We start from the raw sequence: 144,179 nt of genomic DNA on the forward strand, positions 1-144,179 counted from the left end.
TTGTTTGCAAGCATAAATGCTGCGCTATGCCTTCTCCATGTGGGGATGTTTAAACTATCACCTCTATGGGAAGACACAATTATGGTCGCATCGTATCCTGAGCTTTGTAGTTGGGTTCTTTTCAAGGCGTCAGTTCCCGCCATTTTACTTTTCGTGGTATTTTATTATGCTTTCATGCACATAAAAAAGTGAGTTTACTTTTTTGTGTGGGTGTAAAAAACGACAAAAACCGAAAACGCGTCCATTTCTGGCGTTTACTGGATGCTAACTATTGCCTGGTGTGGCCATAACTGTTTCAAAGACCTTCACTCCGGCACACCCTTGGCCAGGTGTAGCTTCACTCGATAGAAATACAAAAACTGGAAGTTTTTAAGTATAGAGCACTCTACCTGTTCGTGTGCATTCAGCCGCCAGGTACACAACTCTACTAAAAACGGTTGTCAAAAACGGGGATAAATGGAACACAATATTTTTATTTAGGGCACACAATAAATCAGGGCCGCTGGTTTTTGTGTTCTTGGACACGAGGTAAGGTCCAGAAAAAAACAAAAGCAAGTCGTAATGTAAATACACACGGTTTCGCATTGCCCCACGATCATGGTTAAGAATATGTGTATGTGACCGGATAATGAAAACACTTAAGTTGTAACGTGAATCTGAAGCAGCTTTGAGACTGCGCGAATACAAACCGCATAACAGCCTGATGCGTTTTTAATTCTAATTTTAATTTGAATGATATCGGGAGAATTAACCACACAACAACTTTTCGCTAATTATGCACACGACCATAGTATATTTTTCTCTGAAGATACCAGTGATCAATTATTAACATACAATACCTCAACGGGTGCGTTGGTTCAATATAAAACAAGAAAGCAGTTATATTTTCTCTTAGGGACGAGCCACTTGCCTTTAATACTGCCGCTACATTTATTTCTGAGTCTATAGAGTGTGCGTGTCATTTTAAATGCCCGGGTTTCTTCATTTTTGCAAAACTGTCAGGAAATATTAATATAGACCTCGAGATACATACTTTGGCCAGAATCATGTGGATATAGGTCGTCCAAGGCCATTCTCCCCGAGTTTATTTTAATTGCTACAGTATGTTTCTATTTGTATTCCAATTCAATACGCTCGCAACTTGCTTTAGGTACTTTAAAGTAGTCCGCTCAACACAAAGTTTATATACACAAAAAGTATTTTTTGTCAGAGAGAGAGAGAAAAGAAATTTATTTCTCCAGCAGAGGCTGATGTGTGGGCGTCGCCCCGTGGAAGGCGTCCTTAGTCCGGGATGCCTTGACTTCGATTGGCCGTCCGTGCTCGGGTCCCCAACTTAAGCTGAATATCCGGGTCCGGGCTGGCCAGGGAAGCCCTCCACTGCTCGAAGGCTGGGTTGGAAAGAGGGGGCAAGTCTGGAGTTCGTTGGCCCTCACATATGATGTGGTAGAGGGTGGCAGGCTGGGGACAGTAAGCGCAGAGGGAAGGTTGCTGGGTGGGGATGATGAGGTGGAGGCGGGTGGGATATGGATAGGTATTCGTTTAGAGCCGCCGCCAAGTTGTAGCGTCCTCTCTGGAGCGGCGCCAGTGTGATGGTGGGAGACGTCCGTGAGTTTGCCGGTAATGGTCGAGAATCTCCGTTTAGCCACTGGGTGGATACAGTTGATCGTGAGGGGGTAAACATTGGCCACCGTCGGCAATGGCTCGGTGTATCATATCGCGAGCCGCGCCGTGAGATTCTTCATTGCCGGGGATGGCGGCGTGTCCAGAAGCCCAGACGATGCGGATATCAGGGGTCGTTGAGCAGTTTTTGAGGATGTGAAGTGCTGATGAAAAAATTCGGCCAATTTGGTAATTTCGGCAGGCTGTCCGCGAATCGGTGAGGATGGTTACTTGGTCAGGGCGGGAAATAGCGGCCAGGGCAATGGCTATTTCTTCGGCAACATCGATTGAGCTTGTGGTAGTAGTAGCGGCAGTGACGCATTGGCCAGTATGAGTAACTACGCGGGCTACGTGGCCGGCGCGCCCAGGGTAGGGGGTAGCATCTGTATATGGAGCGCTGGGGTCCTCGCCGTATCGCACAGTCAGGGCTCGAGCACGGGCAGCCCGGCGGCCAAGGTGGTAGTTGGCGTGCATATTGCGAGAAATTGGGGCCACCCCGATGGCATCTCGCAGGGCTAGAGGAATGCGTTGTTTTTGTTCCCTCGGGGGAATCGGACGGAGTCCTAATGCTATAAGGACCTGTCGACCAGTGGGAGGCAATTGCAGGCTCCGTAGTTGAGCTTAATGATGGGCTTCTTGCAGCTCTTCCCACGTGTTGTGAACACCCAAGGCGAGTAGTTTGTGGGTCGCAGTAGCAGTGGGTAGGCCAAGCGCAGTTCTGTAGGCTTGGCGAATCGTTGTGTTGAGCCGAGCCTTTTATGTTGTTTTCAGAGCGAAGTATGGGGTCCCGTAGGTAATGCGGCTAATAAGCAAAGCTCGCACTATCTGTAGGGTATCGTGCTCTCTAAGGCCTCGACGGCGGTGGGAGATGCTTGGCAGAAGGTGCATCAGTTGCGACAGGGTTTTATGCAGAGGGGAAATTGTGTGCAGTCCAGAGCCGTTTTTGGGTATTGTGAGACCCAACACCCGCAGTTGTGTGACGTTGGGGACTGGCTTCCCTGCAATGGCCTTTGGAGGTTCAGGTATACCTCGAGCAGATTTGTGAGAAGGCTGGGAGTGGAGCGTTAGCAAAGCCGATTTTTCGGGTGCGCACTGGAGGCCTTGTGCCTGGAGGTAGTGAAAGGTAGCAGTAATCGCTTGCTGCAAGGCGTCTTGCTGCTCTCCAATGGAGCCAGTAGGCGTCCAGACGGTAAGGTCATCCGCATATAGTGCGTGTTTATAGTGGGGAATTGACTGCAATTTTGGTGGGAGGTCCTTCATGGCGATGGTAAATAACAGTGGCGAGATGACTGACCCTTGCGGAGTACCTTTCGCTTGAATCATGAAAGGGGACGATCGATCATATCCAATACCAATTGTCGCAGTACGGTCCGTTACGAAGGCCTTGACATAGTCATACATGCGCTGTCCACATCAGAGAGATGCGAGTCCTGCAAGTATTGCCGAGTGTGAAACGTTGTCAAATGCACCCTTGATGTCCAGAGTGAGTATACAGCGCTTCTAGGATGATGTGAGGCGATCAATAATGTCTGACTTAAGTTGGATTAAAATATCTTGCGTGGACAGATGGGGTTGAAAGCCAAACATGGTCATTGGGAAGAGATCATTATCCTCGATGTGTGCTATCAAGCGGTTATGCACTAATTGTTCGTACAGTTTCCCAGCACACGATGTCAGTGAAATGGGGCGAAAGGTTTCCTGGAGTCAATGGTTTTTTAGGCTTTGGGATAAGAGTAATATCCGCGTGCCGCCAGAGTTGTGGTAGAGTACCCGCATTTCATTGTTTTTTTATATACTCGCATACAGCTTAAAGGGCGGCTGTATCGAGATTGCGCAAGTATTTGTTCTGAATGCGGTCTTTACCCGGTGTGGTATTGCGGGTGAGGTTCCGCACTACTGCCTCAATTTCTGGAAGGGTGAAGGGCGCATCGAGATCAGCGTTTGGGGGGCTTGTGTAAGGAGCATGGGGCTGGGACGAGTCCCCGTCTGGTCGTGTCCATGGTTTCCTTAGCTCCTCTAGAAGTTCTTGTTCCGTGCCGGGATAGTTTTGCATGATGCGGAACAGTTGTTGGGCAACTGCAGTTTTGGTTTCATGGTTGCCAATTAGGAATCTTAGGATGCCAAGTTCTCCCCGTGCCTAGCGTTCCTTGGAGCTTTGTACAAAATTGAGCCCAATTTTGCTGGCTAAGATGCTGGGCATAATCCGCAGCGTCCTTGGTTAACTTGGCAATACGAATTCGGAGTCACCGATTGGTCCTTCGAGTTTTCCATCTCTTGATTAGACCACGGCGGGCAGCGTCAAGTATCCTACTTAAGATACAAGAAGCCAACCCAGAACCTCTTCCTAAAAGTTTTCCTATTGAAACTTTCATATGGCACAAATATCGCCTCTGCACTGTATTAAACCAGAAACAAGGAAATATAAACAATATACTTCACATATACAGGTCCTGACAAAAAGAGGTAACCTCCTCCTAAATAAACACAGATCATCTGGCGGTCCATAGAGGTTGTTTTATTATTTGAAAGGCCGCATGCAGAATACTCTACGTTCTCTTTATATGCGTTGTATTGTGCCCTTTTTAATGTACACCCAGCTTCGTAACAATGCCAAAGAGCCAAGTGTACCAAAAAGTATCACCAATCTTATCTTATTTATTCCTTTTGTTTTACGTTTTTTCTTACATTTGTGCTCTTTGTAAAAAGCAAGTGTTTGTCCAAAGTAAAAACAAATATTTTAAGGTTATCTTCTTGGGTATTATGTTTGTGGTTCTCCTATAACTGTATTTGGTTTGTCACAATGTGGATATTGAGTATGGGAGTCCAAGAGTCACAGTATATGCAACTTCTTTGTCTGAGGGAGCACCTCAATGCAGAAAAAGCGCAATCATTCGGGTGTTTAGCCCCGTGTAACCCGCATAGAATATTTGTCAATTCATCCCGTAAAAGAAGAATTGTAACCCTGTTTAAGATCGCCCCTATCGCTGATCCTCAAGACATACCGACAAAGCTTACTCAATCGTGTTCTGACGACCTTGGGTCTACACGGATCGGGTATACTCGGACAGTTGGAAGAATCTAAGAAATTGGGTATTGGAGGCGACTTTCAAAATAAATACGCTGCCAAAATATACACTGCCACACAACACACACTTCAGTGTCAAATAAAAATATCTTTCCATTACGACGTGCGTACATTCTCCAGTTTTCCACACAAAAGGCATCGTTTTAATTAACCAAAATAAACTTACTTAGCCCCACTCTCTAAATCGGCTTCCAGAAATTGTTGGCGCTCACCTTTTGAGGCCCCCTCAATTCCAGACGGGAAGAAACATTCACACTTAGGTTTGGGAGGATGGAAAAAAGGAAAGCACGAACAAAGCGAGCAGAAAAGCACAAAAATACACATGACAAAAAACATTAAAGTGCCCTCCACATAAAAAAGAAATGACGAGCAAGGGGAAAAACTAAGTCCGTGGTCAGAATCTAAGCGGGGCCTACCGCTTTATAAAACCAGCCTTCTTGTGAAAACTTCAGGGGGTTATATCTTGCGTGGTGATGTCCCATGCAGTTCACGTTCACTCGCATCGCAAGTGCGGAGCTGTGACGCCGAATTCGTGCTAGAGATGCGAGTTCACGCAGCCTGTTGCGCAGGTTCTAGCACGTAATAACGCAGGCTACTTCCAAAGAGACGACAAAGCCAGCGGAAAACTTTGCGGGCCTGCCAGTTATGGGTACTTTCAGCGGCAATTTCCAAACTCCATGTGAGGCGTTACAGCAGGATCACAGACGAAGACAGTGGTCACCAGCTCTGATGTGTTTGCAGCCTGGGACATTGTTTTACAAGTATGCTAACTTGTAGGCATGTCGCCCTTGTCCGTTTTTTCATATTCATGCACCCATGTTTACCCGAGATCTTGCATTGCGATTCCTTCTCACTGCTTGAATGGTGACGATGACAGTGACACTTACGAAGATAGCGATCGTCAAAAAAAGATAAATTGGACAAATACACGCTGAGCAGCCACTGCTTTTTCTGCTGTGTATTGGCCACCACTTTAAATGAACACCACTGCTTTGTTTCTCGTAACACCTTTGTTAGAGCTGCGAGGTATGTCACTGGGGATTCGCAAGAATGCCCAAGACTTGCTTCGACGCCAACGGCGTGCTAGATAGCTTCTATCGCTTACTGTTGTGAAAGGGATTCAGGAGCGTCAGCAACAGGCGCCTACTGAGAGCTGCACTCATCCCAAAGTGCCCCATACGTTTGATGGTAGAGCCGGCAAAAATTGATGTACCTCCCTTGTAACGACGACGCCGGTTGAACGCGAGGAAATCTCGCGACGGATTCTATGGTTGCCAGGGTAGATAGTGTAGATAGCACAGGGTAGATAGTGCTGTGAATGTGCGTGATTACCCAGCCTTTCCCGCATACCGGAACCTGCTTACCCCTGTGGGCTCGACGGCAACACCCATTCCGCAGATTTTTTGTCTGCTTAGGGACGGCGGTTTTGGGCATTTTATGGCGCAGCTTCACGTCCATGGAGCGCTTCCTTGCTACGGCTTGATGAACGTGTTCCATAGCTCCTGCTGGGTAACGCAAATATGGCAGAATAAAGATGCCGTACCGTAATGATACGTTAAGGTTGGTTTTCAGGGCGTTAAAACAAAACGTAGAAACCACATAGGGACATCTGCCCGTTTAGCAAATACTACGTGTTGCGCACTGCTCCCCAGGAATGAGAGGCCTTATGCTAAATTCGTGAAATCTACTTCGGTTGTGATCTAACAGATATTACAATAGGCGAAAGCCAGTTCAGATGAATGCCCATTTTATATATTCTGTTACTTTGTTGAATGTGATAAGTGCACTGTTTCAATGTTTTCCTTTCTGCATTACGCTAATAGTGACTCTGATAGAAGTGTTTAATGTATTTATATTGTATTCATGTGAATTGATGTAATAACGTAGAACGGGGGCCTGGACCCCGTCAGGCTGTTTTCGCCTTTAGTCCTGGTCTCCTGTTAGACATACACTATTAAAGAAATAAGGAAAGAAAATTTTCGTCAGATTTCTAGCAATTCTGAAACTTACTAAACCAATTAGTTTAAATCGGGATACCTGGCAATCACTAAGCTCACACACCGCTGTTGTGTCGCCCTGTGACAGTACACCAGGACGGCTAGGTTCCGCTGGCTCGCCCTTCGAAAGACACTCCTCTCTGTTTTGTTTCTGCCGCTGCCCACCGGGCTATAGTGGCTACATTTGCCGGTCCAGATAGCCGTGCTCAAAGATGGTGCATTCGAAACGGCGGGCACAATATCTGTTTATCCCAGGTAATGGCTGGCATAATATCTGGTTATCATTCTTTGTAGAGCCACGTGTGTGAATTAAAATGACGTCGTATGGGCAATTTTTCTGGGTGACATTTTAAAGCGTTGCCTTCCAACCACCTTCACAGCGTAGATTGGAGCCATTTCTATTTTTCACTCCACCCGGCATTTATACGCTACAGACGCAATCAGTGAGAACACTAAAACATCGCGTTGAATGTCGACGAACGGCACACGCGATGCCAAGCCGTGAGTGGATTTTATTGCTTGGGCACTAAATAAAGATAGCTTAGTTATTGTTCTTTACTCCTTCGATGGCAGTGCATCGTTTTGGTTTGAGGTTCATAAAGACGCGGTGACCTGCGGGAACCACTTTTTTGAGCAGGTCAAGGCCCGTTTCTGATACTCCGTTTTCAAGAGAAAGCGGCCGAGCAAAAACTACTTTCGAGAGCTCACATCTTGGGGGGAACATGGACTACGTATTTCGAGGAAGTGCTGAACCCTCGGAGCAACTTGGAGAAAAAATGTCTGTTTAGGTAGGCCATTGTGTTAATAAAGGCACTGCTGGAGGTATCTACTGCATGTCGATTCGGCGAAAGAATTTGCACAGGGCTTATTGTGTCCTGTGACTTTATTGACATTTTGAAGCCCCGAACATGAGTCGCCTCACCCCAATGTTTTTTTTGACTACCTAATGCGACCGCAATCTGAAGCTGTTACTTTTCTGTACAAGCAGACAGAGCTGCGGCCATCAGGCTCACAGTGCCGGAAAATTTCTCGCGCCTTTACAATACCTCGTGCGAGGATGGATGCGCGCATACGTGTGACGTGCTTCAAAAATACCACCATAACCATCGCCTGCTTGTAATAGGCGCTGCGACCACGCAGAGTTTCCTGCCAACCGTGATTTCAAACTCCTCAACTCGAAAGCGGTATTCACAAACGGACAGGACAGTTCGTGCATGCGAATCGGCGCTTTGCAAAGCCTACAGAAGCTCTTGATTTCCCAATTGCGACTGATGCGCAGTCTTTGAGAAAGATCACAGGCGCAGAGTTTGTTATCATCTGGCGGGCGTAATTGGGCTCATTTCCAGATGTCGTCTACGGCGACCAAGTCATCGATATGACGTGCCGTCACTGTTTTCTTGTACACAACTCCTACTATTTGCTGCAATAATGCAATCACCACCGCTGCCTTCCGGCCGGTCTGCGCAAAACCTTCTCCCCACACTCCAACCTCCAACCAATAGGTCGCCATGTTTCCACTGCAGGGTAACATGGCCAGTTCACTACCACGGTCCGTCGCCACAACGCTGTATTCCACCGGCAAAAAACTGTGTTTCCAGTTAGTAGCTATACAACATCCATCCACCTGTCTTATAATGGAAATGCCCATACTTAGAAAATGTACAATTGTGAACACCCACGTTACTGTTTCCATTATGGGTTGCCGGTTTCAAAGATGACCTTCGTAAAGTCTGGCCTAGTTGGTCCTACATGACTAAGGTACAGCACAATCCTTGTGTGTGTTGTACGGCGTGGTACCTTGAGCTCAGAGTGAAATGGGACGGTATGTGATGTTACGCTTAGACAGTCAGGAGTCTTTTCTTGGTGTTATGGGTGAATGTTCGTGTCAGCTTGGCGTTGCGGTTCTTAATATCACAAAGCTGTTCTCCACCAGCAAAAAACTGGGTTGCCATTCAGTGGTTATAAAACATGCATCCACCTGTCCTATAATAGAAATACCCATACTTAGAATATCCACAATTGTGAACACCCACGTTACTGTTTCCATTATGGGTTGCCGGTTTCAAAGATGACCTTCGTAAAGTATGGCCTAGTTGGTCCTACATGACTAAAGGTACAAAGCAATCCTTCTGTGTGTTGTACTGCGTGGTACCTTGAGCTCAGAATGAAATGGGACGGCATGTGATGTTACACTTAGACAGTCAGGAATCATTTCGCGGCGTTATGGGTGAATGTTCCTGTCAGCTTGGTGTTTCGGTTCTTAATATCACTTTCATAGACACGAATTTATTTTTCGGTTTGTTTTGCTTCTGTTGTCTACATATAAAATAATATTGAGTATGCACTTTTTAACAGTGGGGGGAACAATCGATTGCAGAAGTGGGTACATATACGTAATTGGATTACTCCTGTCGGTCATAGCGAAGGACTGTCCTAATGAAATGTCCGACATGCTAAGCGTAATAAACGACGAGGTTATTTCAGGGTTAAGCGCTGCGTTTGGGTTAGTAGTGGACCGAGATGCCCCTCTTCACCTATTAAATGATGCTGTTGCTGTATATTGTGCTAATGAGCTTGATATTCGTCCTCGTGCCTTGGTTCGGGTAGAACAAGGGCGTTAGGCTCTATTGGCGATATGTTACTCAGCTCAGCCGACCGTGATACCATGTAGGCTGAAGCTCGCCCCCTACGATGAATACGTCGCCAGTTCTGCGGCTGTTTTAAGAAAACGTGCTCATTCGTCGGCGCACCCTTCCCACAAGGATCGCAGTTTGTTCAGATGATCAAGAAGTATCTGCCCTTGTTTTACCGATATGCCTTTTCGAACGTCATTTATAAAAACCGACCAGTGATCAATTTCTCATGATAGGAAAGGTCACCTCCGATTCCGTCGTCTCGAACTGCTCACATCATCATTAACTGAGTGCAAACTGACTCTCCAGAAGCCGTATCCGCAGTTTCCTTCATATCTCAGTTCAAGACATGTTCGTGCCGTTGCAGTATAACAATGATTCGGTACATAGAAGATCCGGCCATTCTGGCACGAAAGAACCAGGGATAGTGGAGGTTTTGTAATTAGTTATCGCTGATTGAACGCTATACAAAACATGTATACTGACTTCCGCATATTAAAGACGTTATCGACACTATGCACTCTGCTTCCTACCGGTTTGCAATGAGCTTATGGTCTAGTTTTTTGGTAAATCCTAGCTGATGCTGCAGACAAGAAATATGCGGCCTTCATAACGTTACATTGCAATTGTGAGCTTAACACCATGTTATGATTACTTTGAAAAGCGGCTGTCCATGTTGAAATTTTTATAGAAACGTTCTTGCACAGTACAAAATGAAAACGTCTCTTGTGCTTCCTGGGTGGCATTGCGATTTTTTGCCGGAAATTGAAAAAGCATATTCACCGACTGGATATGGTCCATGACTGCGTGAGAAAGATTGTATTAGAGCGGAACTCTAAAAATTGGCGAATGTTTTGCGCTGATGATGATGATAACAATTTTGGTTAATGGAGCAAGGGCTTCTAGTCCAAAGAGCGCCTAAATAAGGTTGTGTTAATGCCGTAGGTGAGGTATATGACGTATGCTTTCGTCAAAAGATGGGTATGAAAAGTTGATGTATAGGGCGAATGATTGTCAGTAAAAAGTGAATAAAACTAGTTGACAGAGCAGAAAAAAATTTGGGCTAAAAACCAGGGTGCTCGGGGAGAATTTTTGTCTCGCACAAAAAGCACAAGGCCCATTAGTGTCACGTAAAAGTACCCCAGAAGTGTCCTCATTGCTGACGGACAAGCTGCGGTCATGTGCGATAAAAAATTTCCTTAAAAATCAACCTCGGCCTTGTAGTCTATAACTCTTTTGTAACTGATTATTCTTTCACCCGAGAGAAAGTGTGCCGGCTGTAGTGGTATGTGTTGTGTGTACGGATCAGCGAAGTTTCTCTGTCTTTATTCTTCGAGTACACTATTTTCAACTACATATGGAGTACGGAGAGAAATCCTCTACATGTAGAACATCGTTCACGTGGTGTTCTGTTCAAAGGTATCCATGTGCCATGTGTGTGCCCTATTTTTAAACGACAAAGAGCAACTTCTACTGACCTGTTTAATTTTTCTGTTATGTGTCTACCTATTTGTGATTCAATTGCATAAACTTTGTTTTCCGTTTGCGTGTCCCAGAGTTTCTGCCAGCCTTCCCGAAGTTTTCTTTTAAGTGCGAATGCACTTCTTAAGCGACCCTGAATCACGCGTTCACTGCCGTCCGTCCATCCGCACCACATACCCACTTAGGGCGATTGGCCAAGAAGAGTTTTTAAGTGCGAAAGCGACCCCACCACATACCCACTTAGGGCGATTGGCCAAGAAGAGTTCCTTCGCTACCCATTGGGCATATCTTCGTGAGAGAGATGGAACTTTATTCAGGCATCCGGCGTGCAAAGGACACGATTCCCAGCCCCGCAGGGCTCGGTCGCGTCCCCTCTATCTAATCACCCTAAGTCGCAAAAGTCCTAGGGCGTCGGGCTTAGACCCCGAGGCGGTTGGTCTCGGCGTCCGCTCGAGCTACTCGGAGCGCTCCCGGCCGCCACCGTCGGCCCCCGACCCCCACCTCCCGCATGGGAGGACGGAGTGCCGGGAGGGACGGGTGGGCGCGGGGCCCCCTTTCGCCTTTGCAGAGCCAGAGCCGCCTCGAGCCGCTGGAAGGCACTCCTCTGTTGTTGAGGCTCCGCAGAGCCCACGCATTCGCGCACGTCCGGTGGGTACGGGTCCTGTGGGTCCTGTCGGTCCCCCCCACCGTCGCGCACTGCACAGTCACAGCCCCACATGATATGGGTCAGGGTCGCAGTTTCGCGTTCACACACACTGCACCGAGCCCTCTCGTAGAGGTCCGCCGTAGTCGGTGAGGGGCTCCGCTTCTTCGTCGTCGTCGATGTCAGTTGTTTCACCGCAGTCCTCGAGGGATGACGACAGCGGACGGAATGTCGCGACCCGGCACGTGGTGAGACCACGGGCCGCAGCGTCCGCCTCCTCGTTGCGGTTGCATATTCCGGGTGCCACCTCCCGGCCTGCGTGGGCCGGGAACCACTTCATGATCATAGTCTTCGTGACCCCCTGCGCTGCAGCCCCCGTCGTCCGCCAGGACTCCAGGAGCCGCGCAGTGCACCACACACCACGCCGCGAGCAAAGTTGCGGATGGCTGTTTTTGAGTCACTGAGCACCGTGCGCACACCGGGCAGGCCCAGGGCCAAGGCGATCGCCTCCTGTGCCTGGCTCGCCGACCGGGCGCACACGCTGCCCGCCGTCAGTAGTTCACCGGTGGAGGCCCGCGCGGCAACCGCCACGAACGTGCACGGTCGCCCACGGCACTTGGCCGCGTCCACAAACACCGCACCGTCGTCCTCGCTGTACTGGTGAGCCAGCGCGCGCGCGCGCGCAGCCCGTCTGCCGGCGTCCCTCTCCGGGTCCACGTTCCTTGGGAGCGGGTACACGATCAATCTTCTGGCGATCTCGTCCCGAAGGGGGACCAGCTCGTCCGCCTCCGAAACGCCGCCGGCAGCCGATGATGCCGTGGGCCCTCCGCAGCCACCCGTGTCAGGGGCCTGTAGGCCCGCTCGTGCCAGGATACGGCGTCCCACGGAAGTGCTGCCTAGGCGCGCCAGTTGCGTTGCTCGTTGCGCCTCGTTAATCTCCGACAGGGTGTTGCGCACCCCCAGAGACAGCAAGGCCGACGTCTTCGTGCCGTTCAGGAGCCCCAAGGCCCCCGTGTAGGCCTTGCGGATGGCCGCGTCGATGCGCTGCCGCTCCCCCTTGGTCCAGCGGTGAAAGGCCCCCGCGTACGCCGCGTGGCTGACCACGAAGGCCTGCAGCAGCCGCAGGAGACTCGCCTCCCGCATGCCTCGCGAGCGGTAAGACACCCGCTTCACCAGGCGCGTCGCGATGCCCATCTTCGTCACGATGCGCTTGACCGCCGTGCCGTTGGTCCGGTGCGCGTCCACGAACATGCCCAGGACCCGAAGGCCCGAGACGTGCGGGATTGGCGCCCCGTCGCCGGCACGAACCACGATGGTGCGTTCCGCCTCCTCGGCGGCCCGCTTCCTCCACCGACCGGGCGGGGGCAGGATCAGGAGCTGCGACTTCTGCGGCAAACACCGAAGGCCCGTGCCCGAGAGCGCGGCCTCCACGGCGTCCACCACCGACTGCAGCCCGGCCTCGACGTCGCCGTCGCTGCCGCCCGTTGCCCAGATAGTCACGCCGTCCGCGTAGATGCAGTACTTGATGGCCGGCCCGAGCTCCTCCAGTCGCCGCGCCACCTCGATCATGACTAGATTGAAGAGGAGCGGCGAGATCACCGAGCCTTGCGGGGGCCCAACGCTGCCCAGCTCGCGCTCCTCCAGATACACCTAAGCCACGAAAACCACGACATATACCCCAAGCCCTCCATAAAAATTCTGGGCCTCCACATACAAAGTGACGGTGGAGGACACAGAGCGGTGAGCCAAATCATACAGCAGTGTGAGCAGACCTTACACATGATGAGAAGAGTGTCAAACAGAAATAAAGGGCTCAAGGAAGGAGACTTAATCCGCCTCAGGGACGCCCTCATTACCACCCGCATCAGATATCAAGCCCATTACATAAACCTCACCAAAACATTAGAAAATCGGCTGGATACACTAATCAGGAAAGCAACAAAACTTTCCCTAGGAATTCCCTTCAGCGCCAGCACAACGAAGCTTCTCAGCACAGGGACTCTCCATACCACCGAAGAAATTATAACCATGCATCGTCACAACCAACTAATACGGCTAAACAGCACTCACTCGGGACGAGCTATACTCACAGAACTCGGATACCAACCAAGCCCCACCCAGGTCACTACAACCCCCATCAAGCAAGACATCCTCAAGCACATACAGGTGGCACCCATCCCACGGCACATGGACAAAGAAAGGAATCCATCTCGACGACAAATTAGAGCGGCATTTTATTCAAAGAAGGTTGTCAGAGATCCCCACCAAAAACACATATTCACGGATGCAGCCAAGAGAGGACCTATGTGTGGAATAGCCTATACGAACCTCAAAGAAGACGAATGCTCGATGCACACCAGCTGTACCACTCCGGAAGAAGCTGAAATGCTAGCCATAGCACTCGCAATTGGCCAAACGACGACACCCACAACACTTACAAATATTTACACGGACTCCAAGAAGGCATGTCACCTACTTGCAAGCGGAATCACCTTTCCATCTGCACTGCAACTTTTAGCCACAGGAAGAGGACAGGCCAGAATTCACTGGGTACCTGGGCACATGGGATTAGCTGGGAACGAACGAGCCAATCAACTCGCCCGTGAAGCACTCATCCGGGCTCCCGCTGACCATGTATGTACCCTGAAATCTCACCCCCAACGTCGTATCAAAATGAGACAGTACCTCCACGAGAGGATGGAGTATCCACCCCCACATTCTTTGTTGGACAGAGAAGAACAAACACTACTCAGACAAGCACAAACAAACACACTACAAACTCCGGCATGGTTACACCGCCTAAGGCATGGCACCACCAGCCCACCCCCCCAGTGCCGCCACTGCAACGCCACACTTAACCAAGAACATATATTGTGGGAATGCACTAACACCTCAGCACTCAGAACACATCACACTAAGGAGTGGCTGGCTACCGCCTGCAATCACCAAGATCAACGGGACCTGGTGGCCTTCATCCGAAGTGCTACCAGCAGCTGCCTGGACGGAGGCGGCTGACGGATGCCACCCCAACCACTGCGATAATAGACAAAAAATAAAGTTTTCTCTCTCTCTCTCTCCAGCTTCGCTCTGCCGACCTCCAGCCGCGCCGTGCGCCGGGACAGGAACGAACGGATGTACTCGTAGGAACGGCGCCCCAGATCGAGGCGCGACGCCTGATCCAGGATCGCAGAGTGCCGCACCTCGTCGAAGGCGCTCTGCAGGTCCAGGCCCAGAATCGCACGATTGTCCTTCTTCGGGAGTCCCCCGGGGGGCTCCAGGACCTCCCGCTGTAGCAGTAACATGGCGTCCTGGGTGCCAAGCTTCGCGCGAAAGCCCAGCATCGCGTCCTGCTCCAGGTACCTCTGCCACCGGGTGTTCAGGGCGTGCTCCAACACCTTGCCCACGCACGACGTGAGCGAGATGGGGCGCAGGTTCTCGATGCCCGGCGGCTTGTTCGGCTTCGGTAGCAGGATGGTCGTGGCCGTCTTCCACTGGCGCGGGAGACGGCCGCTGCGCCAGCACTCGTTGAAGTACCGGGTCAGCGACGAGATGGCCGCATCACTCAGGTTCCGCAGCGCCTTGTTGGTCGCCCTGTCGGGGCCGGCGGCCGATCGACAGTTCAGGGACTGCGTCGCCTGCCTTACTTCCCACTCCTCGATGTCTCGGTCGAGGGCGGGGTTCGGCGGGCCCGCGTATTCCGGGTGGTCTTCGTGCGGGGTCGAAGGGAGGTAGCGCTCGTTCAGGCGCTTGTGCATCTCTTCTTCGCCCAGCTGCTTGGTTCCCGTGTGTAAGATCTGCGCCATGCGGTTGCGCTGATATTCCTTGCTCTTGCTCTCGTCCATTAAGTGGCGCAACAGCTTCCACGTGCCTCCGTGGTGGAGCTGTCCGTCGGCCTCGCTGCACAGCGCGAACCACTGCTGCGCGCTCAGTTGACGGCTGTAACGCTCGATCTCGCGACCGAGAGCCGCTACCAGCTTGCGCAGCGTGCGGTTGTGGCGCTGGAGCTTCCAGCGGCGCTGCAGCGAACGCCTGGCCTCCAGCAGGTGCACGAGGCGAGGGTCCACGCTCTCCGTGTCGTTCGACGTCTCGATCTCAGTCGTCGCGCCCTCAGTGGCGGCCACCAAGTCAGCCGTCCACTTCTCCACGTCTTCGACTTCGCCCAGCTCCGCGTCCCGGAACTTGTGCCAGTCGGTCAGTCGATGCTTGATGTTCGTGCCGGCGCCGCCGCCGTAGCCACTGCCCTCGCGGGGATGGCTCAGCGGCACCGTCACCTCCACGATGTAGTGGTCGCTGCCCAGGTTGTGGCCCGTGTTCCGCCATGGCGCCACGCCGCCGTCAGGCAGGAGCGCGAAGGCGAGGTTCGGGTTGGTGTCCCGAGCAGTCGACGTCCCTATGCGCGTCGGGTGCGCCGGGTTTGTCAGTAGCGTGAAGTCGGCCTCGCTCGCGTCGTCCAGCAGGCATTTGCCCTTGGCCGTCGTGCGCGTGTAGCCCAACTCCATGTGCTGGGCGTTGAAGTCGCCGCAGACGATCGCCGCGGCGTCTCCTCCTCCCACTCCGTCTCTCCCGGACTGGTGGACCGCGTCTCTGATCTTGTGCAGCAGCGTCTTGAACTTCTGCTTGCCGTGCTGCGGGTTGCTGTAAACGTTCGCGACGAAGACCGTGGTCGTTGTCGTCTTCCTCCCTTTAGCGTTCTTGTCTCGACCTCTGCTGTTCCTGCCGGCTAGCACCAGCTCGGTGACGCAGAGCTTGATGGCGGTGTCCTTGTTGCCCAGGAACTTCTCGTGCTTGATACAGGCGATGCCCTTGCGGACGAACGTGCACACGCCTTGCGCCGCCCCCTTCCCGCATGCGCGGGCGCTCGGCGGATGGCGTGCGCACGGTAGCCGGGCAAAGTCATCACCTTCGGGTCTTCGGCGTGCGTTTCCTGCACCGCTATCACGTCGGGAAGCTCCGACGGATTTAGCGAGCGCAATGCTAAATCGGATTGCTACAAATGCTACAAATCCGTCGGGAAGCTCCGACGGATTTGTAGCGAGCGCAATCGGAAGGCAGTACTGGTGCTGCTGCAGTACTGCCTTCCGACACCGAAAGCCGTTGGCGTTCCAGTGCCCGACGCGTAGCACTCCTTCTTCTCCGCGGCGACCCCCCATTATGGCGATGGCAGTGGAGACTCGGATGCGTTGCAGTAACGTTGCACGGTGGTGTCGACGGGCGCCTGCAACCTATCGGGGCTAATTTGCTGTTGGATCTGCTGTTGGAATTGCTGGAACGGCTGTTGCATCTGCTGTTGCAGCTGTTGCTGCATGACTTGGGTGATCTTGTTGAGGAGACGGTGCTCGAGGTTCTCGAGATTCTTCCCCCAGTAGGTTGTGATGTTGGACAGTTGACGGATGCGGTTGTTCAGGCCCGCGTAGCCCAGGGGCTGTTTCGCGGCCGCGGCATCGACCGCAGTCTTCGCCATCGCTGCCGACGACGTCGACGTCCTGGCAGCGGCGTCCCCGCCATCGCCGTCCTCGCAATCGTCGTCGCTTGCGCTGAACACCTCCTTGTCGTCTTCTTCTTGGTCTTCTACCTTCCTCCTGTCCTCCCGCTCCGTCTCCTCCTTCTTGGAAGACGATACGGTTGCGGTGAATTGGAAGGCCCTTGACGTGGTCGGTTGCGGTGACGGTGCACCCGAGGTAGAATCCCTCGTTACAACCGCCGTCACCGACTTCTTCTGCTGTTGTTGTACCGCCGCAGTCGTTGCGACGGCTGGGCCCGGGCTCTTGCCTGCCTTGAGTTGCGTGATGGTGTTGCGCTGCTGATTGATCATCAGCTGCTGCATCGTGTTTATCTTCGCTTGTTGGCGCTGCATGGCTGCGCGCATTTCTTTCATGGCTTCCCGCATCTCCTCCATGGCTGCTCTGTGGTCTTCGTCGCTGCTGCTGCCTCCGCCGCCGCCGCTTTTATTGCCAGCGCGGCGCGACGTCGAGCCGGAACTGCTGACGCCTCTTCCCCTCGGCGCGGACCCCTCTCTTTCCCATTGTTCTGCTCTCGTCGCAGCTGCAGCCGCGCCGCCGGAGCTCTTCTTCCCTGCTCCCTGCTGCTGCCGCCACCGCGAGGCGGAGCGCTGCCGTCGCGGCGCTGCGGTCGCAGTCGTCGCCGCAGTCGCCGCCCCTCCGGTAGTGACGTCGGCCCACGTGGGGCCGCCTTCTCCTGGTGTCAGTTTGGGCCAATCGCGGCTCTCCGCCCTGCTCCCGTCCCTGTGGTTCCTCTCCAGTTTCCGGAACTCGTCCCTTCTGGAAAGTCTGACCTTAAGGGCCGGTTGCAAGGGCGCCGGCGCCATCTTGGTGGTCGTTCGCTCTTCGGCCTGCTGTCGGGCCCACTGCCGTTTCTTGATCTGCAGCGGCGTCTTAAATTTGTTCTTGCAGCTGCCGGTGCCCGTAACGTGCGAGCCGCTGCACAGTCTGCATTTTGGTGGGCAATATTCGGCGTGGTCCGCGCCCGGATTTCTCCTGCCCCAGGCGAAACACACCCGGGCGTTGGGCGTAGGACACACGTCCTTTCTGTGCCCCACCTGTCCGCAGGTCTTACAGAATTCTCGGTGTTGGCGGTACAGGGTGCATTTGGTAATAAAGCCGCCGTACTTGACGTAATGCGGCACCTTTTGGCCTTCAAACAGAATCACCACCGAGGTGGACCCACCCAGGCGGTGCGCGGCCATGGCCGTGGGGTTGTGAGCATTGACCACGCGGCGCCGGATGTCTTCCTCCGATTCCTCGTGGCCTACGCCGCGTATAACGCCGCGGGACGTGTTCTCGGGGGTGGCCCAGTACGCGTACGTTTCGTACATCACTTCCCCGACTGTGATCGCTCGGGTCGATCCGTACTTGTTAGCCCGCTTCTCACTGGGCGTACTGATGACGATAATATTTTGGGCGGCATTCGGGGACACAGAATCCTCGTACGCATCCTCTTCACCGACTCCCGCCGCGGCGAAGATGGCTCCCCGCAACGCTGTCATCGGTGTTTTCGCGATAACCAACCCGCCGCTTCCTACGGGATAAAAACAAAATAAAAATCCCTGATAGCGCCTTCCTTGTAACTATAGATGTAACTTCTCTGTACACAAATATACCTCACCGAGATGGGATTGAAGCCCTGGTTGAATCCTATAGTATACATCGGGATCACGAGGCGCCAAGCCCACAAGTCATTGAAACTTTGACCAGGCTAGTGTGGAATTAAATAGCTTTTAATTCCACAATCAGTATTATCTTAAGCGACCCTGAATCACGCGTCCACCGCCGTCCGTCCGTCCGCACCACATACCCACTTAGGGCGATTGGCCAAGAAGAGTTTTTAAGTGCGAAAGCGACCCCACCACATACCCACTTAGGGCGATTGGCCAAGAAGAGTTCCTTCGCATCACCCGTGCATTCGCACTTCCCCATGCTCCCCTTCGGGGAAATGCGGGTGAATTTTTGATGATCGATTGCAGGCCACAGTAGGACACTCACAAATTGTCCACATTTCTACGGAGAGCTGCAGCAGCTGCCTCTTTATCAGCAGCCTCGTTTCCAGGTATTCCACAATGGCCAGGAACCCACCAGACTATGATTTTGAGGCCCATCGAGTATGATGACAAAATAGCGTTAATGAGCGACTTGAACCCATTATTCTTATGGGGCTTCGATAATAATAAGCCTGTCACTACCCTTATCCAATCAGTGTAAATGACGGCGCAAACTTTTTTGTTTTGTAATATGTGTACAGCTATCTCAATACATTGGGTTTCAACTGTGAAAGTGCTGGTGTTAGGGTTTAGCGTTTTTGAAACGGAGCGGTTCCGTCCATGCACAGCACATGATACTGGAGGTTGTGTCTTCGAGGCATCTGTAAAGAAGTCTGTACATTGATATTGAAGTCGATGGGTTAGGAAATGTTGACTGATCAAGGAACACGGTGCTTTGCATTTGTCCCTTTTTGGAAAGGTCATGTCACATACCACTGGGGCTAGCTTCCAAGGGGCTATAAGATAATACAAATCGGTTGTGTAGGTGTCTCTGAAAAAAATCTTCATGTTAGATGCTAGAGTGTTTACGGTGATCGTGTAGGTTGCGGAAGTAAGGGCCTTTTATAGAATAAAGATACAGTGGACGTGTCATGTATTAAGACGTTAAATTCATGCTTTACGATTGAGGTTGCTTTACTGCGCAAAGCAAGGCTGCGTAGCAACATTGATTTTCCAGTGATTTCATATCTCATTCAACATATAAACTTTCTATTGGGCAGGTAAAACGAACCAATTGTCGATCGCAGGCCTAGATGATGAAACGGATCAAGCAGACTCAACGCAGCTTTTGGGGCTGACTGATATACCACACTACCATAATCAAGTCTCAATCTGATAAGGCTGTTGAAGATTTTTGATAGGCCTGACCTATCCCTGCAATACGATTGACGAGAGAGAATCTTAAAAATGTTCAATGCTTTAATACATTTTATTCGTAGTTTTTTTATGTGCGGTATGAAATATATTTTCTCATCGAGCATCACCTTCCAAAATTTTTGATCTTTCTTTACTGGGATGATTCTTTTATCAAGACTCACACATGGGCCGGCCTCAGGCCTCACAGTTTAGAAAACAGCAAACAGGTGCTCTTATCTTCGTTAAACTTAAAACCATTCTCATTTGCCCAACTCGAGAGCATGTTCACTCCTAGCTGAATTTGTCTCTCACAGATTGCCAAATTGCATGATTTTAAACTTCCGTGAATGCCATCCACAAGACAGAATGAAAGAGTAAGCGGTTTAAAATTTTTCCTAGAGAGTTCATTTTGACAATGAGGAGTGAACACCTCGAAACAACTCCTTGAGGTACACTTTTTTCTTGAGTATGCACTCTCGATAAAACATTGCCAAGCCACACACAATACCTTCTGTGGTAAATATAGGTTTGTATATTCTTTAGCATATTGCCACAAATTCCAAACAAGCAGAGATACAATAATGTGGCATGACGCCATGCAGTTTCGTACTCTTTTTTTCATGTCGAAAAAGACAGTCATGCTGTGTTGTTTGTGTGAAAAAGTATCCCTTGCATAAGACTCAAAGGCCATTACACTATCAGTTTTCCACATTTGTGAACAAAAGGCTTCCTGGGCATTGTCTAAAATTTCATGATATCCTAAAAAGTACTCTTAACGCCTGGTATTAATTTTTTCAAACAGCTTACAAAAGCAGCTGGTCAACGCAATCGGCCATAGCTGCTTGATAAAACATTTTTCTTTAGATATATGATTCGAATAACAATGGCGTCTTTCCAACATTTTGGTAGACGTCCTGTTCGCCATATTTTTTTAAAGAAATGAAGAATGGCAGTTTGGGCGTATAGGTGTGAATCTTTTATCATTTTATTTGTAATACTGTCCGCCCCTTGATATGTTTCCCGCATGTTGAGAGTGCTTCAGGGAACTCATGTATTGCGAATGGACAGTTGTATTCAATTATTTCTGATTTCAACTTTCGCAGAGGTTGTTGTTTCATTACACTTGTATGTATTAAAAACTGTGCGATGTAGGGAGCAGAGCTGGAAACACCCTCAAAGTGTCGGCCAGGAGCATTAGCTTGATCTTCAAGCGTGTCTCCAGTCGTGCTAACAAGTCGGAGAATGTTTGTGTTTTGCCCTTGTAAGGCAGTAATCCTTTCCCGAACTTTGTGTATATCAGTGTATGAGTTGATGGATGAGATAAATGGTTTACAGCTCTCACTTTTCTACATTCGCCTGCCCAGTGCTTTTGCACATTTCAAAAGAAATGAGGTTCTTAGCCATAGGATGCCTTCTAAAGACACCCCAGACTTTTTTTCCTCCTTTCGAGCGTCTCTGCAACCGTATTCCACCAAGGCCTCGGTTTGTTGTTGTTGGGACACTCAGACACATAGTGGGCGGCTACGACAAGTCCACCCTACACCCTCCAAACATCCAGCTTTCTACAGAGCTTTGGGAGAGAGCCTTGGCCAGCTCCGGCCTCGAAGATCAGCTGCGCCTGATCGAAAGGGCTGTAGACGCAGCCCGAGCTCAAGACATCCTGGAATGAGGACGCCTGTCTCAAGCATTGTCTAGTTTGTTTAAAGTTTATCCTCTTTCTTTCTCTACTAGAAGTCTGAGGAATAGAGGAATGAGCTGAAATAATGATGTGTGCGGTGATTATATCTGCAGAAAGGGTAATGTCAAGGTTTGTAATTGTGCATAAGACAGTTGGGACATTTCATTTACTTTTTTCCAATCCACACCCTTCTCACAAAATCTCTGCGCATGTTCAGATATTGTGGGGCTGCTTCAAGCGCATAACGTGACAGGAGTGGTCGCTACGGTAAGGATTGGAACCTACACTCCATTTAAATAAAGGAAGGAGACTAGGCGAGCCTATTGCCAGGTCGATCGCAGAGTATGTGTTGTGTGTTTTACTGCAACAAGTTGGGTGTTCTTAGTTAATCAAGCATGTACCAGGTGAGAACAAAAAATCTTCTACAAGTCACCTCCGGGCGTCGGCACGTGAATAGCCCCACAGCTCATGGTTGGCATTAAAATTACCCATCAGTATAAAAGGTACGGGAGCTGGTCAATTGGACTTCTAAATTTATTACCTTGGATTTGGGAGACACGGGTATATATAAAGAACCAACTGTTGTTAACCTATCAAAAATAATTGGCCTCATGGAACCCGCTTCAACGTTAGTTTTCAATCTAATTTGGTGACAAGCAATCGACTTCTGAACAACTACGGCAACACCTTCAGAGGAGCGCGTGCAGCCATATGTATCCTTTATAAACACTGCGTAATGTGAGAAAGTGTGTGTGATTTGCGTTTACTTGAGACACATTACATCTATTACATGTGGCTTGTGTTCTGACAGGATATTATATATCTCATCAAGATTTCTCAACAGGCCCCTGCAATTCCAACGTACAATGTTTTGCAGCATAGATTTACTTTTGGGGAAGCTTGTGCTTCATTGTTCAGTTGAGTTTTATTTGTTACATGGAGGACCTGTTGCTCTTGGTATTTGCTTTCTACGCTCAACTGAGGGGTGCTACTCCCTTGGCAGCTCTGGTGGCACCTGGAACGGCGTTACGTCCATTTTCTCAACCGGTGCCCCATGGGCAGCTGATGGGTCAGGCTCTTTCGGGCGGGCTACGAGAGGGTCGGTATCTTTGTTGGCCGCGCGCGCTAGAGCTACAGAATGCGGCACTGCAAACGTGGAGTTTGGAACCGGCCCCCACAAGTCCATGTTCCCCGACCTGTCAGGAATACTGCGGGTGGGTGCACCAGCCACGGCAGTGGCCGCACCTTCTCCAGAAGTCTGTCGCCACTGCTGATGCAGCCACAGGCAGTGTGACTACGTTTTCGACTGCTGAGGGCAGCACAGTAGATGGCGAGGATGGGGCCGATTCAGCACTGCTGTACTGGGTCACCACCGGCACCAGACGCGGCTCCGCCCCCCGGCAAGCCGCGTGGCCATACCTTAAAAAAAACATGGCATGTTTTCTCCACGCTTCCTGGTAGTACATGTTTTGTGTTACATATAGATTGAATATTTGTTTTTCTACTTTTAACTTTTAACATGTTGGAGAATAGGCGGTGTGAAGGTGTTCAGAATTGGGACATTTCTGCTCAGTACAGTTGTTGGATGGGTGATCGTGCGATGCGCGCTTGCTGGACGTCAGACGTCCGCGGCAGGAGGTTGTACTGTGCCCATACCGTTGGCACTTGTAGCATTGTCGTGGGTTCGGTGTGCATGGTTCGACTTCGCAAGGCAGGGATCCTGTAAAGATTGACTGGTGAAGAGTGCTCCGATCAAAAGTTAGAGTGACATTTTTCGTGGGTATTTTATTTCCATCACGACTTAACATTATTCTTCTGACAGCAGTAATTTGTTGTTCACGCATGCCTCCTAGCATGTCATAATCGGTTTCTTTCAAGAAGTCAGCTTCAGAAATACATATTTTGAGCCGCTTAACATCAGTGTGAAGTAAGAGATGCTTTCACAACATGCTTGTTAGTCTGGCTCAATAGTTTAGTGGATTGTTTGTTTTTTGCACTTCAACGAGAGTATCACCTGATGTTAGCTGCATCGCTCTATAGTTTACGCCAAATACTCTCTTATGAACTTAGCTACCAAAAAGTCTGATTTACTGGTTATTGGTCGATCTTTTTCAACAGACTGGGTTAGGAGAAAACAAGGGAAGTTGTGAGGTCCTGCAAACAATTTAGCAGGAAGTTGTGGGGAAACAACAACTTCAGTGTAGCCCTCTTCAGGGCTCGATTGTTAGAATATGCCACACGCTATAGTATACACCAGGGAACGGGGGTGCTTTTTCCTCGAGCCTTACCCTGTTAGCAAGGGAGGTCATGGAGCTCCCTGCCTGGTAAACATGCCCCTCCGTCAGAGCTTGACCTGTGCTGCGACGGCCACCTTTTGAGGTTTCTAGCCTTCACTTTAAACCTCATTACCATGGTCGGGTACAGCGTGGGTATGGGGGCTCGGAGTCCGCGGTGTTGGCAATACCGTCCACTAAGATTGCTCGAGGTGCCTCGTGTGGGCCAATATTTTCCACTAGTTCTGCTGATGGACAGCCACGGTAATGGGTCGGGGGGTGCACCTGTGCACACGGATATAACCCAAATGCTCACAGCACTCTTAATTCTTGGTATACTTAATGGGCCACCAGCGCCATTGCTTTCCGAGCATTCCCTTCCCATTTAGGTCCTGTGCTACGTTTTGTTTTTCTTTGGGGTGATAAACTGATGGTCGCAGCTGTAGCATTCATCCACACAAAATGATCACTGCTTCCGACTTCTTACTTAGCTCGTCAAAGATGGCCTAATGATCACAATCGTAGTCTTAGAGAGGCTTGAAAATCTCACTACATTTGAATTTTGCGAACACCAGATAATGCAAAGTATTATAACGGTACTAGGCAGACACACCCCTTTCAGCAAGACACAAGGCACTCAAAACCTGGAAAGCACGTGCCCTAACAGCCAGTTTGCCTCAGAACGTACACGTTAAAGTCAGGCCTAATCGCTGAAAGCTGCCGTTCCGACCTGTTGTAATTGATAAACGTAAGCTGAAAGTTAGCCATCACTTGGTAGCCGGGGTAGTTTGTCGGCGGAGCTGCTGGGTGAAACGCTAAGTTGTACGCCACAGTTCGGGACCCCCGCTCGTAGCCGCCTTTTATTTTCTTGTGTGGCAACGGGGCACGCTATTTGGTAATCGATGAAGCCGCCTTTTCTTCGGGTGTACCGGCCCTTTTTGGTGTCTCCATGTTCCATGTGCGCGACACAGAGTCACAGAACTAGGAGTCTCTTCACGAGCACTTGCGTGAGGCCCACTTCATGCCAGAACGCAAGTGAACTGGCGAAGAAAACACCATGTCAAACATCGCGCAACGAACGCTTGGCAGTGCTCACGAAAGTAAAGTTGGACGATGCGTACCCGCTCGTCCTTAGGCACACTATCACGTGCGCTCAGTATTGTGTTTTTATTGTGCGCAACACAGTTTGCGCGAGCCCACGTAAAAATCAAGATAAGGCCGGGCGCTCCTCCCGATACGCCTTTGCTCGTGCACTCGGTATTTTCTTAGTTTTTTGTTCATAGACTTTGCAAACAAGACCTTAAACAGCTCTGCTATTGAAACTGTGAGCTCTTGTGGATGTAGGTTTCCACATTTCAGCAATTTGGAAATAAGTGATCGACATACGTTCAACTCTCAGTGTGGCATCTTCGTCACGACAGCACCAGAAGTCGTCATTCGTACCTTTATCTTTAGAATATTGTGAAGTTCACAAGCCTACGCACCCGTTTTTATGTGATAAAACTATCAGAATTCGGCAAGAAATTTTCGTTATTCTTTACGCAATGTTTTTTTTTATTTGAGCCTATTGGTACCAAACTACACAGACGCCTTCCTATTGCGGGGGTACGCGAATAGTTTACAAAATTATGCGACCTAGGTCGTATCTGGTACTTTTAAACGCTCTTTTATGGCTTATGTTTGGGGTGTAAAGTTAAAGTTCTGTTTTTGTTATAAGTGTGGCCCTATTATTTTCAAACAATACCTCACAGGTGACAATAATTGGCTTTCCTAGATTTCAACCCTCGTCTGACAGATATTGTTCAATGGACTGCACTTTATATCTCTAACTTTTTGAAGGTATGAAGAGTATTTGGCTTTTCATGAATTGTTTAGATGTTTTTTCTCAAAAATTTGGAACGTGTGATGAAATCCAGTTTTATTTTTTAACCATACCATAATGCCCAATTTCAGAGACTATGAAAACTGCAACTACCAAGCAGTGAGTATAACTTCTTCATCGCAGTAATTAAGAGAGACAAGTAAATATGCTTTATAACAACATAGTGTGTACATTGCTTACCTGTCATATAAACAAAGACATAAATAATAAATACATGCATAAATAAATTTCTTCAGCATTGTTACAGAGGGACGTCCACGAGTTATGTTCTCCGCGACCAATATCTAGATGTGATCAGTCAGTCCTCTGGGGATGGAGAGAAGAGAAGGTTGAGGTGGTGACTGTGCTGACCGCTTTCGAATCTGCTCAAACAGAAGTTGCTGCATTTCTTCGGCTTAAATACACCCATTTCCTTATTGAAGGCAGTAGTACCACGTGTTGGAAATACGTGGTAAGAGCGACCTAGAACCCATAGGACCAGCGAATGTCTGTGTTCTCTGTCAGAGTTTCTGAATCGTGACTTTCCCTCTCAGCAGAGTGACATGGCGTCCGAGAAGAGAAAAACTGTTCCTCGGTGATTTTTCAAACGGTTCGTATTACAGGGTACGATGCACGTTTTCTGGAAAATAAGACGAACTTGAGAAATGCCTCAATATCTCAGAAAGCGCGACCAAACGCAATCACTGGGACCCAGAAGCGCAAATATTGTATGCTGCACGAAGATGTTATACTACGACTTGCTAGAATAGCCTTTACTTCTTACAGAAGGGAGGCCGAACCGATAGTCGTAGGGGTAAAAGTCCGAAGGGAGGTTTACATGACTTTATACAACAACACATTAAACTCTGCACTGGTAAAAGCAAAAGCCCTTTTTTAGCGGCTGATGTTTGCCGCACATTTTAGGCTCTCAAGCTTCAGCAGATTTGCCGCAAATGTCGCCGTACTCGAAACGTCAACACTATTGCATATGTGGACACTGGTCTCTCCAGGGACATCACATGATTGCTTCGGAGTATTATAACAGAAAAATCTACAGTACCCTATTCTAATGGTACACCGCTTATACGCCCGCATATTGGACTTCACATGCCACTTGCGTGTACCACCAGTACCCTGTTCACAAGCGCTTGCTTTACGTACCAGTAGGCGGACGTTTGCAAGGCTCCAAGAAGCCCCATTGCCCGTTTTCTCAAGATGGCGTCACTGTTTGGTCGTTGAGTGCAAAGTCCCAACGACTGGAATTCCATTGTGTAATCCTGTGGACTCTTTGGCGCTGCTCACGCCAAACAGTAGAACAAGTACGTTACCAGAAACAAGCAGACCAACACCGCTATCGTTCAGAGCCTGTTTGCTACTTCAGCGACGCCTTGCTTGCTTCTGTCGCTTCCACCAGCAGGATGCTGCGTGGTTCTTCAGTGGTTCTTCACCCACACGACGTCACAATGAAAGCGACCCGGACCTACTTTTTTACTCCGCCGCTCCACCCTCCTACCTCAATGCGGCACAAACCTCTCACTATATCATAACGCCGCAGCCTCCGCGCGAGTACCGATCTCCGTCGCTTCGTTGTGGCTGTGTCCCGCCGCTGCGCAATTAGCTGACGCCGTCGACACGTAGGAGGTCGCACAAAATCCCATAGGTAGTATGATCAGGTGGGTAGTATGCTGACAGTATAAACGCCACTTCGTTGGTGTGTACCATACTATTTCACATATGAACCTGTCATTTACAAATCACTTGGACATAAAGGCATGTTCCAGTGGGGTGGCACGATAAACTTCGTGTTTGTGGGAGCCTTAGCTGGTAGTTCGACATATTGCCGTGAACAATGCATTTGGTTGGTTTATTTATGTTTCACTTTGCCCCCCCCCCCTGCTTCGCCGGTCTGTGTTATCTGTGTGCCAAGGGAAGCACGCGTTCCACTCTTTTTTTTCCGTACCGCATGTGTTATCTCTTCTGATAGGGAGAGCAGTCCGAACTAACGTGAACAGCCTAGAATAACCTTCTTTGTTCTGTGTGTAAATCGACGGTTCGGGAAACACTCCCCCTGAAAGATAAAACTTGCAGAGCAGACGCCAAGGCTTGCAATTCGAATCGTCGCACTCGCCTTCGCACGTCCCTTTCTTTACTGCTGCTTCGCCAGCTGTATTCTTTGAGTTGTTAGCGGAGCACAAGTTCGCTCCAATAAACTTGTTTTCCTTGAAAACAACTGCGTCGTCTTTGGCTTCGTGACATCTGGTAGGGTGCTGGGTAGATGAACCCTGCGCCCTCGTCAAGCCAACAAGCAAGTCCTACTCGTGCCAGCCGCCGACAGCAAGGTCTTCAGCCGGAGTTTGGACTGCTTCCGGATAAATTAAAGAAAAGAGACGTCGTTACCACCATCATGATCAACGCAGGCACCATGACCAGCACTATCAGTCCTGCCCTTGTTCTTCAACAGCCCCGGGAACCACCACTGTTCCGCGGATCCCCGGGAGAAGACCCTGAGGACTGGTCGGAGAAAGTTGAGTGGGTCCGCATTTTTAACAGGTGGGAGGAAGAAGAAGCTTTCCGCCACATTTTCTTGTATTTAGAAGATACGGCTCGAACGTGGTTTGAGAACCATGAAAGCTCCCTAACCGACTGGACTCTTTTTAAGAGCGTGTTCCTCAAAACAATTGTTACCGTCATCGGGAAAGTACGAGCCGCCCTTTGTTCGAAACACGCACCCAACTCCCCAACGAAGGGGTCGTGGTTTTCGGTGAGGAGATCAACAGGATATATCTCCGCGCGGACCCCGAAATGACCGAAGAAAAGAAGTTGCGCTTCTCAATGCGCGGTGTGAAGGAGGAACTGTTTGCTGGACTTGTCCGAAATTCGCCAAAGAGCGTCGCCGAATTCTTGACTGAAGCCAGCACCATTGAGAAAGCCCTCGATATGCATCCCAAGCACTACGACCGGAACTTTGTTGGTACGGCCAATGCGAATCGCATCGACAGCATGCGCATTCCCGAAGACAGCCTACGCGAGACTATCCGCGAAATAGTGAGGAGGAGCTGCGGAAAACTGCTCCCAACACCGCCCCAACCACAAGTCGCTTCTCTTACCGACGTCATTATAGAAGAAGTGCAGCAAGTGCTGAGAATTTCACCGACATCCGTAGCAGCTCGCGAACCGCAAGCTATGACCTACGCGGCTGCTGTCCGTCGCCCTCGCCCACCTGCCACTATCGTCCCGAGGCTCCATACCATCGTCCAGTGTGGCCAGCCCGACCACTTGCGGTGCAACCCCCCGCCCCAAGGAAGACCGACGTGTGGAGAACGTCCGATAATCATCCGCTGTGCTACCTCAGCGGTGAGGCCGACCACATCTACCATCGCTGCCCCTACAAGAGGCTTGGTTTGCAAGGGTTTCAACGTCGACGCACTCGGCCTCCGAACCGGCCAGCGCCAATCGGGGATCGAAGAGGACCTGTCCAACAACAGCCGTGGACCAGCCCGTTTCAACCGTTCGCCTTCGACCTACCCATACCAGTCGCCGAACCGGCGTAGCTATGCTGAGTGCTCACGTGGAAAGTCCCCCCGTCCATGCGGGGGAAACTAAAGGCAGAAACTTCTGGAGGTGAAGGTGCACAACGGCGGAAAAATGAAAACCCTTAACACGCAAGCGCGCGCCGAAAACCGTGATACATGACATGCCCTCTTCCCGACGACCCGACGGAGCCGTAACAAGACCACAGAACACGACGAGAGCTACGCGGCGCGGCGCGCACCCAACATGACCGCGACGGCCGCTGAGAAGACGACGACAACGACGGCGCACAGTGCCCGATGGTCAACATACAGAAGCCGAGATGCGACGCCCCCAAGCACCCGGAACTCGAGGAATACAGCGTCCGATGTCCATTTGTCCATCCACGGCTTTGACGTAGTCGCCCTCATCGACACGGGAGCCGACTACTCGGTTACGGGCGGGTCATTCGCGTCCAAGCTTAAGAAAGTTACGACAAGATGGGACGCTCCGCATATACGCACAGAAGAAGGCCATCTCGAAACGCCAAGAGGAACGTGCACATCACGCGTCACCATAGGCGGCACCACGTACCCTGCTGACTTCGCCATTTTGCCTAACTGTTCCCGCGACCTAATTCTCGGAATGAACTTTTTGACGGACAAAAGCCCAATAATTTATCTGAAGACCAAAATGATAACGTTTTCCTCCCATAACTCTACGACGCCGCCACCGAACCCCGATCACCTTGGTGCTGTAAGGATCGCTGATGATCACGTCACCCTGCCACCCCGAGCAACTTCAAGATCGCCGTGTACTGTGAGGATGCTGCTCCTGACATCTACGCTATCATAGAGATTGACCGAAAATTGCTTCTCAACTGTGGTGTCTCCGTCGCAAGAGGAATTACGCGCTTTAAGGAATGCAAATCCAATGATTAATTACCAATCTCACAGAGTACCAGCATCTAAACAAGGGCGCTGCAATTGCGTTCCCATTATAAACGCAAAAAGCAAGTCATGGGATTGTGGTCGCCAACGTTGAACGCGCACGCGCAGATTCTTCCAAGCTGCCGCATCCTTTTGACATGAACCTGGCGCTGCCGCAAGAACATCGGGACAGATTACTGGATTTGCTATGTCGCAACAGCGAGTGTTTTTCATCAAGTTAAACTTTACGTAAGTCACCCCTGGCGAAGCACCAAATGATAACCAAAGATGGAGGCCGACCTACCCGACATTCACCATACAGCGTCTCTTCACAGGAGCGGGAAGCCGTCCGGGCTCAAGTGGACGACATGCTCAGTAACGGCATTATACAGCCATCGAAAAGCCCTTGGGCTGCGCCCGTCGTACTCGTAAAAAAACGGCACATTAAACTTCTTGATTGACTACCGGCGACTCAACAAAAACACCAAAAAGGACGTGTACCCCCTGCCACTGATCGCCGACGCCCTCCACCATCTCTGCCATGCCAAGTACTTCTCACCGATAGATCTGAAGACCGGCTACTGGCAAATTGAAGTGGAGGAGAGAGACAGAGAGAAGACTGCATTTACAACTCCAGATGGTCTATACGAGTTCAAGGTTATGCCTTTTGGGCTGTGCACAGCACCAGCAACGTTTCAAAGCGTCATGAACACTGTGCTAGCTGGCCTGAAGTGGCACTCTTGCCTTGTATACCTCGACGACGTTGTGGTATTCTCCCACACTTTCGATGAACACCTTGCAAGGGTGGAGTCTGTACTCGAGGCCATTTCGCGTATGAGGAAGTGCGGTTTCGCGTATGAGGAACTGACGTTCTTGGGCCACGTCGTCAACGCCGTGGGAGTCCTACCTGACCCAGCAAAAACTGCAGCTATTGCGAATTTCCCAAGGCCGAAAGACATGAAGGGCGTGCGAAGATTTTTGGGACTGTGGGCATACTACCGGCGCTTCGTCGCAAACTTCGCGAGCATTGCATAGCCACTCACACGCTTGACGAAAGGTAGCACGCCTTTTGGGTGGAAAACCACCAAGAAAATGCATTCTGCGAGATGCAAAAACGCTTGCAAAGCCCGCCCGAAAACGCCGAAACGGAAATGCACACGGACGCCAGTGATATAGGTTTGGGTGCCGTCCTTGACATAAAGCCGAGCGGTTGCGAAAAGGTAATCGCTTATGCTAACTGTGGTCTGTCGAAGGAGGAGAAAAACTACTCTGCCTCCCAGAAAGAGTGACTGGCTATCAAACCGGCCATTTCAAAACTTCACCCTTACATGTATGGTAGACCATTCAAGGTGTTGAGAAACCACCATGCGCTGTGTTGACTCGCCAATTTCAAGGACTCCTCTGGCCGCCTTGGGCGTTGGAGCTTGCGCCTGCAGGAAGTAGACGTTACAATTGTCCATAAACCCGGCAGGAAGCACTCCTACGCGGACTGTCTGTCAAGTTGGGGGGAAATCTTACTGTAGACCTGCACGTGCACCGCCCCCCCGCCGGTGGAGTAGGCTGTTTCGGTCGGTTTCTGCTGTGCTGCTTTGGTTCATCGTAATGGCAGGAGTCAGTGGTGCGCCAGGGCCACTGTATTAGGTATTCAACGCCCATGGGAGCTTGAGGAACCCCCAAGGCACTATGAGGTCATGTGCCTTCCAAGAATACCGATGCGTGATGGGGACGCAAGCCCAGACATCCTGGGTGGCTACCGAGGTTGGTTCTTGAAATGGTAATTCGTTCAAAATTTGCTTCTGTGGGTCAACTATGATTCTCTTTGGCCGGGGGCGGCAACGCGCTCCTGTAATCCAGTCTGGGTGGAGGCCGGGGTGTCAATTTTGCGAAGTGATACTGCACTCAGGCGGTACAGTTTGTGTTATATTTGCGCACGGAGCGATGTTATTAGGCCAGGGGAGTTGCGAGCTCCTGTAACCGCAGCTAGGAAGGGGCCTATAAACATAAACCCATCTGCTCTCCGAGGGAGGTGACGGGCCCTTGTAACCCAAGTCATAGGGGTATATGCGGTACAGTTCGTTTTATCGTGCCATGCTGAAGCATGGGTACACATAATGAGGTCGGGGGTGTAGTGAACCTCTGTAACCGGTCTGTGGAAGGGGCCTTTATTGCAAGCTGGTCTGCTGACCAGGAGAACTTGATGAGCTCTTGTAATCTTCAGTCTTTGTTGCGCGAGTGCGGAGTTACTGGATGTTCCTCAGAGGATCCCGTGTATTTCGAAAGATGGTATTTGTGCATCAACTATGGATCTCTTGGCTAGGGGAAGTAGCCAGTCCCTCTAATCCAGTGTGGGAGGAGGCCAAAATCGGGGGGTTATAACGCACCCCTGTAAACCAGCGTGAGAGAAAGCCAGCGGGTCAATGTTGCGAAATAACTACGGTGCTAAAGCGGTACAGTTCGCACGTAGTGTTGGCGTACCATTGCTAAGCAATGGGTAAACCACAACCCAGCCGGGGGCGTGCACAACCCTGTAACCGTAGCTTGGGGCTCGTTCGGTTGAACTTGCGAGCTGATTAGCAGGCCGGGAGTTCTGACAAACCCTTGTAACCGAATGTCATTGGGGCTAGAACGTGCAGGTACGGGGAGTTCCACAGTACCTCCTCGAGGAATCGGGGAGGCTGCGCAACGCCTGCCCGGGGAGCGTGCAAAACGGCCGCCACTGCGGAGGTTCCTGGTCAATTGGAATCAGGTTCTACGTGGAGGTCGGTGGTCGGGTGGTAACCAGGCACTTGGCAATGTGGTTGAAGTAGGAAGGCGTGTCAAAATCGATCAACTATGACTTTCTTTGTCCGGGGGAAGTAACGCTCCCCTGTAATCCAGCGTGAGAGGAGGCCGGCGAGTCAATTTGCGAAGTAGCAAGTGACGCCCACATACAGTGGTTTGTAGTTGGCAGTACCGATCTCAATGGTAGGGAAACCACTACGGGCCGGAGGATTGGCGACCCTTGTAACCACAAACTTGGCGGGGATAAGACCTGATCGCAAAGTGGTCGGGGGAGTGATATACCCCTGTAACCAAATATCATGCGGGCTAGATGTTGAACAGTCCGTATGATGACGGGGGGGTCGCGCCCCCCTGTAACCTTGCAGCGAGGGGCCTATAGGCTGATCTTCTCTATACTTCAGGGAGCAGCTACCACAAGCTACTTGGTGTCTCGTACGGGGAAAACAAGGAAAGGTGAGGTGAGTACAGCAACCGGGGAAACTCTCCGGTCTTAGTAATGGCTACTAGGCCCGAACCGGTCTCCTCTGCCACATACAAGGCAATGCCCGAAGACTGTTGTTCCTATGAACGATAGAGTAGGAAACGAGGAGGAGGACATTAGAATAGGCCCTGATCCGGACGAAGGGACCTTGCGAACGGGCCGTTCAGGTACCGTGCGCATACGAACTTCCAGTGTCCGGAGACAGTTAAAAGCAGGTGTTGCAAGTACCCGTGTATAGTGGAAAACTTCACTGGTGATTTGTGAGTACCTGGTGCGGGACCGTCGATTGAGGACGTTAGTACGCATCGCCCACAGAGCTTAGGGTCCGGAGGGGGGCCTGACCGTCGCCACCAAATAGGGTACTTCCTGTCTCCGACGGTTGGGGCCCAGTTAACGGACCCTATGGGTGAGCCGTTACCCGTGGCAGGCACCGCATATATTGGCAATTGGCACTGACTGATGCCTCGGTGAGCAACCAGTCTTGAAAAAGAGTCAGATATCTGGATTAGAGCAAAATTCCTCCAATCATTCTCGGCCTTTCTTCCAAAACCCGTCCCAATGCCCAAGTTCCCGTTCCGAACAACCCACCCCATCCGGCTTCCTTCTAGGGGGGACACGGGGGGTCCCCCCGGGCTGGTCCCGCTGGCGGTGGGTAGCAAGGTACACCTCCCCATTAATTTCTCTCCACCTTCGGGTGGACACAATGCTCTTTGCCGGTTGGCCCGTTTTTGTACTGTTGCAATTTGGTTGAACCGGTTATGCTACGGTGGTACCGGGGAGCTATGAAAGCTCCATTTATACGATGTCTGTCCCGTTCCCCCATTAATCCACCACCTCAAGACTCCGATGCCGACAGCTCGTTCTTTGGAGTCATGACGGAGAGTGATCTAGGCGCCCAACAGCGTGCCGAACTCGAGTTACGCCTCTTTATCGACTACCTGGAAGGACGCAATGTCGCCATGTCTAGGTCCTTCAAACGCAGCCTACCAGCGTTCAGCCTGAAAAACTCCGTTCTCGCGAAGAAAAATTTCAATCCTGGAACCAGAACAAATTACTTTCTTGTCCTCCCCGCAGACATTCGCGATGAAATTTCGGACGCGTGCCACGACGACCTGACTTCCGGACATCTCGGAGCAGCCCAAACAAGTGGAAAAATCAAGGCGTTGTACTACTGGCCGCGCCTTACATCTGACGCCATCCACTACGTCCGGAGCTGCCGTGATTGCAACGACGAAAACCGCTCCGAAGAGACCCGCCGGACTTCTGCAGCCGATCGCCGTCCCATCGAGGCCTTTCTAGCAGATTAGAATGGATTTCTTGGTTCCTTTTTCTACGTCACGATTCGAGAACAAGTGGATTGTCGTAGCGACAGACTACATGACGCGTTATACAGAGGCCGCAGCTTTTCCGAGGGGGACTGGCCAAGAATTCGCAAGGTTCCTCATAAGTCAAGTAGTGCTGCGACATGGAGCTCCTGAAAATCTAATCACGGACCTCGGAACGGGCTTTACTGCCTAGCTGATGCAAGGAATATTACGCTATAGCAACACGGATCACCGAAGAACGACGGCCTACCACCCCCAAACGAACGAACTAATGGAACGTTTGAACAAGATAATTGCGGTTCTGTCCATGTACGTCGATGTTGAACATAAAACATGGTATGAAGTGCTCCCATCTGTCACGTTTGCGTACAACACGGCTATCCAAGAAACTACGCAGATGACACCGTTCGAGCTTCTCTGCGGAAGGCGGCCGACTACGATGCTTGACGCCTTGCTTCGACACGTAGAAGACGACGATCTCAACGCCGACGTCCAAGGATATCTTCAGCGTGCGGCGAAGGCCCGCGAGCTCGCTCGAGTTCGTACAACGGGCAACCAGCTGGTGGATGCCGGCTGCTACAACCTACGACGCCGATACGGCGAGTACCTCCCAGGGGATCGTGTGTAGGTTTAAACCCCCTTCCTACGATGCGGACTGAGTGAGAAGCTTCTACGACGGTATTTCTGATGCTACCAGATTCTAGCACGTGTTGGCCAACTTACCTACGAAGTGAACCCCGAAGATGATTCCGGCACATCACAACGACACACCCGACCCGAAGTCGTCTACGTGGTTCACTTAAAACCTTGCTACGCACGGTGACGGACTTTTATTTTTTATTTGTTCGGACTGTCGCTTATGTTAGCATCGGGTCGATGCACTTTTAGATGGGGGTAATGCCGCGAACTATGCATTTGGTTTGTTTATTTTTATTTTGCTTTCCCCGCCCGGCTACACCGGTCTTTGTTATCTGCGTGCCAAGGGAGGCACATGTTCTACTCTTTGTTTCTGAGCCGCATGTTTTATTTCTTCTGAAAGGGAGAGCAGTCCGAACAACCATGAGCAGCCTAGAATAATCTTCTTTGTTCTGGAGGTTTATCGACGGTTCGAGAAACACTCGCCCCGATTGATAATAGCCTGGAGAGCAGACGCCGTGGCTTTTCATTCGAATCGTCGCGCTCGCCTTTGCACGTCCCTTTGTTGACTGCTGCTTCGCAACCTGTATTCTTTGAGGGGTTAGGAGAGCACAAGTCCGCTTCAATAAACTTGTTTTCCTTGAAGACAACTGCGTCGTCTTTGGCTTCGTGACAATATCTTGGTAGACGCTGTCTTTGGGGTTGATACCGTAAGAGGTGAGCTTATAATACTGGGGTCTGCAATGCACAAAATAAATTCGGGTATAAAATTTGCAACAATGTGTGGCATTGCTGCCGGAGAGATTTTATTGCGAAGTGTTTTCTTGCCTACCTCGAGAATTCCAGCGGAACGAGAAAATTAGTGTTCGCTGTTTCCAATGACACACATCCTTTGTCCGCTATATTGATTTCGTGAAATCTAGCCTTGAGAGCGCGGGAAGCTTCAGTGTGATTATAGTCGATCCTGAATCAACGATAACACCATAAAAAATGTTTTGTTCCCCGGCCTCTACGTCATAAATACCATAGCCATTCTCATGTGCGGAGAGTGAATGCGAGTTCGGAGCCCGCACTTCTCCCTTGTGGCCTGACTTTCTTCTTATATTCTGGGTTTTTAGAAACCTCACTAGACGTCATTTCCCTGTCTAACAGTGCGAATAAAGTGAAACCAGACTACACCGTGGATTTCACAAAATTGGTCAAGCAAATACTTACCCTGTGAGAAATGGCGGATTGGAAGTATTGCTGACGCAGCACGCTTCGGTGTTCCAATTTGCGCATGCTAAATTACGTTCCCCCCGCCATGCTCTAGAATGCAACATGTTTGTCGTGCCGGACTCGCAACACCCTTCGAGTGGAAACCTTAACCCATGTCTCTTCCGGATAGCGCAGCACTACACGCCTGCCAAATTATGAAATTCTCTGAAATGAGTCGGTTAGGAATCTATAATTCCGTGGCCTTTCCTTGTTGTATTATTCATAAAGCAGGATAGCACTTAGCGATTTTTTATTGACCACCGTAGGCGTACCAATGCGACGAATAATGACCTCTGCACACTTCTAAAATTATAGACGCGATTGATTGCCCTCTTTCTGCCTTCTGTATTTTCTCAGTATACCATCAATCTGCAATTGGCAGACTACTATGCACACGAAAAGGCAATAAAACAGAATTTGTTACACTACAAGACTTGTTCGAATTTATTGTGTGCCCATTCAGCCTGCACAATGGGCCTACTACAATTCAGGGAATAATGGTCACGGTCTTGGGAAGCCGGAAGTGGGAAATCTGCATATGTTATTTACTGACACGGCAGCACGCACGCGATGCGCCGCTCTTACACCTTTCCGCTACTTTTCGCGCAGGTTGCAGCTTTTGTCTTCTCCGCGAATTCCTTGGCCGGATCAACGGACGCAGTTTTGCCTGTATCGAACAGACACCCCCCCACTTCTGGACCCGACGGTGTGGCAGTATAGTGTTTCATCTCCCTCAAGTGCATGGTATTCCCCATTTTACTCCATGGCTGGTTCTTCCCATGAGGTGGCACCCAGCATATCTCTGTCCACGTCAGCATAACGCGTGACAGATATGTCACTGACATTGGACCACCTCAGGATAAACCAAGGCAGAGCGAAGGCACCGTTTGTTGGGCTCGGCAGCACGCACGCGATGCTGCGCTTTTACAAGTTCCCGCGACTTTTCACGCAGGTTGCAGCTTTTGCCTGCTCCACGCATTCCTTGGTTGCAGCGACGCACGCACTTGGCAAAACCTTGCTTCATTTCAATGAGCCGAACGGATATTTCCCATTTCTGGACCCAGCCATGTGGCATTACTGCGCTTCATCTTCCTCGGGACCATGGTTTGACGGATTCTACACCATGCCTGGTCCTTTCCACGAGGCGGCACCCAGCATATCTCCGTCGAAGTCCGCATCACGTGTGACAGATTTGTCATCGACACCAGACCGCCACAGGATAAACCAAGGCACAGCGAAGGCCCCATTTGTTGGGCTCAGCAGCACGCACGCGACGTGCCCCTTTTACAAGTTCCCGCTACATTGGCGCATTTTAATTATTGCCTTGCCTTACTCGCAACGCGTAATCTCTACCGTCCTTTATTAGTGCTGTAGAGCCCATGTTGCTGCGTTGCTGTTGTTTCTGGCTGTTGACGCGTTATATTAAAGTTGATGTCATGAGATATATAACTCAACCCTGGCCCTAATATTTGCGCTGCCGCTGCAGAGGATTCCTATGCTATCGCGAAACTTCTTTAGCAACTCCAGTGTGGCCAAGCGTCATTTCTCGCTGAAGGTAAATCAATTCATGCAAAGCTTTCAAAACAGATATCATGTTTACTGAAATTAAGAAGAGACGTTCTAGGGTTGAGGACAAGTGCTCTCTTTTATTGAGTATAAAAAGACCGGTTCAAAGCTGCCCAACCCTGGAAGAGGGTAATGGGTCTGACATTGCCAAGTTAGTAACTAGGATGGATGATTCTGACGATAGGGCACGTCCATCTAACCCCCTAAAATGTGTTATTTTAAGTTACTGTTAGAAATTCTATTAGGCAACCTTAAAATCGATGTTTAAGTGTGGCTCAGGATAGCCCCCTCACCAAAACAAAATTGCGTTTGTGATATCAACAAGTGCCAACCAATGAATGGGATAACTAACCCATTCCTTTGAGGCCTGACATTTCCCAACCAGCAAAAACTCGTACGAACAGAAGTACTAAAATTACGATTCAAATATTCTAAGGTCAAAAGATATGGCAGGAAGGTTCTGATCATCATTAACAATAAATGCGTTGTATAGTGTACTACAGAAAAAATGTGAAACCATTGCCCTTCTACTTAGCAATCGCGGCCATATGTTTTGGCTCAATAAAAACTTTTAATTGAGCATGTACAGCTGTGTCGTGCTGCATATGTTTACCCGGCAGAACAAAAATGAAATTTATCCATCTGAACACTGAAACGTGTTTTGTATGTTTGACATAGTAATAGTAAAACCGCGCAGGCAATCTTTTATTCTCTCCCCGGACTTCTGTTATGTGATAATGTGTGTCTTTACATTGAATATTTAGGTATATTGAAAAAATAGAACAAAACAAACAATGAGCATGGTTGAAGTTGAATGGGGTTGGAGAAGGGATGGCGGAGACGCCGCTGCAGCGACCGAATGTTATGAGAACGTGGCAACGAATACCTAGAGCAGGGCTCTTTATACCTTTTCTGGCACTATTTTGGTTTTTATGGATGTTCTCAGCGAAGGACTGAAATCCCTCAGATTCAGCGCAAACCCCAAAAGCCGCGTTTTATTTGTAGAGAATTTTAACCTTCCGCCAGTTACGTCTCAATGGAAGTGCTCCCTGCTCATCCAGCAGAACGGAATAAAAGCGAGGTGCTCGTATGTGAGAGCCAAACTCCAAAAAGAAGGCACGCCAAGACAGAAGATAACAAGGAAAAATCAGGGACGACACAAGCACGCTGCGCCACACAGTCGTCATCGTGCTCGCGCCCCAAATGCAAGGGAAAGCGAGCTTCTGTATGGCGGTGGCCAATTTAAAACAGACAGGGTTCGGATTGTCAAGTGGATCATATAAAAAGACAGAACGAAGTGATAGGAGGAGTGACTGGGGCGCATGGGCCTTGAGGAATGGGACCCGAGCAGTGTACCAGCGGTCAGCAACGACGTCACCTCACGCCTTCTCTGCCAGACACCTGCGTAACTGTTCCTCTGAAGAAAGCTGCCGCACTTATTTTAAAGAAGCTTCTTTCCATACGGGGCGGAAGCTCCAATTAAGTTGGATCACCTTGGGGAAAAAGGTTTGACTTTATGCCATGGAAATGCCCATAAAAAAATTAAAGGAGTGCTTGTGACTTTCGGAAGTGCCTGCAACTTCTTTCTAATTGAAATTTACAAATTTTCTGGAAGAATCCACACCCCATCATATGTGATTATATTAAAAGCAGTTGGAATATTGCCAATGACGTAAATACCCAAGGCGGGGAAAAGCCCGGCGAGTTGTATAACGGGTAGCTCTGAAATTGCACGCTCCTAAAACAAAAAAAAATAAATGAAAAAGAACAGTGCCCTATTACATATGAAAGCTGCGCGTATCACGTAAAGCCATGATCTGACCACATGAGCAGTGAATGTTCTCTCAGTTCCACACTGCTTTATGTAGCTCTTAAGACCTACGTAGAAATGGGGATTTTGATTTGTCAACGCATCTCCGGGACTCGCGAGGTATTGAGATCCTAATTAGCATGTGCTGCCGTTTTGAGCTAGGACTATCCATTTTAAATACAGAAATACGTGACAATGCTAGGGTAGAGGCTTCGAAGGTTGCGAGACGTATAGCGGAATGCGGGGTGCTTGCTTGTATATACGGTCCTATTTCAACGCATCAATCAAATTGAAGTGCATTTATAAAAAGACATGATGTATTCAAAATCAGGCAACGTAAAACAAATATTCCAGCGGAATTTTGTGCCTACTTATTTGTAGCTACCAATAAAATATCCGCATGTGAAAATGAGGGCGACTAGTAGTCCTAGACATAATGGGATCGGGAATTTATGTGCGCTTTATTACCGCAGAAGAAATGGAAGCGCATTTACATTTACAGACAGGAGTGTCACTTATGAACAAAACGCTGTCTGCCCCCTTTCCGCACATTACGGCTCCTTGGAGAATTATATCCATGAAAACTGTAAGAAAATGTTAACAAAAATACCGAACGGAAGGATCGTTTTATACCTTGGTATTGGGGGAACAAAAAAACTACCGAAACGTGTAAAGTGCATATGTGTGGTACGCCTGAATAGCCTGGTCAAAAGAGTACCAGCATTTTGCAAGTACGCCCACAATAAATTTTCAAAAAGCCCCGCACGGGGCACCTTGACCATTCACAGTGACGGTGAGAAGCGACACCGCAGACCCCGAGCTCCTATACATAGGCCGTGTCCAACCGTGGCGAGGTGTTTAAAGGTGAAGGGTAGAAGCCGTAAACAGTGGCCGTCGGAGCCTTGGTCAAGCTCCGGCCGATGGGCTCCCTGCCTGTATACCAGGCAGGGAGCTCCGGGACCTCTTTAACTACGAGGGTAAGGTCAAAGAAGAAAGTACTCCCGTCTCCCTGCTTTTATACTCTGCTATATGACATTTTCAACCCCCCCCCCCCAAACGTGATCGGTCCCTGAAAAGAGGCCGCACCGAAGTTTTATTCCCACCCCTTCCAACAACTGTCTTTTCGGCAACCGTGAATAACTATGCTCGTTTCCTTGTGATAGAGTCAGCTGACTCAGCAAGACTTGTCGCATCCCTGTCTGTACTCATGGTATCGAAATTCCTGCAAAACACAAAATAGGTGGAAAGTATCAAGCTAAAAAGCTTAGGACGGGAGAAATCCTTGTAGAACTCTATGCCGGACAACAAGCCCGCACTCTTCTTGAACAAACCCGCATCCATGATCTGGACATCAGGGTCACACCCCACCGGAGCCTCAACAGCTCCCAGGGTGTGATTTCTGAGGCAGATCTTCTTACGGAAACAGATGCCGACTTGGTTGAAAGTTTAAAGGATCAGGGCGTCACAGCCGTGCGCCGCATCACGATGCGCAGGGATGATGACATAATCCTCACGAAACATATTATCCTGACCTTTACCCATTCCTCACTTCCTGAAAATATCAACGCAGGCTTCATTCGATGCTCCATTCGTCCCTACATTCCGAACCCGCGCGCTGCTACAAGTGCCAGCGGTTCGGGCACAGTAAAACCTCTTGCCACGGCAAAACAACGTGTGCGAAATGCGCCCCGCAGGACCACACCACCGACAACTGAAATTCTGACATACTCACTCGTGCAAACTGCAGGGGCCCACATGCGGCCTACTCCAGGAAATGCGAAAAGTTCAAAATAGAAAAGAAAATAATCAATCTCAAGGTAACAGAAAACATCACTTTCCCAGAGGAGCGGAAGAGGTTCGAATCTTTCCCTCTTGAGAGATACGCCGACGCAGCTCGCCGGGGGGCGGAGCGGCGTCTGGTTTCCACAAGGACCCAGTTCAGCAAGTCTGACCTTATCCCTCCAGCGCCCCCCCCCCCCTGGGTTGCCTCTGACAGCCCAACCCGCCACCACGCCGCTTGCTGAGGCAGCAGCGGTTGTCGTGGCAACATCTTCCGTCGGGACCAGTGCCGCTCTCGCCCCTGTCTCCTCATCATCCAGTGCGTTGGAGGGTACCGAGGTGATGGACACCACGGGCCCCGCAGCAGCTCCCACCGCCACCGTACCACCCGTGCCCCTTCTGGCGGCCCGGACGCCCTCGGCGGTGGCGGCTCAAACGAAGGGCTCCCGAGGGGAGGCCAAGTCCGGGGAGCCCGGTCCGTCAGGCATCCCTCGGGCATCCGACGACGAGATGGATGTCGGGCCTTTCCTGCCTGCAACGCAGCACAAGCAGCGGCCACCGACTTCCAAGCCTACAGACAAGCCCAAAAAGCACAATCCCAGAGTAACAGCCCCGAAAGACGACACATGAACACACACACACTCCAGTCATTCTTAAATGTAAATATTGGAAACAGACAACATCATTCAATGGAACTGTAGAGGCCTTATCAACAATCTAGATGATGTGTACGAGATACTTCATTCACATCAGCCAAGTTTCATGTGTCTTCAGGAAACATAACTAAATAGTAAACATACTAACTTCTTGAATAGCTACTTGGTTTTTTGAAAAGACAGGCAAACTTGCACTTATTCTTCAGGTGGTTTGGCCGTAGTAGCCCGAAAATCCTTAGCGTATCACATCATCCACCTAAACACCATGCTTGAAGCTGTCGCTATTCGAACAATTATTTATGATAGGTTAATAACCGTATGCTCCCTTTACATCCCTCCGGATTACAAAATATCGAACACTGATTTTGAGGACCCGATACCTCAACAATCTGAACCGTAATTAGTCTCAGGCGACCTCAATGCACATAATTCAATCTGAGACTCTTCCCGCACAGATGCCCGAGGTCGCCTAATTGAAAAATTTGTAACATCATCGGGAGCACGCCTTTTTAACAAAAACCAAGCTACATATTATAATATATGACAAAACAGTTATTGACATCTTGACTTGGCTCTGCAGTTCTGTTCCCTATATAGTAGGGACCACTTCCTCACCAAAATGACATACATAGGCATAGGCACAAACACTTCCCCCTCTCATAAAAGGTTCAATGAGGGAAGAGCAAACTGGAGTACATTCACAGAAACATCTAAACTGCACTACACATCTATAAAACACCTACACGTAGAAGAGGCGACTCAACTGCTCACGGCGCACATCCTCGATGCCGCCGAAAGGTCCATTCCCCAGGCTTCCGGTGCCCCACGCAACTCAAGGAGGCCCTGGTGGAACGAGGACTGCAGGCGGGCGCAAGAGGCCCAGAACAAGGCGTGGGGTGTCCTTCGCCAGTACACCACGTCAGATAACCTGATTTCTTTTAAACGGGCAAAGGCTTTTGGAAAGCGAGTGCGTCGGGAGGCGAAAAAGGAGAGTTGGCACACCTTCCTCACTTTCATCAACTCATACACTGACACACAAAGTCTGGACACGAATACGAAAAATAAAAGTAGAACAGACACACAGCCTGCCCCTGTTTAGTACAACAGAGGACACACTGGAAGACCAAGCTAACGCACTTGCACAACACTTCGAACACGTGTCCAGTTCAGCACACTACACAAACACTTTAATGAAACACAAAACATCTGTAGAAAAGAAGTCCCTGCGCGATAACAAGTCGCACTTTTCCTAAAATTCCCCCTTTTCAATTCATGAGCTAAAGGCCGCTCTGACCACATGTAAGCCTTCAGCTCCAGGTGCAGACAAAATCGCATACACCATGATACAACACCTACACCCAGACACTCTTAAAACACTCCTACATCTATACAACAACATGTGGCTTTCGGGGCAGATTCCAAACTCTTCGAGGGAGGCCATAGTAGTGGCATTCCTGAAGGAAGGGAAGGACCCTTCCTCTCCTGCCAGTTATCGACCCATCGCCCTGAGCAGCTGTTTGTGCAAGCTTCTCGAGAAGATGATCAACAGCAGACTCGTGTACTTCCTTGAGTACAATGGTCTTCTCGAGAGCTGCCAGGCAGCCTTCCGGGCAGGGCGATCCACAAATGATCAGCTTCTTGCATTACAATCATACATCAAAGATGCCTTTATACACCAACAGTATTGCATGACCGTATTTTTTTGACTTTGAAAAAGCGTACGACACGACATGGCGTTACGGCATCCTTGCAGACTTAAAATCGTATGGTGTAACAGGTAATATGTTGAACACTCTTGATAGTTACCTGTCCAAACGAACATTTCGTGTGAGAGTCGGGTCGGCACTGTCCACAGTTCACATTTAAGAAAATGGCGTGCCTCAAGGATGAGTTTTCAGCTGCACGCTGTTTATCGTCAAGATGAATTCGCTTCGGAAAGCATTGCCTCCATCGATCTTTTGTTTAGTGTATGTGGATGATGTAGAAATATATTTTAAATCTTGTAACATATCTATATGTGAACGTCAAGTCCAACTTGGGGCAAAGAAACTCTCTCGCTGGGCAGACGAAAATGGTTTCAAACTTAATCGCACAAAAATTACCTGTGTCGTATTCTCAAGGAGACGTGGAGTAAGGCCCGATCCTGAAATAAGCCTCAATGGTGACCCAATACCTGCTAAAAAGGAACACACGTTTTTGGGTGTGGTGATGGATGAAAAACTCACATTCATTACTCACATCAAACAACTCACACAAAAATGTCTAAAAACAATAAATATTTTGAAAGTCCTGTCTCACCAAATATACGGTGGAGATCAACAACTCCTGCTGCGCCTTTATACCGCTTTCGTAGGGTCTCGTTTGAATTACGGTATTGTTGTCTACGGGTCGGCTACAAAAACAGCGCTAAAAATTCTCGCCCCAGTGCTGCACCTGGGGATTCGCCTCTCGTGTGGTGCTTTACGTACAAGCCCTGTCCAAAGCCTGTATGTGGAGTGTGAGAAGTGGTGCCTGGAGTACCAGCGAATTTATGTTGATCTTTTATATGCTTGTAAAATATCATCAATCGACAACCATCCTTTTAAACCTGTTTTTATAGATACACCCACATCACAGCTGTTTTTAAATTTCCCCTCTCTGTCTCTACCTTTCTCACTTAGGGTGAGAAGGGAAGCTTCTGAACTATCAATCTCCTTTTTGGACAAGTTCAGAACATCTGACATTGACATTATAGCCCCCTGGCAATTTCGCCCTGTATGGTGTGACCTGTCGTTTACACAATTACAGAAAAGCAGGGTACAACAAATCGCGATTTCACAACATTTTCAGTATCTGCAACTAAAATACCTGGATGCAGAATTTTTTAGTGATGCATCAAAAACTTCTATCGTGTTGTCTTGTGCTGCGCACGGACCCAACTTCACGGCCTCTACATCGATGCATGTAAATTCAAGCATCTTCACGGCGGAAGCGTATGGCATTTTTCTTGTGGCTGGTCCTATTGTTCAACATCACAATCAAAAGTCCATCATCTACACAGATTCACTCAGCGTTGTACGAGCATTATCATCCCAAAAGCGTTCTAAAAATCTCGTCATAAATCTAGTTTTTAAGACTTCAATGTCAGCGTATGCCAAAAATCTCGAAGTGATTGTATGTTCGATACCGGGTCACTGTGGGATTGCAGGAAATGAGAGCGCAGACCAAATGGCCGCCGCTGCGGCACACACGAACACAGTGGACATTACAAAATTACCGTACACCGACCTCAAGCCATACATAAGAGAAGACCTTCGCAGAACCTGCCAAGCCGACTGGAGCACACAGGCAGACAAGTTACACCTAATTGAATCACACGTAGGACCATACACTACTGACTCTTACAACATATTCATTGAAGTTACCCTAGCTAGATTGCGGATAGGCTACACACACGCAAAACACTCCCATCTGCTCACTGGTTCTCCAAGACACCTGTGTAGCAGGTGTGGTGAGGGCCTATCTGTAATTCACATTCTCATTACATGCAGAGCACTCCACAGAACAAGACGCAAACATTTCCAACGACTACAGAGACAACACATCCCACTACATCTAGCACTGTTTTTAGCGGATGATCCCATAGTCCCTCTACAACGCACCTTTACGTTTCTTAGCGAAATCAAATTTTTACGGCTTATTTCCTATCAAGCGAAATTCTTGCACATAGTTTCAGGCCCTGCACTATCACACCCTGGCCCTTTACACCAGCCATCCTCATTGTCATACTGATTTTACTATTTTTATCTCTGCTTTTGTTGAGCAATCTCAGTGATCACATCTTCAACCGTCATACATAACCATTGTTTTCGCGCTCTTTGCCCTAGTTGGCCTTGCGCCATAAACATCCAACCATCATCATCATCATCAGATTTTTAAAAAGCACCCTAATGATACGTAGCTGCGACCCTCTACGTTTCTATTGTCGGATAAAAAAGTGTGTGTACGAGGAACATCCCCTATATATACCGCGAACCCATAGAGATTCGGACTCTTCAGCAGTCGTAAAATTTCCACGGATTTGCGGGGAGATGTTTAGAAGTCTGTGTAAATGTAACTATGTTCTACATTATCACACTTTCATGCGAGCACCTTTCCTACCCTTATCCGCAACGCTACCGCTCAGCCACGCCACATATCAAATGAACCTCCAAAACTTTAGTCTACGATGAAAAGACCAGATATCAAATGTGTAAAACTTGACTGTAAAGTCGATTTTTCCTCTTATAAGATACCATCAGTTATTCCTCAAAATGCTTCCAGACCAGAAGGGCTTCCGTCATACCATTGACTTCAAGCATCAGTTCCCCATTTTCAAAAATATCCTGAAAAGAAGGGTAAGTAAAAGGGTGTACATTGCAGAAAGGGAGCCGTCGCGTGACAAATAAACTAAAGTTTTGTACTTTGTACTAAAGGCTATTTCCATAATTTTTGTTCCTATTATAAAATAATTTTTATATTAGTGTACACCATTTTGAAATGCCAGCCATTCACGTTCGCAGAATCTTTTTTGACGTAGCGTTATTCTGTATGAAGACCAGAAACTACGAAAAAATAAAAAAAACATTACGTCTATCAACCAAACTTTTTTTCGTTTGTACGTATTATAAAAATGACTAAGGATAAATAGGATTCCTACCAGTATTACCTCAGTGGTCTAATAAAAACTAAGCAGTGGCAGATTTTTCGGAAGGCGGAATAAAAAAACCCCGCCATCTCCAGGAAGTGAATGATGGTGAAAGGGGCGAAGCTAAAATGCTTAACGGTAAACCCGTGAAACATTCGCCCGCACAACATATACAGACTCGACACGTCAAGCTTACCACCGCTCCATTGACAATCCCGTCGGCGACGTCGATGTTTGTGGTGAATATGTAAGGCTTGTTTGGGACGATGAGAATCTTCATGGGGAAGTCGGCGAATTCGGTGTGTGATATACCCATCTTGGCCATCGCCTTTTGCAGGCCGTCTTGTGTCGCGTACCCCGGGCACCTGTCTTGAGCTTGCGGGCGACGAACGACAACCTCTTCTTCTTCCTGTCCTCCTTCTTGGGTAGCAACGAACGCGTTGACAGTTTGACCTCTTCGGGCAATCTTTGGTTGGCCAATACCTAGGGGGATCCTGCCACAATCATCATTAATGTGCCAGATACGGCAGCAATGAATAACGGAACGGGACACAAGCAAGGCGAGCTTCGCCCCTAAAACATGATCATTAGATTAATGAGCACAAATCAACCGCCTCGTTTATTGGTATTAAAAGCTTTCTTTTGGCCAGTGGCTAGTTGGTTTAGGCTGCGGCTGGGACCCAAAATAGACAAGTTCGTAGCAGTAAGTACGAATAAAAGAGAGAGACTGAGTATAATGAAACAAATGTGGCTCTCCGCACTGAAGTTTGACTCTGAATATTTGTAGCAATCGCTATTAAATGGACATAATCATGCGTGGCGCCATAGCTCTATATGCCAGATAATATTGATAAAACCGAACTAAAATAAACACTCGTTATTCGAAATCAAAGGAGACGATAAAAGTGTTCGAATTTGGCTGAGTTTAATTCACCAGGCGTGCGCTAGTATGACTGGGCATCGTTCTACACTCAGCGGCCAGAATACAAAGAAGCGGACTCTGTACTCGCTCTCCCGAATTAGGTGCTACTACACGTTAATTGCGCGCTTCACGTGATCACCAGCCGAGAATAGCGGAAGTGGCACAAAGAATGCCTGCAAAGTTGTGCATCGGAGCCTTGAAGCCTGATGCGCGGGGCTCGCTGCGCAATGAAATAAGCCGTCGCAGCCACTTTGCGCGCGATAAGCTATTGCTTTTCCCTTTCGTTGTTTTTTTATGAGAAGCAAATTTGTTTTATTTTTTCTAATTTGCCAAACATTGCGATCACTCTGGACCGACTTGTGCGAGGAGCGATGGAGCACAGCAGACCTCGGTCCGGAATAACGTTGTTGATACAAACGCGTTCTGAATTATGGGGAGGTTCCCCCACTGTAGTATACAGGGCTGCGCCGAGACCAGGCCATCACTTTTAATCATTTGCCAGTTCAAATTAACCAACTTTGAATTAACGGGCGTTTTTGTAGGCGTTTTTTACGCTTTCGTTATCTTCCATGGGTATGTTTTAATTAAAGAGTTCTCCAACTACTCAGGAAAGTTAAAAACTTTTGTGAATTTTTTTCAAAGAGTAATTTATAAAAGAATATGGAATTTTTACATTGGAAACTCTGTATTTGACTTAGTATTCTGTTCGATTTTTCAGGTATACCTTTTCTTCTCACATTATCGTACCGATGGCGTTTGCCCCCACTAAAATGTGTGCTTTATGTGATTGTTAGAAGTGGTATTAAGGAACCTTAAAATTTATGTTTCAGTGTGGCACAGGACATCCGCCCTGCCCCAAGCACAGATGCTTTTGTGATAACGACCAGTGCAAACCAATGAATGGGTTAACTAACCCATTCCTTTGAGGGCTGACATTTCCCAAACAGCAAGAACTCGTGTGAAGAGAAGGACTAACATTACAATTCAAATATTCCACGGTCAAAAGATATGGCAGCAAGGTTCTGATCATCATTCTCAATGAATAACTTGTATAGAGTACTACAGAATAAAAGGTGAAACTATGCACCTTGTATTTCTTTCAATTACTGCCATATGTAATGGCTCAATAAAAACACTTATCCGAACATGTACAGCTGTTTCGTGCTGCCTATGTTCACCCCGCCGAAGAAAAATGAAATTTATTCATCTGAACACTGGTGTCTGGAAACATGTTTGTATTGTTTGACATAGTAATAGTAGAACCACACAGCAAATTCTTTATTCTCTTCCCGGACTTCGAATATGTGATAATGCGTGTCTTTACATTGAATATTAAGGTATATTGAAAAAAGTGAACAAAACAACCAATGAGCCACTCCTTTTTGGGAACGCACATATATCAGAAAAACGTTTTTTACTGCAAGAGCTAGTAGTAATAAAGATTGATGGCCCACGTTGCCGAACACCTCAATTTTAAGGCAGTCACGCTAATGATACCTATAAAATGCGCATGGGTATGGCTTGGCAGCGATTTGTGGGTACCTACATCCTGAGGCGCGCGTCTGGAGGATGAAAATGCTGCCCCGTAGGTCTGTGGGAACTATCGTTTACGCAAATCTTGCTCTGGATATCTGTTTGTCTGATGATCCGCCCAATTTCGCACAATAGAATCTCCCGACAAACTGTAATAACAAAAAGACTAAATAAAGGTACTAGTTATCGTTACGTGCATTAGTAATCTGAACTCGTTTTAGTGCGTCTTCTACCGCTTCTGATCACTTCGGACAAAAAAAACAATTTCCCTGTCTAAGCGTTTATTAAAATTACCTTTGTTTTACCTTAAAACACCCTGCATGCGTCGAAAATGAAATAATTGTCCTTATTAAACACCAACAATATGTTTACACAAAGTTGCGAAAAAAATTACAAATCATTTTAAACGAAACCAACACAATTCTTTTACCTAAAGTCTAGAGGTACCGAAAGAACAGGTCGGCATAAACGACACATATCTGAGAGTTCTGATGCCATAAATGGAACCAGTTGGATGCCACACGCTGTTATAGTTTCAATTCTTAAGATTTTTGGGGAGCAGAAATAGCATATTTACAGAAAATGTTTTCTCGGTCAGTGTGCACTTGAAGCACGTCATTATTCCTAACCATTGGTTATGCACGTAATGAATGGCTCGTAAGTCTCTATTCCTAAAGTGACAATGAAGTGATTTGTAAACATTGCAAGATTACCAGCTAAAATTGTAGTCTGCAGTCTAAACGCCATGTTCCGAAAGCTCTCGTTGCGTTTACGCGGCTTTATTCAAAAGAAAAATGAGTTTAAAACGGTTAACCTGCTCTCTGTATTATCGCCCATTTTTGGTCAATGACCTAACCTCGCCGACCTCCTGACAGAGCCAGTCGGTCAAGCGTCTAGTCAGCCGGCCCCGATGGGTCGTCGAAACCCGTTCCCTGAGTTGAAACCACGCCAATAGGCGTTTGTGAATGGAAGACTGTGCCCTTCTTTTGTTTTTTAGTTTGTACACTGTATTAAGCTCCAAGTCCCAGCGGCTCCACGCACGGGCTGTGCAAGTGCACACGCGACGCTTCGCTGACAGCTACTCTACTTGGAAAATCTAAGGCCATTTGAAGGCGGGAGAGGAGTCAGTGAAGTAATATAGGTATCGAAGAACGAAAAACAACCGACAGACTTATCTTACTGCGTAAAAATAGAGTGCAGTAAGCACTTCTCTGCCTTGGGTGCACAAGCAGAGCGATTAGCAGCAGGACAAACACATCTGCGAACGCTTTTCTGTTTTAGGAATGCAGTCGGTAGACATAAGATATTGTGATAGTTTGGGGGACACTTAATGCACGATCGCTATACAAGAAATATTATTCCAAGCTACACCAAATGATAAAACGAAATAAAATCACATGTTTGCTACGGATTATATAACTTATGTTTCTCAGCCGGGACAGAGCTGGCTCGAGGCAGAGAGGATTGGAGGGCTAGGTTTGTCCTTTTCATAAGTCACAAGTTCGAATCCCCGAGAGAACACCCTTTTTAAGTTGATTTCTTCGTTGTCGGACGACGTTTTCTTTACTGAATTCACCAGTTGTACGCTGTAACGTTAGCTTCTCCACAAACGAGTTCTTTGAACCCGCGCAGACTGACACTGCTGCGGTTGCGAGTTCTCGTTGGTGTGCTGTTGCCATAAGCACCGACTGGTGGCGGGCTGTGGGCAGAGGCGAGAATAAGCAAACCCTTGGCCTGGTCTGACCACACGTTTCACTATACATTATTGCGTCAGGCACGCTCCAATTATTGAGGAAAAGCGCATTGCATTTGAAAGTCTGCGCTAAGGAGGAGGGCGTTAATCTCCTGCGTTGGCCTCGGCGTGTGATTGCTGAAATTTTAAGCCGCGCTGGTAGGCGTATTTGAGGCATTTTACAGCCGACAGCATGACAGGAGCGTGGTATAGCGATTACTGAGATATCGAGAAAGCCCGTTTCGAAGCATCTTGTTCCACAGAACCAAAACCGAATCATTTTTGAATGCTAATCTTGGACATCTACCAATGAGATAGAGTGTATACCTTACGTCACTGCGGCTACATGGTAGAGCCGCCGCAAACCGCACACGGTACGTTTGCTTATTTCCGGAATTTAAAATACACACCCCCTTGTCGCCCGGATAAGCGATGAAAAGTTGGTTCATTTGAGCCAGTATACGCAGGGGAAACAAAAACGGGAGCTTGACAAATTCACTTCAGTGTCCCTTTAGTGCACATGGGGACGTGCTGTAGGCTTTGTTACCTGCGAATGAATTCAAAACATCATTTTTGATTTAGACTGAGGGCAAAATACCTCATTCTGATGTAGCCCCCCAAACCTGAGCTCAGTACTTAACACTCCAATAAAAACAGCCGTGGCAAGGTCGCCGTTTGAGCTTCAATGATAGCAACATAAACATTTTCGAAAGAATGCTGGCTGTTTGTGGTAAACCGCGTCTCACATAATTTGCATGGTGGCTAACGTGGAAAAACTGCACAAACTTCGAAAGGGCTTGACACAAACAAGCGCTGAATTTGAAATAAGTTTATATTTATATATAGATATGTACAGCGTGCAATATATACTGATATTGTTCCCAGACAGAGCCTTCGCGAAAGTAAAAAAAAGAAAGAAACAACCTAGCTGCTGACAGGGCAAATACACATTTTAGAAAAGGTATTCACACAATCCCCAGATATGAATTCTCTTTTTGGTGCAAAAGAGGAGGAGGCTGACCGACGTAATACGTCTATAGCTTAGGATTGTGCGAAACACTAACACTTCACTGGCCGTATGGTTCCTATAAAGAACAGTGTCAAAGTATCATCAAAATGGTGCACTGCTTAAAATGCGCTGACAAATGGGAAGTCGGAGTTATTTCCTGTGACTAATACTTTCTCTTAAACGCTGGTTAAGGCAGCGCCCCGTATGCCCTACGTAAACACGCTTGCAAGGAGATGATTCGGAATTACAACAGGGTAAGAATGTGCTTCACTGAGGAGATGGTTGTAGAAACATCCTGTGTTTTGTTTACCTGGTTGTCGAACTTTGCTTATGACCAGCCCAACATGTTGCACCCAAAAATTCAAACATGTGCACTATAGCGCGATGTAGACATTTTACTGCAAAGCAGTTTTGGCCTGTCCCGCCTTCCCCCCGGTTTCATTCCGGGGAAGTCGATTAAATCAGCGCCACTCCGGATATTCTACTCACCATTGCCTATTCTTCTTTCACAACGGGTATCAGAATGGCTATTTTCCGCGCCACCACTGATGCCTTTTTTACAAGTGGCGCAGTCGGCTGACAGCAGCAGCAGCAGATAATTACGGGGAATATACACAAGCGGGAATGGGTGTGCAAACGTCGAAACACCGCTGCCACAGTTGCCGCTGAGGATGTAGCCACGGCCGTGGCCGCTCCGAATTCCACTTCACAAAGTAGCTGCGTGTCCCTGCTGCTGGAAAGCAAATTGCCGCGTTTGAACCACGGCATGAGCACAGAATATTCTTGTAATATTGAAAGCCATAGCGAGCGACATTGTCACCTCGGCTTCTACGTTGACCAACTGGTTATAGTTCTTCTTGCGGAAGAATATAGTTATAGTTCTTAGTCTTGCCGCATATCAAGTCTTTCTCTCTTCGCTTCGCGACATACATTCATTTGATGGAAATAAAGGGCAGTGTCTATTTCGAAATAAGCAAAAATGGTGGTGCCGTTGCATTTTAGTCTAAAAAAAGGTATTTCGCACACAATCATCACTTAGCACTATTTATTTGATGACGGCTGCAAATCGCTAACAGGTAAACGTCGTACATTCACTGTCGCAATAATGTACCCGCCTCCGGTTGGTTATTCTGCGGAAATTTCGGTTTTGTTGAAAGGCTCTTGCAACACTTGCTATCACAGAATATACCAGTGGTTATACTGGGAAATTTTGTTTATCTATTTATTTCAAAAGATACGTAACGCCCTCAGGGGTAAGGGTATTAAGTTGTGTGTACATCACAAGACAATAGAGAAACGATAACTCAGAATCACAATAAAGCGAAACACAAAAACAAAAGTGATGAAAAATTTGAGTGCATCTTGTAAGAAAAAGAAAACTCGCGAAGAATGCAAAAACAGTAGTTCCGGTAGCACCATATGAAATTGATATAACGCCACACGCATGTTTACTAGCCTTCGGAAGAAAAGATAAGCAATGGAAAGAAGACAAATGTACAAATGGGGCAATGAAATGCCCTTAGGTCTGCATGACCTGCTGGTATGACGTAGCCTACTGGCGTCCAATACTTCTCTAAATTTTTTCAATTACTCTATACGTCTGGATTCTGCAGCGTCTTTGGCTTGCCGACCCGTGCAGCGCCAATGACTGTACCAACTGTCCATTATATTTCGCGTGTGCTCGATGTTTCTGGGCAAACTATTGTACTGTTTTTAGATCATTGTAAAGCCTTTGATAAACTGTCAAAAGGAAGTTGTTATGCAGAGAACTGTATTTATTAATACGTACAAAAATTGTTCACTAGATTGAGGCTTATCTTTAAGCTAGACATCAGTATGTAGCGATTAACAATTTTTCAACGACTGTTCTTCGGGTGTCTTCTGGAGTCCCACAGGGAAGTGTGTTAAGGCCACTTTTGATTTTACTTCATGTTAATAATTTAGCTTCTGTCATTCCTGAAAATGTGTCGGTGCGTTTGCTCGCAGATGATTGTGTCATTTTTAAACAAAAAAATTCCTCACTGTGTGATCGTGCGGCTTTACAAGAAGGACATATCGCTATCGACAACTGGTGTGAGAGAGGGGGGCGTGCCGTTAAACACTAAAAAAAATTTCTACTGCGTGCCACCAGAAAAGTAAGTCCTAGTCAATTCCACTACACTCGAAGAGGCACTAACATAAATAATGTAGACAAATAGTAGAACTTCGGCTTCCCTCTCACAAGCAAGCTAACTTTGTCAACCCACATATCTGACATTACCACTTCCGCATTATCTGGACTACGGGTGTTAAAAAGAAAACTAGCATCTCCACCTTCGAGCAGTAATATTTTTGCCCATATTGCCCGTGTTCGTTGATAGCTTTGGGATCCGGATTTGCGATCCGGATAATAAGAAAAATACGTTGAATCTGGAACGTAATTACAGAAAAGCGGGCAGTTGGGTTTATTTTTGGCAAATATGGCAGGCTTCATTCCCCAACAACCAGAATGCATATAAACGACATTTCTACTTTGAAAGCTCGGAAAGTGTTCAGTCCTATGAGTTTTCTTTCCTTTCTTTAAAATTGTTTTCGCGGTAATGTAAAAATTGATCTCCCTGACAGTGTTCAACCGCTATAAAGACGACGTACTCGTCATGGGGATTAACATGCACTAACCCAAATTTCTGCCAGATCAAATGCTTTTAAATATAGTTTTTTTTTCTTGAACTGCGGAGGGCTGAAATTTTTTCCCTGTGACCTCTTTCACACAAATAGGTTTCTTGGTGACCTGGAGCGCCACCTTTTTTCTCAACTTTTTCTTCTTTATTGTAGTCTTGTTTTCTACAGTCATGTCTTGATGTACCCACTAATGCTTGCTCCAGCAGAGTGACCTGGAGTATTCTGAAATAGAAAAATAAATAAAAAGTTGAACTCCCTCGGACGCGTTCGTACCAGGTGTTACTCATGGTGGGGTCTTTAAAGCTGGTACTAGTGATCACAAGCCTCGTTTAGGTTTCGTGATATTCATAATTTTGTATACCCGTGAAGACGCGATATTCTTTATATGCATTTATAACATTTGTATTGTTTTTTTTATGTTGTCCGTAGTTCGTTAATAATCCTGTGTACTTCTAGAGCCCCAAATAAAAGGTAAAAATTTTTCTAGCTGATCTTGAAGAAGCGTATTCACTGCATTCCAATTAGGTTGGTACATCGGTGCCAGAGGTACTTGAAACCGTAGATTACGCGAGCTTTCTTAAAGAAATCAATCGCAGAAACACTTTTTCAATACGCACACCACGACACTAGATATTGACGAATGATTAAAACTAGAGAACAAGTTAGGTGCCGAACTAAGAAGAACAAGTGCAATAGTTTTCAGAACGAGTTTTCTACGTTGTGCAAATAATCACTAAAAATAGGCACTCATGAAAGCAATCTACCCTATGAACATCTCATAGATCCACATGACCCTACCTTTGAAGGTATCATTTTGACTGTGTTTAATTGGGAATCAAAATAATGAGTACTTTGAAATATCTGGGGCACCAAAAGAAATTTATGTAGTTATTCTTTCACAAATAGGGAAGAACAAATGAAACGTGCTTTTTATATGCCTTACAGCACCCGCAATAATATTGCCCTCATGAAGAGAGAGAGAGGTATGCGGGAGCCGTTATGACAATATTGCGTTCTATTCTGGGAGCGCAGTGCCTGATAATTTAGGTATTCCGCTTGCCCACATCTGCAGTTTGCGTTTGTGCCAAGGCTTTCTAGTGTACAAAATGAAAATCACACTATGTCCTGGCAGCAGACCCCAAAATTACTGCCCTATATTGTTCCCAGCACTGTAATGGAGATCGCTGAACACGTGATCTACAAAATGCCACAGGTTTTCCTAAAGGATCATACACACACCGCAATACGGGTTTCACTAAAAAGAACTCCGTTGAAAGTATACTGCTAGGCGTTAAAGAATAGGTTGTCACAAATGTAGAAATTCTGTTCTAAGCAATCACACACTGTTGGTTTCTAAACACTTTATATTCCATAGAGCACAGAATACTTTTCGACATACTTAAGGAATATGAAATATACAAGACAGTGCTTCACGGTTTAAAAACGTAGACTGAATCATCGTTTTGAGTATATTCTTCTCAATATTGCTGAGTAGAGTTATAGAAAAAAAAACAATATATGGTGTGCCACGAGGCTTCCAAATATGCAAGAAACTGTTTCTTTTGTACATCAATGGCATTGCACTAATACCGCGACCCCAGAAAGAGGGATCTACATTGATGACTATAATGTATTCAGTCAGGAAGCTGCTCCTGCGGAAATAATAAAGGAATCCTCTAGGTTGAACAAAGATATGTATATACTTTTTGTCGTATAAAAACTTATCTCATAGGGAAAATAAAACGATCTATTGTATTCACATAAAAAAAACACTACCCCTAATTAAACTGAACTAACATTTCAAGACGAAACTGTATTATCAGTTGCACCGCAGCTGGCCAGAACAAGTTCATTACTTGGTTGGAAAAATTTCAAAAGCGTAGGAATCCTGAACAAAATTAGGTCAATCTTTCCAGTATTGTAAACAATGTAACCGCATATGCAACTTCCGGAAAACGCACCAAAATCGCCAATTTTTAAGCAGTCATCTATTGCCCTGCAATTTAAGTTCTGAAAATATATGACGTCAATTTTTGTTTTCAATCAGCACCGAAAGTTAAAAAAAATGCTCTAGTGCGCGCGGCTTTCTCTGAATGCATGCCTGAGCAATGAGCTGGAAGGTATTGAAAGTAGAAGTATTTATATGATGCAATACACCGTAACACACCGAAAATTGCACAGACGTTGCTTTTCCGTAAAAAAGTTCTTGTTTGAGCATCCCAGCTTTCAGCATTCTCCTTGCGAAGCACCATCATAAAATGACTGCTTCCAGGCTTTACGAAAAGCACTAAATAGGTTTTTTCATAGACAACTTCTGCCCTCTAGGGTTGAAAATTGCAAGCAACGCTACTGCCTACCGCGATGTAGTTTTGCTGGTGGGGCATTATCGAACGCTTTTTCAGCGTCCATAAGCAGGAGAATGGTGAGGCCACCTGGTTGCTTCGCAGTTTCGAGGTCATGAGTGATAACCAACACGCTGTTGGAAGTTGATAGGTGTGTCCAAAAACCTGTTTTAACAGGAGTGAATATATCATCTTTCTATAGTTGCCAATTCATGCGGCGTGCAACCATGTGCTCGACCTTTTTTGCTATGGTTGATGTCAGTGATATAAGACGAAGGGCCGCAGGACCATTTAGTAATTTGCCGGACTTGGGAATTGGTGGTGCCTATACTTCTTTCCATGTCAGTGGGATGTCTCCTGTAACCCATATGTCATCGTAGTAGTCCAGCAGAGCCTCCTTGCCGTGATGGGGAAGGGTCCAATCGCACTGTAGGGTATCCCATCTGCGCCTGGCGTACTTTTGCCGAAGCAAAGTCTCATTCAATCTAGGACACTTTACGTCCTACCTCATATGTGGCCTACCAAGGCCCAAGCTATTAGGCTCGACGTTTTGAACACGCAGGGCATAAAAATAACCCTTCACCTTCCAACCTAGACTCCCAGCTTGCACCTCTACACAGAGGCTGCCATGAACACCCTTGCCGACTTTACTTCGGACAGGCATCTAGCACAGCAGCATCGCCTAGCTATGACAGCACCCAGACGTCGCATCATAAAGCAACATCACAATCAGCAACCGCAAGGACGCAGTAGGCAGTTCCCGCAAGCACCGTGGACAGCTGATGTACCCGCATGTACTCCAATCCCTGGAAACCGAACCGGCCTTCATGGCTGGAGTGCCGAACAACGGAAACTGGCCCGAGCATCCTTAGCACTTCAACGGCTAGACGAGGAGTATAACACCACTCTCATGGTTTTCACCAGCGGCTTAGTTGACCCAGTCAGTGGGCGTGCGGGTGATGCCTTCGTGTGTCCAGAATGCGATGAAAAGCGTAAGATAGACGTCTTCAACCACACGGCACCTGAGAATATTTTTTTTGCTGTGTACCACTAGGAGCGGGAATAACATTTACCCGCTATATCTGATTTAATACCTACACATGAGGCGGATATCGCTGTGTTGACCAAAACGTGCCTATCCACGAAAATAGAAAATCACGAGAAAATCACCTTTGAAAAAAAGTTTGTAATGTAGCGCTGTGACGGGGGTTGTTTGGAATATATAACGAAATGGGCGCAGGCAGGGGCGAGAGTGGATTCTTAGGAAGGCGAATTTGTGCCCACTGCCTCCCTTCGGGAGTGTTCCATGACTACCACGGGAACTGGACATCTGGGTCCTAATTTCCCTACGTGATCCGCCACTCGCTGAAAAGTAACCAGTTCCCTGGGTACACCTGAAGTGAACGCCAAGGCGGCTGCGTTTTGCCGACATGAGGACCTAACGTTTAAGATTCCCTTTCTACCGATTTTGCAGGTTAATGCAGCGGTTCGAGGCACCGGTTTTTCAACAGTTCCCACACAGCCAAACTTGAAGCTGAACGAAGCAACTGAATTACAACGCAAATGTGCGGCTGCGCTTCAACGTCTACACGAAGCAGCAGTGGAAGCAGGAATATGCCTTGTCTCCTAGTTTAAAGACAGTGACACAAGCAATGACACGTGCCTGGTTGGTGACGCTGACGTGACCAGATGGGCATGCCCAGATCTGGGGACATGGCATGGCTGGAGGGACGTTAACGTCGTTTGTCGCTATTCCGGATCGTCACGTGACACCAGCCTACCTAAGCAGCTTCTTTGCCCGGCTCTGTGGGGTTTTGGTGCCGACATTAAAACTGCAAGCTTACGGCTCCTTTTTCTCCAGGTTGGCGAAATTTACCCTTTTGAACGAGTGCCCATGCGCTCAAGGTCGGTACCAAAACCCAGAGTCTGCTTGTATAAGCATTGTAAATAGTCTTGTAGTGCGTATATCATGTACACTGCACGGCTGTATAACCAAGGCAAGAGAACTGTTAGCTGGTGATGTTGATGTTATTCCCGGGCCCAAAAATAGGCAAAGAGAACAGGAGCTTATCGAAACTTTCCGACGTATACCTAAAATATTAAAAGACCAACAAAGAATCGCAAAAGAACTTGTGACGCCAATGAATCATCAGAAATGACTTGAAGAAAAAATTCGCAAACTGTCATCAAAACTGGAAGGTTTGACTAAAGTCACTACTCTCAAAACTAACGATCAATTTTAAGCTCGAAACTGCCAGTTGTGTGATGCCATGCGTAACTAACTTTATTTTTATTTTCCTTGTTTTGACTGACGCTGATAAAGAAACCAGGGAAGACTCATACGCGATAGTTATCTCTTTATGTGCAGAAAAAGTAGATGTGCCGGGGAGTCGTTCTTCTATTGAGAGGGCGCACAGGATAGGAAAGTGCACTGAAGGAAAACTCAGGCCAATCAGTGTTAGATTTTCTCAGTTTAAAAATAAACAGCGAGTACTATCTGCGGCTCGAAGCTGAATGGTACTGACTTTTTGTTAATAGAATATTTCTCAAAAACTGTAGGCATTTCCAGAAACAAATTGGTAGGGTTTGCACGTAAACGAAACGCCTAGTTAGCCCTAACGTAAAATTGCCTAAATATGGAGGGTAAAACATATTTCTGGGATGCATCAGGCAGCACCGTTTGACAATGTGATTTGAGTAGTCGAACAACAGTGGTTAGGCAGATGGAGTTGAGCAATGACGCTACTGTTGTTTTCCAAGAGGGCAATGAGTAGCAACCATTCCCCGCTTCTTCGCAATCATGCCGAATACGTTCACGTGCATTTGAATACCTGTCAATCATTGCAGTTAATTGTCGAAGTCTTAAAAATGAGTCTACCGAATTTACAGCACTGTTGAGCATTTTGCAGCCGCATGTTTTATTGGTATAAAGTCCTGGTTTAACTCTGATATAAGTATTTCTGAGGCCTTTTTTTGGGGGTTAGCAATCTATCCGATAGACAGAGGTGCTCGGGCAGGTGAAGTATTTATTTTACTTAATGACGTTATCGACAGTGCACCCTTAAACAATTTTGGCAGTGTCTCGAAATCGGTGTGGTGCAGGCTAAACGTATCACATGGAAACAGCCTTGTGGTTGGCTCTTTCTACGGATCACCTAGTTTTAATAGTATCAAACCATTTTGTAGTTTATCGAGAACTTTATCAGTTTTCGCTATAGAAAAATAATATTAGAGGTTTAATTCAACATGCCAGAGATTGAATGGTACGAAAGATTACCGGTTGAAAGCCGCCAAAACATGCTTCACGCCGCATTTACGAAATAATTAAAATCTATGGACTACATCAGTTTGTTGATTTACCAACCCGTTTTGGTACTACTGGAGGTAGCGTATATGATCTACTGTTCGTAAACAATACTGATTTAGTTGAGTCTGTTACGATTGTCCCAGGCATCAGCGATCATAAAGTTGTGTTTGCTTTCATCATTTCTGAAAGAACTGTGTGCAGTAAACCGCGTCCAGGGAAAGTGTACATGTACGACAGAGGTAAATATGACGCTATATGCAGCGAACTTCACTATTTATTTACGAACGCCTGAGATCCAAGTTGTTACTTTAATAAGACCGATTTGTGGGCGGTTTTTAAAGAAAAGCTACTTTATTTTACAACTATATATATACCGTCTACAGTGATGTCACGGAAACAGCGCTCTGAGAAAACTTGGTGATTGCTAAGCTCCGTTCCTAAATAAAAGTAAAATCTCGGGTATTCAAAAAGTACAATAATTAAGGCCACTCTGCCCTCTACACTAAGCTAAACTTAATGAATGAAAAACTTAAGAATGAACTATGGCAAGTCATGCATGCTTACTTGTCAGGGTGAGGTGATGAAATCAAAACAAATCCGAAAAAACTTTGGTGATATATAAAGAGTAGTAAAAAGGACGCGAAAAAATACCACTCTTAATTGGTTTTAATAACTGTGTTATAATGATGAAGGTAAAAGCTAAATGCTTCGCTAAGTACTTTAATTCTCTTTTTAACTCGCACCAATTGAGTGTAGTTCCTGGATATTTCACACACATGCTCAACATGAACGAAATTGATATAACTGAACCAAGTGTACGAGCCGTGCTGGCTAACCTGAAACCACAACCTGCCAATGGTCCTGATGGTATCTAGAATCATGTACTGAAGCGTTGCGCATCTAATATTTCTCCATTCCTAGTAATACTCTTCAAAAAATTACTGCATGATGCAATGTTACCTAAGGATTCAAAATGGGCTAACATAACTTCGATTCACAATGAAGGTGAGAAAAGAAACATGAACAATTATCTTCCGCTATCCTTCACACAGGAATGCTGTTAACACTTTAAAGCATATAATTTATTCAGACCTAGTAAAACATCTCCAGCATAATGGTTTATTTACAGCTAAACAGCACAGTTTCTCTCGGATTATCTTGCTCAACCAAATTTACAAAATGTATCCACGATATCACACTTGGTACAAACGGCAGCACATGAATAGAGGCAGTATTCTTAGACCCAAAAAAAGGTGTTTCAAGTGGTGCCGCACAACCAACTTTTGTTTAAAATATCTAGTCTACGAATTCTGGAGCGTTCACTAGGCTTTAGCAAAGACTACCTACCTTAGCGGGAACAACGAGTGGTTGTCTTGGCACGTCGTCTCCCCCTATTGAAGGTTTATCCTGTCTACCACAGGGGTTTTTGCTTGGGCGATTGTAATTTCTAATCTTTTTAAACGACATGCCAGCTGATCTTAAATCCACTCCTCGACAGTACGCAGATGACTGTGTGTTATATCGTCCAGTTACGTGCGTAAATGAGGCTAAAATGTTGCGGACTGACCTGGACGCTGTAACTACTTGCTGTGATATATGCAAAATGTCATGCAATATAAAGAAGTGCTACCATGTAAAATTTACAAATAAGATAGACAAGTTAGTAACTTCATTCCGTATAATTAAAACCACCTTGCAAATGTGCGATGAAGTTGGACATCTGGGTGTCTCATTTTCTTCGACTATGAATGGATCTGCGCACGTGGACACAGTTGCGGCAAAAGCGTCCCAGATATTGTATGTTTTTTAGGCAAACTTAAGAACGCCGCTACAGGTTTGAAGGAGTTTCTGCGTTACTTACATTAGGCCTGTCCTAGAACACGCTTGCCAATCATGGGATCTATTTACTAATAGGAATATTGATAAGTTAGTGCCCGTTCAAAAACGGGCAGCACGCATTGTCAGAGCCAATTACGATTTCACTGTCAGAAGATCGATTATTGTTCACGAATTTCAATTGAAAATTTGGTAGCACGTAGAAAATTATTGAGGTTAAAATTTTTATTTCAAATTTTCTTTTATAAGACAGGAGTTATCAAAAATATTTATACATAAGAACCTAATGCATCACTGCCAGACAAGGTAAGCAAAGAAACATTACACCGTATCAGTGCCGCACTGATATTTGTGAATACTCATTTTTTCCTTAAACGATTGAAGATTGAAATGTTCTTCCGAGTGAAGTAGTTGCCGCATCTGATTTTCAGACTTCCTTCGATGATTTTAAATGTAACACGGAACAGTTGTGTTTTATGCTCCGCCATTGTATTTCTAAGTGATGTTTCCCTTTTGTGTTTGCCCTTTTTTGTGTTTGCCTTATGCATCACTATTTGAGCCCCCAACAATATTGCCATGTCGGCGCTGTAGATATGTGTTATAAATACAAAAAAAACTACGCATCGCAGATTCTACGTATTCTCGGAGAAACAGCGCCAAGAATAGCAAAAGCCACGAAAAGAAGACCTCGGAAGAGGAATATATGATTCTTGAAGAAGCTGCCTCATCTCTGGTCCCATCTAGTCTCATTGTGCCCAAACCAGAATAAACTTGTGCACCACTCGCAACAGTGAATACGATCGTGCCCGAAATGAGAGTCACCCTCACTACTGCAGAGAATACTAACTTGACAGAAGCGGATAAATTGCTCAGGGGTTCACGATGCCACATTTACAACGAAGGGAACTTTCCTTCGCAAAACGGAGGGTGGCATCAAAGAAGGCGTCACTAAGCTACCAGTTCCGACATCAGTGGCACAAGATGCACAGATATGTCGAGTGGTCGCCGACGAGGTCCTTGGCCATAAATGGAGTTTGCTGGACCACTCAATAGCAAGTGTCATACAGAAAACTACGAGGTATTAACAAAGCTAAGTCAACAATCCCAGAATTCCAGAGCCAGATCTTATTCCACGCAGAAAATGCATCAGCATGGTTCTTCTCTCGCTACCTGGGCCCAACTACTTCGAGGCCGCAAAAGGCAGCTGAAGGCTCCTCGTGTTCTTCCGGAACATATGGCGGAAGAATGAGCGCTGATGCCTGTGCAGCGAACATCGTCTCACTTTACGAACTGTCGCTATCTCACATCTCCCGCGCCGCTGCTGAAAACTCCTGCTGTCACTGAAGAACCCCGAATTACCTGTGCACCATCGTGAAGACGAAGTGTGGTAGACAGAAGTCGGAACCTTGAGCCACGCAAAAGGCGACACCAGTTGTATTCTGGGATCTATGCAATAGCCTTGTTCCGCATCGAAATAAAGGTTACACTGCCAGTGCTCCTCTTCGAATATCTCGCCGGGTACGTCACGACGCACAAGCAGGTTTGCGTTATCCCCGCGACAACTTCCTGCCATGCATGGCACTGCTCTACGTATACGATTTCACTGAATACCATCACCGATGCGGCACTCCGCGTTCATCTCCGCTTGAAAGCTGGGACAAAAATAAGACGCTATAGGCAAAGGCTGAACTTTAAGTCCAGTACTTAGCCTTCGTGGACGGCGGGAGTGGAGTGGAGATAAATAACGGAATGGGGGCATCCTGGGGGTGTCAGCAAATGTGGAGGAAGACGAAGCTGCACCCACTGCCTCGCTCTGTGAGGGTTTCGTGCCCACTACGAGTACTGGACGTCTGGGTCCTGCTTTCGCTGCTTGATGCACCCCACGGGGTACGAGGTCAGGGGTTGGCCTACTAATTGCTTTAAAGGACGGCCTTAGGTCATGCAGTGTGCCTGTTGGCTGGATGCTGCAGCGTTTTGCCATTTGCGTTCGTATAAACCACAAAGATGTTGTTTTTCTAGCTGATATCGGTGCCTTAATCTTACCAACGGCTTTACAAATGATTTACACGACGTTTTAAATAAGTTGCGTGTACGGTTTGTGGCTGCTCCTTTAGTTTTTCTCTGTGACTTCAATTTGTCTTGTGCGTCTTGGTGCCCTCCTTTTTAAACACTATCACCAACCTCAACACGACAGCACGTGCACTCTTACGTGTGTTTACATTTCAACCGTTTTCAGCTAGTAATACACCGACCCGAAATACGTTAGCTTCTTCCACTGTTTGAGACCTGGTACTAACCACGCGTCGTAAGCTGGTTAAATAGCTTCCTGTTCGACAGGACGTAAGCGACTATTTTGTGGTTTACTTTACACGGAAAATATTCACAAAAACTGAAAGCACAAAATTTTCAGAAACTTCCAATGAGCTGACTATGCATCAACAAATTATAAGTTTCAGTATTTTCTGAGCGATTAATTTTGCATATTTCGTGTTTCAGTATTTTCTGAGCGATTAATTTTGCATATTTTATGGAAATGTCTTTGCAAGACAACTGGACATTGTTAATGCAAGCTACAAGAACGTAATAACGATTGAATCCCGCTCCGTAGCTTCTGGCACAACAGAAAATCACCCAGGCACGCACCCAACCTAAAACAAGTACTCAGTACGAAAAAACAGATCTTTTGACAAGTACAACAAACAAACATCGCTGAAAGATGGTTCGCAATCTTGATATAGCTGATGAATATGGACGAGCCCTATCTTCCGCAAACGAAAATTACTTTCATGAAACCCTTTCTTCACCCTTCGCCACTAATCCGCGCACATTTTGGCAGGCATGCAGTGAAAATAAAAAAAAACGACGCTATTGGGGAGGAGACTTTAGAGTGGCGCCCCTAGCGGCGCCCAGGAGAAACTGAATACAGGGGAAACGAAGCAGACGACACAGGCTTTTTCACTTTGGCGAAGACGTACCGTATTATTCTGGGGAGCGATATTTACCATTTATCCAATTCTAAGGAGCACTTTTTAGTATATGTTGATGTGAAAGAATTACTCCAACTCTACACATTTCCCGAGAAGATTACGGTCGCTGTTTTAGAGCGTTTTGTCCGAATTAAAACCTCACTTACCTAACATTAAGCCGTCCCTCTACGAGAGCCGCCGCACTCAGTCATTATTACCATGTCTATGCGAATCCGTACAACTGTTGCACGAGAACAGTTTCTAAAAGAAGAAAGAGAGGATCGAAGTCTCCAACGTTGTTTAGTTCTCGGCGTTCGAATAAAATTTCAGTTTGGTAAGAAACTGCATTCGCGTCGGTGTACTGGTCCCCCGACAGGTGGAAACATTTGCCTGCCCCACTGAATATATTCTCACAAAGTAGATGCTGAAGGCGGCAGAGTTTTAATACCTTCACAGGCTTTCGCGCACTCTACACGTGCGAATACGCGCGACACTGACCTGGTTATATACTCATGAAAGATCCGCTAAGTTCGCTAATCGCGCGCAGATGTAAGAGCCACCAAAGTTCGAACTGCCCTAAGGGCTGCCCGCGCTTTCTTCGCATGATGTCGTTCAGGAGACGGGAACAAAACAAAACAGTGACGTCCCGCATTTTTGTGTGTTTGTATTGATTCCTACCACCCAATAAGCGCAGAGTTCCGCGAAAAGAATAGAGGGGTGGACTAGGCGATGGCCAGATTCCTTCTCCGCATCGTTGCCTGCCTCGACGTCAACGCATTTCTTTGTAAGCATTTATTTGCAGACAGCCACCGGCCGCATGATTGTTTAGACCAATGAGTGTTGGTGTCGCGGCGACAGCTTCTTTTTTAAACGCGACAGCTTCTGTGTCAAACATACTCGTTTTCTCAACGTGCTAAGGCTGCGCGGGAATTGTGCGCTTATCGCTCGTTGACTTAGCTCTTCTATATCGGTGTGCTGTGTCCAATGGTGTAGTGAAACTGCGTACATCTCGTGGTTTGTCTTCAATTACATGTGCTTGTTCCATCATAGTCTGCGTGTCAGCTCGCCCGCCTTATATGCGCTGCCGGCTCTCCGTGCGACGATGTCTAATGACCATTGGATACCGACTCACGCAACAGTGTGTGGTACGTAATGCGCTGCCTATGTTGTGCGGATTATGGGTCGTCCGCGCCAAGAGCGTGTTTGGTGCTGCTACCTGCAAGTACCGCGGTCTTGACTGTTGCGCAACAGGTGCAAAATTGGAAAGAAATTGTTGGGTGTTATTGTGCTACGCTCGTTTTTTTTTGTTGGTTTGCGGAGCCGTAACCTGGCATATCTTCATCAGCGCTTTCATCTTGGAAACATCAGCTTGTTTTAACAGTGGCCTGCGGCGTAAGCGTTGCCGGTGAGTGGCGCTGATGGTACTTGTACGCGTTTTTAATAAAATTAACGCGTTTTTATACCACTCTCGTGGGCGTTGTTTTGAAGTGAAGGTTGCTAGCAAAAAATATGTATAGAGCAGCTTTTATCATGTTGAAGTTTTTCCGTGTAGCGTGGAGTGTAGGGTATCAATCGTCTTCGCAAGCGGGGCCTTATAAGTTGTCGCAATGACTGGCGACTCAATAAGTAGGTATGGAACTCACTAAGTACACACAGGGTTCATCAAAAGTGACCTAGAGCCAAACTTCTTTTGTGCCCAGTAACGCGGAACTTTCAGTGAGAATTCTGGAAAAACTTGCACCTTTCGGCATTGCCCGACGGAACAGCTGTTCGTTTTAAAAAGCCACTGTCTCTCACCGCCGCGAATGATTGCAAAGACTTTTGGGTCGGCTTTTCGTGTCTTTGGCGATTTCTCCGCTGTTCTTATCATTTCCGTCTTAGAGGTGCTTGAAACACTCTGCATTGAAGTGTACTACAGACCGAGTCCAACGTTCCCTCAAAATCGCAGCTTTGATATCTAGAGCTTGCGCTGGGTTTCCGCCTGCGGAAAGCATTGCAGGGTAATGCGTGATGTGTATTTCGTTCCACTGCCCCACTGCGCATAATTTCCCCGTAAATTAGAGGAATCTTGTTTGGGCGACCAGTGCCCTTTAAAAACCCATGTATTGTTGTCGTTTGTTTCCGTACTATAGAAATTGGACCGTAGCGCCCCCTAACTTACGCGGCGCCACCTATAGGACGATCTCCTGGCCAATAGTTAACCCGAAATTATACCTGTTACCCAAAGAAAAAGTGTTGTACCAATTAAGGTTATGCATTTTTACTTTCTTTTTTGAAACAGTAGCCGTTTCATTTCCTGATACCCCAGCCGCGAATTTTTTTCGATGAAACCTATCTTATTTGACTGTGTCTTCATTGAAAAAATAATCGAAAACATATAATTATTCACATCTCCGGGTGAGGATGGTATTCTTGCAAAGCTTTTACATAATACCTTTGTATGTTTTTTGTTGTTCTATGTAAGCTTCTTTCGTACTCCCTGGAAACTCATTGCCTCCAGGGCGACTGGAGAGTGGGAAAGATGGTTCCTCTTCCGAAAATATGTAACGCTCCTGCCCAATACCAACTACAGGATCATACTATGGACCAGTCTATATTGTAAGCTCAAGGAACACGTCATTCATTCCCACATCGTCACTTTTCTACAAAATAACTGCTTTTCACCAATCATCAGCATGGATTCCGCCAAAACTATTCATGTTGAACCCAGCTTCTCTGCTTTAATAACGACCTATTCATTGCTGTTGATGCTTCTTCTATTGCTTACAGTATTTTTCTTGACTTCACCAAGGCCTTTGATAGCGTATGCTATAAACTATTTCTGTTGAATGTAAACGTAATCTTGATACTACCATTAAAATGGATCGAATGCTTTCTCACAGATCGCTCCTAAATTTTAACTGATAATGAATGCAACTCCCTTTCCTCACCTGTAACTTCTGGCGTCCTACAAGGGTTTACTGCTACTGGCCGTTACTGCTGCTAATCTACATAATTGACTTGCCTAATAACATTCTCTCTAACATCAGTTGTTTGCTGATAACTTTGTGATTTACGGTAAAATTGGAAACCCTGCTAACCAACTTGCTCTGCAGTTTGATCAAGATATTGTTGCTGTCTCCCTCTTACACACATTCAAATCATCTCACACTGATCTTGTAGCACCATGGCATCTTCGTCCTGTGGCATGTGACTTGTCTTTTGTACAATACAATAAGAACAGGACACCAAGAAGTGGGATTTTGCAGCATTTCATGCATCTGCAGAATAAATACAGGGCTGCAGAGTTCTTCAGTGATGCATCTAAAACGTTCACTGCAGTGTCGTGTGCTGCGCATGGTCCCAATTTCGAAGCATGTAGGACAATGAATGTCAATACAAGTATTTTTACGGCAGAGGCATATGGCATATTTCTGGTTGTAAGTCACATAGTTGAACATCATATTCCTACATCCGTCATTTATACAGATTCGTTGAGCGTCGTCCGTGCATTATCATCCGGAAAGTCATCAAAAAACCATGTCATTAATCTTGTCTTCAAAACGATTATGGTAGCTTATTCTTCAAACCTTGCGGTGACTGTGTGTTGGGTGCCAGGCCACTCTGGCATTGGCGGTAATGAAGTGGCGGATGAAATGGCCGCCAATGCTGCACTCCGAAACACAGTCGACATGGCAACACTACCTTACACAGACCTCAAGCCACACATTAGACAACAACTCCGTAAAACTTGGCAAGCAGACTGGAGCGAACAGACAGACAACAAACTACACGTAATAAAACCACACTTGGGACAATACACTACTGACTCACACAACAGGCACATTGAAGTTACCTTAGCTAGGTTACGGATAGGCCATACGCATGTAACGCACTCGCACCTGCTCACGGGATCTCCAAGACCCCTGTGTAGCAGGTGTGGGGAGGGCCTATCCGTAATCCACATACCCATACAATGCAAGGCACTTGACACAACACGACACAAACACTTCAGAGAACTCTACAGACAACATATTCCCCTACACCCATCGCTGTTTCTAGGTGACGATGCCATGGTTTCTGTGAAACGCGTTTTTAAATATTTGTCAGATGTTAAGTTTTTAAACCTCATTTCCTATCATGCGTAATCACATCTGGCCCTATACACCAGCCATCACCATTATCTTTATTGATCTTACTATGTACAGTGTACACATTTTATACCTACCTTTTGTGGTAATCACTTGTTTTCATTAAATAACTTCTCTGGCGCTCTTTGCCCTCGTCGGCCTTGCGCCATTAAACACCAACCATCATCATCATCAAGATATTGTTGCTTCTTGGTATAACACTTCGCTAGTGAACCATAACACTTCTAAATGCAAGATAATGAGAGTCACGTTGAACTTGCGACATTTCTTCTGACGACCTTCTTAACAATTTTCCCCTCAGCAACGAGACCTCTTACATATATAATATTTTAAGAATTTCTTATGACCTTTTCTGGCAGACTCACATTGACAATAATAAAATATAGGTAACTCTACTCTTGGCTATTGATGATGTAACCTCTCTCTAGCACCGATGCAGTTGAAACTTCTTCTTTATAAATCATTAGTAATGCTTAAGATTGAATACTCGTCATATGTATCGGTCCCACAACATAACATTCCTATCATAGGCACAAATACCATTCAAAATCGCGCCCCATGATTTTTTTGTCAAATTACTCGCGTATGGCAAGCGTAACTCACAAGAAATCAACTTTGAATCTACCCAGTTTATCCCTTAGCCGCAACATTTCACGCCTGTTCTTCTTCCCTAAGGTTTATCATTCTATGCCTCCGCTAAGTAACTCACTTTTTTCGCCGCCATCCTACATTTCCTCCCGCAGCGATCCTCACTTAAAAGTTGCAATTCCAAGCAGTTGGACAAACATTCAGTTTGTTCATTCGTGCCCACAACAATCTCGGAGGGGAACCACATACCTGCTTCCATAACAACAATGATCGACCCTACTAACTTCAACATGACGCTACACGCGTACCCGTTCTGATGTTGCTCCATTTTTTTTGTATTGTTTATAAATATTTTTCACCACTCCTGTCTGTAATGCGTTGCCTTGAGAGTAAATAATTAAATAAATAAACAGAAAGCTTGTACTGAATACTTCGTAAAGGCTAACCACCTTCCAAAGTGCGTCATCGGCATTCCCTACCGCTACAAACGAAAAAAAATTATAGAAGCTCAAACAAGCAAATAATACTACAAGTTCCAGAATCTCCGGTAAAACATGGCGCACATGCCGATTGCAAAAGCACCCTGAATACCACTGAAGTAGTTCGGCCTGGCTTATGCCGCAAGAAGCGTACCCCGAAGCAGTGGTTCAAGAAGAAAGGCGGTCACAACAATTCGTACCTGGAGGTTGAAAAGGGGCGCAAGTGGCAATTTATTGTTATCATCGTTATTTATTTCGAACATACATACCGAAGTCGCCTTGGCTAGGCTACGGGTAGGGCACACCCATGCAACGCAATCATATGTGCTCATGAAATCTTCAAGACCCCAGTGCAGCAGGTGAGGAGAGGCATTATCCGTAGCTCACATGTTAATTCAAGGCAAGGCACCAAACAGCACACACCACAAACATTTTCCAGAATTAAAGAGACAACACATTCTGGATACACGCATCACACTTCTAGGCCGACAACTCAATGTTGTCGGCCTTTCATATCGTGCGTAATCATCCTGGCTTTATCACCAGCCATCTTTATTAATTTCAGGTCGCTTCACGATTGTTTTTACTGAGATAATTCAGTAGTTCGTTGTACATCTGAGTTATCCCCAAAGACGCTTCTGTTTGGCGCAATTTTGCCATGTTGGCCTTGCGCATTATTCCCAAATCATATTCATCATCATTGCCAAGAGTGGACGTGGGCGCCAAACGGCCTATGATTTGGACAGCGACGCGTTCAAGTTGTGTGCCAATTATGTCCATTGTAGAAACTTTATGATAATCTCGGCACCGATGATACTTTAAAAATTGGTGGCCGTCGTTACTCGTTAGCAGCCCTCGTTCCATCCGCTTCGTCTTTCTTCATCTGCCATCTTGTAAACAGAACCACCATCACATCATCCAGACGTCGTGGCCCTTGATCTCTCCTCCTTTTTAAACGTGCAACCACCCGTGAAGAAGGCCCTCTGCGATTCGGTGTCATCCAAAAGTTGGCCTACTAGAAGGAGGACGGACCCTTCGCAACCGACGACGGGCCAGTGTGATGGCCTGAACCGGTGCTGATTCCCAAAAGGGACTGGGGCGATGGGCGACTCTACGTCCCGGATACTCACCTCCGACGATTTCCGTCAATGGGCAGTAACTCCTACTAAAATGGTGAGGGGAGTGCCGCAGCGCAGAGCGGAACGAAATACTTGCTTCGTCTGCAGCACAACCTGAGTATTGTTATGTATGGGATGCATGTTCCGAAAGTGAAGACAAAAAAAAACCGAGAGTATATTTGCCTGAGAACTATGCAGAGACAGAGAAGCAACTTTGCTGTTGACCGTATTGACAAGAGAGGTGTGCGATGCGTTGAACACATTTATGCGCCAGTTGCGAAGGACAGCATTGATATTGGAATTGCTGAATGAAGATATAGAACTGGTTATTGACACAGACTCCCGGGATGATGAATACACCACCAATGTAGAATATCAAGAGGAAATCCCTAATGTTATGATCCGTATCTACTATGAATCGAAATACACAACATACGACACCACAAAACCGAGCCAGATCGACGAAATTATTACTCTACAAACATCAGTGAGTTCTATACACTGACCGCCGAATTATAAAAACCACTTCATGTGCACAATTTCCAAGAATCCTCTGCGATAGAAACTTTGCATGCGGAACAGTTCCTACCCCCAGCGCAGTGTGACAATGCGACAAACTTCATTGCCTTCGCGTGATCTTCAGAGAGAAGATGCCTTGATGTTCTGTGCCTTCCAAGACACCGCCGAAATTGCCATGAAAAACTCAGGCATATTCTCCTCTCCCTTGACGTAACCACAAGCTGCGGATCAGGAGTGTTCTGAAACTGAAATTCTGGATGTACCACCTGGACAGCTAAAAGTGCAATATAAGCTGAAAATGTTGTCAAGAAGAAGAAGAAGAAGAAGACTACTTTTTCCGCAGACGTTGTTAGAATGCCTGCTGACGGGGCAGGAGCTAAATGCATTGAGGGCCTGACGAAGGCTCCTGACCCTCTGGAGTTCACAACAGAGGAGTTCACAGCAGAGGAAATGTTCAATTGTTCAACCGTTCAAACTAAACTTTAGTCGACCAACGAGGCTAAAGAGAGAAATACTGACCTTTTGGAGAGACATCTCAAGAGCATTGCGGTTAGACGCATCGTACACCATAGCCAGAGTTTGCGATAAGCCCGTTTTTACGAAACGGAATGCATCTCACAATGACAGTCCAACTAGTAAATACCGCACGTCCAGAAGGAAGCATAGAGGAGCTAAGAAGCTGTTTTCCGGCCGAGATTTATATAAAATTGATGTGTACATATTCGAGATCGGAGGCTTCGAAGATAAACGTCCACCGACACTACCGGCAATAGCTCAGGAGACGGCCCTTGTTGCAGCTTCACCTTCGAATTGCCTTAGAGTATCTGGCAAAGAGTCTGACAAGTAATCAGTCAAGGCACTCACCGGACACAGATGGACAATGGCTTCTTTGTGGGCAGTGAAAACGTAAAAATTTTATGATCATCTCACACCGATGATATTATCAACATCAATGCCCGTCGTCACTCGTGAGCAGCCCTGGCTCGTGCTGCTTCGTCTTTCTTCATCCGCCATATTGTAAATAAAACTACCATTTATAACTAGGGCGCCTCGGCCCAGACGTCGTAGCCCTTGGTCTCAACTCTTTTTTTAAATGTGCCGCAACCCGGGAAGAAGGCTCTCTGAGATTCGGAGTCATCGAAATGTTGGCCTATTAGAAGGAAGACGAACGCTTCAATACCGACGACGGGCCGGTGTGATAGCCTGGGCCGGTGCTGGTTCCCAAAACAAACCGAGGCGATTGGCGGACTCTACGTCGCCGGATACTCACTTCCGACGATTTGTGTCAATGGGCAGTTACTCCGAAAAGTGGTTTGGAGAGTGCGGCAGCGCATCGCGGAACGAAAGACTTGCTTCGTCGTCAGCATAATCTGAGTTTTCTTATGTGTGGGATGCACGTTCCGAAACTGAAGACAAAAAGGCAAACCGAGAGTATATTTGCTCGAGAACTATGCAGAGACAGAGAAGCAACTTTGCTCTTGACCGTAATGACAAGGGAGGTGTGTGATGCGTTGAACAAATTTATGCGCCAGTTGCGAAGGACAGCATTGATATTGGAATTGCTGAATGAAGATATAGAACCGTTTATTGATTTATAATCCAGGGATGAGTAATATACCACCAATGTAGAATCTCAAGATTAAATCAGTAATGTTATGATCCGTTTTTACTATGAATTGAAATACAAAAAGTACGACACCACAAAACCGGGCCAGATCGACGACATAATTCCTCTACAAACTTCAATGAGTTTTATATACTGACCGAAAAAATATGTGAGCCACTTCATGTGCAGAATTTCCAAGAAGCATCTTCGATGAAAACTTTGCACGGGCCACCTTTTCTACCCCCAGCGCAGTGTGACAATGCGACAGACTTCATTTGCTTCGCGTGATCTTCAGACAGAAAACGCCTTGATATTCTGTGCCTTCGAAGACACCGCCGAAATTGCCATGAACAAGTCAGGTATATTTTCGACTCCCCCTGCGTCGCCACAAGGTGCGGATCAGGAGTGTTCCGAAACTGAAATCCCGGATGGACCACCTGGACAGCTAAAAAGGCAATATAAGCCGAAAATGTTGTGAAGAAGAAGAAGAAGAAGAATACTTTTGTGTCCACAGACGTTGTTAGAATGCCTGCTGACGGGGCAGGAGGAAAAGGCATTGAGTGCCTGAAGAAGGCTCCTGACCCTCTGGAGTTCACAAAAGAGGAGTTAACAGCAGAGGACATGTTCAATTGTTCAACCGTTCAACCTAAACTTTAGTCGACCAACGAGGCTACAGAGAGAAATACTGACCTTTTGGAGAGACATCTCAAGAGCATTGCGGTTAGACGCATCGTACACCATAGCCAGAGTTTGCGATAAGCCCCCTTTTACGAAACGGAATGCATCTCACAATGACAGTCCAACTAGTAAATAGCGCACGTCCAGAAGGAAGCATAGAGGAGCTAAGAAGCTGTTTTCCGGCCGAGCTTTATATAAAATTGATGTGTACATATTCGAGATCGGAGGCTTCGAAGATAAACGTCCACCGACACTACCGGCAATAGCTCAGGAGACGGCCCTTGTTGCAGCTTCACCTTCGAATTGCCTTAGAGTATCTGGCAAAGAGTCTGACAAGTAATCAGTCAAGGCACTCACCGGACACAGATGGACAATGGCTTCTTTGTGGGCAGTGAAAACGTAAAAACTTTATGATCATCTTGGCACCGATGACATTATCATCATCAATGCCCGTCGTCACTCGTGAGCAGCCCTTTCCTGTGCTTCTTCGTCTTTGTTCATCCGCCATCTTGTAACTAGAACTACTAACATACCACTTGGACGCCTGGGCCCTCGTTCTCTCCTCCTAATTATATCCATCTTTTCTATGGCAGCCGGCGAAACCCCCCGCTTTGGTGTGCATTGACATTTGTTGCACAAAATTACGTGCCTCCTAAAGTAAGCTTGAAAGCCATACCAACGTAAAGATTCCTGGAATATATGAGTGGTTCTTCTCGTACCCTGATATCCCGAAAGCACTACGTTCTGTCTAGCGCTTAAAATTTGTGGGCGTATGGGATCTTTCGCGACGACGTGCTTCTACTCTCTTCCAGACGCCGATATTTGTAGTGTGCAACGTATTTGCATCGAAAGGCAGCACTCCGAATCATTACCCTTCAGTGGAAGTCTTGGAAGATTCTCTCGAAAGAACGTGCCAGCGTCGGGAACTCGGCTTGAGCACTCTTTAGACTTTCCTTTGTCTCGTCGGGTTTTCTTGGGTCTTTATTAGTGGATTTTTCCAAGCGAAGGGATCTTGTGACTGCAACCATCTTCTTCCTGGGCCGGTCAACCGTTTTTGAGTCATGGCGTGCCGAGTTAGGGTCTGCGGATTTTAAATCGGACGTTCCCAAGCCGTTGCCAAGGACGAAAACGTATACTGGAGAATTCATGCATTCGGCCAAAACGTTTCCCTAGGAAAATGGTAAGGAGATGTTAAATAGAGCTTCCGAGAGACTAGATGAACTGCCATTAACCAGAATTCCCAAGATTTGCCTCTCGTGAAGGCCCATTGTGGAACAGGGCCATTGTTAGTCTGTTAGTCCCAGTGTACAAACAACTGCTTATCTCTTCTCCGTTCCGTACATCCGCCAAGACATGTATGCCAGTGCCTGTACTAGGAGCTCCAGTGCTTTCGCTCGTGACTCTGATGAAGTCAGCTTCTTGGGCAACAGCAGCTGCGTGCAGTCCGGTCGCTCGCTCCTCTGGCTTGTGTAGCTCCACGCGCAGACGAGACGCAGGGCCAGGTGATGGAAATATTCTTGGGAACGACTTCGTATCATGTCTACTTTTACAATATTTCTGGCAAAATACCTGCTTTTTATCGTCCACACAGGAAGAGTTTGTTTCCTCTGTGAGCGATTCTTTACTAGTAACGAGCTTGGCTGCTGTAGGCGGGTAGACTCTTTTGGGTCTTTTGGGAACCGTTTCACGTTAGCGTTGTTCTGGGTGTCCAGAAAGTGATATTGTGTAGTTGAATTTGCAGAAAGCGTTCTGCAATCGATTTTACTTATATGAATACCCACTAGCTTGTGACAGTCGGCTAAATGCTGCTGTGTCACAACCAAGTCCGCAAGATACTTAAAGGTCAATTGTATCAAAGAAACCTCGATCCACGTTTACATGTACCCTTTTAACGTGGCGGCGAAGAAATTGGCCGTCTCTTCGTTTGCGGTGCTTGATCCGCGAAACCCTTCTCTTCAGCCTTCTGCTCTTTGCCGGAAGCACTGCAACAAAGAGATTAACCTGATCATATTCAAGTGACTACTTGGGCGAGAAGCGTCCATATACCTTTGATGCTTCCTCAGGCAAACCTGGGCACAAATCAATCGCCCTTTGAGATTTCTGCTTGCCCTGGTGCTTATTAAGGCACCCGATTCATTTCAGGTATGCATCGAGGTCATCGCGAGCATATTCAAAGTAACAAGAAATTTGTTTACGCTGAAGCTTTGCAGGGTAGTAGACTGTCAGGTTCGGGGGACAATAATAAATAGAAGAAGAAACTTGGGAAACAAGACTAGTTTAAGACACTTGAAACCAACATCAAACTACACACAATAGGGTAAAGTAACTCAGGAACACTACAGAACGAAAGAAGAGAAGAGGACTGCGAGAACCCGCTATAGAAAATGCTAAAGAGTTTAAGCAAACGGAAAACCGTCAAAGTGCCGGTATAAAGAAAAAAATCTCTTTTGGAATATACCGGCAAAGTTCAAGTTGGTTAACGACAAGATCACAGTAGGTGTTTGCTACGGGGACAGGATTGTCCTACAACTCGTCCCAGAGCGCAGTCTCGGTGTCGTGCTTTTACAAAGTCTAGCTGATGTTGTGGCCGTGATGCACGAGCACGCTCCCAGCTCCCGTTGCATATAGGCAAACACAGCGGTCTTGGGGCGTCGCTGTCGTTCACCAACACAGAGCGAGACGCCTTCCTCGTGGAGGAGACGTTCTAAAGGCTGCAGTCGTGGAGGAACCTTTGGGGCGCAGCACGCGACAGGTAGCACGACCGCTGTACACCCCAGGTCACGCTCCTACTTTTAGCTCCCTCGCGGTTCCTCTCACTCGGTATATAACGCCGTAAGACACTGATGATGATGTTGGCTTTGGTGTGTTTAGAAGGTACCCAGCAGAGCACGTTTTCGCGTATTCCTCATCGTCGTCTAGTCTGCATGTTTTTTTCTTCTTGTGGTGGTCAATTTTGTCGTTGCGATTTCTTCCGATGACATGTGACATGCGAAGAAATTACATGACCTTTGGAAGCACCACCCCAAGAAGAAAAATACGTGAAACTTAGCAAGAAGATGACAAAAAATGCCACGCAAGGCACGTGGCGCCAATGTCATTGCCCGGGCTACGCCTACGAGCACTCGAGATTAGAGCATGAGCTTCTGCCGGACGCAGGGCAATCGGAAGCGGCAAGTGACCATGGCCGGCGGCAGAGAAGCGGCAAAGAGAACACCGAGGGAGAACAGAAACCCGAAGTGTGGACAGAGACTGGGATGCGCGGCGGTCAGGACACGAGACCCGTGCTGTGCCCACAGTATACCTCCATAGGCTGAACCTCAAGAACCTCTCCACAGCGTCGTGCAGTGGTGAAGGACAGCGACTTTGCAACGGGAGCTGAGAGCGCGCTTGACCATCACGGCCACGACACTCCACCTGGACCTTTCAACACCGGCACGGATCTTTGACCGTAATGACCACCTACAGGGACCCAATGCTTGATTTTCCGACTGGGACTTTTTCTAGTTAGCTTAAACTCTTTACCATTTCCCGTAGAGTTTTGTCGCTGTTACTCATTGTTTGAGAGTCCCCCATTGTTCTTTATTTTATTGTGTGTGTCTTGTTTGGGATTCAAGCATAGTGAACACCTAGTCTCGTTTACAATTTCTTTTTGTAATTATAATTGTCCTCCGAACCTGACAATAATTGGCGTCCACAGCAGGACGAGACTTTTATTTGTGATACTAATTGCCATCGGTGAGTGCTTGGGATTGAGTGGCGCGGAATTGAGGCAGTGGGTACAGGCAGAACAGAAACACTTGCGCGACGAAAGAGCGCCAAAACGCGAACAGAATGCATTTTAACAAAAAGCTTCGAGCGAGAGTGCCGAGCAGGAGCGTGGGAAAGCCGAGCACGAGCGGTTGAAAGCCAAGCAGGAGCGGGCTCGTGCAGGAATCGAAGAAGGTAATCTGCAGCTGCGAATTCGCTTGGTGGAAGTCAATTCGGTTCGAGGAGTGGGGTCCCATACATACGGCAATGAGGAAACCACTGCTCAGGCTCAGGCTGTCACCCCGCAAAGCTTTATTGCACGCAAATTCTGCCGCCTTTTGAGGACGTTCGAGATGATCTTGACGCTTACCCTAAACAATTTGAATTCGTAGCGAAAAGTCAAAGCTGGTCTAAGTCGAATTGGACCATCAGCATCAGCATGTGTCTTACAGGAGAGGCACTGAAGTTCGACGGTGGCCTATACAGAAGAGTCGCTAGACTACGACCAGGTCAAGCTTGCCTTAGTGCCGCGGTTTCTATTCACCGCAGACGGCTGTAGGCAACGTTTCCGTCACTCGAAGCCGGAGAAGGACAAAACCGCTAAACAATACGCCTATCAACTGAAAGGGGGTTTTCAGCGGTGGGTAGAACTATCTAGCATAGACAAAACCTTCGACAACATCGCTGATTTGTTCATCACTGAGCAACTTCTCACTAACGGCCAGAGAAAAATCGCGGTGTTCGTACAGTAGAGGGAGTGCAAAGTACTTCTGAGACCGCGACCGCTGCTGAAAATTTTATGGATGCCCAAAAGCAGAACCCCTTGTTGTTTTTCAATAATACTACCAGAGAAAAACGCGGCAACCCGGAGAGGAGTGAAAGTTATGTTTAACAGCAGGATAGCCAGGCCCGGGTAGTGAAGGGACAGAAAAATGGAGGGTGAGTAATGTCGTCTTAGACATACGTGCAGGAATGAATGTAAAGTCCGAGTCGAAGACAAGCCGGCCACCTTGTTAAAACACACGGTAACTAACCCATAAATAGTACGCCTGTTTCTTATTCCTAGAGCGGCACTTACCGGCACCTCCTGCGTGTTAGAGTTAGCCGATGGAAAATATGTCACTCTCCAGGAAGCTAGTGGTCATCGAGTTTCCGTTTTTCACTGAATTGGAGTTGGTAAGCTGCCTAAAATCCCCACTGTACGATCTGGTCATTGGCAATGTTCGAGGAGCATAATGCTTTGAGGCTCTAGCCCGGAGTTTAAACCGAAAGAACCGAGGAACAGGATCGCCCGGTATCTGTACCAGGCTGAAACTTGGGGGAATGGACGCAGCCAGGGAGCAGGTGAATACCTGTTACGACGATGATCCAGGCGGCTTTGAGGCGGCAAAACTTTGAGGATCTAGTGCAGAGTCCAAACCGAATGAGCCCAGGAACAGGATCGCCCGATATCTGTAACAGGCCGAAACTTCGGTGAATAGACGCAGCCAGGGAGCAGGTGAATACCTGTTACGACGACGATATAGGTGGCTGTCAACCAAGCCAATGGTTCTCTGTGTATCCAAGTAGAGTATTTTACTCGAAACGCCAGCAGCCCCAAAATCCACTGTTATATGCTCAACTGCACAGCTGTTTATTTTATGGCTTTGCGATCATTTGGCGTACGTTAAGTTTGAAGAAGTTTGACTACAGTTGGTCAGCATGTGAGTAAATTTGTAATGTGTGCCGTTGTTTAGTACGATGATGCTGTTAAAGACTGGGAATGGGGTTCGCGTGCAAAATATGAGTGTTTCGCCGGCAGTTTCATGATGTTTTGGTGAACTGTGTGTGGTAGAACGGCGAACATTTTTGTTATGTGATACTGAACTGTGCGTGGGATGCGAACAGTTTTTAGTAAAAGTGCTTGAATGGGGGACGTGTCATGCGAATAAAGCACATGACCACGGGAAGCATCACCCCAAGAAGAAATATATGTGAAACTCACCAAGATTACAAAAATATGACACAAGGCATGTGACGCCAAGGTCATTGCTCGGTCTACAACTACGAGCACTTGAGATTACATCACGAGCTTCCGCCGGCCGCGGGTCAATCGGAAGCGGCAAGTGACAGTGGCTGGCAGCAGAGAAGTGGGCGAAAGAGAACACAGAGAAAGAAGAGAAACCCGAAGTGTGGATAGAGACCCGGATGCGCGGCGGTCGGGAGACCAGATCTGTAACGTGCCCCAAGTATTCCTCCACAGGCGCAACCCCCAGAACATCTCGACAGCACGGAAGTCGTCTTGCCGTGCAGTCGTGAAAAACAGCGACGTCCAAGACAGCTGCGTTCACTACTTGGCAAGAGGAGCTGGCAGCGCGCTTGACCATCACGGCCACGACACTCCACCTGGACCTTTCAACGCCGCCACGGATATGAGACGGTAATAACCACGTACTGTGTCCCATTGCTTCAGCTACGGCTGCAATGGCTGCCGCCGAGGCGGGATCGGCGATGGACACCTCCGCGCAGCCTCCCGTATTTGAAGAACCGAATGACTACGACTTCGTGAATGAGGAAGACAAGACTCCTAAGGAGAACTGGATAGACGTATTGAGTATATCTCAAAGGAGGAAGCAGAAGAAGCCGAGCGCAGCGATAGGAAACGAGCTGGGCCTCTGGAAGACTTCACCCAAAGAGACCAACGACACCAAGCGACGCGACGCACCCAAACCTCCACCGCTCCCAAAGCATGACTTTAAGATTGTAATTCGCCCATCGGATGGCCTCGATTTGCGCAAGTACCAAGCCTGTACTATCGCGGACAGTATTTTGCTAGAAGCACAACACACGTGGAAACAAGGAGATATCAAAATCAGGATTGACCTGGCGCAGAACATTGCCACCGTCAGCACGCCGAACGAGGTGGCTGCAAGGAAACTGGATGGCATAGAAAAGTTGAAGCTACAAGGTAGGTACTACCACCTCAATCATTAAGGCCTCTTCCCGCGCGACTCAAGTAAGGGAATCATTCACGGCATCCCAAGCCACCACACTTCAGAAAAAATTTTGGACAACCTTCGGATGCCAGGCTACGAATTCGCAGCATGCCGGCGCCTAGGACAGTCAACCTCCGTAGTTGTCACTATCCTTGGCCTAAAGGTCTCCTTCTACGTTTACTACAGAGACGCAGAGACACGATGCTACCTATATAAGAAGAAAACACCTTACTGTTACAAGTGCTACCAACAAGGACATCGCTCAGACATTTGCCCCACACCGGACGTAAAAGCGTGCGAGAAGTGTGGATTGCGAGACCCGCAATGGAATCATTTGTGCAACCCAAAGTGTTAACTTTGTCAAGGCGATCATCTCACGGATAGCAAAGGCTGCCGTTCGAGGTTTAAAGAGCCCTACCTTGCACGTCAAGGGCGCCGTGAAGGGGAACTCGACACTACCCGAAGATCTAGGAGTATGACCAGAAGACGCCAAGGCAGCAGCCGTTCAGAATCATCGACCCGAGGTGGAAAGACCCGCTCAAGGTCCAAATCCCGGATTCAAAACTTGCCACCGCCGCCCAACTACGAGGTGACACAGCAAAACCAGGTGATCTGGGCTTCAATTTTCTCTCCCACTGCTCCCCCCGCCAATTCTAAACCCCGGTGTAATGAATGCGAAAAACTATAGCATGAGCTACGAACACTCAGAGCAGAAATCCAAAGCCTAAAAACTTTATTAACAAAACAATCTCCGCAGCAATCGTGTCCCCAACAACCACAAACGGTTGTGCTCGAAACAATGAAACCGCAGGCAGAACAGCAACAGCCCCTCACACCTCTACAACCAGCCAGTGAAAGAAACGCAAGGTAGAGACATCCCAACCCGTGGATATCGGAGAAATAAATAACTTCATAACAAAAGAAGATTTGCAGATTGGGGTGACATAAATACACGAAGCGGTGCGAGATACGCTCCCTGCAGTATTTTTACAAATGAAACAAATCAGCAGTCAGTTGACCCAACTGACGGAGCAAAATCAAAATCTGGTCGCCCTGGTAGAACGTTTGGAACGACAACAGCAAACGCCCGCAAATCGCTTTGCTCGAGGAGAAAAGCCGTACAGCAGACCAGAAACGAACGACACGACACCTGCGGACACCAAAAACACCGGATATGACAACTCACTCTAAAACCAAGCCGCTGACGACTCCCTCTAACCCCAAGAAGCAACCAAAACGAACTATTTGGCAGTGGAATTTTCGTAGCTTTAAAAATAAAAGAGGCGATCTCCAACAGTACGTTTCCCTCCTCTCTGATCCTCCAGATGTCATAGCCCTTCCGAAAACGACCTCAATCGCTAAACTGCCCGGCTACTTAACTATCACCACGCAGAACGGGAGAGACGTGTGTACGCTCATTAAAAAGAACATCACGGTCATACAGCATCAACTAACCACTCATACCCACGATAACATTCTCGTCGAATTAATTCCTCAGAAGGCGAAGAAGAAAAAAAGCACACTTGTCCTGAACGTATATTGTCGCCCTAAAAACCACGACATTGGATTGGCGGATATTATTCGTGAAGCTAAATGTATCGCAGCAGAAAACCCCTTTATAGTCACCGGTGACTTCAATACCGCACACACCGCCTGGGGATACACATACCAAAAAAAAGTTGTGTAGTGAACTCTTGACCATCATGAATGAAGAGCAACTTATTCTGCTCAACGAACACCACCTACCGACCAGAATCGGCACGAGCACGGTGAGGGACACCTGCCTCGATCTTACGCTGGCAGCCAATGTTCCGAGAGCCACATGGCATAACAGAGAGGATAATCTCGGAAGTTATCATATGATTTCAGAAACTGTGCTCCCGGGACCTCAGTATAGGAGAAATCTAAGCGCAGTCAAATTACCCGACTGGAAAAGATTCAAAAAGGCCAGAAGCCAGGCGCAGCAAGAAGAAATCAAGGACATTGGACAATGGGCACAAACGCTAACCGCAGAAGTGAACACCTACACCAAGAATATTCAGACAAGCATCGAAACGCCTGCGATTGACAACCATCTCGCACACTTATGGGCGGCGAGAAATAGCTTAATGCGGAAGTGGAAACCCCAACGTCATAACAAAAAGCTCAGACGACGTATAGCGCAAATCAACACTGAGGCAGCAACATATGCAGCAAAGTTATGCCACCAAAACTGGGCCCACATGTGCGATGGCATCAGTGGCAGACTTAGTACCTCCAAAACGTGGAACCTCCTTCGCTACCTAATAGATTTTGCCCGAAGATAAACTGAAACTTGCAAGACAATGCAAATGATAATGCATAAATTTAAAGGAAGCGAGTAGTCACTCATCACTGCGCTTAGGGATAGATACCTCCCTGAAGTACAACAGGATCAGCTCCCTTATTACACAGGATCCCCGAAATTGGAATTAGACAAGCCCATCACCACGGCAGAGGTACGCGCAGCACTTCTAAAACTCCGTAGAAACACCACTCCCGGCAAAGACAAGATCACCAATAAAACACTGATCAACCTCGACGACACTTCAATAGAGCTTCTCACTAACTATATGAACGAGTGTTGAAACGGCAGCAAGCTTCCCAAAGCATGGAAAGAGGCAGAAGCGAGGCTCTTGCCAAAACCAGGGAAAACACCATGTATAGAGAACCCACGCCCAATTGCTTTAACACCTTGCATTAGGAAACTCATGGTGCACGTTGATCTACAGAGACTTCAGAACTAACTCGAGGACACCGATCGCATTCCACACACAATGTTCGGATTTCGGCCAAAGCTATCGACGCAGGACATACTACTACAATTTAAAAAAGATATTTTTGAGACCGCAAGCAAAAATGCACCCAAGAAAATTCTCACACTTGACCTGAAGGGAGCATTTGATAATGTAGCCCACACAGCCATACTGAGATATATCGCCTCCTTAGACTGCGGAGAACGTACATGCGGCTACGTTAGAAATTTTTTAGCAGCCATTCAGGCGATCTCGAAAGTAGGCGACCTGCAGTCCGACCCCCACAAATATGGAAGCAGACGCACGCCGCAAGGCGCTGTATTATCTCTGATGCTCTTCAACATCGCAATGATAAACCTGCCCCAAAAACTTCGAAGCATTCCAGATATAAAACATGGTCTTTATGCAGACGACATCACAATATGGATAGCCAAAGGGTCGGAAGGGGAAATGCAGCAGAGATTGCAACAGGCTGAAGATACTGTACACACGTACGCAAGAGAATGCGGACTAGCCTGCGCTCCCCAAAAATCTGAACTCCTGCTTGTGTAAAAACGTCTTCATGACCTATGTACCTCGTTCTACATAATGGTGGACGGTATACGCGTAGACCCCACCGATCACATCAAAATTCTCGGCATGACCTATCAAGAAGACTGCAAGAACACCCGCCTACTTCAAAAACTGGACTCATCCACAGCTCAGATAACCAGAATGATCCTCAGAGTATCGACTCAAAAGTATGGCATGAAAGAACAAGACACGATGAAGCTCGTTCAAGCTTTTATAATTTTACGCCTAGCATACGTAACTTCCTACAGGATCGTCCAAGCAGCCGACAAACAAAATCTCTACACCCCTATTAGGAAACCTTACAAACAAGCCTTGGCCCTCCAACGAACAACGTCCATTGAACGTCTTGAAGCACTAGGGATACACAATACCATAGAAGAAATCGTGGAGGCCATCTCTCGGCGCAGCAAGTCCGGCTCGGCCTCACGAGCACCGGTCGATCAGTTCTGACCTCTTTAAAGCTTAACGCTCTCACGGAGACGGAAGATACGGGCATAGTTCCTCTAGAATTTAGAACAAGACTGAAACTTCACCCCTTGCCAAGGAATATGCATCCCGAACACCATTAAGCACGAAGAGCGGCTCGGGCAAAAGCTCTTCAACGCCAATACGGAAAATCCGTGGAAGTGGTATACACTGACGCCGCGGACTATGCCCGGTATAAAGTAAAAGCTGCGGTAACCGCCACACCCCACTCCCTCCTCTGTAGCCTAAACATACGGAAGGCAACACCGCTGAAAGCAGAAGATACGGCAATCGCCCTCGCAATCGCCCAAACCCGAGCATACAACATCATCACGGACTGCCAAGCCGCATACAGAAAGTATGCGGCAGGAAGAATTTCCATAATCGCTCTCGGCATCATCCTTCAATACCCACCTCAGAAAAACAACAATAACTTGGACCTCAGCCCACTCTTCTCTCTGCGGAAACGGATAAAACCTGCATTTCTGTTTTGTGGAAGAACTGCGCGGTCAAAATGAAGATAATGTGCTTGGTGGGAATCTCCTTGTTGTCTCTGCAGATAGTGATGCGTCTCACGGGAGTGACGCCCTGATCCTTCAAGCCGGCAAGGAGATCCGCATCCGTTTCGTTCAAAAGATCGGTTTCGGATATTACAACCTGGGAGCTGTTGAGGCTCCAATGGTGTGTGACCCTAATGTCTAGATCAGCCAGTTTTGTCTGAGCTAGAAGCTTTGTGGACTGCTGCTTGCCATTTCTTTCGATGAGGAGTTCACCAGACCTTTGTTTTTTGCACTTATACGATTTTCCTATAATAGCTTTAAGATGTTTAGCAATCAAAAAGACTGACTGAGATGCTAGATGGTGGGTTGGATTGAGGGACTCCATGAAAAGAAATCGAGAGTAATGATCTGGTTGAGGAACTGTTAAACATGGCAATGGAGGAAACGATACTTCGGTGCGGCCCCTTTTAAGTTGCCGATCACGTTTGGAGGGGGTTTTAAACAATACCATAAAGCATAGTATAAAAGCAGGGAGACGGGGGAACTTTCTTCTTTGACCTTACCCTTGTAGTCAAAGAGGTCCCGGAGCTCCCTGCCTGGTAGACAGGCAGGGAGCCCATCGGCCGGATCTTGACCAAGGCTCCGATGGCCACCGTTTACGGCTTCTACCCTTCACCTTTAGACACCTCTCCAAGGTTGCACATGGCTTATGTGTGGGAGCTCGGGGTCCGCGGTCTCGCAGCTCACGGTCACCATGAATACTCAAGGAGCCCCAAGCGGGGTAGGGAGATATGACATGGGCGTCGATTGAAGTTGGAGAAGCGGAGAGCAAAATATGTTTTGATATGAGGTTGGGAGCAATGGCTCAGCAATGGCTTTAATTCAATTCAATTTCAATTAAATTTTTATTTTTCCAGAAAAACCAACAACATTCTGGAAAGGTTCACGGGCTAAAAGCTGAGTATGAACAGCTTGACTGGGCCCGAGAACCCTAACCAAGGCATCACGATTCCACACTAAAAAACAAAATATGGTCGCCATACATTGGAAGTACAACAAAAGTGGTATACAAATATAATACAAGCATGTAATTTTAAAAAAAGCACCAAAGAATATGTTTTACAGTGGTACATTGAGAGAAAAAAAACATTATGATAGGTCATGTGTCAATTTTGAAAATCACCATCCACAATACAATGAAATACAAAAACAGTTAAGAGGAGAATACAAAATACACCCACTTAAAGAAAAATACAGTACCAACAAATATTTATTGTTTACAAACAAAAAACGTTCTTAGTTCTTGTTTTGAGAACTTAGAAGTGCATGGATAATTATTGAGTAGAGATGGGAGGTTATGTTGCAATGACTGCAGTTTGTAATTATTGCGAAATTTCTGAAGAAACCAGGGCTCACTGCTTCGTGTGTTTAAGGCGTTTACTTTAGATGTTAATACAGAAATACTCATCAAAAACTATCTAAAGGCACAATGCGAGAAAAAAAAGGAGTGAAGAATACGGAAATCATATATATATTCAACTCTGATAATGTTATGTTGTAAAAAAGTAGCATGCGTTGGAGAGAGATAATCAAGATTTGCAATATAACGGAGAACTTTTTTTTGTAACTTAAGTACCTTTTCTAAGTTACCTTTATTAGTTGTTAACCAAACTAAACTACAGTAATTGACCACAGAATGAAAAAGCGCGTAGTAGACTTGGAGTTTCGCTTTCAGAGGGAGTAACTATCGACAGCGTGACAACACTCCGGCTACAAGAGAGAGCTTACTACATGTATTTTTTACATGCGTGTCCCAATCAAGGTGAGAAAAGAATGTGACACCAAGGATTTTATGTTCGTTCACTATTTCAATATTCTGTTCAGCATATTTAATACTTTCGTGAAGTCCGACAACTCTATTTTTTGCTCTAAATATAATTACTTTTGTTTTTAATGGATTTATTCTAAGAAAGTGGGACCTTGACCAAGCTTGTAGCTTACTGAGAATTTCGTTGCATTTTCTTGTTACACTAATTGAATCGGAACCAGGAATAAGTATTGTGCTGTCGTCGGCATATATCACAAATTTTGCAACTGAATCAATATGCGCAAGGTCATTTATATATGCATTAAAAAGCACAGGACCCAACACGCTTCCTTGGGGCACGCCATTCGATATGGGGAGAAGGCTGGACTTGTGGTTTTTAATATATACTGATTGACTCCTGTTCTGTAAATATGATTGGAGAAGAGATAGAGGCTTACCACGAATGCCACACCAGTGGAATTTACGTGCTAGAACATAATGGTTAAGACAATCAAAAGCCTTACTAAAATCAATAAAAAGACCTAGAGTAAACATATTCTTTTCAATATTTTGTAATATGTATTCTTTAATTGTCAGTAAGGCTGTTTCTGTTGACCTGCCCTTTCGAAAACCGAATTGAGCGTCCGATAGAATATTTTTGGAATCAAAGAATTGTGATATCCGAAAAAAAATTACTTTTTCTAATCCCTTTGAGAAGACAGGCAATACTGATATCGGTCTATAATTGTTAACATTATTTTTATCTCCACCTTTAAATATTAGAGTACTCTACTTTTCTTCATCTTAGGTACCTATACTTGAAGAGAGTGGATACGGAGGGGTTGAGGATGACTAGAAGGCTAACGCTGAATTACGGAAAGTACAGCGGAGAATCCGAAACAGCCAAAGTAAACAAAAAAGACGCAAGGCAGATTGAAACGAACAAATGGAGAAAAAAGGGAAGCTAAAACGCCATTAGAGATGTACAGGGCTGATAAATTGAACGTCATAAAAAAAATTCTGCAATATTTAACAGGGCAGTGATTTCTTTTTGAGGCTAGATCAGGTTTTCTTAAAGGGGCACTGACACAAAACTTTTGCATCTTGTGTTTTTTGTTGCGATGAGTAGCTAGTGACCTACTTATAACATGTAGAAACCTCATTTGCTTCAGCGTGTGACGGTTGTTTTAATTAGAGTAATTTTCAATGGGGCCAGTCGCAGTTTCGGCTTCAGCGAGTGGCACGAATTGGTGGATTTTGTGGATTTTGTTGGAACAAAGCTGACCACGGGACCGTCGGAGGGATATCAAAGAGCAGAGCCGCCGTAGCACTGTCGAATCCGCATCGACGGCAGTTTCTCCGAATTCCCCCACGTACTGATCTCGCGAGGCGCCTAATTAAAAAGCGACCGTGGATGTGACGCAGGCGCTGCGAGTGCAAATGCTACCGCGGCTAAAGAACGACGCGGGACGCTCGAGACGGTGGGTGGCAAGACGCCCGCTGGAAGCAGCCGGCCGGTCTGCGTACAGGTCCGCCTACAGATGTGTTCGGCTCAGCACTGCGGCGGATATTCGAGTGCCGCTCTCGTAAGCAGCGCAGATGACAATTTTTAATGCAACCCGCCATCGCATCATTGACTCCTTTCTCAACTAAGCCACCATGGTCGAGACTTGGGGACAACTTCGTGCAGCGGTAACAAGCTATCACTAGAGCTACCTGCGCCGGCCTGGGCCACTTCGCGGCCGTGGCCGCCGCCTGCACAGCTACCGTGTGGCTAGCTCAGTGGGCTTTTCCTGTTTCCGGCGCGTTTCCGCGTCCAATTTAAATAAAAAGTAATAGAAACAGAGTGCCTGGAATCGCTGTCGAACTTTGGTCGCGGCCAGCTGACCGATGAGCTGACGAAATCACGGCGCCTCCGCCGCCAACGATCGCGTCGTTCGTTCTCGAGAGCAGAAGCTCCGCCCTCCGGCCCTCCGATTAGAGCGGCGAGCTAGGCGAGCCGGGTAAAAACGCCAGCAGTGCGGGAGCGGTAAACACAAACTCGTGACGTGTTTGGGTGTTGTTTATTTACACATTCTCCTCGGGATGTCGATTGCACGTGGTCCTCTGCTGGCTGCTCGGTTGCGTTTTGCACACTTTAAAATTGATTTTAAATATGTTCTAGTCTGTATTCGCCGCTGATATTTTGCAGATGATGTATATGTGTTCCCACCAATCTATCTCCGAAGTTTTCTGGCCTTCAAAATTTTGTGTCAGTGCCCGTTTAAGAGCTTTGTGTGAAGGTAATCACAAAATGATGGGGTATGCGTGCTCTGCGGAAAAGAAACAGAAACTACGTGGCAGAATGTGTTAGAATGCAAAGGTATCCATCGAAATATACATGAGGGAAATATTCGGCTTTCAGAAGTCCTCGGATTTAGGGACAGCACAGAGGAAGGTAACTTCAAGGCTGTCGAGTCGACGAAAAGAAGATTAGAATGCTAGTGGACGAAAGCAGAGAGGTTACAATTGCCTAGGATAGTTACCACCTCTAAAAGAAACAAAAACAAGTATTTTGTGCTTAATAAGGGTTTTCCGCCTGCCCGAGTAAGCGTTAGTATTTTGTTACTTATTTATTTTTTTTTTATTATACCCTCATGGCCAGAGACATTACAGAGGGGAGTAGGTTGATTACAACTTGGCATGCGACACACCCTTAAAAATTTATTGAAATAAAGTACAATGCTAAAAATTGTGTAAACCTCACCACCAAACAATAACCTCCCACCACTCACGCTAATGATGCACTATTCTTCAATATTTGATGTCTGTGTTGCGGACACGCAAATGCAACGGGACAAATTTTATTTCAAGAGTTTAAATTGTCCGTCTGGTCTCGTACTTTTTTTTTCTGAAGTTTCTGATGGCAGATGCTTTGCGCTCCTTTCCATGTTCAATCCGGTCTATGCCTACTCTGAGGCTGCCGACGCACAACCTTCTAAAGCTTCAATAACGCATGGTTACTGGTTACTTCAATAACGCCTGGTTTCTGGTTACTTTCTTTCCGAGGCACAATGAACCTTGTCCCTCTCGTTTGTGTTTTGGAATTGGGGGTTTTGTGAATTTTCCCCCCGCTTATTTTATTTGTGAACTATTCAAGTGCATTGTGCGCTTTTGTATTTCCTGTGTATATTTTTATTCAGATGTCATCAATTATCAAACCCCCAATGAGTGTTCTTGTCAGAATGTAATAATTACGCAAAATGCATGATGTGGGAGATAGAAATATGCTAGTGGGCATTTGAGATAGTTCTCTCAATAAACAAACTGCGCGAAAATTAGCGGGGACAAGAACACATTAAGAAAGCACACACAGGGAGAAACAAATTCTTGTCGCCTTTAATTTGCGCGCCGTTTGTTTTTTGACATGCATCATTTCCAACAAGCCCAAATTTCAGCCCTTTTACAGTTGAGATAGGTATGTCACCATAAACACCATTAGATTATACGTCACGTTGTGAATATTTCCGTTTTTTTCAGTGCAGCTTGATCCCCCCACATGAATTGTGTGGTTCCGTATGTGAATGCAATCAGAAAAGTTTTAAATGCCAGAGAAGGGGAAGTGGTGAAAAACGTATTGGTCGTTTCTTTTAGGTATAATTGAGAAGCTGTTCTGATAGAGAAGCTGTTCCAGTCAGTCAGTAGTTTTGTGTTGTCGTGTTGAATAAAAAGTTTTTACATCCCCTTACGCTTGATTGTACGCCAAGCTAGATAGCATGCTTTGCCGAAAGAAGTACAATTAGGAATCTATGAAATGCCTTGTAATGAATAGTTTGTGGTGTGTTTCTGCACGTTTGTGTACACCTGCGGAGCTCAAAGTTGCTGACGATAATATTTATTTTGACGATGCCCTGGGAATTACTGTTGCAAAGACTTCGACGTGTTTTTATCGCTGTTTTGTTGGTAGATCGAATTTGTTTATTGTCGGCTATGCCTTGAGTAGCAGTTCGTCTTATTGAAGCGAAACGGTGGCATCATTTATTGACACTAGATTTGCAAATAGGAATACATCAATTTTCAACGCACCCCTAGGATTTCCAGGTTTGTTGTTCTCACATGTGCATATATGTATTTGTTTCCAGCAAAAACAAAATGCAGCAACCCTAAAAGTTTCGAACCAGACAGTGCAGCTTGTGGTGTTACGTATGTAATGTTTTTAACCCGTTTCAGTCTGCAAAAATTTCCCGTTTATTACAAAATTCTTAAACGACCTCAGCTCGTGAAAGTGAAGCAGGCAATATATGTGGAAATTAGGGATCAAAATGAATAATAGACTTTATTGGGGGGATCTCCGAATACATGCTTGTAGCTAGCACGTGGCCTTAAATTACGACGGCGAAAATTTTCGGGCAAGTTAACAAAATCTTCGCATTGTTCTGCGTCGCTCTCTAACAAAGCACACTGCAGAAAGCACTGAAATTCTAACTGAATAAAGCACGTGTGAGAGCTGTGCTCGGTAGTTAAGTAAATGAGGTTCCTAGAGAGACGCCAGTTTGACCGGATTTGGACCCTATCGGGAAACCCAGCGGCCCTGGACCTCCGCTTCCACCGAATGCCTGATTGTGGGACTACCTAACGCTGAAATACGCCGGACGCGGAAACGCTCGAGCGCGCCTGACCCTGTTCTCTGGAACGCGCCGGAGGCGGAAACGCGTGGATCAGGCGCGCGCTGGAACACGACGCGGGAACATGACGGAGACCACGCCGTCTCTAGCGTATAGCGTGGCCGGTGCTCGCGCTAGGCCTTTTACCTTTAATGGCCATGTAATTACAAACCCGCATGGCTGTTAACAAGAAATACAGAATTCCTTCCTTCGGGAAAATCTAAGTAGCGCTAGAAAATTTCGCTAGACTCATTTGGGCACTTTTCAGCTGATTTCGCCCTGGTGAATGCAGTGTTTCATCATCGCGTTCCGTCAGTAGCGTAAATTTGTTCATTAAAGCAAATTTATTCTCCCTGATAAAAAAAATTTTAAACGAGCATCGACAGTAACCGTTCAAAAATTTGTTCCGTATATTTTTCGGGCCATTAAAACACAAGTAAACACTTATTTCTTGAACCTATTTTATTTTAACAGCAAAACGTGAGAATTAAAATAGAAAGTCAATTCTTAGCTGGATTCCTTGCCTTGGTGAGCCTTGATCCGTTGACAATGCATTCGTACAGCAAGGCCACGAAAAGCGCACGTCTCCGTGGTGAAGCACTATCACGAAGAGTAAACGCTCACGATACCTGCCCAAGTCATACAGGGGTCTTTGCAATTTCAGTCGATCGTCGAAGCACATCGCACGTATTTCAAATCACGCTGCCTCCGAGAGCCCTCGTATCCACTCGCATCAAAGTGCCAATAATCCCAAGCACCACAGTGTGTCGTCGCTAGATGAGTCGTCACTTCAAGGTGCTGGGAATCTGGACCACTGTTCTTGCTTCTACCACAGCTTCCGTAGCTTCACATGTTGCTGCTGACACTTCCCGGAGACCTAAGACGCACGCTTTTACAAAAACGTTACGCGTAACTTCAACTAGGCACAGCACCGATGTGAAATGTCGACGGGCCACACAGCCACGCAGCCACCTGCGAATTTTGACCGAAAAGGGAAAAGCAGGGAGGAACGAAGTGCTCCCCAGCCGATCACAAGAGCTTATAAGTTGTTCCGCGACGCGACCCCTCGTCACCCCTCTCGATTCTCCGTATTGTGGGCTCCCCCGCCCTGCGAGTGCTGTCGCGCGACAGGTTTTCGTTAGTGACGGTGCATCCCCGGACTTTCTTCCGAGTGGCCCTGCTAGAGCGAAGGCGGGTGTTTTCTTTCTCTCTACATTTATTCTTTTTTAACACTTCTTGGTATTGTAAGGGGTTCACCGGAGTCATTTCTTTTTCTTTTAACACCGGTAGTGGCAACTGGTTAGCTGGTTTTAAAATGTTATTTTCACTAAGCTTGATTGGACACATGGTTTCCGTTAAAATAAACAGGTTGCTCGCTAAAAAAATAATAATACAGTACGCAGATTGAGACAATGGGGCCCTCAAAGGCCCAAAAATACATGTCATAATGTGAACTGCAATAATTACACCACGTCCTCAAAAAGCAAGTCTTGCTTGCCCTTTATGCGTCCGTTTTACCAACGGGCTACCGTTATTGCCTGCTTATTTCATCAAAGGTTGTCCACGGTACAATATATGCAATTGCAATTCACACCAACAACCCCAGGAATTTGTGAAGGGCTTTATTTATCCATTAGTTTGGTTAGCAGGCTACGCTTAGATGTTCCAACATTACCGCGATCTGCGATAAGTTCCGTTGTTAACTGCAAATTTGTAGCGATGGTTTTTCAAACACTACCGGAATGCTAATGGCAGCAATACAACAAACTATCATTATGACAGACGCTTGCAATGCAATTGAAGCGCATGATCGTCGCTGTTACGGAAAATTGTTTGCGCGAAGCGCAGGGTAAAAAAGTGGGATTTTGTGGCACCGCACGGGCCGCAAACACCAAGTTTCGGACCATCTGCGTCAATCGCGGCGCTGGATTACAACCAGTCGACCACGTAACCGGCACGAGGCATTGCTGCGTCCAGCCAAGCAGCGGCGCCATGAGAATGCACTGACCCGTTCACCCTATCTGAATCCCAGTCCCCAAAGGCAACGTCCCCGTGTTATTGGATGCTTTCCAGCAACCTCCCCGCGTTGATGCCTTCAATGGCGGCGTTTTCCAGTGCTTTCCGTTCATTCCGGCGTATTCCATCGCTCTCCTAACGCTGGAAAATGCGTTCCCCGCGTTATTATCGCCCGGCTCGGAGTTTTCCAGTGTATTCCGTTCTTTCCGGCGTATTCCATCGCTATCCTAATGCTGGAAAACGCGGGGTTTTCCGACAGGGGAACCTACCGGCCCGTACGCACCATGTTGAGTGAACTGCGTCCCCAGCATACCCGTAGAAGTGACGGCCGTAACCGGGTGTGAACGTTGTAGAATCGTCTTTCAAGCAAGCGCATGGCGACGAAAAGGTAAAATTAAAAGGCACTATCCAAAAAATGGCGACACGCGCGTACAAAAAATGGCGGAAAATGCGCCCAGATGACAACTGACAAGGTTCGAATAGCAAGCGCGGTTGACAGGACGTACAACTGGCGTGCGAGAAGCAGAATGGTGGACGTTAGAAACCGGAGTAAGGCCTGCGTGTCAGGAAAAGTGTTCAGTTGAAAAGGGTAGGGACGAGAAAGTAACACCGTGTAAATGTTGACCATGTTTTCGTTGCCTTGACATTACATGTCCGTTAGCTAGAGAGATATGCAGGCTCAGAGCAGAGTGACACGTATAAGAACGTAGCATCCTCTGATTGGTGCAAATCTGTAAATTTTGGCGCCCTCTTTCTTGTAATAACTTTGACTTTACAAACTGACTTCTCATAGGAACACCTCTACCACACATACAGCCTTTTGCTTTCTGTCCAGCGCTTCTTTTGTGTCTCCCTACTCTTTTTATAGGTCAAATTCTTATCGCAAACTTTCGTAAAAGCCGTCCTGCCTTTTTTTTACTTAAGTGTCACTTAGCTACCCGCTCTTATCCGTGCTACTGAATTTATTGGGCCCCTAGTAATTTTGAGAGCTTGCAGGGAGGCGCACAAATCCCCAGAGAAAGACGTAACTTGTGGAACAACCAGCCTAAATGGCTCAATAGCTCTTATGCCGTTATTATTTTTTCTCGTTCTCTCTTCCCCCCCTGTCGTTTTTTGAAAAAAAAACGCTTTTCACTCACTCCCCTGCAATAATGCCCGACACCATTGCAGTGGTAGCGTTGGCTCTCGTTTCTAGCTTCATCGTGCAGGTTGGGGTTTTGTCTGTTAGTATTGGACGCGTGTCGTGTTAGAGGGTGGATGCCTGTACGCGGGCGGTTTTCAGAACGAAGCAACGCCAGTGCAGTGAGGTTCGTACTTCTTGTTTATAGTGTGTCATGTTACTAAGCTTATATAACAGTGAAAACAGAGCCATCAGGCTATTTGGTACTGGCCCGTAATATTTCACACTCCGGTTTAGAGTTTGTATTCTTTCGCGCCTTAGTCCGCATACTGGAGGCCCGAGGAGTGAATGACGTAGCTTGTTAGAACTTAAGATACATCGCCTCTTCTTATTTCAAATCAGTGTTGATCGTAGCATTTGTCATTTCTTGAGCTTAGTTAACCATTCCGGCGTCAATCTTTCAAGTGTGCACCGATGCTGCTTTTAAATGGCGGTTTCTTCGTCATACTGTGTTAGTGGAATGTTGTGTTCGGTTTGTTTTGGAATGCTACTCACGTCTCACATCGCCTACCTGTAAATCTCGCTTTATCAGAGTCTCCTCCTCTACAGAATGTGCGGAGAACGATTGGTGCTCGAAGAGGAGCCCTTTTCACCTTCGGTGAGGAAAAAAGACGCACGCTTTTCTACGAGTTGTCACTATTTACTAGGCAACAGTTACAATGGGTTTGCCAGTAGTGCAAAACTTGATGCAGAAGTCTCCAAATTATTTTGTGAAGGATGAATCTTACTAATCGCGTGGCTCTTTCATTATAGGTAGATGTCTCGTGTCAGCGCGAATGATGCCTACTAACAAAATTGCGGTTTGTTTTGGTAAAACAAAAAAATTTCGCCCGTCTTCCCGCGAGAGAACCCTGATGTGATGCGACGCATCGGGGGTTCAATTGATCGTAACGTTGCCTTGAGTGTTTGTGCTGACGCTGGTATTGGGTTGTGTCAGCCCACTCGCTGAAGGGACCGTCTCTTCCATCACGTCTTCAATGGAAGAATCAAGTCAAGCACGGAGTCGTCAAGCAAAGTCACGCGGAGTCGAACGAGAGCGAGCGCTGACTGAACCACCGCAGCCCGCTACCCGCTTTATATTCAGAACGCCTTAAGGAGAGGAGAAATAGGAGGAGAGTCGCGCATGCGCGCATTTGCGCACAGGAGCAGACGCGAGCAGAGCGAAGCGCGCGCACAGCTGCGGTTGTTATGCTAATGCGACAAAGTGAGAGTGTTGCACACAGCTGTCGGAGAGAAGAGCGGGCGAGAGTTGCACATGCGCAGGTGGTATGCGTTGCGCATGCGCGCACTTGCGCGCGCCAGAGACGTTGGTAATGCAGCGTTACGCAGCGAAGCGCGCCCAAACAAGTGCTCCAGCTGTGGTATGCTAATGAGCCGGAGTGAGAGTGTTGCACACCGCTGTGGGAGATAAGAACGGAGGATGGATGCGGACGGACGCCGTGACTACGACGCAGGAGGGACATGCCTCAGAGCAAGAGATGCTTCGCTTCTAAAAAAAATGTTTTTTTTCTAATTTTAGGGCCTTTGGTTCGAATCTCTTGTAATTAGGACCTAATTTCTCATCACCCAAGTCAGTACACATATTATGGTGCCGGAAAGGGCTGCTTTTAAGATTGCAAAACATTCTGGAGCAATATCGCGCAGTATGGCGAAATGTGGAAAGGATCCAAAATTATGTCTTTGGCCTTATCATCCACTTTAAACAATTTTTCTAGTATTAGGTAGGTCGAATATATCTCGACATAATCTCCTTCCGTCTTGTTTTGACAGCGTACGTGTCAGTTGTTAGGTAGACGTGGATGCTATTACAAATTAGTTGAGTGCAAAATAATTGAATGATGAAGTTTAACGCTAAAGCTACACTGCGGTTATCGACGCGCTGTAGTGAATAATTTGATTGATTTTAGAGTACGTATATCCCAACGCAACGCAGGGGATGAGGCGCACCTTAGTGGAAAGCTGCGGATTATTTTGACCACCTGGGGATCTTAAGCGTGCGCCGAAATCTCGTAGGCGCTGCGTTTTTGCTTTTCGCCTGTATCAGAAAAGCTGCCGCCGCAGCGAGGAATCAAACCCGCGTCCCCGTGCTCAGCACCACACGGTCATAGCCGCTGAGTAACCGCGGCGGGTCCCAGTAGTGACTGGGTGAGGATAGCCACCTTGGGGTCCTTAACACGCGCAGAAAAACTGACACGCAGATGTTTTCTTTTTTTTCGTTCATAGGGAAAATACGCAACGCGGTCGGCATCCCGCGAGTGTGACTGAGCACTGAAGAGCAACGCCTTAGGCACTGCGCCAACTTTGTCGGGTATTAAAAAGTACTCAGTGTACAGCGTTTTTTTTTTGTGGCTGTTGTCTGCAGCCAGTTTAGACATGAACATGGCATACGCCCACGCTTAATCAAGATAGAAAGTTAGATAAGGTTTCTGGTTAAACTCAGCCATTAAATATCTTTATGGGAGGTTGTTGCAACGGAGAACTTGAAACGCGGCTTTTTTCATCGATTCAAGTAATACGTCACTGAGTCTACCGCCGTACAAAGACATGCCTTTTTATGAGAACTTTTTTAGAAATACTAATTGATTAGATCTTAGAAATGTACCGCGCAGACATTTTGCTATGGTGGGCGCGATAACCACGCATGGATGTGACAGTAGGATGAGGACAGGACTGCAAGTGCACCAGCTGTAATTAACGCAAACAAAATCACTTTTAGCCTGCAAAGGGTGAACAGCAAATTCGGAGCATTGTAAGGAGTGCAGGTGACAAGACAAGTTTGTTTGTAATTTGCGATTGAGCATATTTTATAGCCAATCCGCTGAACAGAACTTGTGAAGTCTTGAGCATTATACAAGGAATAAACACGGAGCTGCATGTTTCCCTGATGTCGTAGGCATCTCACTGTGGAACACGCCAGCCAATACCCGTCGAACACTGAGAGCAGAAGAAGGTTGCATCAAGCCATGGGACTTTGAGTTTTTTCTTCCAACCAGCACTACAGGTACGTAATCCATGACAAAAGAAGCCTCGCTGCACGCACACCCCACTCAGCTAACACGAACAGCCAGCATGCCTATACACAAGCCCGTTCCACATGGTGAAAATTTCGCCTGCGATTTACTATCGGCGGCGCTGCTCACGCGGAAAAACAATCTATTTTTTTTTCATTTTTCACTGCTCTGAGAAATTGCCAAATAAAACTAGTGCTCACAGGAGACGTTTCACTGATCGAAATATTACGCAGTTTGCATCTCCAAAAAAGAAAATCGTTTTCCGGCTCAAGCAGCGGTTCAGTTGCGAAATTGTAGGCGAAATTCGCACCATGTAGAACGGGTGTTAAACTTTGTAGCCACTGGTAAAAGTGTCGTTCGAACGGCCTCCGAGAGGAATACCAATTGTTCTTTTATGTAGGCGCCGTAAGTGCAACTCGTTTTGTATCCGGGAGAAATTTGTAACTACTCACACGCCAATGGGGCTGAGCGGCTCAGGCGTGGTGCGGCCGAGCCCAAGAACGCAGGTTTGACACAGTCTCCTCACGCTTCTTTTGTGATCAAAAGAAAAAAAGAAAACTCCTTTTGTCCAGATTTTGGTGCACGCAAAGATTGCCAGGTGATAAACATTAATCGGGAGCCCTCCACTACCGCACAACTCATTGCCCAGTATGGCTTCAGTGCGATAAAACCAACAAACAAGGCTTTAGTAGCTACTCAACCATGTTCAACTTGAATTGGCAACGCCGTTCTTCTCGTTGTTTTCGCGCAGTACGGCGCTTTTGTGCACGGCGACGCACCGTCAATTTGCGAGCCTCTTCCTCCTGGGGAAGGACACGCTGCCGCGATAAAGCCAGCTAAAAGTGCAATTGCGTACACCCACGCTTGAGCTGTTGTCAGCAGAATGCGCAACTTGTAAATATACATCGCCGGTGGCAAGGGTATACAATTTGAGAACGAGAAGTCCCAGGCGGTAAGGAGCAGTGGCGAAGCGGGGCCGAGTAATGGACCAAAAGCAAAACAGGAGGGGAACGAAGGCTTCCCAGCGCGCCCACGTAATGCCACGTAAGGTTAAACCAGCGGCACCTGCCGGGAATGAAAAAACTTCGTGGCCGCCGTGATTGGCGCTCCACTCCGCAGCCATGGAATGAATTTCGGATACCATCAATTCACCTATTAGGTACCGCTACTCCCTCCTTTGAACTCGTAGATAAGAAGATTTGGAGTCCGCCTCGGTTTTCCGTGTTACATTATAGAGTTACAGCAGTCCATCGGCTCCATCGTTTGCGTAGTTACCGTGTTTACCGGGACCCGAATGTGCCTTCCGGACGAAAAAATGCGATGAGGCGCACCCGCCGTGACGAATGCCCAAGTGCCAAGACGGGTCCCGGTCAACACGGTAACTACGTACAACACCAAACATACAAAGTGCTAAAACTCTCTATTATCTGGTCGCTCACCGGCACTTCCGCCATGCGATGTTTCGCCTCCTATGTATTCTTTCTCAGTGTGCTGAGTAATGCCGCTTTCCTGGAATAACAACACGGGTGGTAAGATATGTAAATCTTTGCTCTTAAAGTCACGAACCGCGAGCTGAGGCGAGTTATTGCATCGTTAGCGTCCCTGCTCTGACTCCAGATGAGAGTGTTGCTTACGGGGAAACTAGGCGCAGAAACCATGACAAAGAACAAAGCACGAAAAAAAACCAGCAGTCAAGTTCATTGCGCCGCGCATGCTTTTACACCTCCGGGGTAAATCATGCGCTATAAGTAGATGTCAAACGTTAAGTTCAGAGCAGGTGGCTGAAGTATTTTAAGCAACCGTTTTATCGTGCGTTCGCCACAATAGAGCATGTCGTATTTGTTTACCGCATCTTGGAACTTCTTTTCGTTGTTTGGTGCATTTTATACCGTATGTTAGTTGCAAAAAAGCCTATATTATTGATATCAAAAAATGACATATCAAGGCGTTTGAGTCTGTTGTGAACAGAATATGAAGGAAAAGAATTTTCGCAACCAAGATTGTCTCAGACAAAACCAAAAATACTGAAGAGAACGCCACGGAACAAAAAAAATGGCATGTAGAAAACGTTTAAAAATTGGTTCGGCCCACAAATATTCTATACAGGGCTTAAAAAGTGGACAGAATAGGTTTCTGCTTCGACATTTGGGTCGTGTTTTTATTGGAAAGAAGTCTTAACATGGCAGTCACATGTCATTCAAACTGGCGGTCAGAGGTATTTTAGCAAAGTTTTTGCCGCTGAACTGAACGTTTTCTCGGGTTTCAAAAAGTACTGTTGCCATACAAAGCTGACTTGTTCGGAGAGCACTAGATGTTAACGGTCAACGGTACTCCAGAGCACAGAAATTTTACCGGTTACTCTTCGTAAACTTGTTTTCTTTTTTTTAAGGGCAGTGAAAACTAAAGCAACAAAGTAAGAGCATTTGACCCTAAAGAAAACTCTACATAACCGTGGTTCATGTATGATACCGAATTCCTATTAAAATTGAATATTACTTACGTAGAAACGCCAAGCATTTTTCTTCGCAGTCATCGTTTCCACTTTTCGTTTCACGCGTATGTGTTTTTGTATACTGTAGAGTTTCTAGGTATGTTTTCCGTAAAAAATATGCTGATACAAATTCCATTTAGCCTGCATTTGATGCGTATCCTGCAGGGCTTCAATTATAACTATAAAAAGATTGTTCTCACGTAGTGTGACGCAAGAACGAGAAATGCAGCCCGAAAAAATAAATCAAGGAACCTCTCATGAACACGTAATCCTTCGAGGTAACGATGCCGTACGAAGCCTTTAGGACCATCACGACGGCTTATGTCCACGATAACAGGCAATGTTCTACGTCTTCGTAGCCACGACGACCTTTATTTTATCATTGCTGCAATAAGTGTGAGCTTTCTTTATTTTTTGGGAGCGATAATCATTGGACATCACCTTATAGGGGCGTTCGCTATAAACTGGTATTGTCGTAACGACCAAGTTGATTGATTGTGGGGTTTAACTCGCCGACGCAACGCAGGCGATGAGGCGCGCCGTAGTGGAGGGCTCCGGTATAATTTTGACCACCTGGGGATCTTTATCGTGCGCCGAAATCGCGTACACACGGGCGTTTTTGCTTTTCGCCTCCATCAGAAAAGCGGCCGCCGCGGCCGGGAATCGAACCCGCGACCTTGTGCTCAGCAGCGCAACGCCTTAGCCACTGAGCCACCAGCGACCAAGTGTTGCCTTTAACTGGTCCAATATCAAGCTGATGCAAAAAGTGGCCCTCACAAATTTTGTCCAGTTCCTAGGTTATTTCATACAGCTCAGCGGTTTGTGCTGTGCAGAAAAAGACCTGAAGCATGAAGTGCAGAGCACAGGCAGCAAGTGCCACACTCTTTCATAAACAACATAGATTATGCAGTGCTGCTCCAAATAAACATGTTTTTATGCAGCCACAGTTGCTCTACTTCCTGTGAGAGGCTTGACACACAATTCAACACATTTCATTACTGTGAAACGGTTCTCAACAAATTTGCGTTCCCAACTTGCAGGACAGTACACTAAGCAAAGAAGGTTGCACAAGAAAAAACACCACGCACTTTTGCATGCACTGCTCAGAATATCTGAATAAAGGTGATGTGTTTACATTATTTAGGTACAACTGCACCTATTGCCAACGAGGTCTGCGATATCTAATGAACACACAATTGCTGGTCTAAGAAACGCCATTTGTGCACAAGCCAGTTCGCTGTGAATAAACATGGTTGCAAGTAGAGAGGAGCGGTTAAATGCCTCCCATGTACCATGAGGCAGTGCTAGCAGCTTCTTTTGATCAACCACCCTCTCGTACAGTCCTTTGACTATCCATGAACCCATTCTCATGCATGTAAAACACTAGTAATCAAAAATTGCCGAATTTACTCTGCAGTGCTCAGCAATAATACCTAACATTGTGAATGTTCTGTGCTTATAAGATAAACGCAACCCGTTTACGGCAGAGCAGTATATGTCTAACCCCCTTATTTTTCATTCCTGTGTTACCGAGTTACTCTGCAATGCTCCGGGGCTTCTCTTCTCCACGGCTGGCACCTCTTTCACAACTATTTTCGTCATCTCCTCCACCGATGCCCCTTTGGCAAGTTGCGCAGTCGGCAGCTAACGGTGGTATGCGGCTATCAGACGATTGCGAAAAATATAGATGCACTGATGGGCGTAAAATTGCACTAACGATTACTAAACTCCCTAATATGAAATTCGTGCGCAGCGCGAGCTGCAGTCTCCTCGGAGACTGCGCAATTCTTCTCCGTCTTAGGAAGTGTTCGCACGATCAGCGAACATACGGCGGCAGGCGCTAGTCTGCTGCTACCTGGAAGTGCACTGCCCCCTCCGGCCGCCATGCTACAAAATGTGTTGGAACCTCCCGTGCTAATGTCACGTGGTTCGGGTTACCTCGAACAAGGGAGCAGCTAGCATGTTGTTGAATATTGCGTTAGAACCTCCCGCCTAAATTCCACGTGGTTTGCATTAGCGGAGAATAGAACAGCGTGTGAGGAAAGTGCCAGGGAGAGCGCGCTTCTTGGTTACAACACATGAAACAAGTGTGAGGAAAGGCAGTGAGAAAGATGACGCCCTAGCCGCACGTACTCGTACTTCACTTCACCGTTCGCTAGACACTCCTCTCCGTTTTCGTTCTTTTGTCGCTGCTGCGTTCGCTCAGTAGGTTACGCGGACATCAAGAGACGCCGCTCCCACGAAGCCCATGTAATGGCTGCCAATGAGCTTCCCGCTGAAACGACCGAAACCCGCCGTCGCCTTTTCTACTCAAATTCAGTTCGCCAGGTAGCTGCCAATTCCTTCCTGTGGAAGAGAAACTTCCCCAGTTGGAACGCCGGCTTGCGCCATATTTTTTCAGCTTGGAAGACCTCCTAAACGACATTTTACCCGGTGTCTTCAACGCCTAAGTATGCGCCATCACCGGTTGCCAGTTTATGCGTGCAATTGTTTTGGTTAGAAAAAGGGAGCGTGCACGCAAAGCTAGGCTTCATGCCGCTACCGATGAAATCCGGGTTGTGACCGTAATTAAATGTCGAAATTACATGGCTCAGTGCGAATAGTCGGCTGTTCTCCTGAATCGAGTGGTTTGGGTGTGGGTTGATTGGTTAAACAGACATCTTACACACCGTAAGATGCATAGGGGGTAAGGAAAACGGACAATCACATGATTGCACGGGAGAAAGAGCTCAAGGGATTCCAGGTTTTCAATCGTTATACAACGGATGCATGCAATTCGTTATGAGAAAGAAGAACAAGAATCGATGCGTTGGCCCGAACACAAGCGCTAATGGGCGCAAAAAAACGTAAATCTGCTTGCACCGCCGTTACCGCTTCAGGTTCATCTCGTGGAGTAGCGGCGAATCCCTCCCGGAAAAACAGCAAATTGCGCCTTTGGAACGCTGGCGCGAGCCAGAGTTTCAAACGGCTTTCAGGGGATATTCTGTGGTTTCAGGGCTTTCAGGGGATATTTTCGACGGCGTCTGTCACTTCTAAGCAACCGCCATGACCGGTTCCCAGTTTATGCGTGCGCAGGTTTGTAGTGGAGAGAAGTGGGAATGAGGCGGGAAGGCGTGCATGCGCCACTATAGGTTTCACGCCCTTTCTGATGGATGGCATGTACGTTGTACCAGTGCGAGGTTTAAACGCGGACGTTAAACGACCAAATGGCGCCGGTCCGAAGTCCTTAGTGGTAGAGCACATGGAAGTTGCGCGTTAGGCTATGTTCAGTCTACGGACGCAAAAGCTGTATCATGATCTATGGATGTGAAAAATTTCATATCGCGCAGTTCGGTTCGCTGAGATGCGAAATGACGTCATTGTTTAAAGTTATTACGACTGTTGCGGCAACAGTCTGAAGCCGGCCATACACAAACAGTAAGATGCGTACGACGCGGGAGGGGCTCAGGCAGTTCCATGTCTATCTGCAAAAACAAAACTTGGATCCTAAAGAGCTTCATGTAGGTAATTAGCTAGGAAGTGTGCTCCATCGCAAATTACAATCAAAATGTTTTGTTTCGTGCACTCCGAGTACTGCATCCCGCTTTGCAGGTCATCTTTCTGCACAGAGTGGAAAAGCACTAACTTTTTTCTGTACTTTATTTCCATCTCCCGAAATTCTTCATCTATTTCCATCACCTACCGCATTCTCCCCATTTCTTTCCGAGGTATTGTTGACTGCCAACCGTGTTTTTTCTTCCTTAATGCAACGAGGCCCCAATTTTAATATTCTACACATATATATATATAGATATATATTTTATTCTTTATTCTTTAATTAAAATCAATTCTTTATTTTTTCTTTGAGAGGAAGGAGCTGGAGCTATAAGCTGAGTCCAGCTTGACGAAGGCTCCAGCCGCGTATACAATGGCATCAGTGTCGGCGGTGCGACACTCGTCATGGGTTAAACATTTTTGAAATAACCATTACATTACAAAACCACTCACCATACCAAAAAAATTTATTAAACATATTGTAAGCCGAACTGCCTAAGAGTGTTTTTAGTATAATATATAATGTTGCTGATAAACGCTGAAAGGCGTATTACAGGCATATTAGACACTCTTGCTGATAACCAAAAGTTCAGGGTCTTTTTGTGCAACAAAAAGCTATTGAACATCAGAATAAAAATGATCAGAATAAAAATGACTACATCCTCCCCTTTCCTTTCCGTGGTCTTCTTGACTGCCAATTCTTATTTCTGTCCTATTTTCAACCAGCCCCTCATTTCCTATTTTGATTCGCTACATGCATAGCGACGGCCTCTGTTCTGGCAGTCTTGGTGCCATAGGGAGCTTAAGAGGGTTCAACGCTGGTCGACCACTCTCGACATGTCGTAGACGCTCGAGTCACGGCCCGGGGGTAAAAAGAAGGTCCCCTTCACCCCGAGTAGTCCGAGTGGGGCTGGCTACCACCCCCTAGCGCAGGAAACAAAAACCCCTGAACATAAATACCCCAGAAAGTGGAGGCTAAAGTAGCCCCGCCGGTAGCGCAGTGGTAATCGCAACAGACCGGTATTCTGGAGGTCGTGGTTTGGGATCTCACCTGGCGGGCATTTTTTCTCCACTTTCTTATTTTCCAAATTCTTTATCTTGACCTACTACATCCTCTCCTTTGCTTTCCGAGGTCTTCTTGACTGTCAATTGTTATTTTGTCTTATTTTCAACGAGCCCCTCATTTCCTATTCTGATTCGCTACATGCATAGCGAGGGCCTCTGATCTGGCAGTGTTGGTGCCATAGGGAGCCTAAGAGGGTTCAACGCTGGTCGACCACTCTCGACATGTCGTAGACGCTCGAGTCACGGCCCGGGGGTAAAAAGAAGGTCCCCTTCACCCTTCTCCCCTTCACCCTTCACTTGAAGCCTGAGTCAGTCAGGCTTCAGTCGCACTTCTTGAAAAAGAAATAGCGTATATCGACAGATAGCGCTTGTCAGGTTCTGAAAAACTCATTGTTCGCTCACAGTGCAAATCATTTCAGCGTGTTCTTTTTCCTTTCCTAGGGTTGTGACGTCACTTTTTCCTCTTGTATAAATTGCACAACGCAATAAAGCGCCCCCAGTTGTTAGTCAGCGCTTGTACTGTCTTTTCGTCCGTTAGTCCCCATCTCTGCGCTGTTTTTTCCTCCTGAGGTGTTAAACCCACTAACCCAATCCCAAGCCTTAGTCGAGATTTAAATCCACAGTGTTACCGGCCGCGGTGGCTCAGTGGCGAAAGCGTTGCGCTGCTGAGCTGGAGGAAGCGGATTCAATTGCCTGCCACGGAAGCCGCTTTTCTGACGAAGGCGAGAAGCAAAAAACGATAGTGTGTTCGAGATTGATACTGAGGCATCAAGGGGGAGGGGGGGCTCCAGAAAGGAGCCGCGACGGCCAGGGCCCGGGTTATCTGCGTACTAATTGCTGACAGGGCAAGACATGCGCATACTCAATTTTCGCCAACATAACGCTAGATATAGGTTGAGCGATGGTCACTCAAGAATTGGTACACAAATTTGCCATTGGGACTGGGTATTGCGTGTACCATGACGCCGAGCCTTTGGGGCAAAAAACGGAAGAAGCTCACACTCATGCGTATTACTTTAAGGGAGTGAAGCTGAACGCAGTCGTGAGGCCCATCACAACAGGTAAAGTGCACAAATGCAGCCAGTTTGCTTCTTCGCTGCTGCCGCAACGATGTTTACTCCACCATAGTTGTTTGTGTGTGAGCTTTTTTCGTGTTTTTGAACGTGATAATCATTAAACATCACCTTGGAAGGGCATACGCTATGTCCTGCCTTTCTAGTTTTGTACAAGGGCTGCCACGATAACAGCGGATACGGGAGTTTTCTTTCCAAATCTTGGCAAATCTCCTTAGGTGATTACGCTTGGCTTGACAAACGAGCGTTGGGGACGCTGGGCGCTCACAATGCACAATCGAGTGGTAGGCATTTTTTGTTTTGTTGACTTTCGGGCCGTGGCGGTGAGGGCCGCGCTCACGTGAGCACTCTAGTCAATTCCTTGGTATTTTCTGATGCGCACACAAAAAATTCCGATTTTGGAAACAGTTCCGCTACAGAAAAAAAAATGAGTTTCGAAAGCTATTTTCTAAATTACTTACAGTCTTCCCTGATGCAACCTTTTAAAACCGAAATAATTTACGTTGATTGCTGTTAAATTTACAGCCAACCGACTATCGCCTTTCCCTTCCTTTAACCTTACTCTTAAAAAGAAATCCAGTCGACGTGATGTCTGCTGGCCTTGTTTAAGTCGTTGCAGTTGCGAGTAGCAAGGCAGTTACAGTCTGTTTTTTGCGTGTCTGGGTAAGGTAATTTTGGTTCGCTGCACTTTTTCCGGCGCTACGGTAATTCGACTTTGGCGTCGGCGTCCTAAATGTGCGAACTAAGGCATACAGAAGAAACCAGAAGAAAGTTTAGCAAAAGTGCGAATGCGAGGTCATTATGCTGCGGCCGCAGTAGATGCTTTATGGCCGCTCCGCAGGGTGAAAATGTGAGGGGGAAGCAGTTAGACACGCTGCGAGATAGCGCCTGTGCCGCCGCTGCCGTCATTTTCTTGGCGATGATGTGGGTTCACTTCATGATAGGCAGTTCGCGCCCCCGAGTCAGACGCATACCGCGGCTGCCACCTAGAGAAGCCACGAGTGAGGGCTGCCTCAGCACACCGCACCACTTGAGAGTGAGCGCTGAACAACGAGCGAGGAAATCGAATGTGCTTCACGTCCTCCTTGTCACATGCCTAATTTGAACCACGAGAGGTTAGCGCAGGAGATTCAAACAAAATTTAAAACAATTTGCACAATGGCCGCTAAGTTCTGCGAGATAACCACAGAGTAGCTAGCGTAGCCGAGTGCTTCCGGATCACCCGTTTACGATGTGAAATGCATCAGGTATGTGTTGATGCCGAGAACACCTCAGTTCGCGCTACGCACAAATATCGCAGTAGGGAGTTAACTAATCATGCGGGATTTTTGTTTCGAAAAAAAATGCCTCATTTGTAATCAATGCTCTGTATTTCAACCACTCCCGCTATAGCCTTTAAAGAGCTGCAGTATGTGAAAATAAAAATATAAACAAATAAAAAATAAATAAATACACTGTTTGTGTAAATGTATCGTCGAATATTTTCAGGTATCACAAAAGAAAAATGTACATAGCATGCTAAAACTACGTTCATAAACATGCATCCAGTGAATTTCCATTCACTCATTAATATCGTAGTTCACTCCTTTCTCTATTGTCACAACGAATTAAAAAAAACCTTGCATTGTGTAATCGCAGAACACCTGCTTGAAGAGAAAATAAATAGAAACCTGCACTGGAATACTATTTCGACAATGCACATTCACATTTATTGATTTATTTAGTCGTAATAGTACCCACAGCGCCTTTTCAAGACATTACAGTGGGGGGGGGGGGAGGAGTAGAAATTCATACAAAATACAGGCAAAAAAGAATTATCACTTAAAGCACAATGACAAGCCAAAACCCGGCCTATTTCACGAAGATAACTACAAAGAATACGAAATACATGATTAAATATACTTGCCACAAGATTTGTGGGTAATTTATTCTATTCACTAGTAGTTTTTGGGAAAAAGAATGCCTAAACAATTCGGTTCTACAACCTATTTTTTTTATTTTACAGGAGCTATCTGTCCTTAGTGAAACGTATTCTGGACTCATTAAATAACTACTTTTGTCTATCCCTGTTTTGTTATGACATATATTGTGAAAAATGTTTAGTCTGAGTACTTTCCTACGATGCTGAAGCGAATCCCCACCTAGGCTCCGCTTAGCAGTAGATACACTGAAATTCCCTGAGTAATCTTTCAGAACAAAGCGAGTAGCCAAGGTTAAAACTCTTTCTAGTTTCTCGATATCAGATTTGAAACGTGGATACCATGCCATACAAGCAAACTAGAGTATGGGCCGAACATTGGTCTTCTACAGCAACTCTGAAGTCTTCACTGGAAAACGTTTCGCGTTGCGACGTATGAAGCCCAAAACACGACAAGCTTTCGCACACACATAATTTACATAATGGCGCCAAGACAGTTCCGAGGTAAGATACACAACAAGATATTTATGTTCGAACGCTTGGTTAAGACATGTACCAATAATGGTATAGGAATACACGTGAGGCGTTTTTTTATTCTCGTGAAGCACATGTACACAGATTTCTGTAGGTTTATTATGTGCAATCCCCAAGTATTGCACCAATCAAATAGCCTATTCAGATCATGTTGAAGCGTGGTGCAGTCGTTGAAGTGATTAATAATTCTATAAAATACACAGTCGTCTGCAAACAATCGAATTGTTGAAGAAATACCGTTAAAAATATCATTCATGAAAATTAAAACTAAAAGGGGGCCCAAACAGAACCCTGAGGTACTCCCGAACTCACATCGACATCTTCAGACTGCTGACCATTTACGACAACACGGTGTTTCGTGCAGTTAAAGTACTCTTTTATATAACAAACGATTTCAGGGTTTATGTTATACCATGCCAATTTTTCTGGGAGGAGTGGGTGAGCAGCAACGTCAAACGTATTTGCTAAATCAAGAAAAATACTGTCCACAGAGAAACCTTGATCCAATGCAGAGAATCTAGTGTAGAGAATCCTTGTTCCGTATTTTCTGGAAAATATTGCTTTCAGTATGAGTGGATTTGGGTGTAGCTCTGAACTGATGTTTATTGCGGCAATCTTCGCGGTTGACAAATGATGCCTAAAAACGGACCCGCAGCGGTGGCTCAGTGGCTAAGGCGTTGCTCTGCTGAGCACGAGGTCGCGGGTTCGATTCCCGTCCGCGGCGGCCGCTTTTCTGATGGAGGCGAAAAGCAAAAACGCCCGTGTGTACGAGATTTCGGCACACATTAAAGAACCCCAGGTGGTGAAAATTAATCCGCAGCCCTCCACTACGGCGCGCCTCATCGCCTGCGTTGTGTCGGCGCGTTAAACCCTAAAAATCAATCAATCAATGCTTAAAAACGGGAATGAAATAAATGAGTAAAATATTGTCCCTAAATTTCGGGTGAATATTACATTCGGTTTATTTTATGCCAATAAAGCAGCCGTATTCATTTTCTGGTTTAAAAGCTTTATGTCAATAAATTAGTTGCATCCGTATCCTAATCACTTTGGTTGGAAAACTCCCTCACCCTTAAATACTATCAGCGTCATACTCTGTCGAGCCGCCCAGTATTCAGCAGTGTAAACAGAAAATAACACTTTCTTTATGATGACAAGAAGTATCACACGAACACCAAATGGCCTTAGCGCATTCCTAATCCAGAAACAAACCGATGTTCAGTAGGTCATTGCATATTCAATTCGGGCCCTTTGGCGGGCAAAAGTAAGTGTTCTGAAAAAAAAAACGTTCTGCGCAGAACCGCTCGCACTGAGTAGTCCTGAATGTGTTTTTCGGTGCACACATATACAGTGTTCGCCGATCATCACTCACTTTCTGGCTTGCTAAGTGGATTGACGGCGCCGGACAGCGCGCTCTATGCAGACCTCGATTGCAAGATTTGGACGTCATGGCGACGCAAAATTCAGGTCGAAGGCACAACGCCTCAGACGGTCTGTGGCACCCTCCGGGAGAACCAGCGTCACAAGGCACAAACAATGAGGATAGATTTTCAGATCAGTAAGTGTCATGGTTATGGCAGTCCCACAGTGACGTTATTTAAAACTTTGTCATCTCAAGGGACATTTTAATGCCGAAAAAGCGTACTTTTTAAGGTGTTTTTTTTCCATGTTACCCGCTGTGAATATTTGCCAATGCAACCCATACAAGAATAATTGCGACCTTGCATAAGATCGCGCTTACCGCTGAGCCTCCAGACCTTGCGACAAAAGTTATACAACGGTGTTATGACGAGCTTCGGTCTACACAAATCGCGTATAGCCGCACCGTTGCAAGAATACCAACAAGGCGGCGCCAACTATTGGCGGTGACTTGCGCACTATATATCTATGCGCTGCCACACCAAAGTGCAACAGTGTCAAAGAAGAAAGACCTTTCTATTACGATGTCCGCACATTCTCCCTCTCTGTCTCCGCCAGTGGCACTGTTCTAACAAACTCGAATGAGCTTACTTGGCCCCTTCCTTAATTCGGCGTCCGGAAAATGTTGCTCTGGCCTACCCAGGCATCTTGCTGGGTGACGAGAAGGAACATTCACGCTTATGTATGGGAGGTTGGAAATAATAGAAGCACGAAAAACGCGGACAACGAAACACCTAAAATTACGCACAACAGAAAAAAATAACACAGCCCGCCCCCCCCCCCCCCACACAAAAAACAAAAATGACGATCCAGGGGAAAAAACTCTTGCCGCGGTAAGAATCTATCCCGAAGCTTCTGCTTTAAAAACCAGCTTTATGTGATTGCGCAGTGGCGTGATCTCTTGCGTGGTGTTCTCTTCACCAGTTCACGTTCGTTTGCGTCGAAATTAGGCTAAGACGCCAAGTACGCGCTATAGACGGCGAGTTTACGAGCCGGTTGCACGGGATCTAGCACGCGGGGTACTTCCAGAGAGTCGCCAAAGCCAAAGGAAAAAAAATTATCCGGGCTTGCAGGTATAGGGAGCGTTCAGCGGAAAGTTCGAAACTGCATGTGAGATGCAACGGCAGGATCCCAGACCAAGAGAGCGCCCAGCAGCTCTGGTATTCTTGCACCTTTGCACAAGTGAAGCAATGACATTGTTTTTAAACTATGATGATTTGTCGGCATGACGCCGCTCAGCGTATTTCATGTTCTTCCACACGTGTTTGATCGAGATTTGCATTGTGATTTCCTATCAGCGTTTGAACGGGTATGATGACATTTACATTTATGAAGCTAGCGATCGTCCAAAAAAGAGAAGTTGGGCGATTAAATGCTGAAGAACCAGTGCTCCGCCTAGGGTGTCATAATCACCGATATAAATAAACTCCACTGCATCGTTACCCATAACAGTTTTTGTAGGAACAGGGTTTGTCACAGCCAATGCCCAAGAATGCCCTGCCTTGACGCAGACTGCATGCGGGATAGCTTCTATCGCTTCCTATAGTGAATGAGAACCAAGACATTCAGCAACCGGCCTCTACATAGGGCTGGACTCATGAAACACAGCCCCATACGTTTGGTGGTAGACCCGAAGAAAAGATCAATAACCCTCTGCCTAGCCAGTACGATAGTTCAACGCGAAGATATCTCGTGAGAGATTCTTTGGTTGTAGTCTGAGTTTACACTGAGGTTCAATCCTATCGAAGTTGAGCAATCGAATATATCCCGTGTTCATAATGCAATAAACAAAGGCTCGATTTGGCAACAAGAAGCGTTTTTAAAAGCAAAGCTAATCGGAGCCACACGTCTTTTTGTAACGCGAGGGACCAAAGTTCGATTCCGTCGACAAGAAGTTTTTTAAAGGAAATCGTACTATCTCTACCAGTTGAAGTTGTGGAGTGCGCCACAGAAAACTTCCAGCCAGACTGAATAAAACAACTGGCACCGACAGGGAGTGATCTTGGGCCCGAAGAGAAGGGCAGCGAGAACCCGTCGTCACCGAGACAAGCCTACGCAAGCACTTTGCGAAACAGGCAGCGGACGCCGATTTTGATCCACCGATTGGGGAAATGCCGGGCACCTTTTATGAGGTTACCACGCGGTAAGATAAAGAGGACCGAGGAGTTGGCTCTCTTTGACGGTCACAATATGTCCCTCACGCGCGGAGCACAGTGTGAATGGCGCGACGATTTTGCGCTATTGCCCAGCGTCCCACCGCGCCACAGCACCTGCTCACCCCTGCGCGCGTGACAGTGGGACCCATTCCGTTGGCTTTGTCGTCGGCTTTAACAACGGTTGTTTCAGGCATGTAATGGCGCTGTTTCGCGTTCATTAAGTGCGTCCTTCCCAAATCGTGATTACTTGTTCCACTACACTTCTTGGGTAAACCAGACCCTACAGAACACATCGATCGTACTGCAAAGATACGGAAAGGATTGGTTTTCAAGGCCGGAAAACAAAATGTAGAAACCACATACGGACATCTGGGCGAAACGATACGTTATCTGCACAGCTTGTCACGAATGAGACCCCGTATTCTAAATAGGTGAAATCCAATTCGGTTGTGTCTTAGCAGGTATTACGACAGGCAAAAGGAGCTGCAAGTTTTGATGCTCAGCGATTTTAAACGTTTCCTCAGCTTTCTCGCAATCCTAAAAACCAACTAGTTTAAATCGGTATATATGACGGTACCTAAGGTCGCACGCTATATTATTTCGGTATCTGCGCTTGTGTAGCGCTGTGGTGTTGGCCCCAAAATAACACATCAAGATGGCTAGGCTCCGCTATCTCGCCCTTCGAAAAACGCTCCTCTGCGTTATCGTTCTGCTGATTCACGGCCAAGCTGCAATGAAGTGGCATCCGCCGCTCTAATCCGGCCGTGGCCGACACTGTTGCGTTCGGAATTCTGCCCCGCGAATCCCAGGTAACGGCTACCAAAATCTCTGGTTATCTCTCTTTGTAGATCCGCATGTGTGAATTCAAATAACGTCGTATGGGCAATTGTTTTGGGTGTAGTTTACAGATTTGCTTTCGAACCAGCTTCACGGCGTAGATTGGAGCCATTTTTTCACTCCAGCCGGTGTTTTTACGTTACGGACGCAATCAGTAAGAACACTAAAGCTTCGCTTTAAATGTCGACGCACTGCGCACGCGAAAACAAGCTGTGAGTGCCTTTATGCCTGGGACACTGACTAAAGCTAGCTTACGTCACATTCTCCTTCGATGGCACTGCATCGTTTGGTTTCAAAATTATAAATATGAAGTACCAGTGGCGACCACTTTGTAGGTCAGGTCAAGGCCCCCTTGGGCTACTCCGTTTCAACGAACAAGTCCGCAGAGCAAACACTACTTCAGGTAGTTCACGTCTAAAGAAGAACAGGACTACGTATTTTAAGTGCTGAAGCTATACCATCGGCGATTATCAGATGTCCGTTTAACGGGGCCATTTTCATAAAAGCGCTAATGAAGATGTCTATAGCATGTTGATTGGCCGAGAGAATTTGTACTCGGCTTGAAATGCCACCGGAATTTGTCTACGTTTTGAAGACATCAACTTGCGTCGCCTCGTTTCAACCTGTACGCGACTACATATTGCCACCCCGATCCAAAGCTGGGACCTTTGAATTTAAGTACACATGGCTGCAACCATCGGGCGCGCTTTGCGGGAATACTTGTCGCACATTTAGGAAACCGCGCCTCAGGATATATTTCCGCAGACATGTAACGTGCTTGAAAAATACCACTACGACAATCGCCCGCTTGTAAACGGCCATTGTAAGCATCCAGATTTATTACGCACCGCGATTTCAAATGCTACATCTGTTGAAATTGAAAGCGGTCTGTACGTACGGACAGGAAAGTTCGTACATGCGGATCGGCGCTTTGCAACGCCCACAGGATTTGACACTTGCGACTGAGGCACTGCTTTTCAGAAAGATCACGGCCGCACCGCCCCGTTTGTTATCGTGGTAGCGAAATTGGGCTCGTTTGAAGATATTGTCGTCTAAGCAGAACAGATCCTTGAAATGACCCGCCGTAACAGTTTCCACGTACCAACTTTAACTGTTTACTGTAATATGCCAGTATTCTCCGCTTGCCTTCGTACCGGTTCGTGCGAAACGTAGTCCCCCAGCCCAGCCTCCGCCAAATAGGTCACCATGTTTGGAACGCAGGGTAACATCACTAGTGCACTACCGCTGTCCGTTGCCGCAACGACGTTCTCCGCCACCAAAAAAATTGGGTCGCCAATCTGCGGGTACACAATATGCATCCACGTATTCTTATTCTATGAAACACCGTTGAAGTCGCTATTGGGCCTTTTAGCGAACGCTCACTATGGTGAACACCCTCGTTACTGTTTCCATTATGGGCTGCCGGTTTCAAAGATTAGCTCGGTAAAGTAGGTGTGTGGGGTGGTTGTTTCTACTTGGCTGAAGCTACAGCGCAGTCCTTGTGTGTGTTTTACTGCTTGGTACTTCGAGGTAAAAATCACATGAACGGATTGTGATGTTATACTTGGACAGTCCGGAAAACTTTCGTCACGTCATAGGTGATTGTTCCCATCAGGTTGGTGTTTTTTTGTTTAATATTACTTTCGGTGGACACGAATGAAAAACTGGGTTAATTTTGATTGATTGATTGTTTGATTAGTTGATTGATTGTAGGGTTTAACGCGCCGACGCAAGCAGGCGATGAGGGGCACCATAGTGGATGGCTATAGTATAATTTTCACCATCTGGGGATCTTTACGTGCGCCGAAGTCGTACACGCGGATGTTTTTGCTTTTCGCCCGCATCAGAAATGCGGTCGCCACGGCCGTGAATCGAACGCGCGGCCTTCTGCTCAGCAGCGCAACGCCTTAGCCACTGGGCCACCGCGGCGCGTATGGGTTCATTTTGTTCCCGCTTTCTACATATAAAGTTTTGCTGAGTATGCTTGTTTTGAAACTGTCTGGTGGAACCATCGATTGCAGAAGTGGTTAAACACACGTAAATGGACCCATCTTCTCAGCCCTTGGGAAGGATGGTGGTAATGAAATGTCGGACACGCTGATTGTTTTTGGACGACGAGGCTATTGGACGACTGTGCGCTGCGTTTGTGCTAGTAGTGGACCCAGAAGCCACACCTAAATGATTAGACGCTATTAATGATGCTGCTGCTGTGTATTGCGGTAATCATAACATTGTTGTTCCTGGCTCCTCGGTTACCGTAAAAGAAGGGCGTTCTGCACTGTTCACGACAAAATTACTCAGCTCTGCCGACAGCGATACCATATCGGCTGAAGATCGACAACTCCGACAAATGCGTGACTTTTTCTGCGGCTGTCTGAAGAAAACCCGCTGATCCGCAAGAGCACTTTCCCGCGAGGCTCGCAGTTTTTTCGCGCGATCAAGAAGCCTCTGCCCCTGCCTGACCGATATGTCTTTTCGAACATCATTTATGTGCCCATCAGTTATGGAATTCTCAAGAAATAAAAGGTCACCTCCAATTCCATCGTTTCAAACTGCTCACTTCATCATTACCGGAGGCGCAAAACCAACTGTCAGAAGCCTTATCGGGTGTCTCCCTCGCAGCTCAACATATGTTCGTGAGGTTGTAACACAAGAATCATGCAGACCACGAAGGCTCCTGTCATTCTCGCAAGGAAGAAACATAGATGGTGGAGGCTTTGCGTTGGTTATTGTCGAATGAACGCTATCAGAAAAAAAACATGTTCACTGCCTTCCGCACATTGAAGACGTCAAGGACAATATACACTCGGCTTCCTACCTTTCGAAAAGGAAATTACGATCAGGTGTTTTGTAAATTCCACCGTTCATGCTCTAGACATTCGGCCTTAGAAACATTAGACAGCGTTTACGAATTTAAGACACTCCGTGCGGGTTTTATAACGCGGCTGTCACTTTTAAAAACTTCATGAAAACCCTTTTGCACAGTTCAAAATGAAAGGTTCGTGATGCTTTGTGGATGGCGCTTCAATTTTTTACAGGAAGTTCAAGAAGTATATTGACCGCCTGGATATGGTACTTGACCGCACAAAAACGAATGTATTACAGCTGAACTCTAAAAAATTGCGAATCGAAGAGCGAAAAGCCCTTGCACAGGTTACACTTATGGGGAGACACGGGTAATACGTCGGGGGCTGCACCAGTGCACATGTATATACCACAAATGCTGACAGCCCCCATACGTCTTGGTATACCTAAACGTTGGCCGCATCCATTCGCTCCCCATTAAGACCTTTGCTACTTCTTGTTGGCCTTATGGGTGATCAACTGATGGTTGTACCTGTAGCACAAAATTATGCAGGATGATTTGTGCCTCCGACTTCTGACTGACATTGTTTAAGGTGGCCTCATGATCACTATGGTACACTGAAACCGGCTGGGAATTCTCACTAAATCAACTTTTGCAAAGACCTGTTAATGCACGTTAGCCTAACGGTACTAGGCGGACACCCAACCCCCTCTTGAGAAGGGACAACGCATTCCATATGTGGCAAGCATGTCCTTTAAGAGTAATTTTATTGAGAATGTCCAGGTTAAACTCGGGAGTAATCACTGAAAGCAGCCGTTCCCGGCGCTTGGGGATCAATGGGCCTCAGCTGAAAGTTGGCCTAGATTCGGTAGCCAGGGCAGTTTGTCGGCTACGCTGTTGTGTCAAACGTTAAGTGGAACGCACTACTTCGGGAAGCTCGCTCGTAGCCGCCGACTATATTCTGGCGTGGCAACGGTGCATGCTACCTAATAATCCAGGAAGCCCTGTCTACTTCGGTTGTACTGGTTTTTTTGGTCGCCCCCTCTTCTGTGTGCGCGGCACAGAGTCGGAAAACTCGGCGTCTCTAGCCCGAGCTGTTTTTTTTTCGGCCCACGCGAGGCCCGTACGCAAGTGAACTAGCGAAAAGAAGAGCCTAGGAAAGGTCACACACCGAATGTTTGGCAATGTTCTCCAAGGTAGAGTTGGACGATGCGTACCCAATCTTCCTGAGCCACACCATCACGTGCGCTCAATATTTCGTTTTTTTGGTTTGTGAGCCCCATACATGGTGCAAGTCCATGCGCAAACCTCGTTGATGCCGGGCGCTCCTCCCGAGACGCACGCGCTGGTGTGCTCGGTATTTTCATGCCACTTGTGTGTTCATAGACGCTGCATACAAGAGTTTAAACAGCTCTGCTGTTAAAAGTATGCACCCTTGGCGCTGTTGGTTTTTGCACTTCAACAATTTGGAAATAACTGATGAACATACCCTTCCTCACAGTATTGCATCTTTGTCGCGACTGCACCAGGAGTCGTCATTTCTACTTTTATGTTCGTATATTGTAAATGCCAGAAGCTAACGAAGCTGTTTTAGATGCCAAGCATCTCATGAATGGGGCTATGTCCCTCCTTTGTCTTTGTCGTTGCTACGCCATCCACACCCCCACTGCGAATGCTGGGCTTGCTTAACACTCTGTCCCATCTATGGCTCCTGGAGCGGCAGTGTTGTCGGTGTCTTTTTGGGCGGGAACGTGACGAGCACGCTTCCCACGCCTCCGGCGTTTCATCGTCGTCGGCAGCGGCGTGGGTCGGAAAGTCTCGGCGGGCCATGATTACAACAGACCACAACCATCCGGGAAACGCGCATCGACCTCATCTTCAGCACTTCAGGGTTCATCCACTACAACAGCCCTTGACTTTACATTTCACCGACCATAGGGCGGTCATAATCAGAGGGGAATGCCAACCACAGCTCGACGTCAAGTATGTTGAACATGATGATGATAATGCCTAAATAAATACGAACTCATACACGTACAACGTCTCTCTCTTTCTCCATTTACGCCTCTCCACTCTAACAACTCCCAAGCCCTCCAATAAAATTAACCCATCTTCCAGTAGCGAAATTTTGAGTAATATGCGAAACAGCCATGGGGTCAACGCAATTTCCCATTTCTTAGTCCCGGTAAGTGAAAAGTGCGGTTGTTACCCTGGAAATCAAAGGTTAAATATTACGGTAGCTACGTATCTCTACTTCACGGAAACGACAAACTTCAAACTAATGGGCACTTAAATCGACCACATGCATGGTTCGCATACTAGTCAGGGTTCCCCTACAAAAAGCTGCTTTTAATCGCAAAAAAACTCTCAGAAGTGTGCAACAAATTTCGTATTTATTTTACATATTGATTTTCCCACTTGAGTCCACCTCGCACCAAAATACATGGACGTCAGCCCAATGCAGACCCTATGTAAATATTTTAAAAAATCATTGATACAATTCAGATTATTTTTTGTCCTTCAAAAATGCTCTTTTGTGGCAAATATTTAGATGTGATCTCCAGTTACTGTTTTTATGGGAAGTGTCGCCCTATTAATTTTGAATGCTGGAGTTCAGTTCACAGGTGCAAAACAATTGGCATCACTAGATGTAACCGTTCGTCTGGCAAGTAATATTGAACGGCATTTATTTTGATAACGCTTTACCTTTTTTGAAGCCCTGAGGTATATTTGGTTTTTATAATTGTTTACAAATTTTCTCAAGAAATGCTAAATTTTTAATGAGTTCCAATTCTGGTGTTTTAACCATAACCACGTAACGCCGTTTCAGAAAACATGAAACCTGCAACTACGAACCCGTGAGTATGCATAACTTTTTATCACAGTAATTAAAAACGGGCAAGTAAATGTTTCTGATTACAACCGAATGTATACCTCGCTTATAAATTATATTGTCGCGAAGACAAGGACGATGCAGTTGTTTTGAATGAGAAACACGTTTATTGGAGCGAACTTGTGCTCCCCTAACAACTCAAAAGAATACAGAGGCGGCGAAGCAGCGGTCAACAAAGTGACTTGCACAGGCGAGTGTCGTCGAATCGAATGCTCTGGCGTCCGCACTGCAGGCTTTTTATCTTTCGGCGCGCGTGGTTCTCGAAACGTCGATTCACATCGAGAACATAGTAGATCCAAGAAGATTATTCTGGGCTGTTCACGTTAGATCGCAATGCTGTCCCTATCACGACAGATAACACATGCGGCACAGAAAGAAAGAATGGAACACGCGCTTCCCTTGGCGCAGAGATAGCACAGACCGGCGCAGCCGGGCGGTAAAAGCAAAACACAAATAAACAAACCCAATGTATGGTTCGCGGCATTACCCCCCTCTAACAGTGCATCGACCTGATGCTAACATAAGCGACAGTCCGAAAATAAAAATAAAATTCGTTATCGTCCGTAGAAAGGTTTTAAGCGAACCACGTGGACGACTTCGGGCCGCGTGCGTCGTCGTGATGTTCCGGAATCACCATCGGGGATCACCTCGTAGGTAAGTTGGCCGACACGTCGTAGAATCTGGTAGGGTCCGAAATACCGTCGCAGGAGCTTCACACTGAGTCCGCGTCGTCGGATGGGAGTCCAAACCCACACACGATCCCCTGGTTGGTACTCGGCGTCTCGGCGTCGGAGGTTGTAGCGGCCCGCATCCACCAGCTGCTTGTCCGTTATACGAACTCGAGCGAGCTGGCGGGCCTCCTACGCACGTTGAAGATATCCGTGGACGTCGGCGTGGAGGTCGTCGTCTTCTACGTGCGGAAGCATGGCGTCGAGCATCGTAGTCGGCCTTCTACCGCAGACAAGCTCGAACGGCGTCAGCTGCGTCGTCTCCTGGATAGCCTTGTTGTAGGCAAACGTGACATACGGGAGCACTTCGTCCCAAGTATTATGTTCAACGTCAACGTACATTGACAGCATATCTGCGATTGTCTTGTTCAGACGTTCTGTTAGTCCGTTCGTTTGAGGGTGGTACGCCGTCGTTCTTCGGTGATCCGTGTTGCTGTAGCGTAATACTCCTTGCATCAGCTCCGCAGTAAATGCCGTTCCGCGGTCGGTGATTAGGACTTCCGGGGCTCCATGTCGCAGCACAACTTGGCTTATAAAGAACTTTGCCACTTCTTGTGCAGTCCCCCTCGGAAGAGCGGCGGTCTCTGCGTAGCGCGTCATGTAGTCTGTCGCTACGACAATCCACTTGTTCTGTGATCGTGACGTAGGGAACGGGCCTAAAAGGTCCATTCCAATCTGTTGAAATGGTTTCGATGGGACGGCGATCGGTTGCAGAAGTCCGGCGGGTCTTGCCGGCGGCGTTTTTCGTCGCTGGCAGTCACAGCAGCTCCGGACGTAGTGGGTGACGTCAGAGGTAAGGCCGGGCCAGTAGTACCTCGCCTTGATTTTTCCAATAGTGCGGGCTGTGCCGAGATGTCCGGAAGACGGATCGTCGTGGCACGCTTCCAAAATTTCGTCACGAATGTCCGCGGGGATGACGAGAAGGTAATTCGCTCTTGTTCCGGGGCTGAAATTCTTCTTCACGAGGACGGAGTTTCTCAGGCTGAATGCTGGTAAGCTGCGTTTGAAGGTCCTAGGAACGGCAACGTTGCATCCCTCGAGGTACTCGATTATGACGCGTAAGTCGGGGTCGGCACGCTGCGGGGCGGCTAGGTCGCTCTCCGTCACGATCCCGAAGAACGCGCTGTCTTCATCAGCGTCTTGTGGTGGTGGGTCGACGGGGGCGCGGGACAGGCAGTCGGCGTCGGAGTGTTTCCTGCCGGATTTATAAACGACCGTAACGTCGAACTCCTGTAGGCGCAAGCTCCACCGCCCAAGACGGCCAGAGGGGTCCTTCAAATTGCCGAGCCAACACAGCGCATGGTGGTCTGTTACAACCCTGAATGGCCTTCCATACACGTATGGGCGAAATTTTGAAATCGGCCATATGATAGCCAGGCACTCTTTCTCAGAGGCAGAATAGTTTTTCTCCTCCTTCGACAGACCACGGCTGGTATAGGCGATTACCCTTCCGCAGCCGCTTTGCTTTTGGACAAGGACGGCACCCAAGCCTATATCACTGGCGTTCGTGTGCATTTCCGTTTCGGCATTTTCGTCGAAATGAGCGAGCACGGGCGGGCTTTGCAGGCGTTTTTGCACCTCGCCGAATGGTTTTTCTTGGTCGATTTCCCAGCTGAAAGGGGTGCTATCTTTCGTCAAGCGCGTGAGTGGCTCTGCAATGCGTGCTAAGTTTGCGACGAAGCGCCGGTAGTATGCGCAAAGCCCGAGAAATCTTCGCCCGCCCTTCTTGTCTTTCGGCCTTGGGAAGTTCACAATGGCTGAAGTTTTTGCCGGGTCAGGTAGGACTCCCGCGGCGTTGACGACGTGGCCCAAGAGCTTGAGTTCCCCGTATGCGAAACGGCACTTTTTAGGCTTCAGCGTCAACCCCGACGTACGGATGTCCTCGAGTACAGACTCCAACCTTGCAGGGTGTTCGTCGAAAGTCCGGGCAAATACCACTACGTCGTCGAGGTATACGAGGCAGCCACTTAAGGCCAGCTAGCACAGTGTCCATGACTCTTTGAAACGTCTCTGGTGCTGTGCACAGCCCAAACGGCATCACCTTGAACTCGTATAGGCCGTCTGGGGTTATAAATGCAGTCTTCTCTCGGTCTCTCTCGTCCACTTCAATTTGCCAGTAGCCGGTCTTCAGGTCCATGGATGAGAAGTACTTCGCGTGGCAGAGGTGGTTTAGGTCGTCGTCGATTCGGGGGAGGGGGTACACGTCCTTTTTTGTGATTTTTTTCAGTCGCCGGTAGTCAACACAAAACCTTAATGTGCCGTCTTTTCTCTTTACGAGTACGACGGGCGCAGCCTAGGGGCTTTTCGATGGCTGTATAATGTCGTCGCTGAGCATGTCGTCGACTTGAGTCCCGGATGGCTTCCCGTTCGTGTGAAGCGACGCGGTACGGTGACTGTCGGGTAGGTCGGGCTCCATCTTCGGTTATTTTTCGGTGCTTCACTAGAGGGGTCTGACGTAGTTTTGCGCTCGACGAAAAACATTCGCTATAGCGACGCAGCAAAGCCAATAACTTGTTCCGTTGTTCTTGCGGTAGCGCCGGATTCACGTCGAAGGGCTGCGGGAGCTTGAAGGTTTCTACGGGTGTGCGTTCAAAGTCGGCGACCGCGATCACGTCACTTTCTTCTTGCGCTTCTTCGAGGAATGCAATTGCCGCGCCCTTGTTTAAATGCTGGTACTCCTCGGTGAAATTAGTAACCAAAATGTGGGATTGGTGTTCCTTGAAGCGCGCAATGCCTCTTGCGACCGACACACCACGGTCGAGAAGCACCCTTTGATCAGTGTCTACGATAGCGTCGACGTCAGGAGCAGCATCTTCACAGTAGACTGCGACCATCAAGCTTGCGCGGGGTGGCAGGGTGACATGATCATCGGCAATCCTTACAGCAGCACGTCGTTCGGGGTTCGATTCCGGCGTCATGGAGTGATTGGGGGAAAAAGTTATTGACTTGGTCTGCAGATGGAATATTGCACCGTTGTCCATCAAAAAGTTCATTCCAAGAATTACGTCGCGGGAGCAGTTAGGCAGAATGACGAACGCCGCAGGGTACGTTGTGCCGTCTATGGTGACGCGCGATGTGCACGTTCCACTTGGCGTCACGAGGTGGCCTCCTGCTGTGCGTATGTGCGGACCGTCCCATCTGGTCATAACTTTCTTCAGTTTAGACGCAAATGGTCCGCCCATTACCGAATAGTCAGCTCCCGTGTCTACGAGGGCGACTACGTCAAAGCCGTCGATGGACACCTTGACGTCAGATGCAGTCTTCCTCGAGTTCCGGGTTCGTCGGGACGTCGTATCTCTGCTTGTACGTGTTGACTGCGCATCGTCGTTGCCGTCGTCTTCTCAACGGACGTCTCGGTCAGGTCGGCTACGCGTCGCGCCGTGTAGCGGTCGTCGTGTTCAGGAGTCTCGTTAGGGCTAGGTCGGGTCGTCGGGTTGAGGCCATGTCGTCAATGATGGTCTTCAGCGAGTCGCTGCGTCGTTGGAGGGCTTTCATTTTTCCGCCGTTGTGCAACTTTACCTCCCGAAGTTGCTGCTTTTGGTTTCCCCCGCGTGGGCTGGGGGACCTTCCACGTGAGAAGTCAGCAGTGCTGCGGCGGTTCGGTGACTGATACGGGTAGGGCGACGGTGAACGTTGAAGCTGGCTGGTCCTCGGTTCGTGTTGTTGAGGTATTCTTCGATCTCAGCAGGGCGCTGGCCGTATCGGGGGCGTGGGGCGTCGACGGAGAACCCTCGCAAACCGAGCCTCTTGTAGGGACAGCGACGGTAGATGTGGTCGGCCTCTCCGCAGTGGTAGAACAGCGGGCGATTATCGGGCGTTCGCTACACGTCGGTCTTCCTTGCCGTCTGGTATTGGTCTACAGGGCGTCGGGCGGGCGGCATTGGACGGCGGTATGGCTCGGCCTCTTGACGACGGGTTGGAGCAGGGCGGGGTTGACGAACAGCCGAGGAGTAGGTCATGGCTTGTGGTTCGCGGGGTGCTTCCGACGGCGTAGAAGTTCCCAGTGCGTTTTGGACTTCTTCTCGGATTACGTCGGTCAGGGAAGCCACTTGAGGTTGCGGCGTCGTTGGAAAAAGCTTGCGAAGCTCCTCCCTGACCACTGCTCGGATGGTCTCTCTCAATGTATCGGAGCTACCATCTGCGGCACCGATGGTCTCCGAGAACAGCGCGTTGACAGGGTGGTCGTACTGCCTCGTTCGAATTTCTAGCGTCTTCTCCATCGCGGCCGCCTCAGACGCGAATTCCGCCACTGTCTTCGGAGGGTTACGGACTAGACAAGCAAAAAGCTCCTGCTTCATTCCTCGCATTAGAAACCTCAGCTTCGTTTCCTCGGTGATTTCAGGGTCCGCACGACGAAAAAGTCGCTTCATGTCCTCAACGAAAATCACGACTCCTTCGTTGGGGTGCTGCGTTCGAGTTTCAAGCAAAAGCGCAGCTCGTTCTTTTCTCACCACGGTAGTGAAAGTCTTAAGGATCTCCCTTTTGAATTGAGTCCAGTCGGTCAAAGAGCTCTCATGGTTCTCGAACCAAGTTCGAGCAGCATCTTCTAAGTAAAAGAAAACATGCCGGAACGTTTCTTCGTCGTCCCACCTGTTGAAGATACGGACGCGCTCCAGCTTCTCCAACCATTCTTCGGGGTCTTCAGCGGGAGCTCCCCGGAGCGATGGCGGTTCTCGGGGCTGCTGCAGGATGATTGGAGACGTTGTTTCTTGCACCATGCTGTTGGTTGCAGCGCTCCTTCTCTTGGGCCCTTCTGGCAGAAGACTGAACTCGGGTAGCAATCCTTGCAGTCGGGGGCTTTCTCTGGTTGGACTGGCTTGGCAGCTTCGAGATGTCGTAGAGGGCATAAAGGCTTAGTACCCAGCACCTCCACCAGATGTCGCGAAGACAAGGACGATGCAGTTGTCTTGAATGAGACACACGTTTATTGGAGCGAACTTGTGCTCCCCTAACAGCTCAAAAGCATACAGAGGCGGCGAAGCAGCGGTCAACAAAGTGACTTGCACAGGCGAGTGTCGTCGAATCGAATGCTCCGGCGTCCGCACTGCAGGCTTTTTAATTTTCGGCGCGCGTGGGTCTCGAAACATCGATTCACATCGAGAACATAGTAGATCCAAGAAGATTATTCTGGGCTGTTTACGTTAGATCGGAATGCTGTCCCTATCACGACAGATAACACATGCGGCACAGAAAGAAAGAATGGAACACGCGCTTTTCTTGGCGCAGAGATAACACAGACCGGCGCAGCCGGGCGGTAAAAGCAAAACACGAATAAACAAATGCTATGTATGGTTCGCGGCAATATAAATACATGCATCTTTTTTTTACATTGGTCAACTCCTGAGCAATGACAAGACAGAATATAATTGTACCTTATAGCTTATTTGGGCACGTTCCTTATATCGAGGAATGAATCTTGGTCCAGTGCACTTGTAAACCCGACAATTAAAATAGACAAGAATAACCATACGCGGGTGTGTGTACTATCCACTTTTAAAATGTTTTGACAAAATATTTTTGTCGCGTACAAATTTTACTTATAAGAACCAAATCAGGATTCCGAATTCTATTTTCGCAAGCGGCTCATGTACAGAAACAAACCCATTATATTTACGAAGCATTAGAGTAAAATAGCGAGTGTGGGTTACTATTAGTTGGTTTTTTTACTTCAACAGAACGTTTTAAATTCTTATTCCCGAATAAGCCCGGTTTATATCGTTTGTGGACTGTGCTCGGTTTACACCCTTCCTGCCTCAGCTCGCACAGTCTCGTCGTGGAAGCTGTCCTGAGGGAACGCGGCCCTTCCTTTAAAAACTCAGCCATGCCCTGGTAAGGTCTCGCCAATGTGCCACTCCCCGTGTACTCTGCCCGAAACACGCTAATGAAGACAAGCCGATACTAGCCATGCCGCGACGAGCTGGTGATGTGTTCTCTACCCCTTCATCCCGATAAGCTTCGGAGAAGCTTGGTGTATTCCTCATGATTGATTGCCTAACTTGAACAATGCAAGGCACCACCGAAGGTGCCTGCCTAATATTGGGTAAAAAAACATTTCTCCAGCATTGTTACAGAGTGGTTTCTACCAGTTATCTAGTCCCGGCGGAATATCGGAATAGCATTAGCCAAGCCCACTCTGGATGGATAGAAGAGGACGAAGAGATGGTGACTGTGGTTCTCGTTTCCCGGTCTTATCGCTCAGCTGCCGCTCCTCTATCATCTGAATGGCGGAATGAAGCTCATTTCGTTATTCAAGACAGTGCCACGTGTGAAAGATACGCTGTAAGAGCGACCTAGATCCCGTGGGAGCAGCAAAATTCTTGGTTCTCTGTCGGAGTAGGCGAATCGTGGCTTGTTTTTACAGTCGCCTGGCATGGTGTGCCAGAATGAAGAAAACTCTTCTTTAGTGGTTTTAAACGATCGGCGTGACTGGGAATATTGCACGGTTCCTAGGTAAAACGACAAAGTTAAAAAACGGCTCAAACTACAAGAAAGCGTGAGAAAATGCCATCACTGGGAGCCAGAAGAGCGACTAGTAAATGTGAAGTTTTGTCTTGTTCGAAGAGCCTTGCTGTGGCTCGAGAACCATGAACAGCCATCGCAACATAGGCGATCATTGTCGTGGAGCTGAAGAAATGTTTTGCCGCCACCACTTCTCACAAAAGGCAGGCTGAACAGATGCTCGCGCGGCGACCATCTGCTCGGCCTGTCCTGTTTGCCATCAGTTCGGCCTGTTCGGCTTGAACGAGTCTAGTGCTAGGCTTTATATAACTTTATAAAAGTAGGCTCTGCACTCGTACAAGGCACAGCTTTCCTTCAGAAGCGAATGGGGCCAACAATTGCCGCACATTTGAAGCTCTCAAGCATAAGTATAATTTGCTTGATTTTTGCCATCGTGCGAATGTAGACACTGCTGCAAGTATGGACACTGGTCGCTCCAAATACATTGCATATTTGGTTCCGCGTATTATAACAGAAAAAAACTAAGGTGCCTATTTTAACCGTACACCTGTGGTAAGCCCGCATATAGGGGCCCACGTGCCAATTAAATGTACCACCTGTGCTCCGTTCACAAGCCTTGCCTAGACGTACCAGTAGGTAGACCTGGGCAACGCTACATGGAGCTTCATTGCACGTTTTCTCAAGATGATGTGAGTGTTCGGCAGCTAAGAGCACCGTCTCAACACTTGGGCTTCGAGAAGTAATATCTCGGAGTCGTTGGCGGCAACTCACGCCAACAAGTTGAACCGGCGCGTTACCCGGAACAAGTCGACCAAGACCACTATCGTGCACAACCTGTTTTCTGCTTCGGCGATGTCAGTGTGTACATAGCTTGCTTCTACCGCCGCCACCGGAAGGAGGCTGCTTTCTTCTCAATCCGTTCTTTCCCAGACGACGATGAAAGGCAAGATACCGAAACCTACTTTTCCACCACCCGGCTCCAGCCTCTATCCTCAATACGTCACCCACATCTCGTTATAGCTTCACACCGCAGCCTTCACGCGAGGGGCTCTCTCCGACGCTTCGCCACTGCCCTGTACCACCCCAGAAAATTCTCAGTCAGTAGTGATCGTAAAGTTCAATGTGCGTAGGGTGCTTGTTTGGAGTATATTGGTTCTAGTGTTTCGATATTGCATCGGTCACATACAAATCACTTGGACATAAAGGCATGTTTGAGTAGAATGGCAATATAAATTTTCCTGGTGCTTGTGGGAGCCTTTGCAGGTAGTTTCACTTATCACTGCAGACGTTGTGTTTGATGTCGACATCTTCACAATTGAGTTTAATCTTTCAGAGTTGGCTATACACAAAATTATTCTGGGTGTCAAAATTTGCACGAATGTGGGGCGTAGTTGCCTGTGCGATTTTATTGCGAAGTTTTTTTTTGCTTACCTACCTGGAGAATGCTACCGTAACAGGAAAATGAGTGTTCCGTATTTTTGATGACACGCCTCTTTGTCAGCTGCGTTCACATCTATCACGTCGAGCCATAAGACAGCGGGTAGCTACAGACGGCCGTTAGTTGCGCGCGAATGAAACATAACACTAAATAAAAAGGTTTTTTTGTTTCCCGGCCTTTATTTCATTTAGCGATGGTCATGCTCATATGTGGGCAGTCAACTTAAGTTCGGACCCTCGTGGGCTCACGCTCGCCATGTATGCTGGGAAGTTAGAGACCTCACCCCATGCTATTTCTGTGCCTGACCCTGCCAATAAAGTAGGACTAGACTACACCACCGATCGCACAAAATTGATCAACCAATTGCTACCTCCGACAACGGCGCAATGGAAGTATTGCTGGCTCAGCATGCTTCTGTGTTCGACTTTGCTCATGGTAAATACCCTCCCCCGCAACCAGACTATTGAACGAAGCATTTACTTCATTCTGGAGATGCAACGTTAGTCTGGCAGAAGCCTTAAAGCATGTTTTATGCATATCGCCCCACTTTACGCCAAAAAATTAAGTAAATGATTCCAATTGAGTCGTTTACGTATCTATCATCCCGTGGATCACATTTGGTCAGAAAAAAAGACAGCACGTAACGTTTTTCTGTTGAATATCGTCACCTTATGAATGTGACGAACAACGACATCTACCCACTTCATCGAAATTATGACTCCTTTGATTGCCTTCTTTCTGCCTTTTAATTATCCTCAGTAGACCCTCAATCTGCTATTGGCAGATCCCTACACAGGGGGAAGAATATTACAACACACCAGTTTTAAATGCAGAGCATTTCAGTAACTCACGATGTCACCCGCGTTGGCGTCCGTAGTCCGCACCACACCCCTCCCTACTATATATAAAAAATTACTATCTGGCGCCCGGTTTCGATCCCTCGACCCTGCGGGCTGAACGCAATGTACATGGTGCTCTACCCACTGCGCCACAAAGCCGACACAGAATGGTACGCTAAGAACGCGCCTTATATCGTTGACTCATTCAAATTACGGCTGACGAGCGCTCTCTCGTCAGCAGTTGCCACAAGTGCAACAACATTAACGTAACGCAAACTACTTAACGTCGTGCGCCCCCGCAAATGCTCTGCATTTGATCGTGCCCCTCGCGAGGGGGATGTTTCACTGCGTCTTTTCTCGGTCGCGGGACCCATGGTGCCATCTGGCGGAGGCGCGGCACAACTCGTTGCACTTTCTTTAAAAAGCGTCTCGAAAGCGCGGCAAATATGAAATAGGGATGACGCGCTTTCGAGGTAATCCGCCGACGCGGCTGCTTTGTGTACAGACTCGGCGGCGAGGGTCCCAGGATTCTGGTGCCGACTGAACCCAATTTTTTTACAACAGAAAAGTAGTTCGAATTGAATGTGTGGCAGTTCGGCATGTCAATGCACCTACAGCAATCTACAGGATAATGGCCACTGTCCGGCGAAGCCAGAAGTTAAAAATCTGCATATATCATATATATTTAATGTAATAATGTTTGGTAGGGAGTTTCCAATGCTACACCATCGTCTAACGTTGTTTCCGTGTGCACTTATTAGGCTGCGCCGGTCCTTTAGTAGAAATGGTCCTGAAGAGCTATTCATTGCAAAAGCGCAGATCGCAGCACATTTGCATTGATGGGGACGAGTAGCAGTCAAGAAAAAGAAATTTTCTGCCCACTTTCCGTGGCTTATTTATAAAAAAGGTTACGATAGTGGAATTATCTAAGGGAAGCATCGTTTTACACGTTGGTATTGGTCTAACAACTAAAGTACCAGTAATATCTCAAGTGCATCAGTATGGTATGCCTAAATAGCTTGGCCAAATGAGTACCCAGCACATTGCACGTGCGTCTGATATATATGCTGAAATAGCGCCAACATTTTACGTACTTCAACGTCTTTGCATGTTTTAGATAAAACGTTTATGTAAAGCAGCATTCACTAGAAATGCTGCGAAGACATAGACATGCAGATTTTTTGGCATGTCATTATATTTTCAAGGGTTTGTGGGGGAAATGTTTGGAAATCTTTTGAAATGTAACTCAGCTCTGCATTATCATATTTGATGCAATTACCTTTCCAGCCCTATGCGCAACATTACTCTTTAGCCACACAAAAGAGAAAATTGATCACTAATAACTTATTCTATACCAACCACAATAGGTATAACATGTGTGAAAGTTACGTAGAAAGCTGACTGTCAAGTCAGTTTGTACTCCTATATTATACAAGAAGTTGCCCTATTAAGAGAAATATTCTCAAAGAAGCTTATGCAAAAACATGTATATTGCGCAAAGGCAAAGTTGTGTGAAAAATCAAGGTAAGTTTTCTAATTATTACTAATATCGTTTCCCATAATTTTGTGTTTTTTATATGAGATAGTAATTGAAATTAGAGTAAAACATACCTAAATGCTAGCAGTTTATGCTCGCTGAATGTTCCTTTACACATAGTGTGTATCTTTATATATTCTAAGAACTGTCAAACAAGAGCATTACATCGTCATCGACAATAAATTTGATCATTTGCTTATAATATAAAAATAAATTTAAAAAATAAGATTGGTGCCTTACCCCTTAACAACAAAAATAGTGCCATTCCACTCTGTGAAGAAGGACAACTTGCAAATCAGCGCGCCCTCCCCTGAGTGCACGAAACAAACCACGATGGTTTGTATTAACGACCGAGCATACTTCCTGGCCCATAACTGAATAGGAACCGGAACCTGGAGTTTGCCGCTCGACGCAAGCGCCATTTTTTGCCGTAGTGGCGGAAAATGGAACTTGGGGACGGAAACAAAAGAGCGTGCCGCAGCTGTGGGCGAGATTCCCAAAGCTGTGGCACGTTATTTTAAATGCGGGGCGTTTCTTGGTCGCACGATATCCCTCGACAGTCGGCGGTGCGGTCACACGCTCACTGCGAATGCGCGTCGCGGCGAGGCACAGGTGTGCGTCTCTCCCCCGTACCCTCCTCGCTCTCAACAACAGGAGCCGCGTTGTTGTCCGTCCGCAACCCTCCCCCTACACTATTAAAAAAATAGTTATAGGCGCCTGGTTTCGATCCCACGACCCTGTGGGCGGAACGCGAGGTACATAGTGCTCTTCCCACTGCGCCACAAAAGCGACACAGAATCAAATGCTACGAACGTGCCTTATATCCTTAACTCATTCAAACTACGTCAAGAAGCTGCTGTTACACGGCAGCAGTTGCATCGATCTCGTCTTCACCAGTTGCTGCAACACACGACCACTGCTTAAAGACCCCTTAACAGTACACTTTAGCGACCAAAAAGCCGTCGTTCTCACCATCCAATACAACGACAACATTAACAAATAAATAAATAACGACTTATAACAACCTACTGCTTGCCTTCACTTCTTGCGTCACAAAAAAAAGAAAAATTCGGCCCATCTCTCCACGAGTTGGGACTCGAGTCGCAAAATCACGAAAGTAATAATGAATATATGAAAAAAATAATAATAAATAATAGTAAAAAGAATAAATTTAAACACATTCATTACCACCCCTCCACCGCCCCCCAAACACTAACGTTAATGCAATACACCCACCCCCTACGCGACGCATTTACTCGAGTCCCGCCTAGTGGGGAGAAAACGGGCCAATTTTTTGTTTTTCTTTTGCGCACGACCGGTATCATTGCTTGGCGCGAGTTTTTCCCGAGGCAGTAGGGTCCGAACTTTAATTACGTAATTTTGGTTAATTAGTTAATTATTGGTGAGTCAGATGGGTTCAAAGTCAAAGTGATGTCACTAGGGCTTGTGAGGTATCAAATTAAAGGTCTCGATGAGGGGAATCATGGGGGACAAACCAAAATCGCTTCATGGCTATAATCATGTGGCAGTCACGTGAGTCATAGATTTGTTTAAAGTCATAGTGATGTCACTAGCTATCAAAAAAGTCTCAATTAAGGGATTGACGTGGGAGAAATTAAAAATTGCTTTCTGGCAATAGTGATGAGATAATCATGTGTGTCATATATTGGGTTTTCAGTGAAAGGGATGTCAGTATGTCTTGTGAATTGTCAAATAGAAAGGTCTAGATGAGGGAAATCACGTGGGAGAAATTAAAAATTGCTTCCTTGTAGACGGCCTCAGCAAATATCAAATGTGTCATTATTGATTTTAAATCTGCCATTATAATTTTTTTGAGAGGGCGGATCTCCCCAGAAGCGTCGGTAATTCTTGCAACTGGCTTCCATCGCACTGCCCGGACTAGAAAAACGTACCTGATAGGGCACCTGCCTACTCCGGCCTGGCCGGGAACGGCTGCGCGCACGATGCTGCTCGAAGATTCACCGACCGAGCTGACATCGACGCTAACACCCCATTCGCCTATTCGCTCCGATGGTCGGGGAGGGATCGGCTCGTGTCCTACAGGGACATAAAAAATCACTACCGTCTGGAACAAACCCGTTTCCTTCCCGCTCACCCGTCACTAAACAAGAGGGAATCCGTCGTATGCAGGCTACTTCAAGCGAACTCTTATCCAAACCCGGTTATGTATAGCTACTGCTATCCAGGGCAACATTCGGACAAATGCCATAAATGTAAAGAAACGGCAGATCTAGCACATATGATATGGGCCTGCCCGCAGGCGGCTATACTTGCGTGCAGAATCCCTCGGGCGGAGCAATGGGAGACCGTGTTGCTCAGCCACGACCCAACGGATCAAGTCTGGGCCGTCCAGCTGGCCGAAGACACTGCTAGATCCCAAGGGCTCTTGGACGATGCCTAGGATCACTAGCCTCTCCCAATAAAGTTATTTCTCTATATCTCACTCTCTCTCTCTCTGCTTGCCTGTAATAGTCATGAGATAATCACGTGAGTAATAGATTGGGTTAGCAGTGAAAGTGATACCAGTAGGGCTTGTGAGGTATCAAATAAATGTCTCGATGAGACGATTGATGAGGGATACAAACATCGCTTCTTGGTTATAATCATGAGAGAGTCACTTGAGCCATAGATTGGGTGAAAAGTCAAAATGATGTCACTAGGGCTTCTGAGTCATCAAATAAAGGTCTCGATAAGATAAATCATGGTTGACAAATTAAAAATCGCTTTCTGGTTATAGTCGCGATATAGTCACGTGAGTCATAGATTGGTTAAAAGGCAAGGTCAAAGTGGTAAGGTAAAGGTCTTGATGAGGATGATCACTTGGTACAATTTAAAAATTGCTTCCTGGTTATAGGGATGACATAGCCTCGTGAGTGATAGATTGGGTTAAAAGTCAATGTGATGCCAATAGGGCTTGTGAGGCATCAAATAAAGGTCTCAACAAGGGGAATCACCAGGCGAAAAATAAAAATTGGTTTCTGGTTATTGTCGCCTGATATGCGAGTCAAAAAATGGGTTTAATGTCAGCGTGATGCCACTAGGGCTTGTTAGGTATCAAAATAAAGGTCTCAGTAAGGGGGTCATGCAGGAATATTTAAAAATTGCTTCCTGATTATAGTAGCATGATAGTCACGTGAGTCATAAATTGGGTTAAAAGTCAGCGTGATGCCACTAGGTTTGTGAGGTATCAAATTAAAGGTCTTGAAGAGGGGAACGACGTCGGACAAATTAAAAATTCCTTCGTGGTTGAGATAGTTACGTGTTTCATAGATTCGGTTCAAAGAAAATTGATGCCACTAGGGCTTGTGAGGCATCAAATAAATGTGTTAACGAGACAAATCACTTGGGACAAATAAAAAGTTGCGTCCTCGTTGTAGTCATGAGATAGTTACGTGAGTCATAGATTGGGTTTAAATTCAACAGGGTGCCACTAGGGGTTGTGAGGTATCAAATGAAAGGTGACAATCAGGGAAATCGCGTAGAACAAATTAAATATCGCTTCCTGGCAATAGGCATGAGATAGTCACGTGAGTTATAGATTGAGATAACAGTCAAATTGATGCCACTCTGCTTGGGAGGTATGAAATTGAAGGTCTTGGCGAGGGGAATCCCATGGGACAAATTAGAAATTGTATCTGGGTTTTAGTCACGAACTTGTCACTTGAGTCATGGATTAGGTTATAATCAACCTGATGCCGCTAGGGCTTGTGTGGTATCAGAATAAATGACTGGATGAGGGGAATTACGTGGGACAAATAAATATTGCTTCCTGCTTATAGTCATAAAATAGTGACGAGAGTCATAAATTGGTTTAAAAGTCAAAGTGATGCCCTTGAGGTTGTTATAGCACTCCCGAATGTAAAAATAAAGTTGCACATACGAGAAAGGTGCTAAAAAAGGTGCTAAAAAGAAAGGGTGTTAAAATTGCGCTAGTTATGTGTGTTCGCGCTGGTAGTGAAAGGGACAATCCCATATCTGCACAAAATCCCTGCATCCCCAAATCCAAAGTCGCGCATGAGCCATTCTGGGAAAACTCCTTTTTTAAGCCCGCCGTGGGCAGGCTTGTTCAGTTTCATCTTTCTTCAAGCTCCCCTATTCAAGGCAAATATCTTGTGCGTCTTCAATTTTCCTAGCGACTTTCTGACCCGTTTCTGAATGGTAACAGAATGAGCTCTGCAGGTTGAGTGGTCCACGCAGCTCCGGGGCTTCCGAATAGGACGTTATCTACCGGGGCTTGATGGCTAAAGGCAGACAGTGCTCTGACCGCACAATGGGCAGCGGTCGTTTGCTTTCGTGAGAAAAAAGGCTGTTTGGGTGTATTTTAACAAGAAAAAAACACTTTTCCTTATTCAGCGTCAAGAAAACTATAAAAGAATGCCACCAACAAATGTTATAAAAAAGCTCTTCAGCAGCCCTTTCAAAGCATTCCAAGCTTTTGATATATTTGGGTTCGTATTTTTTATATTCTTGATATAAAAAAAACATTAAAAAACTTTTTTTCACGCCCTTTACTTTTCGATGGAAACTTAGAACGATACTGAGGTGGCATCTCCTTGCAATTCGAAATAAAAATTTTGTCCTATAGATAAATAAATATATTCATTTGTTTTCCTTCTTTATTGCTACTTTGTTAATTATGGCGTATATGCCATGTGGAGCAACGTAAGGAACACCAACAGAAAATGTACCAGGATGGTAAACATATCTATGGTGCTTTATGTTCTTATGGTAGTAAACGAATATACACATGACGAACCAGCGCGCTTCGGAAGTGGTTTTAGATCCTTTATCAGCCTTACGATAGTAACTTAAAATACCACCCTCTGCAGTGGCTCAGTTATGCTGCTGAGCCCAAGGACACGGGTTTGATCCCCTTCGCGATCCCTGCTTTTCACACGGAGGAGAAACAAAAGACGATCATATGTCGAGATTTCGTCCCAGGTGCTCAAAAGTAATCCCTGGCGCTCAAAGGATTCCCAGGCGCTCAAAAGTAATCCAGACCCCTCGTCGGCCACGTGCAAAGCCACGCACATGCACTGAGTGTCCCACAACCTGAAGAAGGTCGCCGAAAGATACGGGATCAACCTTGCGTTCTCTGCCCCATGTAACCTTGCGCGCCTGTGCTCGCGCATATCAGGTGGACGTAGGAAGACGGAATGTGGGAAAAAACACACAAATTGCTATGTCGACTGTGCAGTCGGTGTTGTATATAAAATCCCGCTATCTGGCGGAAGGTCTTACGTTGGCCAAACTCGCCGGTGCGTCAATGAAAGAGCCAGGGAACATGAATTGTCCCTAGGAAAAGATAATGGAGCACATTTGCCCACCCATTCTCGTGCCTGAGGTTGTGAGCCACGGTTTGAAGATATAAGGGATACTGAACAAAAGCAACAACCAAGCTGCGAGGGAATTAGCCGAAGCGTTTTATATCAGGGAGAATGCGAATGACTGTATAGGTGATACCTCGATTGCTCTGTATAGTAGCGAAATGGTTTTTCGGAGAAAAGTGCTGTAGACATATCTGCTTTTGTAATCATCTGTGTGTGCGCACGCTCCTTCTTTCTCGCCGTCTTTTTCCTAGGCATATCAGCACATGCGTAGCCGAATAAAAGTAGTTGGAAGTTAGCGCCTGTCTCGTCTATACTGTTCTTCGTAGGTGTGCTTTTGTTGCGCTTCAAATCATGACAGAATTGGTGCCGTAGTATCGTAATTTCAGCACATTCACAGAGTGCGCACGCGTTCCAAATGGCATTTTTCAAAAATGAGTTGTTTCTTCACTCACTGTGACTTCTTGCTTGCCTTGGCGCATTCCAAGTTGGATGTCGGGTATTGTGGTTCTTCAAGTGCATGATAGTACTTCTTGATGTCTCTCCTCATTTGAGTAACCAAGCAGACTTTTAACAATCGCATAGATTGTCCCTTCGTGTCCCATCATCATCTTGTTTGTTTGTTTCCCCATTATAATCCTTGTAATACGAAATTGATATTTTTTTCGTTAGCGTGAACCCAGATTTGGTGATACCTTTGAGAGCTAGTGTGTATTCTATTAAAAATAATGAGGCTACCTTAGTATAAACTCTTTTTTGCAACTACCTGCACCAACCTTAACTTGCCGCCCATGTAATAACTATCAATTCGTAAGCCGCTCCTTTTTCTTCTCTTCGAAAATCCAGCGGGTAACATAGTTTGTTATGTATTGTCAAACATTCCTTTAAGTGAATGATTGACGAGTGCAGACCCACTCGTCCCACCCGATACATCGCATGTTTCATTGTCGTTCACCTCAATAATTTGTCGTCCGCAAAGGAAATATTTTGAATGTGAAAAAATTGTGTTCTAAAGGTTAATATTTAGGCCTGTTTCTATATTTACGCGATGATGATTGGCCACGTGTTCTTAATATCAGTAATGCAAAGGGAGCTTTCAATGCCCTCACAAGAGTTGTAACTGAAGCAACGCGGACATTTATACCTAAACGTGAATCTTTTAGAAGTAGCTACCCTCCATGGTTTTCACGTGAAGTGAAACAATTGTTATGCAAGAACCTACGACATCACCGAAAGTGTAAGGTAGTGCAAAGCAAATAGTGGTGTCAAAAAATCCGTGCCTACAAACGTGACAAAAAAAAATATTTACACTTCGTTGAATATAATTTATATCGTGAGCCACAACTATTTTGGAGATTACTGAACGATATTTCAACACCCCGAACGAGCATCACGTTAGCGCAGGATGAAACGCTGATGGACAAACCTAAGGATGTGGGGGACTGATTGGTTGATTGTAGGGTTTACCCGATGACGCAACACAGGTGATGAGGCGCGTAGTAGTAGAGGGCTACGGATTAATTTTGGCCACCTGAGTATCTTTACCAGCGTCGAAATTTCGTACACACGGGCGTTTTTGGTTTTCACCTCCATATGAAAAGTGGCCGGCGCGGCTGGGAATCGAACCCTCGACCCCGTGCTGAGCAGTGCAACGCCTTAGCCGCTGAGCCACCGTGGTTGGTGGATGTGGCTGACTGCTTTGCGGATTATTTTTCTGTCCTCTCTGCAAACACCTTCCGTTCGAACTCGCATTGTACCTTTTTCACTTCAAACGAAAGCGGTAATGTGTTGCACACGTTTTCGTTTTCCCAGTGTGATATCGAAAGGGCGATAGTATTACTGAAACCAAAGTTCTTGCTCGCTTTCGATGGCAGTGCTAGCTTCATAGTTAAAAGATGCCGCACAATATGTGGACCTCTTTTGACTTATATCTTTAAGGTTTCTCTTTCGAACGAAATTTTCCCTGATTTGTTGAAAAACGGCGCAATTGTTCCTGTACAGATTTCTGGTTATTCGTGTGACGTGACTAAATAGCGACCTATAACTTTGCAGAGCCCTTTTGCAAAAGTTTGATAAATTGCACCGGTTCATCACCTATGGTTGTTTTTTAAAAGTCAGATCGGGAATGCACAACATGGGTTCTAAAAAGGCCGATCAGTACAAACTAATCTAATGACATTTTAGAGTACACAAGTCATCATATTGACAATCGTGGTCATGTTGACGCCGTTTACTTTGACCTGTCCAAAGCGTTTGACTTAGGAGACCACCAGAGACTCGTTGAAAAGTTACGAGCGTATGACGTGTGCCATCAAGTTTGTACTCTAGGCCGCCAGAGGGCGAGGAGGCAGCCAGGGGGCCAAGACGACCGCACGCACGTCAAATCAGCTCCGTACCAAAATGGCCATTCAATCAAAAATTCGTCCCCAAATCCTGCCGCCAACCTCTCCATCAAAGAACTGGACGCCCGGTTCTCGCCGTAATCTCTATCAGCTCGGTGAGCCCATTCTTTGAAATTTCAGGAACGGTTAACTTTCCCTGCCGCTGAGCTCCCGCAAGATGGCGGCCGACAAAATACCAGCGTCGCCTGCTCACGAAAACTCACAAGCAAGCAGAAGTCTCTCCGGTGTACGTCGTGCGGCAAACGCGCCCATTCGAAATGCATTGGTTGGCCCGACGAGGAGCTACAACTCCTGCGATCCGGTCAGATCGAATTCTCATGTTGTGCGTGTAATGAGAAACGCAAGCCCCCCGATAACATCGTCCCGACCGAAGGGGCTCCCTCGGTTGCCTCGCCCCGCGACGAGGAACCATTGGCTCCCCAGCCCGGCGACCTTGATGGCCACTTCGGGTGGCTACGCGAGCTTCTTCTCAACGCGCTTCAGAGGAATTCTCTCCTCACAGACGAGGTCAACGCTCTGCGTCAGTAGAGCGCCCGTCTGCAGAGGGAGGCCGCCAAGAACTCCAGTCTGCCGGCCGCGGCGATCTCTTCTGTCCAAGACGAGGTGCGTGCGCTGCGCTCCGAGCTGGGGAGGAGAAAGCCACAATACCCTCCTCTCGCACCGGCTATGGGAGACAAAGCGACGGAAGCTGCTTTGACCAGGGCCCCCCTCTACGTGTATACTCGCAAAAACCTCTGCGCGTTCGAGAATGCCTCGTCGCCCGTTTCCCTGCTGCCGGCCACAACAAACTGGGCCTGCTCCGCTAAAGGGCGCCCGAGTGACACGCGCCGACCTGTGCGTGAAGTGGCCGTCGCAGCGAATACCAGCTCAGCAATCACCAGTGTTCCCCGTCGACCCGCCAAGAAAGCCTTGTTTGTGTCGCGCCTGCACCCTTACACCTCTGTGCCCGATGTTCTCGGGCTTGTCAACTCTGTTGTGACCGACGAAAGCGCTGTGTGCACGCGTCTAAAGAGCAAGTATCCCAGCTACGCATCGTTCCAGATCAGCACCAGTGCCGATTCTTTTGCTGCACTCAACGTTGCTGCAGTTTGGCCTAACGGATGCTTGTTCCACCCTTTTGGAGGGTTTCTGAAAGAGGACCGTGTGCTTAGCTTTAACAACATCAATTCAGTATGAGCTTCACACTCTACTACCAGAATGTTCGAGTGCTCCGCACAAAATCTAAGCCCTTCTTTGGTAACGTCGTCTTGAATAATTATGATGCCTACTGTATCACAGAGACTTGGCTACCTTACCACATTGTGTCTACAGACTATTTTACAGACGAATACACCGTTTTTCGCAATGACCGAAATTATGATGCGAAAGGGCAAAAGTATAGCGGTGGAGTCCTCATCGCCTTGAAGAAACCTTTCCGTGCGGTCAGACGGTCCGATCTTGAGCTCTACAGCGAATGCCTATGGATCGAGGTGAAAGTTAAAGGTGCGAAAAATATTATTATTGGCGTGTACTATTTGCATCCCGCTCTTGAAAATTCTTTGTTTGCTTCAGCCCTACAGGGTTTAACAGAGGTACTTAAACCTGAAAGCCATTACATCCTTCTGTTTGGCGAATTTAATTGCCCGGGCTCTTGGTGGGACCCCGCACAAAAACCAGCGGAGAGTCCAAAGCAGCTCATCTGTTTAACTTCTTTTCTTTCAATAACATCCAGCCTGCCTTCTTGCACCCAAACCCTGGTGGAAACGTACTAGACACGGTTTTCCCAAACCTTAACTCTGTTGTTGTCGATCAGTTTCCCGAACCTATTGTGGCCGTTGACGCGTGGCACCCTCCTTTCGCAGCCTCAGCACACATATGCATGGCGCACGATAACAGCGTTTACACTCCCATACACGACTCTGTTCGCGGAGATTACACATCTCTCTACCATTCGCTCGACAACGCGGACTGGACCTCTGTATACAACGCGCCCTGTGTGGACGTGGCCGTCCAGGAGCTAACCCAAACTGTTCATTACTTCATGGATCAACACATCCCAAAGCGGCGAATTCGCTCCTCTAAATTTCCATTCTGGTTTATCCATGAGCTGCGAGGCACGCTTCGTAGAAAACGTCAATTTCACCGCTGGTTTAAGGCCCACAATGACCCGTCTGCTCTCGCTAGCTTCAGAGAATGGCGCTCCTCAGTGAAAAAGCTCCTTGCCCGAGATAAAAAGATGTTTACGGACTACTCTGAAACATCTCTTACCCACTCTCCTCGGGAGTTTTGGCGGTACGTCAAATTCCGCACACATCAAGCACGCGAAAGCATAACCCTTCAGGATGGTGACAAGATTGTGTCTGACCCTGAAGGCGTGTGTGAACTTTTCGCACGTCATTTTTCTTCGACATACTCGACCTCTCACGACAGCGGCAGCGAACTGGATTTCGATTCTCACGGTACTGTATTGCCAATCCACAACGTACCCGAAAACAATGTTGTGTCCGCCATTCGCAAACTCCCATCGAAAAAGTCGGCAGGTTATGACAGCATTCCTTGCTTCATCGTGAAGGGTTGTTGCGCTGTTCTTGCCCCTTTGCTCTGTCACATCATACGTATGTAACTGGTTGAGCAACATTTTCCAACTTACTGAAAAATTGGTTCCATCTTCCCTTTGCACAAATCTGGAAGGGCCGCAATCCCCGGCAACTATAGGCCAATCTCTCTTCTGTCTTCATTTTCCAAAGTCTTCGAAAAGGTCTTGCATTGATACCTTTTATCAGCTATGGATCCAATAATTCATTCCAACGAACACGGCTTCATGCCCGGAAAGTCGGTACATTGAAATCTTGGCTGTTTTCTAAACGACATCGGCCCTCCAGTACTATCTCGCCAACAGGTACAGTATATTTTGATTGTAGCAAGGCCTTCGACATTGTTAATCACGGTCTACTACTTCGCAAATTGTTTGCATACGGTCTTTCCTTTGAGTTCTGCCAGTGGTTCGGCAGCTACTTAAAAGGCAGGTCCAATTGTGTTAGTTACGAAGGCGCCACTTCCCGGCCCTTCCCGATGACCTCAGGGGTACTTCAAGGCTCGACACTGGGCCCTCTCATTTTTAACATTTTTGTTAATGACATACACCCCGCTATTAAGCACTGTTCGCTCTCCCAGTATGCCGATGATATGAAGCTCTATCGCACTATTTCTTCACCTTACGATCGTGTACTGCTGCAAAATGACATAAACGCAGTTTCTGCGTAGTGTGACTGCAACTATTTAAAACTTAACCTCTCGAAAACCATCGTAATATCATACACTCGCAAGTCTTCCCCGCTCACTTTTACCCCACCTCTAAGAGTGCATAGACCCGATGCTAAAATAAAACGACAGTCCGAACAAATAGCAACAACAAAACAACAACAAAAAAGGTCGTTATCTTGCGGAATGACCACTGGTGATCACTTCGTAGGTTAATTGGGCAACACGTCGTAGAATCTGGTAGGGTTCGAAATACCCTCGCAGAAGCTTTTCACTGGGTCCACGTCGTCTAATGGGAGTCCAAACCCAAACATGATCCCCTGGCTTGTACTCGGCGTCTCGGCGTCGGAGGTTGTAGCGGCCGGCATCCACCAGCTGCTGGTCCCTTATACGAACTCGAGCGAGCTGGCGGGCCTCCTCGGCACGTTGAAGGTATCCTTGGACGTCGGCGTTGAGGTCGTCGTCTTCTACATGCGGAAGCATGGCGTCGAGCATCGTAGTCGGCCGTCTTCCGTAGACAAGCTCGAAGGGTGTCATCTGCGTAGTTTCCTGCGTCGCTGTATTGTACGCAAACGTGACATACGGGAGGACTTCGTCCTAAGTCTTATGTTCAACGTCGACGTACATGGACAGCATATCCGCAATAATCTGGTTCAGACGTTTCGTTAGTCCGTTCATTTGGGGGTGGCATGCCGTCGTTCTTCGGTGATCCGTGTTGCTGTAGCGTAAGATTCCTTGCATCAGCGGCGCGGTAAAGGCCGTTCCGCGGTCCGCGATTAGGACTTCAGGGGCTCCATGTAGCAGCACAACTTGATTTATAAAGAATTTGGCGACTTCTTGTGCAGTCCCCTCGGAAGAGCGGTGGTCTCTGCGTAGCTCGTCATGTAGTCTGTCGCTACGACAATCCACTTGTTCTTTTTTCCTGACGTAGAAAACGGGCCTGGAAGATCCATTCCAATCGGTCGAAAGGGCCTCGACGGGACGGCGATCGTTTGCAGAAATCCGGCGGGTCTTGTGGGCGGCGTTTTTCGTCGCTGGCAGTCACGGCAACTCCGAACGTAGTGGGTGACGTCGGACGTAGGGCGGGGCGAGAAGTACTTCGCCTTAATTTTTGCAATAGTGCGAGCTGTGCCGAGATATCCGGAATACGTGTCATCGTGGGACGCTGCTTCCAAAATTTCGTCACGAAGGCCTCCGGGGATGACAAGTAGATAGTTCGTTCCCGTTCCGGGGCTAAAATTCTTCTTCACGAGAACGGAGTTTTTGAGGCTGAATGCTGGTTAGTTCCGCTTGAACGCTCTAGGCACGGCGACGTTTCTCCTTCGAGGTAGTCGACCATTACCTCGACCAGATTGTGGAAGATGCTACGTCGGCCAGACGGGACGCTGCATTAATGATAGACTGAGAGAGCACCGCGCAGCCGTAAACTCATTGGCGGGGGGAGGACATTTGGCAGATCACTGCCGGCGGTGCACCTGCACGCCTGACTTTCATAATACCCGCGTCCTGCGCAGCTTTAGGACGCAACTACAAAGGGAAATCTTTGAGGGGTTTTGTATTTTCAAGAAAAAAGATGACTGCGTGAGCACTCCGTCGCTGGCCTTGCACACAAAAAAGAAAGCCTATCTACAGCGTCAATATCATGTTCTGTGAAAGCTGCGCCCTGTGTATCTTTTTGCTTTTCTGCGCATTTGTATGTGTGTATATATAGCCTTTCTTGTGAATAAAGTCATAGTTGATGTCTAGCGCTCGTCCCGTGTCACCGCCTTTTTCTTCTGTCCTCGTTTTAGTGCGCTTTTTACCATGTCGAAATTACCCGTAAGTCGGGGTCGGCACGCTGCTCGGCGGCTAGGTCACTCTCCGTAATAACTCGAAGAACGCGCTTTCTTCATCGGAGTCTTGTGGTGGTGGGTCGACATGGGCGCGGGACAGGTAGTCGGCGTCGGAATGGTTCCTGCCGGATTTGTAGACGATTGTAACGTCAAACTCCTGCAGGCGCAAACTCCACCGCCCAAGACCACCAGAGGGATCCTTCAAATTGGCGAGCCAACACTGCGCATGGTGGTCTGTCACAACCTCAAACGGTCTAACATACACGTATGGGCGAAATTTTAAAATGGCCCATATGATTGCCAGGCACTCTTTTTCGGAGGCAGAGTAGTTTTTCTCCGCTTTCGAAAGACCACGGCTTGCATAGGCGATGACCTTTTCGCACCCGCTTTGCTTTTGGACTAGGACGGCCCCCAAATCTATTTTGCTGGTGTCCTGGTGCATTTCCGTTTTGGAGTTTTCGTCGAAATGAGCCAGCACGGGTGGGTTTTGCAGGCATTGTTTCAGCTCGCAGAATGCTTTTTTCTTGAGCGTTTGCCTAGGCGAAAGGGGTTCTATCTTTTGCCAGGCGCGTGAGTGGCTCTGCGATGCGTGCGAAGCTTGCGACGAAGCACCGGTGTTATGCGCACAGTCCGAATAATCTTCGCACGCTCTTTTTGTCTTTCGGTCTTGGGAAGTTCGCTATGGCTGATGTTTTCGCTGGGTCAGGCAGAACTCCCGCGGCGTTGACGACGTGTCCCAAAAACATGAGTTCCTCGTAAGCGAAGCGGCACTGTTCGGGCTCAAGCGTTAACCCCGACGAGTGAATAGCCTCGAGTACAGACTCCAACCGTGAAAGGTGTTCATCGAAAGCCCGGGCGAATACCACAAGGTCGTCGAGGTAGACGGGGTAGGTGTGCCACTTCAGGCCAGCTAGCAGAGTGTCCATGACTCTTTGAAACGTTGCTGGCGCCGTGCAAAGCCCAAACGGCATCACCTTGAACTCGTACAAACCATCCGGGGTTATAAATGCAGTTTTCTCTCGGTCTCTCTTGTCCACTTCAATTTGCCAGTAGCCGGTCTTCAGAATCATCGATGAGAAGTACTTCGCGTGGCAGAGGTGGTCGAGGGCGTCGTCGATTCGCGGCAGGGGTTACAGGTCCTTTTTGGTGATTTTGTTCATTCTTCGGTAGTCAATGCAGTACCTTAAAGTGCCGTCCTTTTTCTTCACGAGTATGACCGGCGCAGCCCACGGACTTTTCGATGGCTGTAGTATGTCGTCGCTGAGCATGTCATAGACTTGAGTCCGGATGGCTTCCCGCTCGTGGGAAGAGACGCGGTACGGTGACTGTCGGGTAGGTCGGGCTCCATCTTCGGTTATTATTCGGTGCTTCGCTAGGGGTGTCTGACGTTTCGAGT

The sequence above is a fragment of the Haemaphysalis longicornis genome, unplaced genomic scaffold (genome assembly GCF_048455015.1).
Source record: "Haemaphysalis longicornis isolate Haplotype H1 unplaced genomic scaffold, Haemaphysalis longicornis Haplotype H1 scaffold_6, whole genome shotgun sequence".
Taxonomy (NCBI): domain Eukaryota; kingdom Metazoa; phylum Arthropoda; class Arachnida; order Ixodida; family Ixodidae; genus Haemaphysalis; species Haemaphysalis longicornis.